At 43.9% G+C, this 111,447-nt stretch overlaps 2 protein-coding genes, 1 long non-coding RNA gene and 1 pseudogene across 5 annotated transcripts; 1 reads left to right on the top strand and 3 right to left on the bottom strand.

Moving 5' to 3' along the window:
• Positions 1-31,879: 31,879 nt before the first annotated feature.
• Positions 31,880-35,670, bottom strand: LOC119859934 (annotated as a pseudogene).
• A 15,186-nt stretch (positions 35,671-50,856) lies between these two features.
• Positions 50,857-80,442, bottom strand: SLC26A2 (solute carrier family 26 member 2). 2 transcript variants are annotated; one of them, XM_038412064.2, is made up of 3 exons: positions 80,316-80,442; positions 58,736-59,392; positions 50,857-55,869 (listed from the first exon to the last, which is right to left on the bottom strand). In XM_038412064.2, exons 2-3 carry the CDS (start codon positions 59,378-59,380, stop codon positions 54,358-54,360), a joined length of 2,157 nt encoding a protein of 718 aa, XP_038267992.1. In that variant the 5' UTR covers positions 59,381-59,392; positions 80,316-80,442; the 3' UTR covers positions 50,857-54,357. The 2 variants fall into 2 exon arrangements, with proteins under 2 accessions (XP_038267992.1, XP_038267993.1); XM_038412065.2 differs by lacking the exon at positions 80,316-80,442 and adding an exon at positions 75,982-76,108.
• LOC119859682 lies at positions 79,738-83,445 on the top strand. 2 transcript variants are annotated; one of them, XR_005294305.2, is made up of 3 exons: positions 79,738-79,910; positions 81,822-82,113; positions 83,147-83,445. It is a non-coding gene; the product is annotated as an uncharacterized LOC119859682 (long non-coding RNA). The 2 variants fall into 2 exon arrangements; XR_005294306.2 differs by having other exon boundaries at positions 81,822-82,193.
• Positions 83,446-99,388: 15,943 nt separating this feature from the next.
• LOC119859681 (E3 ubiquitin/ISG15 ligase TRIM25-like) lies at positions 99,389-109,284 on the bottom strand. Its single transcript, XM_043520170.1, has 7 exons — positions 108,516-109,284; positions 106,428-106,661; positions 106,305-106,327; positions 104,781-104,917; positions 104,338-104,368; positions 102,134-102,225; positions 99,389-99,820 (listed from the first exon to the last, which is right to left on the bottom strand). The coding sequence occupies exons 1-7, from the start codon at positions 109,137-109,139 to the stop codon at positions 99,747-99,749; spliced, it is 1,215 nt and encodes a 404-aa protein (XP_043376105.1). The 5' UTR covers positions 109,140-109,284; the 3' UTR covers positions 99,389-99,746.
• Positions 109,285-111,447: the final 2,163 nt, after the last annotated feature.

The following is a 111,447-nucleotide window of genomic DNA, read 5'->3' as shown; positions in this document are numbered from 1 at the left end:
CTCTCTCTCCAGACCTCTGAGTGAGAGAAACAAAAATATAACGACATTTTGAAAACCCCTAAGGATGACTTTAAATTGCTTTTCTATACATACAAATATCATAACTGTAAAATCCTGGGAGCTTCCATGGTTAGAAGCACATGGTGTGTATCCCATTGGAAAACTGGGAATCTCACCTTCCGTATTCCAGTTACCATAGCTGCAAGGCAGAGAGGCAGGATGGTCCAATAGTTTAGGGCACTAGCCTAGGACTTAGGTTTCATTCCCCTGTGCCCCAGGTTTTCGGTATGCCCATAGATAAGTCTCTGTGCCTCAGTTCCCCATCTGTAAAATGGGTTATGAAAGAACCACCCTTCCTCACAGGGGCTTAGTGAGAATAAATACCTTAAAAATTGTGTGGTGCTCAGACAGATAGAAGCCATATTGGTGCCTGCCAGGGTTCCTTCCCCACTCTGAACTTTAGGATACAGATGTGGGGACCCGCATGAAAGACCCCCTAAGCTTATTTTTACCAGCTTAGGTTAAAAACTTTCCCAAGGCACAAATTTCGCCTTGTCCTGGAACAGTATGCTGCCACCACCAAGTGATTTAGACAAAGAACAGAGAAAGGACCACTTGGAGTTCATATTTCCCCAAAATACCCCCCCAAGCCCTTTCCTGGGGAGGCTTGAGAATAAACAAGATGAGCACAAACCAGCCTTGGATTTTTAAAACCCAAAAACCCCAATTAATTCTTAAAAAACCAAAACTTTATTAGAAAAACAAAAAAAGATAAAAGAACAACTCTGTAAGATCAGAATGGAAGATAATCTTACAGGCAGTCAGATTCAAAACATAGAGAATTCCTCTAGGCAATACCTTAAGTTACAAAAAGACACAAAAACAGGAATACACATTTCCTCCAGCACAGCGAATTTTACAAGCCAAAACAAAGAAAACCTAATGTATTTTCTAGCTAGATTACTTACTAACTTTACAGGAGTTGGAGGGCTTGCATCCTTGATCTGTTCCCGGCAAAGGTATCACACACAGACAAACAAAAGCCTTTCCCCTGCCTCCAAATTTGATAGTATCTTGTCCCCTCATCAGTCATTTTGGGTCAGGTGCCAGCCAGGTTACCTGAGCTTCTTAAGCCTTTACAGGTAAAAGGACTTTGCCTCTGGCCAGGGAAAATTTTATAGCACTGTATACAAAAAGGTGATTACCCTTCCCTTTATATTTATAACAGTGCCTAACAGAGGCTAGTGCAGGATTGAATGTTGCCCATCCTGGGCTTCAAGCCATTGCCATTTTGGGGAGAAAAAAATAAAACATTTCTCTGGCAGGTGCTTTTTTGCTTTTCGGAATGGTGGTAGTTTGACGTCAATTAGAGTTTGAGTCCCAGGAGTGATAGACTAGTGAGCCAAGATATATGATAAATATAATTTATCACATGCCCCGAAATTTATCACATACTTATCAGGACCACATAGGTGGGAAAGAGAGACAGAGCACGAGATTAGAGCTGATCAGGTTATTCACTGCAATTAAATTATTAACCCTTTATTTCTCTTTGTCAATTTTTAGGAAACGGAACTCGCTTTCCATAGCACCAGTTAAGGCAATGGAGGGTCTCCCGCTGACTTCCGCACATGTTGGATCGTGCCCTTAATACCCAGTCCTGCAAACACTAAGGAACCTGTTTCACTTTAAGAAGTGGGTGGGTCCATTGAATTCAACAGGACTATTCATAGGCACAAAGTTAAGCAGGGTCCTATTTGCTATTCAGACCTGTTCCATTAATAGTTTTAAGGTAAAACAGTCTGCTTTGCATACTGTTCACTTTTAATAATTTGCTATGTGTTATTTGTGGGGTGATTGGTCACCTAAGTAACTTGGTATTGTTTCTGCCCCGTGACTGGGTGCCGGAAACTTTTGAAATAGAAGAATGATGATTGGCAAGTGGTGAACAACAAATAGCAATTAGTGAATATTCTTATTTGTGCATAAATATGCTTGTTTGCATGTAACTCCAGAACATCAGTGTGAACAAACTCCCAACCCACAAATGTTTGTGAATCATGAATGAGAAGCACGATGAACATGTAGAAATCAAACAGGCACTTGGAATTTAAGCCAGTGTTCATTCATTGGTTTTGCAATATAGATATCTCTAACGGTATACATATGTAAACATACATTAGTTCATACATCTATAATTATTATATATATGCTCTATTGTATGTGTCCATACCACACACAAACATATATATATATATATATACACACACACACACACACACCTATGATTATAGCATATAATGTACATATTTATGTGTAGCACATGACCTAACCTGCAATGAGCACTGCAGGAATGTTGCCCGGTGTCCAAGAGTCTGCTAACATTTTGTAAACCTTTCCAAACATCCCTTTGCCCTAAAAGTTTCTTCTTCCACAGCCCCAGATTATTTTACATGAACAGGCCAGCAACTATTTCTATTGCAGATGGCTGTAAATTGTTTTATGGACTGAACACGGTCCTTTGTTTCCATAGCAGCAGTAAGAAGATTCCACTTGTACACTACACTACCATTAACATGCAAACAAAAATAAATTAGAATAGTGACTTAATTCTTCCCACTCTTTCACCTTGAGGAAACTTTAATTTTCTGAGCTAAACCAAGAGCTTCAGGCTTCCAGTGTCACTTCTCCAGATGATTTTCTTGTTGTTTAAGCTATGTCTAACCACTGACACCGCCAGCTAAAGGCCTGCCATTTTCCAGAGGCAGCCATGCTACCTTGCTCTGCATGAGCTCATAAACTAAGTAAGCATGGTTAGTACTTGAATGGGAGACCACCGTGGAAAAGCCAATTGTGCCAGGAAATGGTGGTGATTATTGAGTAGGTGTGAGTTTTGCCTTGGAGGAGGTTTTGAGTAGATGGCTCAGTATGGCATGAAGAAGTCTGTGTGCTAGAGTTTCTGTCTTTTGAATGAAAGGAAACGTGGAGGGCCTAGAGCTGGGAGAACTATTCATAGTCATTTATCTGACTAGTATAGCCCTTTTGTTCTGTTTCTGACCCACCAACAGACTAAAAAAAAATAAAAGTTCTTTATTCAGAATTGTTTAAATCCTTTATGGAAACACACTTCAACTTACCGGTTGTTTGAAACCATCTCTGACGATTGCATGCTCATTTCCACGTGCAGTTTCAGCAAATGCAGCAACTGCATGCGCGCATGGTAAATTACAGTAGATGCATAATGGGCTTTTTAAATGCACAAACATGGTTATGGTTGATGATTCAACGTACGAGGTTTCAATAAAAATTAAGTTTATTATAATCCTATCAGATTATTCTAAATTCTGTGCAACAGCTCCGTGCACTAGAGGTGCTAAATAAAGGCATCCCCTTCAGAAGTCTGGCATCCTTTGCTATCTCTAGGGCCTGATCTTGGAGACCCTTACTCAAGTAGGCAGCCCTAGACAACTAGTGATCTAAGTTAGGATCAGGCTCCACAATCAGTGTCCATTACAGAGAATTAAATTTCATCAGCTCAGAGGAACTAGCCTCAGTGATGGAATTCCCACACCCCTTGTTTTAAACTCTCTGCTATTTGGCTTTCAACATTCAATAACTTCTGCATTATTTTTCACTTCTTCTTTCTCTGCCTTGCATGATTATTGCTAAATAAAAGGCAATGCTTGAGTAACCTCAGCATGTCCTTTATGTAGTTTTCCCAGATTCAGACTAAATCACTTGGCCACTCCAACAGGCTGGGCTGGAGGGAGAGGTATCGTAGGAGAGGAAATCACAAGTTCCACTCCCAGCAAATGTAGGGCCTGATCTTCCAAGCCATCTCCATGGAGAATGAGTCAAGTGGAAATTCTGTGTATGAAGGGCTTTCGAGAATAGCCCTTGTGGCCCACCCCATCCCTGTTTCTCTAACACTCACCGTGACAAAAATAGCCACTTCAAAAATTGCACTGTTGATGGCTGGCAGATGGATGTAGATTTGTAAGTAGCTTTGGAAAGATCTCCATCCAGTTGTCTAGCTACTGTTGCCTCGTGTCCTCTCTGTAACCTATACCCATTTGCTCCAGCTCTCTGGACATAGATATACATACCCTGCCTAGCTGAGATCTCTCCAAATAATTGAGGGTTCCTACTGAAGCTGTGGCCCCAGTGTGCCTTACTCTCTAGCTGTATTGTTAGTATTTGTCAAGGTTTCCTCCCCACTCTGAACTCTAGGGTACAGATGTGGGGACCTGTATGAAAGACCCCCTAAGCTTATTTCTATCAGCTTAGGTTAAAACTTCCCCAAGGCACAAAGTCTTTGCCCTTGGATTAGGTAAAACGCTGCCACCACCAAGTGTTTTAGACGAAAAACAGGGAAAGGACCACTTGGAGTCCTATTTCCCAAAATATTCCTCCAAGCCCTACACCCCTTTTCCTGGGGAAGGCTTGATAATAATATCCTCACCAATCGGTACAGGTGAACACAGACCCAAACTCTTGGATCTTAAGAACAATGAAAAATCAATCAGGTTCTTAAAAGAAGAATTTTATTTAAAGAAAAGGTTAAAGAATCACCTCTGTAAAATCAGGATGGTAAATACTTTACAGGGTAATCAGATCCAAAACACAGAGAATCCCTCTAGGCAAAATCTTAAGTTACAAAAAGACACAAAAACAGGAATACACATTCCCTCCAGCACAACGAATTTCACAAGCCAAAAAACAAAAGAAAATCTAACACATTTTCTAGCTAGATTACTTACTAACTTTATAGGAGTTGAATTGCTTGCTTTCTTGATCTGTCCCCGGCAGAGGCATCACACAGACAGACAGACAAAAGCCTTTTTCCCCTCCTCCAGATTTGAAAGTATCTTGTCCCCTCATTGGTCATTTTGTGTCAGGTGCCAGCGAGGTTACCTTAACTTCTTAACCCTTTAAGGTGAAAGGATTTTGCCTCTGGCCAGGAGGGATTTTATAGCCCTGTATACAGAAAGGTGGTTACCCTTCCCTTTATATTTATGACAGTGTTCCTCAAGGAATCTCAATAGCTTAGGAGACTCTGAACAAGTGCATCTTTTAGCTAGAGAGAGTGGATGTCTGTATAAAGCAAATTCAAAAGAAAAACTAGTGGAGCTGCCTTCACACCAAGAAAGAGCTCACAGGACCTCATGCCAGCAGCAGAACACCAACCCCCATGTGCAAACATTTCCTCTTCAAAGATTCATTTCTTCCAACAGAGGCGGGAATAAAAGAGCCGTATGTCAGCATTACTGCATAATGCCTGAACAGATCCCTTCTTTCAAATGTCATCTGCTGAGTATCTCCAATAGCAGCCCCCGCTGCAGGGAGCTTCCACACATTGAATTCTCAGCTTCAGTCTTGTTGTTCTTCTCCTTCTTCCTCACACCTGGCCAGGGTCAGCTCTACCAATTTTGCCGCCCCAAGCAGTCGCCACCAAATTGCCGCCACTGCAACAGTGGCGGAGCTGCTGCCGAAATCCAGCACAGCAGGAAGAGAAAACTGATGCCTGGAGCCGGCCCTGCACCTGGCAAAGGCCGAGTGTCTCCCTGCTGAGAGTGCCTCAGCTGAATGGAGTCTCTGAGCCGCTTTGACTGTATTGAAGGCCTCTGCCAGAGCAGTGGTGAAAATGGGGCAGTCATAAGCCTATGGTAGGTGGTTTCTTCCTTCCTTCAATGCACACGCCCTGAGTCAACAGGCAGTAGCACCAGAAGGGCATTGTCAGGCTAAATATCCACTATCCTCTTAGAGGAGGTGCATTCAGTGTCCCCTCAATGCCCAATCAGGTTTAATGGTGCTCCCAGACAGTAGCACTGGCTGTGTCACACCTCAAGACACTTGCAATATGGGCAGGGTGCTGAACTTTACAGCCCCAGGCTAGCACTGGACAAGCAGTGGCCCCAGGATTCCTCAGTAGGACAGGAGGTATGTTTAATGGTTAGGGCAGCAGAATGGCCACTATTCCCCGTTCTTCCTCTGACTCACTGTCTCTGGTTACCTTCTCCAGACCTCAGGGAGAGGTCTGTGAAGCTCAAAAAGCTTGTTCCTTCCGCCAACAGAAGTTGATCCAATAAAAGATATCACTTCACCAACCTTGTCTCTTTCACTGACTTACAGTGTAACTGTAGGCAAGTCATGTAACCCCTCAGTACCTCAGTTTCCCCATATGTCAAAGGTTTATGGCAGTCTTGATAATCACAAAGGGGAGCTGTGGCTTTGGGGCTTACTCAACATTTGTAAGGTGCTTTGAGACTCTTTGATGAAAGGCAACTATGAAAGAACAGCATATGTCTAATAACGTTGTAGTCACAATTTCGCTTTGCTTTGTGGAAACCCTGTGGGGCCCTAAGCAGAACTGCAGAGGACTATGATCCCAGAATCTGGTTTCCTAGCCTCAAAGGACTATTGCCAATACAGTCTTCATTTAGATCAGATAACTGCTTTCGAGGCCTCAGGATTCATGAAGTCCATGACCCTTTCTTTGTATTATTCTTAAAGGAGCCACAGTTCTTCTGAAAGTTCATGTGTTGCCTCCTTCAACATCTCAGAGATAACTCTTAGACTATGAAGTCAGCACTTTTCTGCATTTGCTGATGTAAAGCAGCAGTGCCACCCTTTGGTTAGTCAAAGTCATGACTGTCTTGCACTTTGCAGTCTCAGCCTGTCACTCCCTTCCTGGGTGGTGGTCAAGTCAACCACTATCTTCCTGTTGCTCAAGAGTTAATCACCAGGGTCAGAGGAACAGCACCGTACGGTGTTCTGATGGTGGTTTTTTGTGTCTCTTCTGAACAATCCCTGCTCCCCTTTTCCAAAGGACTTCTTGATGTATCTCCGTACACTGTCAAGTGATCATGTGGGATCAGTTATGGTTGCCCCATCTCAAAAAAGATGTATTAAAATTGGGGAAAGTACAGAGAAGGACAACAAAAATGATTAGGGGTATGCACAGTCTCCATGCGAGGAAAGATTTAAAAAACTGGGCCTGTTCAGCTTGGAAAAGAGACAACTGATGGGGGGAGATGATAGAGGTCTATACAATCATGACTGGTGTGGAGAAAGTGAATAAAGAAGTATTATTTACCCCTTCATGTAATGCGCAAACCAGGGATCACTCAATGAAATCAATAGATAGCAGGTTTAAAACAAAGAAAAGGAAGTACTTCTTCACAAAATGCATTGTTAACTTGTGGAACTCATTGCCAAGGGATGTTGTGAAGGCTAAAAGTATAACTGGGTTCATAAAAGAATTAGATAAGTTAATGGAGGATAGGTCCATTAATGGCTATTAGCCAGACGGTCAGAGACAATCCTCACGCTCTGGGTGTCCCTAAACATTTGACTGACAGAAGCTGGGACTGGACAACAGGAGATGGGTCATTAAATACTCGCCCTATTCTGTTTATGCCCTCTGAAGCAGGTGACACCAGCCACCATCAGCAGACAGGATACTGGGCTAGACAGACCATTGGTATGGCAATATGGCAATTTGTGGGTTTTATGTTCTTACGGCTCAGTGTAACACAAACACTGATACAGTTTGTGTTGAGGATTACACTTGTGTTGTATTTTTCCCCCAGTGAGAGCTGGAAGGAAGTAGGATCTTGCCAAAAGCCACCCCTTATCCTTTTGCTGTCTGCATGTCAAAACAGCAGCCTCGACTCTGGTGAGAGAAGGAATGTAATGTGATTTGTTGCTTATGTCCAGTATACCATCATAAAAAGAAAAGGAGTACTTGTGGCACCTTAGAGACTAACAAATTTATTAGAGCATAAGCTTTCGTGAGCTACAGCTCACTTCATCGGATGCATCCGATGAAGTGAGCTGTAGCTCACGAAAGCTTATGCTCTAATAAATTTGTTAGTCTCTAAGGTGCCACAAGTACTCCTTTTCTTTTTGCGAATACAGACTAACACGGCTGCTACTCTGAAACCTATACCATCATACACAGTGAAGTGTTTGGACTAGTTCTGTCTCTGTCTCCCACCCTCTCTGACAGAGAAAATAAAGCTCACAGGAAGAATACAGCATTGGAAAATCCCAGAGGAATACAGACCTGAAAGTCTTGTTCTCTAAACTCCAAACATTAAATCTCCCAGAACTATTTATATTTGTCTTTATTTAAATACCACCTCCTCTCAAAAGAAAAAAAACATTCTCAGACATATGTACACACAGTAAACTTTCTCTCATACCCACACACTCTCACACAAACATACCCACTCACAAAACAAATGCACACACACACATCCCAACACACTCAACACCTTCCCACCTCTTGTACACACACACACATACTCACTCTTCTTCTGAACCTTCTATGTGAAATAAAGTTCTATTCCCAGAGCTGTCCTGTGCCATGTAGTCTTCATGACAAGACAAGAGACTATGATGATATTTTATTTCAATAATTAATAAATTTAGGGTGAAATTCACCCCAGTACAGAGGGCTAGTATGTGTCTTAAGTCCCAGAACAGATCTGACCACCACTGCATGGGGGTGAACTTCACTCTCATTGTCTGAACAAGATAGAATAAGCCTCGTAAGAGCTAGCTGAAAGATTAGGGAAGATCTGGACCATGTTACCAACAACACTTCCCAATATGTGGCCAGTCATCCGTAACTCTCTGATAGTTACAGCAGAAAAGTTAATTGCAATGCCCTTTGTCAGGCAGTGATGCAAATGCTTGGTGTGACTAGCAGCTGTCAATGATATTTTAGGACAAAGAGAAAAGAAATAGATGTGTATTACAGGTTGAAAATTTTCAAACAAAGAGGATTTCTCCATAAGAAAATAGTAATTTTTATTAAAACTAAATTTCTCACCACAAAAATGATCAACGTTATTGAAATGGTTCATTTTTCATTAAAAATTTGGTGCCTTTTTTTAATTGTTGAAAATATTACCAAAAATATCTTCAAAATGGTTATTGACTTTTCACATGTACCAAAAAATTGGAGTTTTGGTAAAAGAAAACTTTCCATAACCATTTCAGTAACAATTTTAAGTAAAAATAATTTTAAAAAAATTAATTTCATACAATTAAAAAAAAACCAAGAACTAGACCCATTTCAAACACTTTGCAATGAAAACAACTTTGACATTTCAAAAATGTTCACAAAAATAGCTTTTCACTTCTTCAAACAGCTCTAATAGCTTGTGATGTTATTGATGTAAACTGTAACCGCATAGATCATTGTTTCAACCGCTGTTATATATTTGCAGCAAATATCATACAAAGGTCGTCATGTGAGATGTCTATAAAAAGGTTATGATTTGCTGGTTATGATTATGCTATCCGTATGTGTGTATCATTTTGTAGTTGAAGTTATGAATATTGCCTATGTACTTGTATCTCAATGTATTTTGATTTTAAGTAGCCTCAGTGAAGCATTTGGTCAGCTTCTTGAGAAAGGACTATTCTCAGTAAGTACATTTGGTCAGCTTCTTAAGAAAGGACTTTTCTCAGTAAGTGCCCAATCAAGAAACACTTAATTAACAATGAATTTTGGGAGACGCCAATCCACATCTGAGCATTCCTGGGAACATTCAAACTAACATGTAAACAATGGCAGCAGCCTGTAAAGAACTGAGTCATGCATGGACATGTATCTTGCCCATGTGACTCCAAACTCCATCTCGCTGCTGTTATTTTCCACAGTAAGAACAAAGGGGTGTCCTTCCACAGGGCACATGATATAAAAGGCCCTGGAAACCCCTCCATTTTGTTTTCAATCCTGCTTCTTACTTCTGGAAGAACTTTTCTACAAAGTGAAGCTCTGAACAAAGGACTGAATGACGAATCCCAGCTGTGTACTCCAGTGACTTGATTTGAACCTGCAGTTTACTCCATCACTGCTACAAGCCTGAACCAAAAATTTTGCCATTACTGTATGTAATTGATTCTATTTAACCAGTTCTAGCTCTCATCTATATTTCTTTCTTTTTATGAATAAACCTTTAGATTTTAGATTCTAAAGGATTGGCAAAGCATGATTTATGAGTAAGATCTAACTTGTATATTGACCTTAGTCTGGAGCTTGGTCCTTTGGGATTGAGAGAACCTTTTTTGTTTTACTGGGGTATTGGTTTTCATAACCATTCATCCCCGTAATGAGTGGCACTGGTGGTGATACTGGGAAACTGAAGTGTCTAAGGGAATTGCTTGTATAACTTATGGTTAGCCAGGGGGGTGAAACTGAAGTCCTCTCTGTTTGTCTGGTTTGGTGTGCCTTAGAGGTAGAGAACCACCTGCCTGGGGCTGTGACTGCCCTGCTCTAAGCAATTTGTCCTGAATAGATGCTCTCAGTTGTGTCTCGCAAAAGCCAGCATTGTTACATAGCTATATTTCTATGATGTCAAAATCTAGATCCTCACCCAGCGTGGCACAACAGTTTATAACACATTTTAGCCCTGTCTATACCAGCCCAAGGAAACCACCTTAGTACCTGTTAAAACACATTACTGAGTAACATGGTTAGTATCACCAAACCCAAGCATTCAGAAATCACAAATCAGGTCTCACAAAAAATTATAAGACCAACTTAAAAATAACAAGATTTTAAAAAATAATAAATATAGGGTTCTTCTAATTTGCCTTTCAATTTTGGAGCCATTAGCGGTCAGATTTTCCTGCTTTTTCCCACAGCCATGAGGGCTAGACACTTACTTAAAAAAGCAAACCAACAATTTTCACATAATCGCATGACTCCATGAGCTGGGGCTTTAAGAAAAACACCATATATTATGAGACTTGTGATGAAAATAGCAAGATGTGGCAAAACTGCATGGTTTGATTGGAGGGCCAAAGCCAGACGGAGCCATGAAACTTCTAGTGCTGCTAATGAAAGCTGTCCATTGCATCCTGCAGCACAGAAGCTCACACGCTCCAAACCCATCTGAACTTAGTCACTGGTTTTCAGACGAACAAAGCTACCCTGAGTGCCTGTCCTTGGCTGTATTTCCTAGTATCTGTCTCATTTTAATTGTCCTGTTTTGAACCGTTTCTCACTTTTCCAGAGGCCACGGTTCTCTCTGATTAAATAAGGGAAGGGAGAGAGGAACCCCTTTATATTTCACTTTCAACAAGCTACAACAGCCCTCAGCCTGGACGAAGGTTGCAGGAGGTTCATTTTTGACAGATCAATTGTAGCCAAGCTGTTTCATGTCCTGTTTTGCTTGTTAGAATAATGACCTCACTAGACATTCCCTGGCTTGATGAACTATAGCCCAGTGGCTGCTGCTTCATAGTCTCATTACTGTCCGGCACTGGGCACCTGATGGCAGTTAGCACCCAGGATTTCAGTCTGCACACACAGCATTCTGCTACCAGCCACACACTGCTCTTCTCCTTTGAATGCTCTCGGATTCCTAGCTCATCTCAGTTTCTCTCCCCTTTACATCTTAAGTAGCTCTGTTCTCCTGTATTCTTTCTCACCTGCAGGGTAATTGCCAGGGAGACTGTTGCTCACATAGGTTACTTATATCACCAGCTACATGAGCCCTGAATCATTCAGGAATGAGAAACCTTCCCCAGTCATGCCAGAGGGGTCTCTAAACAGAGAAATACCTGCTTGAGTTTCTAAAATCCATTCAACCTACCTAGGTGACACCATGCACCCCCACAATTATCTGTTCTTGCATCCGTATGTACATGGGCACATCCATGCAAGAATTTACATGCAAAATATCTACAGTCGTGTACACACACATGCTTGCAGATAGATACGCACACACATTCAAGCATGTATACACAAGCACACAAACCCCTTCTTCCGAGCACACACACTCATGCACCTATGCCCAGGAAAACACTCTTCCAATTCCTCATTAGAGAGTAAATAACAGCACTGGGTTTTTCCTTTGCATTTTTTGGATATTGTTTTGGAGTTTACCGCTTTTCCCTGTCTTCTCCCATTCTTTCATCTCACTCTAACTGACAACACCTGGACTGCCCTTTCCTTTCCTTTCCTGCTCCTTAGCCCCAAACAAATACCTTTAGTCAGAACAAGTTCCTGCCTTCAGTACCTTCTCTGGGGACTTCCATAGTCTAGAAGCCGGTTGATGTATTTGTAGAGTGGGTCCAAAGAAATTCCTTCTCTAAGCTGTCTCATCCCCCATTTTTAACACTGAGAATAATTAACCATTGCAATAATTTACCAGGGGCTGTGGTGGATTCTCCATCACTGGCAATTTTAAAATTAGGAGAGGATGTTTTCTAAAATAACTGTTCTAGTTCAACCACAGCTATTAGACTTGAAGCAAGAATTAACTCAGAGAAGTTTGCATGATACAGGAGGCCAGACCAGATGATTACAATGGTCCCTGCTGGCCTTGGGATCCATGACTCTGTCTCAAGTGTCCACTGACTGCAGAGCCAGGTTATGAGTTTTCCCCTCCTACCATGTGTGGTTTGCATTATCGTTAGCGCAATATTTTAAGAAGCTGTTCTATCTATCTCACTTCACAGCTTCAAAATCAACCTGTGGCATGAGCTACAACCTGGCTAATTTCACTTGACTCCTGAGACGGCTCAAGAGCATGATTTTACTGCTGCTGTGAATGTTCTTTGGGAACATTAGGCCAACACCTGAGCTGACAGGGCACATATTGCAGCCCCTTAGTGGACCATGGAAGACTGTTGCCTCGTGATAGCTACTTTCTTACTGAACAGAGCTACAAGGAACCAAACTGCTCACTGGACTGTCCAGCTCAGGGGATCAAGTCCCCGTAAGCTAGCAGTCTGATGGATAGCTAGCTCCGTTCCCTGGAGCTCTGTTCAACCAGAACTAGGCTCTAACAGGACAATCAGCCTGCAGGGATGGAAAGAGAAGCACTACAGCAGGGACTGAGGCTTCTAAACTCTCTCCAAAACTCTGTGCTTCTTAGAACTTCCTTGGCCACCTTCAGGTGGTATTGATTCTGCTTGATCTTGGCTCCTCTGGCCCCCGCAGGGCTGTGTGTGAGACTGGGGGAATTACCCAGGTTGTACATGTCATTGTGGATCCTGCAAGTGCATTTTTCTTCCCTAAGTTTTTTTTAACTGTTTTTTTGTTTGTTTATGTATTTATAATTGTTTGTTTATGTATTTATTGTTGATGCTATTATTGATTATTATTAATTGTTGTTGTTATTATTATTAATAATTATTATTATTATTCAGCTATTCACATCCTCCAAGGACATTGTAAATCTGAATTAGCCAGCCAGGTGGCTGCCATCATCATGAGTATTCAGAATGCAGCGCTCCCGCCATGACATGAGGTTCTAGCAGCTTCCTTTCTCAGTGCTGTGTGGGAGCTGAGCCCTCTGCTCATGATGTGGGCCCTGCCTCCCCTCTCCCTTCTTAGCCCGTTGCTTTTTCTCAGCCCCCTGGGCTGCCTCTGGTGGAGGCACCTGCCCAGTTCTCCCTGACTGTTCAAAACATAATTGCCAGCAAACCTCGGGGATATGTCTCATTCAGACCTGCTGACAGGTGTATATTCTCCTTTGCCCAGCTCTTCCTTAGTTGCATTAGACTGACCGGCTCTCTGTTGCTCCTTAAATCTCTATATGTCCTTTCTTTGTTTTTTCCTGCTAGAGATCAATTTGTAAAAGCCCTTCTTTTGCCCCTCAGCTTCTTCAGCTTCTGTGAACTTCTTCTGCTCTCTTTACCTTCCCCCTGACAAGCTTTCTCTGTATATCTTGCCTGTGTCTCTCTAACTGTGAACCAGCCTTTATGGGGATGGCTACATTGGCACTCAAACACAGACACTGAAAACTTGCTTTCCTCTTGACTAAACAATCGAAAGTAACACTGGAAAGTTTCATAGTTCAACCCAGGAGTCACAAAGCTAGTCAGGACACAGTGCATTTGAACAGTGCTTCGCATAGTACATATTGCCACAGGACTGGTCTATTGGTCTGAGCGCAGTACTGGAAGCCAGCAGCACCTGAGCTATGTGGCCTTGGGAAAGGCCTTGTATTGACTAGGATTTGTATATGTGTTTTCAGTGTGTATTAACTGATGACCATATTGGAGCCTAGGCTTCAATTTCACCAGCTTAGCACACATTAAAGCCTACACGGGACTTTAGAATGTGTCACTTCACATATATTAATGCCATCCCTTGAAATCCCAGTCTAGACAAAGCTTTGCATTTTCTTGCCACAGCTCCAAGTGATACAACATTTCAGGAAGGGCCAGCAGCTCTTAGAATGCCCTCCCAGCAGGTCAACAAGGAGCATGTGTGTTTGCCTCTGCCAGACTTTTGCAATGAACCTGTACCAATGACCAATGTCCTTTAAATGGAATTGTTTGACCATCTTTAGCTAGAAATAATGTTCCTATGATAAGGAAGAAGGGAACTACAGAATAGCTTTACCCGGTAGGTCCCTTGAGTGCCATCAGGCTGTGAAAGTCTAAACTGACTGATGGCACTTTAAGGAGTAAGGCAATGACTTACAAATATGATGGGAACTGCATCAAGTGCACAGGGCCCATTTTCATCAACTGTGCAATGGAGAAGGCCAGCATTATCCTTGATTGCAGAGCCTGTGCAGGGTAGCACAGGGCACCAGAGTTGCAGTGGTAAATAAAACAGGGACATTTCGTTCCATCTCCTGTTCCTTTCTGTTACTGAACGATGGGAAAAGAACAATAAAGTGGAATGAAAAGGAATACTTGTGGCACCTTAGAGACTAACAAATTTATTTGAGCATAAGCTTTCGTGAACTACAGCTCACTTCATCGGATGCATTCAGTGGAAAATACAGTGGGGAGATTTATATATACACACACACACAGAGAACATGAAACAATGGGTATTACCATACACACTGTAAGAAGAGTGATCACTTAAGATGAGCTATTACGAGCAGGTAGGGAGGGTGGGGGGGAAGGAAGAAAACCTTTTGTGGTGATAATCAAGGTGGGCCATTTCCAGCAGTTGACAAGAACGTCTGAGGAACAGTGGGGGGGAGGGGGGCGGGGTTTGGCTTGACTCATGGCCAGACAGGAATGCAAAGGGTGGCAAACAGTAGAACTAGTCAACTAATAAAATAACAGTCTTGCTGATAGAGTCACAAACTGACTGATTTCACTCGGCTGCTAATACAGTGCTCACAGAATTCAGACCGCTAGATGGTCATGATCTTGGTTGTATATCTTGGACACATCAGGGGTTCAGCCCCAATAACTTTTCCTCCCAAAATTCATACTTTGTTCTGTTTTGGTCCATTTTGTTTTTCCAGTAACCTACATCCTTTTTCCTCTTTGAAGTGATGTTAGTTACTATGGGAACCACAATGTGATTCTTAATGGGTGAAGTTTTGCAACATCTATAAGCGTAACATAAAGTCCAGCAATAGGAGAGTTTGAAATGTAGTCTTTGGGGGATGAAGGAGTCTGTGTGTAAAAAAACACCCTGTGCAGTGTCAAGTATCAGGGTGTAGCCATGTTAGTCTGTATCCACAAAAACAACAAGGAGTCTGGCGCCACCTTAAAGACTAACAGATTTATTTGGGCATAAGCTTTTGTGGGTAAAACACCACTTCTTCAGGCGCATGAAGAAGTGGTGTTTTACCCACGAAAGCTTATGCCCAAATAAATCTGTTAATCTTTAAAGTGCCATCAGAATCCTTGTTGTTCCTGTGCAATGCTGGCTCTTGTATAAATGTCACTGGGGGCACTGCCCCACCAAAATAGCACCCACATATTTTGTGTGTGTGGGACTCACAAATCTAATGAAGGCCGCAGGGCATTCTTTTCCATCACCCCTGAGGCACGTGCACAATAATGATTTACAAAGTCTGAGTCAAATTAAAGTCGAGTTTGGGGCACTGGATTCACTGCCCAAGCCCCAGGCTCTGGTGACCACAGAGCGCTCTAACATGCTGCACTCTAATTGCCCTATAGAGACTATTCTGGCACATTTTAAAACACACCTAGCTTTCATTGCTGTAGTGCCATTTCAAATAGGACCATGTTAAATTGCTCTAGGTACCTTTTAGTTTGTGCCAACATGGCTGTTAGAGAGCACAACACGTTACAGTCCTCTACTGTCACCGCAGCCTGTGGCTTGCCCTGTGAGCAAAGGAACCAAGCTAAGGCATAGGAGCAACTGCAGCAGTTAGGTCCCATGAGCAGTGCTGCAGGCCAGCTGAGCGAGAAAACCTTTGGGAAAGCAGGGACCAACATACCAGACCAAATGGGGGCCTGATTCTCCCGCAGCACCCAGCAGACTCCATGCATTTACTGCTCCTGCTTCTTGAAAGAAGCCCCCATTTCAAGAGGCAGCAGCAGGAGCCAAAAGGTGGAGCCTGCTGGATGTTCTGGGAGAGTCAAGATTTTTTTTCTGCTATGCCACACCTGCCTCGAAGTTCACCAGGCATCACTGACCCTCTGCCTGGATTTCCAAAGTTGCCTTGACCCAATTTGTAGCTACAAGTTTTTGTATGCACAGACAACTTATTTGGCCAACCAAATGGCATTTGTTCTCCCTAGTAGGGCAATTCAATCTAAACTGCATGCAGAGACTTCTTTTTTTTTTCTGTGTGTATGACTTTGTGCCTACAAGACTGCAGGTGCATAATTTAAAGGCCACTTCTGAAAATGTGTCTGGGCGTGTCTATTCCTTTGCTTCATGGAATGCCGTGATGCCATCTCAATGCAGCTTGGGGGGAATTTAAACCAAGGTTCACAAAGCACAGGCCACTTCCAGGAACACCAACTCAGATAAAATTATTTTATGTCCTTTCAGCTTGACTTGGTTTAGGGGATGTGTACCTAGCAAGCCCATTGCTTTGTCATGGACTTTCCACTGTTCTCTTTCACACCACGCACACATGAACCTTGATTTACCAGCACTCTTGCCAGGCCTCATGTATGCTACTGGAGACCACAGATCATCACAATATTGTGTAACTAATGTCATTGATACAGCTGGTGCTGTCACACTGACTAATGCTGATGTGACTCTGCCATTATGGTATGCTGCCAAGGTGCTTGGGAGATAAAACTCTGCTTATCATGTTCCAATTATAAATGAACCTGTCCAGGGATAGAAGCTCTCCATAAGAAATGGGGACTGGGGGGTGTCAGCCACAATGTAAGTGACTGCTCAACAGAGAGCTCCCTGTCCCAACTTTGCTGGAGCTATCTTGTCATCATGGTCCGCATAGTATAACTAGAACTAGAGCTAGTTAAAAATTGGAATTTCCATCCCATAGGAAATTCTGGTCTTTTTTGAGATTTTTTTTTTTTGTCCCAGATTGAGACAAAATGTCAAAATATCAACAATGTTCCTGGAATGGAAAGTTCAGAACATTTTAATTTAGATATGTCAGAATGTTTCATTTAGGTTTTGATTAACCAAATCAGAATGTTTCATTTTGTTTCCTTTAGTTTGAGTTTCCCAGAGCTGTCGCAGTACTTCATGGGAGTTGTGCATAGTGTCTGATGCCCTCATTCCCCTTTGTGGTCCAGGCTACCCAGCTGAACAACATCGCCCCTGATACACCAAGGCCAATGACCTTCCATGATGCTGTTCAACCAGAGAGGAGACTATAACGCAGCATGGAAAATGTAGTTCAGCAGGGGACCCTGGCCGATAGAGGAAAATGGGGACTTGAGGAATACAAACCACAGCTCCCATGAAGCACCACAGCAGCTCAGATAGATCCAGATTAATGCTTAACTGACCCAAACCAAAACATTTCAATTTGATTGGGCAAACCAAAATTGTTTCAATTCTGATTGACCCAGCCCAGGTTGGCCCCAAACGAAATATTTCACTGACAGAAAATTGAAAAATGTCAGCGAAAGTCAAAATTTTCCCATGGAAATTTTCAGTTTTGCAGATACTATATTTTCCATCAAAAAACAATTTGGTGGAAAACTCCCAGCCAGCTGTAACTGGAATTAAAAGGGAATGGCCCAGCAAATATGAAAAAGGCATGATGATGGCTTAACACTTATACCCTCAAAGGACAGTCTCTTTATGTGTACTGCCCTATGTTCTGAAGCTGGAATGCTTCCAACTTACTATTTCATTGATTGATTGATGTTGCTGCCACTTGAACCCTGCTGTAGTGTTCTGGGGATGGGATTCCATGAGAAATCCCAAACCATACAGTTCAGTGAATCTCCACTGTTACTTTTCTGACAACCGGCTTGCCACAGACACAACTGTATCGAGCTGTCTCATATCCAAAGGTTTCAGAGCACTGTGCAAACATGAATTAAGTGTCATACACTCCCCTCAGATAGGTAAGTATCATTACCTTTATTTTGCAGGTGGGGAAACTGAGGCACAGAGGTTTGGGCACTCGCCCAAGGCAATAGTCAGTGGCAGAGCTGAGAACAGAGCCCAAGAGTCTTGTCTCCCAGGCTTGTGCTCTAACCACTAGACACACTGCCTCTAGAGCACTGCTTTGCTGAGTTAAACGAACACCCATTGGCAGGAGGTGCTACAGGGAGGTTCACAGACACCAAGAAGTATTTCCTTTCCACTGTGATCCAAGAGGAAAAAATGTCTGTGTTTCACTGGCTAATTATAACAGGTTGGAAAAACCTCTCAGCCAACAAGTGTTGAGGCACCAGCTTGGAAATGGTACAACTAATAAACTAGATACCAGACTCAGGCAAATGCCTGCAGGGTGAAAAGTTTGTCTGTGTGTACTACTAATGAGACAATGAAGGCAGCAATTTCTGCTAGCAGCATGTGTTATCTGGCCATATGGTGCAGCACATGAATTGTGCTGGGTCTTTGGCCCAGGGACATCATGATTGTAAGTAGACTACATCCAGGGGGCACCATCCATGAAAGGAAGCCTTCACTCTGAGCACTGTCTATGATAAAGACATTATAGTGCTTTAAAGGGACCCAAGAACATGTCTCTTAGAAGAGAATGGACATTATTCATGTCCTAGCCAAGAGACAATACTTCTTCAGGAGGGGGCATTAGAGTTCAAACAACCAAACAGAGAAATTGCTTTACATAATAAACCCTTTGTACACACAGCAACATCCATGGCAAACAGAAGCCACAGGTACAGGGTTCTGTTTTAATTTGTTTCCTAGGGGCGTGCACACAAGCAATGTATTCTTTCATTTGGATGCAGAATTGATGGCTCAGGCCTAACTATGTAATAGGCCAAAACCAGAACCCAAACGCCTCTGAAGTTTGGGGAAGCTTCTATTTTGATCATCCCAACTATGAAATTTGTGCTTCAGCTTTTTCTTTAACACCGTACAGATATGGCATCTTATATACGTTATAAAGGCAGCTCTGTCTATTTCTTCAAGCTCTGTTCAATATTCTGGAGTAGAAACTAGTGAAGGGCTTTGTCTTGGTTGATTAGGAAAAATTTTTAATGTGGCCACTGCATCAATTTGAACTTTTTGTGAATGGATTTTTAAACTGAATGGTATATGCACCTCATGCCTCAGATGGGATCTCTTTTTAAACTGAAATAAATACATGAGAGAGATAAAGGTTATTCTTATAAACAGCAGTGTTAAAAAATTGCAGCATAAAAATGAAACAATCAGATCAACAAGCTCCTTAATGAAGATATTTAACACCCAGCTTTCCCTTAGCTTGGTTAAGCTGCATAAGGCATTCACTAGACCTGGTCTGAAACACACCCAGTTAGCTTTCCACCTGTAACTAGTCTTCATTATCCCAAACCAGGGTCCAGTGATTCACTAATCAAGCGCTAGGATTGGTCCGCACATCTTCCCTTCCTCCAGCCCCTCCCTGGAAGGTATAAAACCATCATATTCCAGCTCATGTTCTCTCAGTTGTTACTGAGTGTCAGCTCCTAGGAAAAGCTTCTATATAAGTATGGGAGTAAATACTAGGTTGCTAGGAGGAAAACACTGAATATTTAATTGAAATTAGACACCGGGCTATAGATCCAACTTCTCACTGTGTTACAAAAATAAACCATGGTGTAAATGTTGCAGGGAGAGGCTCTGAGCAAAAAGCCCTTAGTGGAGCAGCCACTTCCTGCTGCAACTGGTTTCTCATCTGCTTTACTGAGGGGGAAGCAAATACATATCAGCTGCTATGACCTTTGCTCCTTAAACTCCCTACAAGGGAGAACTTTAAAGTGGCTAAGGGATTTAAACCAACCCAGGCGCTGCCTGGACATAATTAGCAGTTGCACTGGAATCAACCTGTTGTAGCTCAGAAAACTTTAAAGGAGCAGCTTCCCCCATTTAACATATCCCTGGAGTGTTCATATAATTTTTTTAGAGTAAGTCAGGGGACAGAGAGACTAGTGACAGGCTGAGCAGCACCAGAAAGAATAAAGCTTTGTTCTGATCCGAATCCCAGGGGTCTGATCTGTACAACAGTTCAGAGGGACCACAGGCCTGATCCAGTATGGCAATTCCTATGTAAAGCTTCAGAGAAAGGGCCCTGATGAAATACCCCACAGTCCTGTTGGTGTCCTTCGTGGTAGATCAGGCAGGGCTCTGTTATAATAGAAATAAAACACATTCCTTTTCAATGCTACTGGACACATACAGGATCTCTAGCTGCCAAGTTAGTGATATAGTCAACTAGTGCCACAGGGGGTTTTCCTAAATCCTGGTCTTGGCTGCCCAACTGTGGAAGGGTCTGCTGACTGTACCACGTTACCTGTCGCGTTTGACGCAGTATCTAAGGTTTTAACAGAAAGTTCTCCATGAAGGTTCCTGCCTACCATTTTACCCAGTTGCTCCATCAGTCCTAGCAGAGAAAGAGGCTGCCTGGAGCTGACTGTCACACAGGTTCAGTCAGAACTAATGTTCCAGCAGGATGAATGCTAAGTAACCTTTACACTCTCCCTTGTATCTGCCAAGAAATGCAGGAAGCGAGGGAAGCCTGATTGATTTCCTAGGGCACTGATAATAAGATAATCCTTGATCATTCCAGTTCAGCCCATCCTCCCAGTGTGTGCGTCTTCTCGTCTGGGATGTTTCCAGCACGGAAGAATCCAGACAGGGAAGGGACTTACGTAGGAACTGATGTCAAAATGGCCAATGCCCTAGAGCTACTTTAAATGCACAACTCAGAGACCCTGAGGGACAGCGAGTAATGTCAGACCCAAACTACCACAGCATTCAGTACCCACAGCACTTTCCCTGGGATGCCTTATAGCTAATAAGCCACGCGATTTGGGATCATAGCCCAGATGGCAAGTGTCAGAGAGACGCCAGGGACTCCAGTAATTGGCCACTGGGGCAAGGCCGCTGTGCCACTCTTACACACATTTGCTGTGAATGGAGATCATTTCTAGGCTCCTCTCTCAGAGATGGAATAAATCACTTCCCAGCTGAGAGAGGCCTGCTCACCTGATAACTCCTGGGGCCAGCCCCCTCTGCATAATGAGATTTGTTTCTGAATGGTCTGTCTGTGCATGGAGAGGTGATTAATTGTTCACTTATTAATGTGCTAGAGAACCAGCAGCAGATTGTTCCCTTAGAAAGGGCCAGAAAGGTGGGGGCTGTGTCTTTCAGACACCAAACCAAGGTGAATCTGTCCCCCACCAACATGTAAGGCTGTGCCCTCTCCTTTGTGGACTATGACCCTGTCTGTAAATATCATGGAGATTTTCTAAATGGAGCTGAAGCTACCATGCCATTGTGAGCTATTTAGTCCTTTCTGGTGTCAGTGGGCTGCTCAGTTCCGAATTAGGATGACCCCTGCTTTAAACTGGCTTCCTCGTGTAAGGGGTTCTTTTGTTCAGTTTGTCCCCCACCCATGCCAGTGTTACCAGCCTGAGCCTGCTGTTTGTCTGCTTCCCCAAAGCTCCCTAGGTGCCTTCTTCCGTGCCATCCCCCAGTACATAGCACACCCTTCGCAAGAGAGGTCTGCAAGATCAGTCCCCCCTCTGCCTTCAAATCCCTGCTGAAGACCCACCTCTGGCGTGATCCCTACAGCAAGCTAGCCAATTAATAGTAGCTAGGCTGGGTTTAATCTTAACAAAACAATACACCAAGATACCAAAATGTGGGCGCTCATGGCCTTCACCACTTTACCCCTTCATCTGCCCTTCAGCCACCTACATCCAGCCTCTTTTAGATTGATCTCTTCAGGGCAAGGCTCAGATCACCTGTTCTATTTGCAGAGCTTACATTGTCCGAGCTACTAGAAACAAATCAGTATCATGAGTAAGTTGGGGCTCTCTTTCTCATTGCATCATCAGGGACAGGTGGAAATGGAGGATTAACAATAGGGGCATTCCCAGCAGACATAGGCTTAAGCGGTGGTCCCCAAACTTTTTACCTCATGCCCCCCCTTTACTGCTGTCCATGCCTGCCCCCAGCCAGGGCCAGGAGCGGAAACACGGCTACCGGTTGGGGCGGGGCATAGACAGAGATAAGGGGATTGAGGCTGGAGCCATAGCTGGGAGTGGGGGAGGGGGAAGGGGCAGGGGCAGGGGCAGGAGTGGAGCCTTGGCTGCAGGCCCAGGCTGGCAGCCAGGACTAGCAGCAAAGCTGAGTGGCGTTCCCTCCCCACCCCTCATGGGGGCTGGCATGGGCCCCAGCCATGCCCCCCTCGAATGTTCCTCCATGCCCCCATAGGGGGTGCACCCCACAGTTTGGGGACCTCTGGTTTAAAGCCAGTGAGGGACTGGGCTAGTGCCAAGCTCAGTTTCCCAAACTTCCCACAGTGAAATCTCATAGCCAGCTCATCTGCCATTTCCCTGACTGTGCAGAGACTTCTTCTTTCTAAGGGCAGGTGTTGGCGCATCGCTGTGAAATATGCATTCAGAAAAGTACCTCTGCTTAGGTAAACATCCATTTCCTAAAGCAAACCCCTATGTGAACCCCTAGGCTGACAACAAATTCATCTGTACTATACTGCACCAAGCTTGTATTCATGAGCTATTAGGGCTGTTTGTTTCCTGCTGTGGTTTTATGATCCCAATGGGTCATAAATGCATTTAAAGTCTAACTAGGAAAATTAATTTCCCCCATAAAGTGGTCATGTAAGGAAGTAATGGCAGTGCTGTTCCAAAGGGGAAAAGGCTGTGTTCTTGTTACAAGAGACAAGATGCCACTAGTCTAAAGACTTGCTGACTCCTACCCCCCCGTCCCACCAGATGCATGGATGAGCTACCTCATTAGCTGATGTAACCTCCTTGGAAGAACTGCTCGGTGTTCCTGCTGGGAAAAAACTGGAGAAAAACAGCCCCCTCTGCCAATGAACCATCCCAGATTTTACGTTGGACCCAGGACACATTGACCAGGATTCTGGGAGAAACAGTTAGGATCGTGCAGATCCCCCACTGGTGTGGAAGTTTTCAGTTAAGTTAATTTAATACTGACAGTGCATTACTTCAAGTAGCGGGCTACAGGACAGCTGTGTGTGTGCGGGGGTGGGGGAGAGGGAGGACTTTAACAAATTCAAGGGAGGCAATAGACCACACAAACAAATTATTCTAATAGAACAGCTGACTGGTCTCCTTTTCTGATACCTTTCACCCAAGAGAGTTTCCTGCCAACCTAGCACCTGGGAGATTGCGTTGAGTTCCTCTGGGCTGGATCTTTCCCAAGTTTCATTCTCCTATCTCTGCTTAAATAAGGCAAGGAAAATGATTGCATGTTGAATGAATGGAAGGTGTTGGACAATTTTTCACAGACCTCTCACTAAAGGAAAACTATCATGGTACCTGACAATATCAGGACTCACAGCATGTATCATAAGAACATAAGTACTGCCATTTTGGATCAGACCAAAGGTCCATCTAGCCCAATATCCTGTCTTCTGACAGTGGCCAATGCCAGGTGCTCCAGAGGGAATTAACAGAACAGGTAATCATCAAGTAATCCATCCCCTGTCATCCATTCCCAGCTTCTGGCAAACAGAGGCTAGGGACACCATCCTTGCCCTTCCTAGCTAACAGCCATTGATGGACCTATCCTCCATGAATGTATCTAGTTCTTTTTTGAACCCTGTTATAGTCTGAGCCTTCACAACATCCTCTGGCAAGGAGTTCCACAGGTTGACTGTGCGTTGTGTGAAGAAATACTTCCTTTTGTTTATTTTAAACCTGCTGCCTATTAATTTCATTGAGTGACCCCAAGTTCTTGTGTTATGAGAAGGAGTAAATAACACTTCCTTATTTACTTTCTCCACACCAGTCATGATTTTATAGACCATCAGGAGCATCTTAGCTCTCTCAAAACTAAGCACTAGCTGCTAGACCTGTGTCTCCTTTCCCAAGACAGGAAAGCAGTTTACCCAGGATGCTGCTTACCGCTGAGGTACAGATAAGAAGGAGGGTTTCACTACAGCCTCCCTGTCCCTTGTCTTATTCTGGATTGACTTTAGCCCTCTTGCTCTTTGACCCTCACTTTTCCCAGACAGCATGTGAACAGAACACTCCTTTCTCTTTGTGCCCAGGAAAGCAAGATGCTGGGCCATCCTCTGGTCTACTTAAAAGTGTACCCATCCTCCGCAGCATTTATTGGTGTCATACTGGAGTGCCCCATACTTTCCTTGCTCTGAGGAAAGATGGGTACCCAGGATTCTGGTGCTATTGCCCAGATCCACCCCATGGTATCTGAAAAGGGCATGTTTCAGAGTAGCAGCCGTGTTAGTCTGTATTCGCAAAAAGAAAAGGAGTACTTGTGGCACCTTAGAGACTAACAAATTTATTAGAGCATAAGCTTTCGTGAGCTACAGCTCACTTCATCAGATGTGAATGCATCCGATGAAGTGAGCTGTAGCTCACAAAAGCTTATGCTCAAATAAATTTGTTAGTCTCTAAGGTGCCACAAGTACTCCTTTTCTTTTTGAAAAGGGCATATATTTGAAAGGCAGCATGATGCTATTCACACCTGAGGAACCCAGACAAGCTGTGCTTTGTGTTGGTTATGGGTAGGGATACATTTATGTCACAGAGGTCATGGAAGTCACAGAATCTGTGACTTCCAGAGACCTCCATGACATTCTCTGCTTCAGCCCCTGGAGCTGCGGGATTCCAGCTCGCAGCCAGTGGGGCCCTGGCAGGATTCCTGACAGGCGACAGCAGAGACAGGTGGCCCCCTGCAAGGTTCCAGTGACAGGTGACAGATGCCTGAGGGGGCCCTCCTCAGGGTTCCAGGGATGGGTGACAGCTTTGTGCCGGGGGTGGGGGCAGAGGGGAGGGGGACGTCTTGGGCAAGCAGCTGGGGGTGTCGCATTTTCTCTTTGGGAAACATGGCCACCCTGCAGCTCCCTGCTGCTGTGGGCAGAGGGTCCCCCCCTGAAGCTTCCAGCTGCCCTGAGCAGAGGGGGAACCCCACAGCTCCCAGCCACCACAGTGATGGGGGAAATCACGGAGCGGCAGCAGCAAAAGTCACGGACAGGTCAGGGCTTCTGTGAATTTTTGTTTATTGCCTGTGACCGGTCCATGACTTTTATTTAAAATGACAAAGTCTTAGCTTTAGTTATGATACAAGTGCTCCTGATTAAGATCTTCACCATGCAAGGAAGGTCAGCTCCCCAGCAGCCTCTGACTTCTTTTCCTGCTGCTCCTTGTGGTAGGTAACCGCCAATCACTTTGTATCGTCATCCATGAAGGGCTTTGTCTCTCCTCATGTGAATGATGACAGGCCTCAGCAGCTAAAGCTTGAAGGCATTTGTTTGCCGAAGAAGTGGCAAGCCCTAAGCAACACTTACAGTATAAACAAGTTTCAGAGTAGCAGCCGTGTTAGTTTGTATTCGCAAAAAGAAAAGGAGTACTTGTGGCACCTTAGAGACTAACAAATTTATTAGAGCATAAGCTTTCGTGAGCTACAGCTCACTTCATCAGATGCATTTGGTGGAAAAAACAGAGGGGAGATTTATATACACACACAGAGAACATGAAACAATGGGTTTATCATACACACTGTAAGGAGAGTGATCACTTAAGATAAGCCATCACCAGCAGCGGGGGGGGGGGGGAAGGAGGAAAACCTTTCATGGTGACAAGCAAGGTAAGCTAATTCCAGCAGTTAACAAGAATATCTGAGGAACAGTGGGGGGTGGGGTGGGGGGGAGAAATAACATGGGGAAATAGTTTTACTTTGTGTAATGACTCATCCATTCCCAGTCTCTATTCAAGCCTAAGTTAATTGTATCCAGTTTGCAAATTAATTCCAATTCAGCAGTCTCTCGTTGGAGTCTGTTTTTGAAGCTTTTTTGTTGAAGGATAGCCACTCTTAGGTCTGTAATCGAATGACCAGAGAGATTGAAGCGTTCTCCAACTGGTTTTTGAATGTTATAATTCTTGATGTCTGATTTGTGTCCATTCATTCTTTTACGTAGAGACTGTCCAGTTTGGCCAATGTACATGGCAGAGGGGCATTGCTGGCACATGATGGCATATATCACATTGGTAGATGCACTGGTGAACGAGCCTCTGATAGTGTGGCTGATGTGATTAGGCCCTATGATGGTATCCCCTGAATAGATATGTGGACAGAGTTGGCAACGGGCTTTGTTGCAATGATAGGTTACTGGGTTAGTGGTTCTGTTGTGTGGTGTGTGGTTGCTGGTGAGTATTTGCTTCAGATTGGGGGGCTGTCTGTAAGCAAGGACTGGCCTGTCTCCCAAGATCTGTGAGAGTGATGGGTCGTCCTTCAGGATAGGTTGTAGATCCTTGATGATGCGTTGGAGAGGTTTTAGTTGGGGGCTGAAGGTGATGGCTAGTGGCGTTATTTTCTTTGTTGGGCCTGTCCTGTAGTAGGTGACTTCTGGGTACTCTTCTGGTTCTGTCAATCTGTTTCTTCACTTCAGCAGGTGGGTATTGTAGTTGTAGGAATGCATGATAGAGATCTTGTAGGTGTTTGTCTCTGTCTGAGGGGTTGGAGCAAATGCGGTTATATCGTAGAGCTTGGTTGTAGACAATGGATCGAGTGGTATGATCTGGATGAAAGCTAGAGGCATGGAGGTAGGAATAGCAGTCAGTAGGTTTCTGATATAGGGTGGTGTTTATGTGACCATCGCTTATTAGCACCGTAGTGTCCAGGAAGTGGATCTCTTGTGTGGACTGGTCCAGGCTGAGGTTGATGGTGGGATGGAAATTGTTGAAATCATGGTGGAATTCCTCAAGGGCTTCTTGAAGTCAGCCATAAAAATGTTGGCATACTGTGGGGCCATGCGGGTACCCATCGCAGTGCCGCTGATTTGAAGGTATACATTGTCCCCAAATGTGAAATAGTTATGGGTGAGGACAAAGTCACAAAGTTCAGCCACCAGGTTAGACGTGACATTATCGGGGATACTGTTCCTGACGGCTTGTAGTCCATCTTTGTGTGGAATGTTGGCGTAGAGGGCTTCTACATCCATAGTGGCTAGGATGGTGTTTTTAGAAAGATCACCAATGTACTGTAGTTTCCTCAGAAAGTCAGTGGTGTCTCGAAGATAGCTGGGAGTGCTGGTAACGTAGTGCTGGTAACGCTGCCATGTACATTGGCCAAACTGGACAATCTCTATGTAAAAGAATGAATGGACACAAATCAGACGTCAAGAATTATAACATTCAAAAACCAGTTGGAGAACACTTCAATCTCTCTGGTCATTCGATTACAGGCCTAAGAGTGGCTATCCTTCAACAAAAAAGCTTCAAAAACAGACTCCAATGAGAGACTGCTGAATTGGAATTAATTTGCAAACTGGATACAATTAACTTAGGCTTGAATAGAGACTGGGAATGGATGAGTCATTACACAAAGTAAAACTATTTCCCCATGTTATTTCTCCCCCCCCACCCCACCCCACCCCCCACTGTTCCTCAGATATTCTTGTTAACTGCTGGAATTAGCCTACCTTGCTTGTCACCATGAAAGGTTTTCCTCCTTTCGCCCCCCTCCCCCCCCCTGCTGCTGGTGATGGCTTATCTTAAGTGATCACTCTCTTTACAGTGTGTATGATAAACCCATTGTTTCATGTTCTCTGTGTGTGTATATAAATCTCCCCTCTGTTTTTTCCACCAAATGCATCCGATGAAGTGCGCTGTAGCTCACGAAAGCTTATGCTCTAATAAATTTGTTAGTCTCTAGTATAAACAAGATCTAGCGAGTGAGCAAACTCAGGTTTCTAGCTACTGCTTTTGTTTAATTAAAGGAAGGGAATCAACTTGGCTGTTTGGGGTTTTGTTGTTTGGCTTTGGTTGCTGTCAAGGAACTGACCAAGGGGATAGATTAGTGTGTTGGGAAGAGAGACAGGACCATGTCACTCTATTAAATACACCTCCCGCACCCCCCACACACTGTCCTTATCTGCTATTTTTATTTTAATCTGTCATTTTCCCCTCACTTTCACTCTGTGTGTCAGCCTGTGAATAAAGCCACTCCGGCTGTGTGTGGCACTTTACAGCTAGTACAATGGACTGTCCTTTATGACCCCTCACTCCATGCTGTGAAAGAGGAAGTACCAAGAATGAACAAACCAACCTTTGACCTCTGAAAAGCCCATCAGCAGCTGGTTCAACCCCTGACATCCTGCCTCCTCTTATTTCCCATTTTGACAGATTGTCTAAAGTGGTGAAAGGAACTAGTACACTCCGTACATAACCCTACCTTTTTATCTGGCTTTCAGGAGGCAGTTCTTGGCTGGTTAGTGCCTTTGGAATTTTGTTACTTGCTCTGATACATTTAGAGCTCATTGACTGTGAGACAAGGACATTTTGGGTTGTGTGTTTCACTTTAAGACCCATTTTTTGTGCAACTTCAGTGAATGGCAATGTCCTTGAAGGGGATTTTGCCCATAGCTGTGCCTTCACCATGACTAATACATCTGTGCTGGTCTTGTTGTCCAATCTGAGAACCCAGAAGGAAATTCTTCTCGCAACTAGCTCAGAATTACTGCACAATCCTCTAGTGTTCACTAAATAGACAGGGCCTTTCCACGGACCTGGGTGGGAGGCAGGGCTTTTCTGCAGACCCTGGCAGGAGCTGGGGCCTTTCCTCTGATTTGTTGTTTAGACCAGTCTGTCCTTCTTAAATTCAATCCTATGCATGTTCCTATCATCATCACCCAATGACAGATGCTCCAGGACTTGGAGGAGCTGAATCTGTGCAGGGACCACTAACTCCATCCCCTCTGCTGTTCTCCAGATCTGCCAGCTTTCTTTGGGCAGGTTTCACCAGGAAATGTCTCTTCAGCCCTCTGGCAACTAAGTAACCCTAGACAAGGGCAGGGGAAACAAAAGAGGTAACTGAAGGCAAACAACCTGACCTCACAGGTACTCAGGAGGAATGTAGTACTGAGTTCATGCAGACACACTCCCTCTAGTTGCACTCCCAGCAAGAGGAGGGAAAGGGAGAGAGTGTTTGAGGTGGGAGGGGCCCTCTTTTCTTTTTAGCCTCTTAACATTATATAAGCTATTACACAAAATATTCCCTGTTGTAGCCAAGTCCCCTGCTAATACTCGGGGTGCGGGTGGATCCAAGGGGACACTGAGGATCTCCAGACTTTTCTCATAAAAGCATGGAGGTTTGTCCCTGACCAGAATTTCCATCTCCTTAATGCAACGCTGCTGTGCCTTGTTCTATGCCCTCCCCGCTGAGGTGGTGAGTGAAGCGATTGCTCTCTGAGAACCATCCCTAGGGAAGGTTTTGTATCCATGGAATGCTGCCTCAGGGGAGGGACTCTGTTGAATTAATGGTGCTCTGTTGAATTAATGGTGGGTCATTTACAGGGTCTCCAACTGGATTTGCCCCTTCAGGTCCTCCTCACATTTGGCCCTATCCAACTGCCATTGATGTCAGTAAAGAGACAGCCCCATTTGACTTCACTGGGAGTTGGATCCAGGCCCTGTGTGTGCAGCATTTGCAGGGGCTGTGCTAAATGTATCCTTCTGGAAATGTAATAATTTCCCATGCTATTCATGCTAATAATGATTAGAATTGGGCCCAGTTTTGACCCAAATCTGAACATCAACTAAGTGTATGAGGCGGGGGCGGTTGGAGCTATGATTTTGGTCAAGGCCCATCTCCCTTTTGCTTACCCTGGCAGTGAAGTCACAATATAAAAATCTGTACAAATATAAATCAGCTAACAAAAGGACTAATCAGATCTCTGATGTTGCTAAGGAACAATGTCCTGATTAGCCAATGACATCTTGTTCTGATGTTGTCGTGCCTCTGTCTTGTGTTTCATTGACTGAGTGTTGTATCAGTCAGTATCCATCTGAGGAGATTGGCTCAAATGTTTGCTGCTTCGAGAAGATTCCTGCTCCCCTGCTCCTGGAGCTGAATGTAGCCTGTTAATAAAGCAGCAGCGATGTTTCTATTCTGCCTCTGGGCTCTAAACTCAAGAAAAGTTACACTGTGTTTGTAGAATTCTTTTCAAGTTTATCCCAGCATAAAATTAATTCCTTATGAGAGACCCTATGTTTCAAGGTGCCTAAACAAACTATGTCCTGTCCAGTGGGAAATGTGCCCATTTTTCAGTACTTTAAACTAAGTATTTGTTTCTTTAATACATTAAAGGGTCTGACTCTAGCAAAGCAAAACACCCCCACCAAATCAAAAATCCTTTATTTCCTCCCATGATAATAAAAGGAAATAAATTATTTGCAAATTTAACTCAAGAAGTGAATACAATTAACGCAATTAATAAAGTGTCACTCTAGCAAGATCCCGCATGACAGATTGCAACTGATGAGAGAGAAGCACAATTCTCATGGCTCTCTACTTGTAATGTGCTTATGCCCTCTGGCAACCAGCATGCTGTTAATGTTAATCATGCACCAGGACCAGAGAATAAAATACCCAGGCAGCGTGAGGTGAGGATGTATTTTCTTTTATTTTTTCAAAGGAGATGACCAAAGAGGGAAAGAACAGAGTAGGCACTTAGCAGAGACATTATAAATAAATAGGGTCCTTATCAATAACAGGATTTCTATGTCATTTTACGCATTACACTGATCATTTCACTGGCTCTTTCCAAACGTCCCTCATTATGAGACAGGAGTATCAGAATTGCCAGACTGGATCAGACCCAAGGGCCATTTCATCCAGTATCCTGTCTCTGATGGTGGCCAATATGAGATGCAATAGGAAGATGTGGGTCTGACATTAAGTTTCATCCTGATCACTGTACCCCTGAAGCATGAGGTTTAATTCATATCCACCATTCATTCTAGACCAGGCTCCCTCATTGGGGCCCGTTGTGCCCCAAAACAGTATCTGTAACCACATACTCACCGCCATCATATAATTATGATATGTTTTGTACAAAGTGTGCCTTGTGGGGTATCATTTTAAAAGTCTTGACCTGTTGAACATTAATATCCTCTTGGATTTTATATGCTATCATTGTATGGGAAGTTATGAAGTTTTGCTATGTGTGTGTTACTGAAATATGTTGTAAGGTTGGGAACACCCACAACCAGCCTTTCAAGTGCAACAATGGAGGAGCCAGACGTGCAGATGGCCCATTAAAGAAATTCACACACCCAAGGACTATCCCAGGAACCATGTACAATCGAGACTTCTCAGCGATAGCACATAGACAATGGAGACTGCTTGACCCATGTCATAGCAAAGGCTCTTTCCAGCAAGCTGGAAGAAGCTATAAAAGGCGGGAAGTGACATCATCCCCTGGCCTCACTCCTTCCGCCGCCCACACACACACAAATAAACACCTGGAAGCACATCTGGAGGAAAAAGACTGAACTGGGGAGGTGGTCCCAGGCTGGAAAGGAGCCTGTGTATTAAGGAACTATACCAACTACCAGAGTGAGACACTGCTTGATTCAAATCCTGTCTAGTTTATAGAACTCAGATTTCTATTTTACTTTTATTTCTGAGGTAACCTCATGCTTATTACTTATAATCACTTAAAATCTGCAATCTTGTTACTTATAATCACTTAACATCTATCTTTCTGTAGTTAATAAATCTGTTTTATATTTTACCTAAAACAGTGCATTTTGGTTGAAATGCTTGGGAAATCTGCTCAGGGCTGGTGCACATCCACTTTCCTTTGCAGAGGTGGAGGACTGGGTAATAAACTTACTCAGGTCAGGCTTCTGACCAAGGCAAGATGGTACAGCCCGGGGGTTCTAGGTTGGGGAGCTGGATAATTGGCTGGAGCCTCTCTATTGTTGGCTCATGAGTGGCTGGCAAAAGCATTCATGTAACTCAGCTGGGTGTGTCCCTGCCTGTGAATGTTTGTATAAGTACAGCACCTGACAGAGGTTTGTGGCTTAGCTACAGCATCACAGTATGAAAGGAAGCCCAGGTTAGAGGGACAGAAAGCTCAGAGATACTCCAGTTCCAGGCTGCATCCCAGGAAACCCGTCACAATCATATCATCCCATCTACCTGCACCAATACAGTGCTATTCTACTGCTGATTACTGTGATCTCTCAACCCCTGAAATGCTAAATTCTATAGGATCAGCCAAGAAGAATAAAAACAGAGGGAGGGGAAAGGGCTTAGGCTGCAGCTGAGAACATTCAGGCTCAATAGCAGAACAGGTTAGGCCTGCAAGCAAACAGCCAAGGGAAGCTGTGGAGTCACCCTCGCTGGATATATTAAATGCCTGGATGCTTACTAGGGATAATCCGACCTCAATGCCGGAGAGATGGAGGAGGGGACCAACTACAGACCTTTCCAGCTCAAAAGCTTCTGTCCATGCTGGGGTCCCCAAGCCCCAAAGAGTGACAGTCTCTCCAAGCTTTAGCATAGACACTTGCTATAGTGAGGGGAGGCGTTCTCCCATTGCTGTAGGTAATGCACCTCCATCCAACCTACCTACCACCTCCCAGGGTTACCTCCATGAGAGGTGGTAAGTAGGTTGACAGAAGCACTGTTTACACTGGGGGTTAGGTCGGCTAAACTGCATCTCTCAGGGCCATGGATTGTTCTCACCCCTGAGAGACGTAGCTATGCCGATATAGGTTTTCATTCTAGCCCCGTCTTGCTGCTAATGTTCCCTTGGAATGTTCTGCTCGCTCTGCGGGTATGAAGATTTAAAAGGGTTATGAGGCCCATCCCTATTTCAAGACAACCCCCATCCCTAACTGCTTATAGAGCTGTCACAATGTTGGGATCCTCTGAGATGTTCTGAACCTCATTGTCAAGGAAAGCAGCCCCTACCTCCTCACTGTCCTTGTGCTGCTCTTGGTACTGACTCTCCACGAACTGCACAGCATCGTGGACACTGTGGAAGGCCAGCTCACTATTTCCTGTCTCTCTCTCCCACCCCCTATCCTGGAGCAGGCGACAGATGGAAGGGTTGCAATTGGCCAATAAGACCTGGATGCCAATCTCCTTGTAATCATGGCGCATCTCCTTCAGCACTCTGAGGCCCACGGTGTCCAAGAACTGCATGGCTCTGCAGTCAATGACTAAGGTATTGGCGGAATGGCGGCTGCTGTTGGGTCCTTCTGGACTCCTTTCTTTGAAGGCTTGAGGAAGCTAAACCTGGAGGAGAAGCATCTGTCACTGCTGTCCAAGTTTGCTTTTGTCTTGGATTGAGCCTTTCATTGTTTGGCAGCCACCAGGGCAGGATTCACCCCAGTTTTCTGGCAGAGCGAGCTTCTGAAGTAGCTCTTGTTGGCGTAGTAAAGGGAGGAATTGAACCTGAAGATCTTGACATTGGTTATACTGCTCAGCTGCTTGTAACTGGTCCTCATAAATTTCTGTATCATTGATCTTGCCCAGAAGGGTGGCCCTGGGCCTCTGGATGAGGAAGATGATGCAGAGGAGAGCAAAGCAGACTCCCACCAAGAGTCCAATGTCTGTCGAGATCAGTGAAGAGGCCAGCATGGTGACCCACCAAACCACCATGTCCACCTTGCTGAGTCACCACATGCTGGGTGGGTCAGCAAACTTCCGCAAGTCTCCTCAAAGGTTGGCTACGGTGATCACCCCCAGGATGCTGATCTGCAGCAAGTAGAAGAGAGGGGCAATACACAGCAGCACCAGCAGCAGCACCCCAGAGGTGATCAGCCCCGAGATTTGGATGTGGCATCCTGTGGATTCCTTAAGCAGGGTCTTGGCCAAGGCTGCAGAGTGGCAAAGCAGTGAAAGAAAGAGGGGACCAAATTTCACATGCCAATAGCGATCATCTCTTGGTTAGCCCGGACAGTGTAGCCATGCTTTTTGGCAAAGATTTCTGCTAGGGAGACTGTCGTAGTGAAGCCAATGATAGCAATGGGACAGCATCAACTGCGAGACTGGAAAACAGGTGCAGGTCTGGTACGGTGGGTTTCTGGAAACCAGTGGGGATGCTCCCACAAATGGCAGACTTGTATTGCTTCTCAAACTTAAAATAATAGGAGAGCAAAGTGCCAGCAATGACCACCAGCAGCTCCATAGGAAATGGGGCCTTCATCTTGTTCTTGTACCGGACATTGATCTCCTTGACTGGTACAATGACGGCCAAAGCAATCAGGCTGGTGACCAGGTCACAGATGTTGGTTTTCTGAATGTACCAGAAGATCTCAATCCATGTCAGGATGAGGGATCCCACCCCCTAGTGGCGAGGGATTTTCAACCCAAGGAGATACTTCATCTGAGAGGTGAGGAAGGTCAGAGAAGCTCCGGTCTCAAAGCCACTCAGGAGGGGTTCTGACAGGTACACAGTTATGAAGCCCAGCTAGAAAACACCTAGAAGGATCTGAAAATAGAGCCAGTTGTACCCTTAGCATCGGTTTTAAAGTCAAGAGAGAGTGACAGAGGCAACGTTTCAATTTGCTGTCACTCTAAAGCCACTGGCTGTTTTATCTACTGGGCTTTCACAAGAGTAAACTGTTATAATATAGAGAATGTTATCGGACATCAGGCTGAGAGATAGCTAGCCAGAGAGGATTATAGGGCCTGTCTGTGTCCAGTGGCTCCAGAAAGGCCTCCATAGCCGCTGTCACCATCTCCTGATGGCAAATGCCTGTGATCAGTAAATACCATGGAATCCAAGGGTAGGGCCAGACCCTCAGCCCCTCTTCTGGCAGCACTGCACTGATTAAGTAGCCCAAAGTAGCACTCGGGAGTCCTCAGGTTGCAATAAAATCAATGTAGGCAACTCTATGTTCACTGTTTTTGGCCACCCTGGTGAAGGGGACATGTCAGTATCAGGCCAAGGGCAGTAGCAGATATAGCTGGAGCACACTGCACTCCAGCAATCTCCTGCTGGCAAAATGGTCCTTGCGGGAGGAAGCAGGGTTACTGCTCATGTAATTCAGAGCAACTCTAAAACTGCTCCAAGTTTATGCCAGGAGGTAACCCAGCTCCAGGACTTGGGCATGGAGAGAGAGCCCATCTCCCCCATCTTAGCTTCTGCCCCGAATACAGCTCAGACAGATACAAGGATCTGGCCAATGATATGGGAGAGAAATAAACCATTGTCCCAAAATTCAAAATATTTGGATCAGGGTTTCTAAATCCCCCAAAGCATGAGGGTGGTTAGCTAACGCATTTTGGATAGAACTTTTCTAACGATCAGTGCTAAGTATCACTGTCATTAATTGTGAAATTTAGTTGCAAATCAAGGCTTGGACTGCAAAGATCCTAAAGTTTTGGGGTGTTTGGTTCAGGCCAGTCCCTAAGTGGGGGAGACCACAGTGAGGAATAGAATGATAATGGAAGAACCATACCTGGTAAAGCCCAACAAGGAAAGTTAAGGAAATTGCCACAGTGATTGCATAGCAGTTTCTGTCACAGATGGCTGTCCCGTTGCTGGGCAATATGGAATTCATTAACGATGCAGAGCCGGTATTACCATCTCCATACCCTGCTAGGCGAAGCTGCCGGTTCACGGGGTTTCCCCAGTCATCAGGCACAGGACACCAAAGGACCCGACAGCATTATGGTGCGAGGTGGCTATGACAAAGTAGATGATGGAGCAGAAGAAGTTGTTGTGGAGTCCATAAATGGGGTCCTGGCTTGATAAGGAGGAGTAGGAGATTGACTGTGGGATGGCAACTATCCCAACCAGTAATCCAGAGATGACATCCCCAAGCAACTGTTCCTTGATTTTGTATCGGGGAAGCCACTCCAGCACTGGGAGTAGCTTGAGGAAGAAAGTGATGACAATTTGGCAATTCCACTTGCAAGCTTCTATGGCTTTCTTCGGGATGAGCTCCTTGGTGCTAAGACTTGTGGGCTCATGTTCCTCTAATTTGATGTGTATGTGACGAAAAGATGAATCTTGTGGTACATAGAATCTTGTGTTTCTATGCTCTGCTCAAACTTCTGTGTTGTGGCAGTCTCCATTGCTCCAGGAAGCTTAAGAGAGGACAGCAGGCATACTCATTAAGGTATTTATTTTGGAGTATATATAAGTATGCTCTTCCTGGACTCGGGGGCCATGCACAACACACAAATAGAGAAATGCAAGTTGCAAGGCAACAATTTGACACAAATCAGTTAGAAAATCATCTTTCCCTGAAGCTGGTTGATCTATTTATTCCGAATAATGGGCCTGATTCTCTACCGCACTTTGCGTAGTCATTTAAACCAGTGCAAAATGAGTGCAAAGTCAATCTGAAATGCAACCACATCAAAATAGTTGCGTTTTGCATCCAATAGACCAGGGGTCAGCAACCTATGGCACGCATGCCAAACACAGCACATGAGCCAATTTTTAATGGCACGCTGCTGTCTGCCGGACTCGGGCAGACAGCAGCATGCCACTAAAAATCCTGCACGGCCCAGCCCGCTCTTTTCCGCCCCCCGCCCACTGCTCTCTCCTTGCAGGGCAGGCAAGCTTCCCCCTCCCCCCCCCGCCTCTTCCCCCAGCGTGCTGGGTTCCTGCCCCTCCTTCTCTCCCTCCCTGCGGCCAATCAGCTGACGGCCCTTGCTGAGGGGGAGAGGTAAAAGTGGGGGAGAGGTAAAAGTGGAGCCGCAGTGCGCTCTCTGCTCCAGGGACCTTGGGGAAGGGGGATGGAATCAGGGTATATCCCCTCCAGCCCCCTGCCATGAGCTGCTCAGGGCAGGGGGCTGGGAGCACCCCCATGACCCCAGCCCACCCCCCCAGCCCTCTGCCCTGATTTCTGCACCCCCCACACACATCCCAGCCCTCTGCCCTCACCCCTGCACCCCCTCACACACACCCAGCCCTCTGCCCTCACCTCTGCACCCTCCCCCCAAAACCCCAGCCCTGACTCTGGCACCCCCCACACATACCCAGCCCACTGCCCTGACTCTTGCACCCCCCACATCTGCACTCCCACCCTGAGCACCAAACGGGAGCTCCTGCACCCCCCACCCACATTTCCACCTACACCCCTCGCACCAAATGGGAGCTGCCCAGATAAGCGCTCCACACCCAAACCTCCTGCCCCAACCCTGAGCCCTCTCCCTCCTTCTAGCTCCTGGCCAGACCCTACACCCCAACCCCCAGCCTGCTCCTTCACCCCCAGCCCTGTTCTCAGCAAACTCCCACCCTCATCTCAATGCAGAGAGAGAGGAAGAGGAGAACCAGGGAGAAGGTAGTACCCACTCTATGTGGGCAGGGCCAGGACTCCAGACTGGCAGTGGGCTGAGCGGGGCCAGCAGCTGGGACCCTGGCTGGCAGGAGCCGGCGGACAGAACCCCAGACTGGCAGTGGGCTAAGCGGCAGCGGGCTGAACCACTCAGCCCACTGCCAGTCTGGGGTCCCGGCCACCGGCCCCACTCAGCCCAGTGTTGGTCTGGGGTCCCAGGCACCGGCCCCTTGCCAGCCGTGGTCCCGGCCACAGGCCCCGTTCAGCCCTCTGACGGCCTAGGTGAACGGAACCCCAGGCCAGCAACAGGCTGGGCGGGCCGGCGGCGTAAGATCAGCATTTTAATTTAATTTTAAATGAAGCTTCTTAAACATTTTAAAAACCTTGTTTACATACAACAATAGTTTAGTTATATAATATATAGACTTATAGAGAGAGACCTTCTAAAAAACGTTAAAATGTATTATTGGCACGCAAAACCTTAAATTAAAGTGAATAAATGAAGACTCAGCACACCACTTCTGAAAGGTTGCCAACCCCTGCAATAGGTGCTGGTGTAAATGACTATCCAAAGTGAAGGGCAATGGAGAATCAGGCCCAATTCTTGTTGCAAATGTAGCAACAGCGCTTGTACAACATTTTATTTTTCCTTGAGAAAATGTTATTTCATTGAAACTGAAATTTCTCATAGAAATGTGTCGATTTTGAGGAAATTTAGTTGGGAGAGGGAGGGGGGAATTGAAAAGAAGCATTTCAATAAGACCCAAACATAATGGTCAATATTTTCAGAATGGAGCACCTTGATTTTTCATTTTGAAAGACTTTTCATCTAGAATTTTCTTTTATCAATGGCCAGTGATGGGACAGTAGATGGAGAAGGCTCTGAATTACTACAGAGAATTATTTCCCAGGTATCTGGCTGGTGGGTCTTGCCCACATGCTCAGGGTCTAACTGATCACCATATTTGGGTTTGGGAAGGAATTTTCCCTTGTGTCAGATTGACAGAGACCGGGGATGGTATGGGCTGCATTGCAACCACCCCTTCGGGGAGGCTAGTCCCCCAGCCCCGCCCCTTCCACCCGAGGCCCCGCTCCTTCCACCACCTCATTCACCAGAACCACTCCCCTCCCATCCATTGCAGCTGGAGGAGCCCCGGCCAAACTGGCCCAAGCCCCGGGCTACAACAGCCAGCCCCAAGCGCTGGACTGACCCCCAGCCATGCCAGTTGGCCCCAAACCACCTCAACCATGCCAGCCAGCCCCAAGCATCCCCAGGTTGCCAGCCAGCCCTGAGCCACCCACTGGCCTGGGCTGCCTGCTGGTCACCAGCCAAGTCCCAGCTCCAGGGCGCCGGCCGGAGTTGAGCCTCCCCTGGCTTTGGGTGAGAGGGAATGTGATGAAGGTGATGGTTAGTGGCGTTCTGTTGTTTTCTTTGTTGGGCCTGTCCTGTAGTAGGTGACTTCTGGGTACTCTTCTGGCTCTGTCAATCTGTTTCTTCACTTCAGCAGGTGGATATTGTAGTTGTAGGAATGCATGATAGAGATCTTGTAGGTGTTTGTCTCTGTCTGAGGGGTTGGAGCACAAAGAAAACAACAGAACGCCACTAGCCATCACCTTCAGCCCCCAACTAAAACCTCTCCAACGCATCATCAAGGATCTACAACCTATCCTGAAGGACGACCCATCACTCTCACAGATCTTGGGAGACAGGCCAGTCCTTGCTTACAGACAGCCCCCCAATCTGAAGCAAATACTCACCAGCAACCACACACCACACAACAGAACCACTAACCCAGGAACCTATCCTTGCAACAAAGCCCGTTGCCAACTCTGTCCACATATCTATTCAGGGGATACCATCATAGGGCCTAATCACATCAGCCACACAATCAGAGGCTCGTTCACCTGTGCATCTACCAATGTGATATATGCCATCATGTGCCAGCAATGCCCCTCTGCCATGTACATTGGCCAAACTGGACAGTCTCTACGCAAAAGAATGAATGGACACAAATCAGACATCAAGAATTATAACATTCAAAAACCAGTTGGAGAACACTTCAATCTCTCTGGTCACTTGATCACAGACCTAAGAGTGGCTATCCTTCAACAAAAAAGCTTCAAAAACAGACTCCAACGAGAGACTGCTGAATTGGAATTAATTTGCAAACTGGATACAATTAACTTAGGCTTGAATAGAGACTGGGAATGGATGAGTCATTACACAAAGTAAAACTATTTCCCCATGTTTCAGAGTAGCAAATGCATCCGATGAAGTGAGCTGTAGCTCACGAAAGCTTATGCTCTAATAAATTTGTTAGTCTCTAAGGTGCCACAAGTACTCCTTTCTATTTCCCCATGGTATTTCTCCCTCCCACCCCACCCCCTACTGTTCCTCTGATATTCTTGTTAACTGCTGGTGATGGCTTATCTTAAGTGATCACTCTCCTTACAGTGTGTATGATAAAACCCATTGTTTCATGTTCTCTGTGTGTGTGTATATAAATCTCTCCTCTGTTTTTTCCACCAAATGCATCCGATGAAGTGAGCTGTAGCTCACGAAAGCTTATGCTCTAATAAATTTGTTAGTCTCTAAGGTGCCACAAGTACTCCTTTTCTTATTGTCATGAATGTTAGCAGTATCTGAATGTTCATATATGAAACATAATATGAACCCATGAATTGTACTGAGCTGGCCCTGGTGATTTTATTTGCATAAATATTTGTAAATTGGTTTTATTGTTAAACATGCAACCAGCTCCACTCTCCTGGCTGCTATTACCTCAGTATCCAGGGAGGAGGTAAGCACCAGAAAAATCAATCACAGCCAGCAAACCTCTATAACAGAGGAAGAGAGACCCCTTCTGTCCAAGCAGGTGAAATGAAGTGGTTGTGGTGTTTGATTATGAATGCATCAGGAGTTCATCAAAACATGCCAAATATTTTTGCTGGGAATTTTGAAAACTTTTTTTTCATTTTTATCAAATTTTCCTAGGAAATTTTTTCCATTTTTTTCCTACAAAACACCAATACCCCCAAAATGTTGAGTGCTCAAAAAAACCCCTTTTGGTTAAAAAAAAGATTTTTGGTTTTTAACTTTTAAACAGGAGCAGATTTATCATGAAACAAACAGTGCGGTGGCACAGGGCCCCCAACAACAGGGGCCCCCCAAAATACAGGACAAATACCTGACAACCTGCCCCCAAGTCCTGGCCAGTGGTGCAGCAGGGCTCAGGTAGGCAGGCTGACTGCATGTGGTGGCCAGTGGCCCCATGCCACTCCCAAAGGTGGCTGGCTGCTGGCATGTCTCTGGATGCCTCTGGTGGTGGGGGGAAGGCAGTTCCGCGCACTGTCCCCGCCCCCGGCAGCGCACGGAGACCCACTGCCCCTCTTGCCCCAAGGGGTGCGCAGAGACATGCCAGCAGCAGGACTAAGGTGGCTCCTTGCCCATTGTGCCTCCCTCCCTCCACACTGCTTTTCTCCCAGAAGCGGCCAGCATGTCCCTGCAGCCCGTGGGGGGAGTGTATTTGTGTCTCTGCACGCTGCCCCCACCCCAAGTGCCAACTCCGCAGCTCCTATTGGCCAGGAACTGCAGCCAATGGGAGCTGCAGGGGCGGCGCCTGCGGGCAGTGGCACACAGAGACTCCGTGCCCTCCCACCCCCTGCCTAGGAGCCAGAAGCATGTGTGTGCCAATCACTTTGGGAGCCGCCCCCCTCCCACATCCCAACCTCCTGCCCCAGCCCAGAGCCTGCACCCCACACCCAAACTTGCTCCCAGAGACCGCCCCTCACATCCCCCTCCTGCACCCCAACCCCCTGGCCTAAACAAGTTACCTCACTTTATTTTCATTTATTTCCCAGTACTCATAATACAGGAGGAGAATGAAGAAAAAAGGAATGAAAAACGGGGGTGGAGATAAGAGAAAATGTTCTTTTTCTTGGCTGGGTCCCCAGTGGGGAGCCCCAAAAATTAAGCTGCACACGGAGCCCCACTAACTCTAAATCCACCACTGCTTTTAAAGAAAGGAAAATTCCACCAAAAATGATTTTTTTTCTGTGAAAATTTTCATTTTTCCAGAAGCCGCATTTCATTGAAATTACATTTCTACAGAAAAATTCTAAGCAGTTCTAGGAAGCATGTACATTGATTCAATATCCTGAGGGCAGGCAGGGTATTCGTTGCACAGCTGCATAACCATCTGATGGGTAAACTCAAAGATTGAACCCTTTAAAATGCCTTTTCCAGTCTCCAAGTTTGTCTATAACAGAGGTGGGGAAACTATGGCCCGTGGGCCGCATCCTGCCTGCGGGACTCTCCTGCCCGGCCCCTGAGCTCTGGGCCCAGAAGCTAGCCCCCGGTCCCTCCCCTGCTATTCCCCCTCCCCAGCAGCCTCAGCTCACTGTGCCGCCAGCGCCATACTCTAGGCAGCAGGGCTGCGAGCTCCTGGGCCAGTGCAGCTGCAGAGCCTGGCCTGACCCGGTGCATGGCTGGCTCCGGCCAGGCAGCGCAGCTGTAGCGCTGCCAGCCACCGGTGCTCCAGGTAGCGTGGTAAGGGGGCAGGGAGCAGGAGGGGTTGAATAGAGGGCAGGGGAGTTCGGGGTGGTGGTCAGGGGGCAGGGGTGTGGATGAGGGTCGGGGTGGTCAGAGGGTGGGGAACAGGGGGGTTTGAGGGCAGGGGTCCCAGGGGGGCAGTCAGGAAGGGGGGGTTGGATGGGGCGGCAGGGGGCAGTCAGGGGCGTGGGAACTGGGGTGGTCAGGGGACAGGGAGCAGGGGGGGTGGATGGGGCAGGGGTCCCGGGGGACTGTCAGGGAACAGGGGGTTAGATGGGGCAGAGGTCTGGGGGGGCATCAGGGGGCAAGAAGCGGGGGGGGGATAGGGGGCAGGAGCCAGGCCACGCCTGACTGTTTGGGGAGGCACAGCCTCCCCTAACCGGCCCTCCATACAATTTCCGAAACCTGATGCGGCCCTCAGGCCAAAAAGTTTGCCCGTCCCTGGTCTATAACATGGGAATGTGAAAGGCTAGCCTAGCCCAAACCCCAAAGGGTTAATGCAGCAGCCAATTAGCCCTGAACTCTAGAGGCAGCCAAAGGGGGAACAGCTGAGTGTGAGCTGGAGTCCTGCCCACAGGTCTGTGTGACTTGTGGTTGTAACTGCTGTGTGTGTTTTGTGACGGCTGTTCTGTTCTCTTTGGACTCTTTATAAATTCCCATAAAGGTGTCCCCGGAGAAAAGGGACTGAATGCTGTTTCCCTGATTTATTTTGGGGCTAGGAAAACAGTGCGCCAGCCCCCAGGGAGTTAGTCCTGAACAACTATTGCTGATTAACTCCATGTGTGGAAGCCTTATTCCAGAATATAAATCCCTTATTACGAATTAGCTTAATCTATTTCAATCCACTTTATAAAATAAGACTCTCTTACTTCAGAATAAGAGCAGCCACACATGGAGTTAATTAGGAATAGTTAATTTGCTTTAAAGTCACATCCAACTCTTTTCTGGATTAACTTCCACATGTAGCCAAGCCCTAAATCCTGCTTTGTGGTGAGGTGGGTATTCCTGTCTGGTACTTTCCCAACAGTCAGATATACTGCCTCACACTGGGTGTGGTAGTGGCAACAAGATTAGCAAACGCCCTTTTGAGCAGTGTCACCAGGGGACAATGGTCATTGGCAAGCTCCAATTTTAGAGGGGAGATGTATTTAGCTAACTGTCTCACTTGCTCAAATGGAAATACAACCTCTTTGTGGTTGCCTAAGGCATCTATCACTGCTGCATGCAGTAATGCTACTTTATATGAAAACACAGGCTTTCATATTTTCTAGTCGTTCGGCCGGTCTGACCCAATCAAAGCCAGGAAATTCAGAGCTAGGGCTCCTCATATTACCCCGCAGCACCCAGACATTGCAGGGCTGCACTTCTGAAACCAAATGACACTGCCCTCTAGCTCGCTTTCCCCCTACCCTGTTGCATTGTTTCAGTGCTCTGGCTTCCTTCTGTGGAACCCCACAACTTACCTCTGGTCTCATGAGGAGCAGAGGATGCCTTTGCGACAGCAGTGACAGTGTGCGTGCATCTCTGTGACCATGAACTACCTGAAGGGAGATCTTCTGCATCTCCCAAGCTGCTTCCCACCAGCCATCTTACCTCAAAACAGGAGCAAAGAGAAGAGAATGCATGAGGCAAAAAGTTTCAAACCTGTTTCACGGTCCTCTTCCTGGATTGTATCTTGCTCCCATTGAAGAGACCTAGATAATCCACCCTTTTTATCTGGCTCTGCCTGATCAAAATTGTGAAGCCAGTCAAACAGTTTGTATTTTGAAAACAAATAACATTCAAGAGGGATATTTTGATGAAAACTTGTTCTGCCCATTAGGGATGATTGGAAAGGTTTAGACAAATACTCCTTAGCGAATGGCAGCATTGCGGATATAAAAAAATTTTATTTGGTAAACAAGAGGAATTGTGCCAAAGGAATCTCTCTCTACTGCCTACTGTGTCTTCCCTCCAAGTGCTGAAGGAGTCCTCTTAGCTGGCTTTGCTGCTCATGAACAGTCCTTACATATGCGGGCAGCTTTTGTCTGACTAGTTCCATTCTCACCTTTATTTCATCCTATAGGTACCTGTGAAAATGCCTAATATAGCAGTCACTAACTGTGCCCGGCAATGTACCAAACACCGATTGTAAATTACACCTCTGCTGCTCCAGTAGTGAGTGTACCAGACCCCCGTTATTTACCTGTACAGAGTCATTAATGCCACATCTTCAGATAGGGTTGTACAAGAAGATGTGCACCGAAAGCAAAGCTCTGGTGACTTAGAGTATTTTGTGGGCAGTTAGGGAGAGGAAGAATGTGTGGGTGGGGTGTGCATGAAAGAGAAGCTGCATTTGGCATGTGTATTTTAGTGACTGTATCATAAGCAACACGGGATTTTGAAGTAAACATTTCAGTACTGCTCACATACAGGCTTCAGAGATCAGCATGTCCTTATACTTGAAGATGGCATCAGTAGGACAGAGACAGCTTTTCCCAGTGAATAGAAACACTAGATTCATAAATATTAGCAATGTCCTTTCTCCTCTTGTGATCTGGGCCCACTGCCTAATTTATGCCACATCTTTCATTCCCTGAAGTACCCAACTCCATGTTTTCCATGCCCCACTATTGCCTCTTTCCAGTCTTTCCTCACTGCAGCTAGTCTCTCATAATGCCCAGAGGGGAGGTAGCATGGTCCAGTAGATTAAGACAAAGGACTGGCAGTCTGGAGACTGGGTTTCTATGGCTATGTCACTAGCTTTGTTCTGTGCTTGGGCATGCCACGTACAGCCTGATTCAAAATCACTGAACAGCCAAGCTGATATGGGGAAAAGGAGGGATATCAAGAGAGCAAGTATTAAGAGAAGGCTGTATGGGTGAAAGAACAAAGACTAGCGGGATGCCCTCCACACCACCAAGAAAAGATGAGAAAGAGGAAGATTACCATCCTAGGATGGAAGATGGATGCAAGTCATTCTGTGAAGGATGACTGTGAAACTTGCCCTGTCATGTAATCTAACCAATAGCCCAGTGCATGGGCCCTCCCGTGCATGGCACACTTTTTTGGCCAATCACTGGTTTGACTGTGATTCCTCTCCGGAGAGGTTTTGTTTATGTTGAATTGGACACTTTAGGGAGGGGGCCTTTTTGCATTCTTGGTTGTGGGTGGCTTAATTGAATGTTTTTTAATTTGTCATTTGTCCCGGTGCCCCATCAATCGGCTTATTAACATCGTTCCATAAAGATGACTGTGTATAAAATAAATAATGGTTTCTTATTATGTAAGAAGTGAAAGGTGCAGACTGGTGAATTTCTCCCACCAGCAAAAGCTTCCCCAGCCCCTTCCTTCCCCTCCATCTCTGAAGTAAACAGAAAACAAAAAGGCTCACAAGCTGGTCCTAACCCCTTCCCCCTGTAAATGGCAGGTTTGGAATCCAGCAGTGATTGCAAGCAGTTTCCCCCTGAACAGTTAGTGGTTTTATTCCACAGATAAAGGGCCAATGGAGCTATGATAATTCATACCTACTAAGGAGCTAGCTCAAAGTGTTCACATATGTACATCTCTGTGTTAGGCTCCAGGTAAGCAGGTAGATGAAGAGCTCAAGAGATGTAGAGACTGAATTCCTGTTTCATTGGCTCTATGACAAGAGCAATAAAAGAACTTAAAAAAGAAACCCACAACAAAACGTCATGTGACTTAGGGTTACTAAGCTGACCTAGATGGTAAACACAACCTGAGGAAAGGTCACCAAAATTGGCCAAAAAGCCCCTCCTACTGCTCATGCCCGAGGCTATATGCTATATTTAGCATGTTAGCTTAATCAGAGCTAGCGTGGGTATGTCTCCTCAAGCTGGGACTCAAACCCCCAGTTTGAAGTGTAAACATACCTTAAAATTTATGTTCAGTAGAGAGCCAATACCAGTCTATCTCAGTCTCATGATGGTTTACTTATGATACCAAAACTACACCAGGAAAAAGCCATGGTGAGTAGCACTGTGCCTATTATTTATTTTTTTTCAGCTCACTGGCAATTCCAAGAAAATCAAGGAAAAAAATATTTCAGGTTGACCCAAAACCAAAAATGTGCAAAGTTCTTGGGGAATAAAAGAGTTTTAAAAAAAAATGTTTGAAGCAGGAGGTCACTTAGTTTATTATGTACCCAGGAGATCTCCCCCTTAGCTCTAGGTAAAAAATTTTCATTCAAAAATTTTTCAGCAAAAAATGCCCCTCATATGGTTAGTTCCTAGCCAGGCATTTTAAAGTAAATGTTATGTCAGTTAAGGTCAAATACTCTGTTAATGTGTGTAACTAAGAGGTGTGGTTCTATAGACAATGTTTACAGAAAATATACTTGGAATAAATACAGAGTTGGGAGTGGCACTGAACAAATCGCTTGCTACTCTGAAACTTAATCCCCTCTGTCTCAGTTTCCCCATTTGTAAAACAGGGGCTATGTCTACACGGCAGTAAAATGTGTATATATACAATTAAACATAGGTGATTGTGCTGTTACATTCTGAGTATGAAAATGTTACTTTGTTACTACATTTTTAACTAATTTAGGAAGAAATTAGCTGCACATGTCATTGCTGACAAATTTGTTTGGGTGGAAATTGCTGTCTAAAGAATAAGGGACCAGTGCTTCATGGAACGTTTGTATCTGTATTTGCTTAATACCCAGATGAAAAGAGCTTAAACATCAAGAACAGCAAAATTATAAACATCCTCTTTTTAAATGTGGACAAAAAAGTTTACTAAACCAGATAAAATTCTTGTGTTTATGGTTTCTCCAAAGCCATTCTTTCATAAGGCACATTGGCATTAAAACAATATTATCAGTACTGTTTAACAGCTAGAGATAATACAGAGTTTGACACTCTACAAAACAAACACAAACATTTTTTCTATAGTAAGGCAAAATAGAGAGATTGACGAAATACAACCCGCTTTATACAAACGTTTGATAAATTTGTACAGCTTTTTGGTGAAAAGAAAGATGTTCAAACACCAGGTCTCTTCTCTCTTTTGATGCACAGGCATAATTTATGTTAACAAGTTACATGTGCAGAATGTAGTGAGACTAGATCACTTAATGGCTCTCCCCAGCTATCTAAATTCTTCTAACCTTGATTTCTGGTAAATGTTGTAGATCATCAGGACAGTATCAAAACATCCATTATGCAAATAGTTCATGGTAAAAAAAATAAGTTATTTGGTTCATAGTACAGTACAGTTCAAAACCTTCTTGTTAAACATAAAACATTTTTGTAAAGTGGGAAGATCTACTTCCTAATGAGAAATATTTGGCTACTTGAGGTTTTGTTTACTTAAATTTATCCCAAAATTTGAAAAGGGTAGTGATAAACCTTGTCATTTCCACTTAGGAAAACATGGCTTTGATTTGTTGTGTGATACAAAATTCCAAAAGATGAGTCCAATGAACCAAGAAGCTGGTAAGCCTCTCAGTCTCCACAATGAAGCTTTAGCTACCTTTGACCATTTCCCAGCCCACATTCCCCCCCATAAAAGTTTTTCTTCCTAAAGCTAGGAGTTAGCTAATTAAAAAAAAACAGAGATAATTTTGGCAGTAAATCTACTTAATACAAGCCTCTTAAATGCACTAACATTTTATATACCCCCAGTTTAGAGAGGCAGGCATCTGTCCGACATTATCTATAGAATAGGAAGTGCAAAGGTACTAACCACATCATGTCATTAAACAGTATATCTTTGTTTTAAAGAGCAGTTATTTTACCTGACTCCAGCCCCAGTTTTCTATTATTTAATGGCATCAACAGTATAACTGAGTCAAAAAATTAGTTTCCTGCTCAGGTTGGAGTTTGATTGGAACAGAGAGCTGTTCACAGTGTATAAAGTAAAGCACATGCATAATGCCTTGTCTACACTTTAAAGTTTTGCTGCTTTAACTATGCCAATGTAGTTTAAGGTGGCAAAACTTCCCTAGTGTGGATGCAAGTATACCATTATAAAAGCATTTATACCAGTATAGCATATTCTATACTGGTAAAAGGGTCTTACACCAGAATATCTGTCTACAGTAGGGCATAACTAGATCAGTATAAGAAAATGACCCCCCTCATACCACCTCACATAGATATGCCAGTAAAACCTTTTAAGTGCAGGTTCTCCAACAGTAGTTAATCCACCTCCCCAAGACGCAGTAGCTAGCGCTGTCTACAGGGGGGATTCGCTCAGCTTGACTATGTCACTCAGGGATGTGGATTTTTCAAATTTCTGAGCTGAGTCGACCTAACTTTTTAGAGTAGACCTGGCCTTAGTCATCATTTCATTGCCTCTCCAAAAGCAGAGAGAAAAAAGCTCTAGGAAATGCATTGAAAGGAACAAGCCTACATTGCCTGAGAGGATTCACTCAATGACCTAATGCCTGGGTGGTCAGTAGGTGGACCGCAGGCCAAATCCGAACCACCAGACGCTCTAGAATGGACCCCAAAATCTGTTTACTTACTGTTATTTATTTTAATTATTTTCTCGGAGTCTGGACCTTGACTATACCTTGACAAAAAATAATTGACTACCACTGACCTAAGGGATCTTTTCTTGCTTTAAATTTCTATGGTCTTTTTCTAGCACTAAAAACAATGGAGATCTAGGATCCAATGCAACCAGAATTCACAGTGGAGTTCAGCACAAGTGAAAGGCAAAAGGGGATTTTTACTGAATCATAGTCCTTGGGTTCCAAATCCTTTTAGAGGTACCTTGCCACCTGTGATGTCTTGATTGAGCATGTTAGACTCACCAGTGTCATATGATGAGTTTTAAACTGTTTGTTAGTAACTCAGACAGCAGCAACAAGTAGATTGGAGGCACCACTGGACGCTTTGGCAGGCTTGGAGCATAACTTTCCATTGGTTGCTGAAACCTGATAGAGAGTGCAGGAGAAATGCAAGCCCAGCATTCTAGGCTGGTAGAGCTGAGGATACAGAATTATACACAAATAAATAAGCCTAAAAACAAAGAAACCCTATTGTACATAGCACATATGTAATGAGACACTGTGACCCACAGCAACTATTCGGGACCCTGCATTGTTCCCACACTGACTGTGGAATAAGGCACACATGGAGAAGCCAATTTCATAATAGCCCCCATAATAAAGAAACTTATGATGTGACTTTCCTGGGTAATATATTATTTGTGATATTTTACAAAATTTCTCAAATCCTTATGCTGCCGTGTGAGGGTACAAAGCTTTTCCTCTGATTTAAAGACAGGGAGAAATTATGAATAATGGTATGTTTAGAGCTTTGAACTCCCTAACACCCAATAATTTCCTCCCCCTTTTCTTCAGGTGTCAGATTCATTTCTTCTTTTAAACTCTTCATGCAGCTGCTTTGGATCATAGTATCAAAAGATTTAGCATTGAAAATAAGCACATAAGAATGGCCATAATGAGTCAGACCAAAGGTCCATCTAGCCCAGTATCCTGTCTTCCAACAGTGGCAAATACCAGGTGTCCCAAAGGGAATGAACAGAACAGGTCATCATCAAGTGCCAGCTTCTGGCAAACAGGGTAAAATGGGTAAAAGGTCATTGGTAATAGCCGCATCTCCAAAGACAATGGATCTCCTATTCATAGTCAGTCATGTGCTATGTCTTTTTACAATAAAACATGGGAAACAAATGCCAGAATGGCTTATGGCCCACATCTTGCAATGAATTAGAAAAAAAAAATGGATGGACCTGCAGTGATTTACAAGGAAATTATTCCACTGGGTGTCATTACAAAGCACAAGACCAGGGTTAACGATGTGGCCATAAATCCAGGATTAAAATTACTGCCATGTAACTCACTGCAGTACATTTGTCTTTTTTATTAATGAGTAGATTTTATTAATAAGTAGACTATTTGAGTTTCAAAACATTTAAACAACTAAAGCATTTATTAGTGCAATACCTACATTAAGAGCAATTGAAAATGCTATAAATAGCAGCTCTAAGTAAAAGCAGAGATTAAGTCTCTTGGCAGCTATATAACTGAGACTATGTGAATATTAATTTCCATAATGCCATATCACTAAAATTAATTAATGTGCTAATGATCTCATAATCCATTATTCATATTGATGTTTGCTGTATTAAGGATTTCTGGTATCAGAGTACTAAATTCTCAGCTGGTGTAGCTCAGCCTTGCTCTGTTCAAATGAATCTAGGCCAATTCACACCAAATGAGGATCTGACCCAGAGTTTTGGAGGTATTATTTACAACTATTGCTACAATCTGGAATGGAGGATGCATTCCAATATGCTGACACAAATGATTTCCTCTTTTCTTTTATGTATCACTAAAGTACTAAAAGTCCAACATATATACACACACACACATAACTGGACTTTAGTGCATTAGACCTTCTTCTTCATCAGTAGTGCAACAAGTACAGTAAATGCCCTGGTAATTGTGTTTCACATAACATGTGAAATGGTAAACTCTAATCTTTATTTAGTGCCAATGTACATTTAAATGTATTATTTGTAGTGTTCTAGTTCTCTACCTTTTCTGACATTTATCTATGAACACTTCTGAGTGGGGTTGTGTGTGTTAATATACAACCTGCACATAAGCTATGGCATTCAGGACACTTTTGTATACACAGAATTGTTCAGCAGGGTGCTTTTCTGCTTGGATTTGTTTTTTGTTTTGTCTCTAATGGTATTTGGGTATACCAAGAGGAAAAAACCCATTGTTATCCATGTAGAAGAATAGCACTTATTGTGTCCAAATAATATGCATTTTAGCTGAACATAAATTAGTTCTAGACGTGTCTTAATCACGCTGCATTAACAGCTCTAAACTGTATTTCCTGAACCTATTTTTATGGTTGTCTTATGAAAGTGAATATGGAACAGCTTTGAACAAGTGTTCTGCAATTTTGTGGGAAGCCCACACTTACTAGGAAGTGAAAGTATAGCAAAAGACAATGTTTCTCCAACATCAGTCTGTTCTCCTGAAATATGTTACTAATCAGTATTTAAAACTAAACAGTTTAATGTTTAACAGTTTAATGGGGGAGGGCGGGAATAAAATCAATGTTCCAGTCACACTTTATGGTCCTGTGAACAATCATATTGAAAGCAATTCAGCCAAGCCTCTGAGTTGGCTGATATTGGGTTCATTCATTTCATTTACTCTCATGCTTAGTTCTTCCTCTAGTGCTTAACTTCTACATTTCTCAATATATGCTGGCTTTTTCTTCCTAGAATATGTGAACATGCAGAGCCCCCTGCTGGAGTGTACAGGCTTTTACACTTAAACATAGTCCTGTCAGTCTCAAGTCTTCAAGTGTCATTGTGCATACGATAAAATTGTTGTCTCTTGACATTAGCCTAAATGTTGTGAGCTATAGAAGCATGCTTAGGTACTAAGCGCTCTGGAGGCTTAACATTTTCCTACTGATGTTCAGACAAGACCTACTGTTTCTTGTTGCAAAATTGATGCTTTATACTGCCAGGGAAGTTTTGCCTGGAGCTTCATGAAAAACTGACTTGAGGAGAGCATGGCCATGGAAACTACGGTGGGACAGCAGAATCTGGTCAATTGCAATTTCTTATCTAAACAGCCACAAGCTCAAGTCTTTAGAACAGATTAATTGTGGTTGTATTTCCCTCTCTCAAAGCTGTGCAGGATTGTAAACTTTGTGGAAAGATCATAAATTGTATTCTACTTAAATCCTCTGAAAAAAGGAATTTGTTTAGTATAGTTTATTTTGGAATGCATTTTTGTACTCTTAGCATTATAAAATAATTATAATCTAATGTTTCATGTATTCCTGAATTTACCTATAGCATTTTATGTTCTGGTCAATCAAGTACATTTCTCTGAATTTTTTTTTTTTTTTAAATTTAAACAGTTTATAAAGCTCTTAACTCAGGAACCTGAAAAATCCTCATCTGATCACACCTTGTCAAAATGCCTGTATGCTACTGCAGAAGATTTGAGGATTCTGAGTTCCAGCATTGCCAAGTTTTGTGAGTCTATCACAAGTCTTGTGATATTTGGTGTTTTCTTAAAGCTCCTGCTCTTAGAGTCAAGTGATTACACGATCGTCTCATTTTCATGTTAAAAAAAAAGTTTCAACCCCTCATGGTTGCAGAGAAAAGTTTGAAAATATGGTCCAAGTACACCCTAGAGGCTCAGAAACCAGAAGACAAAATGTATTTTTATTTAACCTCCTAATTTTTAAGCCAATGTCATGATTTTTTTTTTTAAAAGGAGTGACACTCAATTTTTGAATGTCTAGAGTTGGCGATCCTATGTGTAAATAGAACTCAGCTGAAGATCTGTTAACTGGTTTCCATTTCTTTTGTATTAATCCTTCCCGTTACATAAAGACAGTTACTTTGCATGTGTGAAGGACAAGTTACTTGTTTCTACTGAACAGTACATGAAGTTTTCATTAAAGTTGCAAAATTAGGGATCGGACGGATAATTAAAAAGGCCTTCTTCATTTCTGCTTCCAATATTGTGGTAGCTACGTTGGTCCCAGGCTATTAGAGACAAGGTAAAGAAAAACTGGGGTGGCTTGTCTCTCACCAATAGAAGTTGGGTCAATAAAAGATATTACCTCGCCCAGCTTTTCAATTTCTAACATATATGATTCAATCTGTATGACACACAATATTGACTGCAAGGGACAGTCCTTTACTAAAAATAATAGATTAGGTCTAATTCCTACGATTCTGTAGTATAGCATGCTATTGCTCTTAAATGCTAGGCAAATAACTGAATATAAGCAAATAATTAAATACAAGCATGAGTCGGGCTACACTTAGCCTGCCTTACAGCTTCCAATCTATAATCCATTCCTGGTACTGTGCTCTACAAATCTTTAAATAAAAATCTGTCAGGATTGTCCAAAGGAACTCAACATAAAAAGACAAACTTTCCCGACAAATATACAACCATGTGTATAAATAAGAAAACCATTGCTCCAATCCTTATCTACTAGATAAGAATAATAGGTGGCAAGGTCAGAGATTAGGTGGCAAGGCATCTTTGGTTAGAAGTGGTTATGAGGAGTTACTTATTAAAACATTTCATTCTGAACTGCCTGTATAATATATACCCAACCCATGCAAGCTGTAGCTCACGAAAACTTATGCTCAAATAAATTTGTTAGTCTCTAAGGTGCCACAAGTCCTCCTTTTCTTTAAACTCTGTGCAATCAGAGGTGTAATCAAAGGCGTATGAACCTACAGGTTTCAGAGTAGCAGCCGTGTTAGTCTGTATTCGCAAAAAGAAAGGGAGTATTTTCCACTGAATGCATCCGATGAAGTGAGCTGTAGCTCACGAAAGCTTATGCTCAAATACATTTGTTAGTCTCTAAGGTGCCACAAGTCCTCCTGAACCTACACAGTACCTGCTCTGCAGATCCCTCTGATAACAGCAACAGAATGTGACAGTGAGATAAACTGTAATGCTTTCCCCTTAGGGATGAAAACTCACACCCTCAGGGTCATGCACTCAGCCTGAACTCAAACAAATCAAGGCAGCAAGTCTCAGAGCCTGAGTCTATAGACTTGGGTTTGTGCTAAAACACTAAAAATAGCTATATAGACATTCCAGCTCAGGCTGGAGCTTGGGCTCTGAAACCCGAGGCAAGGGGATTCCAGAGCCTGAGCTCCAGCCCGAACTCGAACATCTATACTGCTGGTTTTAGCCCCATAGTGTAAGCCCAAATCTGCAGACTTGGGCTCTGAGACTTGTTGCCTTGATTTCAAATCACTCCAATTCCTGAAGTTCTTTCAGTGCCTGACCTGCTGCGTATGTAACATGCACAAGTCTCACACATCAAGGAATCTTCTTGTCACTTACAATTTCACTCTGAGAAAAGGGAACTCTTTATGAAAGTCAGGCCCAGGTCCTCATCCAGCAGAAAACTCTCTCCATTGTCATGTCAGAGAACAACCCAACAGACCTGGGTATCTGTTCCCGCTCACTCATTCCTTGGCCAGCACAAGGACTGAGTGATATGGAGGCAGCATGCTCCTGGAATTGAGGAGGAAAAGTGTAGTTGCCTCAAGCTATTCACTAAGGGGAAGTACTGACAGCTGTCAAAGGAAGTTCAATCCAGAAGGATGGTGTCAGTAATAAGGGCATCAGGGGTGCAGATCTAAATGCTGGGTTATTACTAGGATATGATGAGCCCAACAGGGAATACACGGGAGGATCATGAAAAACATTGGTTTAACAAGTTAATCATGATCACACTGAGGATACCTATATTCAGCACTACTTACCTAATCACCCTATCCAGTAGAGCAAGATTAAAGCACACTATATGCTCTACACTACAGTTTTTGAACAATACCCATGTACTTTCGTGCATTTTACCTGTGTGAGTGCATTCACATTACATATACATCCACAATTTTCCCCCCTGATCCTACACACAGTTGTTGCTTTTCCAGCACCCATTTTGCTTATGTGCACCCAATGCAAAGTCGACAGCCTGGTGCACACTGTGGAAGAGGAGGTTCTGTTCCTCTTTTTTAAAGTATTCTCCCTGGTGCAGGGAACTCCTCACAGAGACATTGCACTGAGCCAGCAGCACTTGGATGCCTATCTCCCCATAATCTTTGCAGATCTCTTTAAGCGTGTGAATCCCGGCTGTGTCCAAGAACTGTATTGCGCAGCAGTCAATCACTAGGGTGTGAAACACCAATGGCTCAGTGACAAGCTGCACTGCAACGTCCACCTGGCTGCCACCAGAATTCACCATTTTCTCTTTAAGCATTCGCTTTGCTGCCTTTTTCTTGGCTGCCTTCACCTCGGCTGGGTTGACTCCAGTCCGCTTATACAGCGTGGATTTAAAGCATTCTTTGTTGATATAGTAGAGAGGTGCTTCGAAACGGAAAACCACAATGCCTGGCTTAGTCTTCAGGTTTTTGTAGGCAGACAGGGATTCATACATTTCAGTCTCTACCACCCAGCCAAGCAATGGTGCCTCTGGTCTCTGAGTCCTCACAATGACGCACAGCATTGAGAAGCAGACACCAAGCAGCAGGCCAATTTCAGTACTTAACAGTGCTGAAGCAACCATCGTGACTAACCAGATCACTGTGTCCACTTTGCTCAGATGCCACATTTGGGGCAGATCCCTGAACTTCCGCAGGGCTCCTCTGAGGTTCACAATGGTTATGACCCCTAGGACACATTTCTGAAGAGAGTAGAAGAGAGGTGCAATCAAAAGTAGAACTAATAGGATGACCAATGCGGTCACCACCCCAGAGATCTGAGTTCTGCAGCCCGTTGACTCTTTGACAAGAGTCTTGGCAAGAGCTGCACTAGTTGTGAAGCAATGGAAGAAAGAGGGAATAATGTTGCAAAAGCCAATGGCGTACATTTCCTGATTGGCCTTAACTGTGTAACCATGCTTCTTGGCGAACATCTCTGAGAGGGACACAGTGATAGCAAAGCCAATAATGGCTATGGCAACAGCATCCATCGCTACACTAGAAATCAGATCCCATTTCGGTGGCTGGGGTGGCAGGAACCCAGTTGGAATGTGTCCAGAAACACTGGAGCCATAATTCTCCTTCAGCCTCCCAAAATGAGATGCCAGCGTAGCTGCCACAACCACGACCAGTTCAATGGGTATGGGGGCCTTGAGCCTGGATTTAAAGTGTTCATTCAGCTCTTTGGTTGGGATGAGGACAAGGAGACACAAGAAGCTGGTGATGAGGTCGCAGATGTTGGTCTTGTGGATGTTTCTGAAGATGTTTATCCAAGTGGTTATGAGGGAGCCAATGCCATTGCTGCGTGGAATGTCCAGGCCTAGGAGATACTTCACTTGGGATGTTAGGATAGTAAAGGAGGCACCTGTGACAAATCCACCGAGTAAGGAATCAGAAAGGTACACTGAGACAAAGCCCACCTGAAAGAAGCCCATAGCAACCTAAAGGAATCAACCACACACAATAGATTAGAGTACAAACCTTAGCATTATGGAATTTAGCAGGAAAGTTAGATAACATAGGTAATATGGCACAATATGTCATTTTGCAGGATATTGCACCATCTGATGAGTGAGATGAAATGCAAGCCAGAATCCCTACCCGCTCAAGATGCATCAGCCTTAAATGGGATGCATAATTGCTAATCATGCATTGGCTTTCAGACAAGGTCTTCATTTTTTGAACTCATTTTTATATTTTTGTTCATTGTTTCTTTCAAGTCTCAGTAACCGCTTACAGCATCCTTAAAGGGTAAGAGGGGAAGCACAGGAAAAAAACTTTTTTACATTTTTGGTAAATTTTGTTGCTTCTCCCCCAAATTTTTGAAATCCCCTTGGCTTTAGGCGTTACAGAAGCCCAGCACCGATGCCCTAGTCTCTCTTGCATTTCTCCTCGTAGCCTGCAATAAGTTATCACCCCAGTCAAATACCAGCTTGCTCTTTTCACTAACAACTAACCCATGGCATGTCTAATTCAGCAAAAGAGTACAGAAACTTCCACTATGCCCAGGTTACACAAGTAAAAGCAAATTTTTAAATGTATATTTTTTATACATATTTATGAATTCTGGTTCCAATTAAATCTTCAGTGCAGTTAGCTCATGATGGAAAGGGCTGGATAGATGTACAGATTCCTGCAGTCCCCTGTATTTACACAGCCACAGTGGTGGTGGCTAAGTGTCTCTGCTTCCCCGTTTAACTTTCTGTAAGTTAAACACAGGCCTCCCTTACAACCAACTTCAGTTATTTCTCCCTTTGAACCCTGCACTAAAAGCCCTTTAATGCTTTTCACTGGCCAAACTGGTCTTTTCCCTGCTGTCATCTTAGAAACTGCTATGCCAGGATCCCACAAGCTGCCAGCTATGGTACTTTTACACCTCTTGGCTCAAACAAACTAGTCCCACTTGGTCACACATGTCATCAGGTAGCGGTGGCAACACAAAGAAAATATAGGCATAGCTGAAAACTGATCTAACTGCATAAGAACCGCATACATTTACTGAGAAGAAGGATGGTCTTGAGATTAGACAGTGGACTGGGACTCGAGAGCTGAGTTCAGTTCCTGACTCTACCACTGACTCCCTGTGTAACCCTGGAAAAGTCACTTGACTCCTCCTTCAGTTTCTTGTCTATAAAATGAGAACAACAATATTTCCTCTCCCTCACTCTTTATCTCTCTTGTGTACTTAGACTGCAAGCAACCTTGGGGCAGAGCTTGTCTTTTACTATGTGTCTATATACAATAGAACTTCAGAGTTGCAAACACCAGAGTTACAAACTGATCAGTCTACCATACACCTCATTTGGAACCGGAAGTATACAATCTGGCAGCAGCAGAGACCAAAACAAAAAAAAAAGCAAATACAATATAGTACTGAGTTTAAATGTAAACTACTAAAAAATAAAGAGAAAGTTTTAAACAAAGATTTGACAAAGTAAGGAAACTGTTTCTGGACTTGTTTCATTTACATTAAGATGGTTAAATGCAGCATTTTTTTCTGCATAGTACAGTTTCAAAGCTGTATTAAGTCAATGTTCAGTTATAAAATTTTGAAAGAACAACCATAATGTTTTGTTCAGAGTTACGAACAAAACACCATTCCTGAGGTGTTTGTAACTCTGAGGTTCTACTGTAGTTCCTAGCACAAAGGGACCCTGTTCTTGGTTGGGGCTTTGAAGAGCAAGGGTAATATAAGTAATATTTTAGTTTAAGTGAGGTTCTATTGACTGGTAAGCAGAGAGACCCCAGGCAAAACACAGCTAATTGCTGTTCTATGTATAACATCTAAATCAGGTAAAGTAACTTGACTTGTTTATGTAAAGAAGCTAGAGAGAGTGTTTTGCCAAATACCAAACAGCAATTCACAACTCCACAATCCCACTGCCTCACAGAAACCCAACCCACCACCACTACTCTATCTCAATTACTCAACACTGCCAGGTAGTATAAGATGATGTCTTAGGTTTTATATCAAGAGGATTGTCTAGAATGTCATAAAAATGTTTTCTTTTTCTCTCCCCCTCGTTGTGTTAGATGCTACAGTTGTGGGCACTCCAGAAATGAGGGTGTATGATTTTGGATGTATGCCTTCCTCTACAATGTTATGGAACCCAAACACAACAGCATTTTGCTAATGCACAAGAACCAGAAATTAAGCTTGCTGATCTAATTTCAGTAGCTAAACAGTGAAATACAAGCATAACCGTTAAAAAATATTATATTTTTAAATGTTTCCATTTTAATAAATTAAGGTATTAAGTAACAGATTTTTTTCAATTACGATTTTTATCTTTGTAGCATCCCTTTAAAATAATGGTAAGGTTCTGGCTTTGAACAAAAAGTCATCAAGTTTTACAAGCACCAAATACCATGGAAATTATTTTACAATTTGTATTAACTTTCAGTGGAAAAAAAGCCATCTGATTACATTGAAATAAACAAAAAGTGGTCTGGATTTGAAAGCTGATGCTGCAAATTTTGGCCCAGTGAAAATTAAAGCCCAAATACAAATCAATGAAAAGAAGTGTTTAGGGCCAGACTGTAAGAAGTGTTGAGTACCTGATAATGTGAAATCAATGGGAGGTGAGTCTTTAGCAGTGCTTAGAATCAGGTCCTTATAAAGGGAAATGTTGGTGTACCCTTAACCAGAGCAGCAATATGGGACACTACTGCTATAAACAACACTACCACTGTCTCTCAGGTTGGTCTCAGAAGGCTTCAGTAAAGAGTTGAACTATAGCTAAGAGAGGAGAGGAAGAGAATTAGAAGCATTTTCACAGAACACCCATTCACCCTGCCCCTTCTTACCTGATAAACTCCAGCTATGAAGGTCACTGTGGCTCCCACAGTAATTGCATAGCAACTTCTATCACATAACAGCGGTTGTGATGACTGGTTCACAGCCAAATTGGTGGTATTTACATAAATGCCCATATCTCTCTGAAGGCCACTATGAACACTGGGCTCTATGTCATACCCAGCTCTCTGTACCTCACGATCCACCACCTGTCCCACCATAAGGCAAAGCACACCAAAAATGCCAACTGATATATGACGAGAGGTACCAAATAGGAAATAAATAATGCTGGCAAAAAAGGATGTGTAAAGACCATATATAGGTTCCTGGCCGGCCAACAGGGAATAGGCAATGGACTGTGGGACCAGCAGGATGCCCACTATCACACCAGACATTATATCTCCCAGGAGGTACTCTCTCAGTTTATATTTGGGGAGCCACTGCAAGACAGGGAGAAAACTGAAAATCAGTTCTTTAACTTTGGTTGGGGTGCAGCTGCAAGTTTTCTTCACTTTCTTGACCAGAAGTGCCTTCATATCAATGCTCGTCTCTTGAGGCTCCAGGAACATCGTGGGTTGAAAAATGTGTGCGTCATCCTCTCCCTCTGCCATTTCAGATGCTGACTGGACATGGTTGAGTTCCACTTCTGCCGCCATCCTGAAGGCTCCCTACCAACACAAACATTATCAGGTAAGTCAGTTAACCTTGTGAAGCAAGGAGATTCTTTTCCCTAAGAATCAGGCAGGCACAGGCAATACTGAAGGGGTTTATTCACAGCACCAGAAAGACTGATAAACAGCTTTGAAAGTATAGTGTTACAGTGATCAATTATATACCTTTTCTTATCAATCTATTTGCATTTATCTTGTACTTACAGAGACAAACATTATTTTAGAGAGAGAGAGAGAGAGAGAACATTTAACATGATAATGCCAGGAGCAGGACATATGCATAGAAACTATTCTATCATTTATCTGTGACTATCCTTAAGGCGAAGGGTGGGATGGGTTGGGGGTGAGTGTTCACAGATATCTGGAAAGCTGTGTGGAGGAAACTGTTCTTTCTTACCGAGAGGCCGAGTTACTAGGCGGACATCTGACCATGTAAGTTTATCAAGTGTTTACAGCTGCCACTGCCCTTGGGCCTCTGGTATTTCTGCTTGTTAGTTACGTGGGTTTCTGTCTCAGCTGCTAACTGAATTTTTAACTCTTGCCTACAACCTTAAACTAATTTATACATTATTCCAGACTTCTTTTTTTTTTTTAAATGGGAGTGAATTTAATTCTCATGAAAGACAAAGACTAATAGTACTAATAGTAAGTCAACAATTGTACAAGCAAGGTCTCTGCAAATGTTCCACACAAACCTGTTATGACACAACTCAATCTTGCCCAGCAACATCAGCTGTTATTCCGGTCCTCAGCCAGGCATAAGCATGGGCTGCTGGTGCTGTCCAACTATATTGTGAAATGGAATGGAAAAACATCCCCAAACTCATTTTCACTTATGACCTATGTCAAGATTTGAATCTATGTCTTCAGGAACTAAAAGCTAGTATATTGCACCCCCTAACTTCTCAGCTTTGTATCTTTGAAGCTACTGCTTTCTCATTACCACACAAGACAAATATCTTCCCTCTGTGGCTTTATAAACCTAATCTGTTTCCTTTTGTTGTCACTAAAATAAACTGTTTATGATTAGACAGAGCCTCTCCATGAATATGACTGATTAAATCATAGCTACGCACATCCTGCAAGAAGAGAACATACTTCTTTTTGTGTAATCAGCCCAACTGTGAAATATGCACACCACTCTAGCAGCACTTTTTCTTGGAGCACCTTCCCTGATGAGTCCACTCACTGTTTCTGGTCTATTCTATTCAGCAAAAATAGAAAGAGTAGGCTGTACTAGCTGAACATTCATTATAATTCAGTTTGTGAAACATACCCCTTGCAATTCAATTTCTGGAATAGCAGTTGAGGTCTAAGGCTTTGTCTACACTAAGAAATTAGGTCGAATTTATGGAAGTTGGTTTTGTAGAAAGCGTTTTTATACAGTCAATTGTGTATGTCCCCACACAAATGCTCTAAGTGCATGTAGTCAGCAGAGTGTGTCCACAGTACCGAGGCACCATTGACTTCCGGAGCGTTGCACTGTGGGTAGCTATCCCACAGTTCCTGCAGTCTCCGCTGTCCATTTGAATTTTGGGTAGAAATCCCAATGCCTGATGGGGCTAAAACATTGTCGCGGGTGGTTCTGGGTACATATAGTCAGGCCCCCCTTCCCTCCCTCCCTCGGTGAAAGCAAGGGCAATCGTTTTGTGCCTTTTTTCTTGAGTTACCTATGCAGACGTCATACCACAGCAAGCACGGAGCCCACTCAGCTAACCGTCATCGTATGTCTCCTGGGTACTGGCAGATGTGGTACTGCATTGCTACACAGCAGCAGTTTATTGCCTTTTGGCCGCAGACAATGCAGTATGACTAGTAGCCGTTGTCAACGTAGTCCAGGGTTCTCTTTTAACCGACCTCGATGAGGTCAGGGGCACCTGGGCAAACATGGGAGTGACTCAGCCAGGTCATTTCCCTTTTAAGTTTTGTCTCATGGCGATTCAGTACTACTGGCAGTGCACTGTCTTTTAATCAGCAGCCAGCAGAAGACGATGGCCAGCAATCATACTGCACCGTCTTCTACTGAGCATCCAGGACATGACAATGGCTAGCAGTCATACTGCACAGTCTGCTGCCAGCAAGATGTATAAAGATAGATGAAGTGGATCAAAACAAGAAATAGACCAGATCTGTTTTGAATTCATTTTCTCCTCCCTCCCTCCCTCCGTGAAATCAACGGCCTGCTAAACCCAGTTTTGAGTTCTATCCTTGAGGGGGCCATTCTGTTTCTTGCAAAGCCACTCCTTTTGTTGATTTTAATTCCCTATAAGCCAACCCTGTAAGCCATGTTGTCAGTTGCCCCTCCCTCCGCTAGAGCAACAGCAAACAATCGTTTTGCGCCTTTTTCCCTGGATTGCCCGAGCAGGAGCAGACGCCATAGCACAGCAAGCATGGAGCCCGTTCAGCTCACCACAGCAGTTATGACCATTGTAAACACCTCGCACATTATCGTGCAGCGTATGCAGAACCAGCACCTGAAAAACCAGGTGAGGAGGCGACGGCAGCGCGGTGATGAGGACATGAACACACTTTTCTCTAAAACCGCGTTCCCCCGCAATTTGGAGATCATGGTGTTAATGGGGCAGGCTCATGCCATGGAACGCCGATTCTGGGCCTGGAAAACAAGCACAGAGTGGTGGGACTGCATAGTGTTGCAAGTCTGGGATGATTCCCAGTGGCTCTGAAACGTTCGCATGCATAAGGGAACTTTCATGGAACTTTGTGACTTGCTCTCCCCTGCCCTGAAGCGCAAGAATACCAAGATGAGAGCAGCCCTCACAGTTCACAAGCGAGTGCCAATAGCCCTGTGGAAGCTTGCAACACCAGACAGCTACCAGTCAGTCGGGAATCAATTTGGAGTGGGCAAATCTACTGTGGAGGTTGCTGTGATGCAAGTAGCCAGTGCAATCATTGAGCTGCTGCTATCAAAAGTAGTGATTCTGGGAAATGTGCAGGTCATAGTAGATGGCTTTGCTGCAATGGGATTCCCTAACTGTGGTGGGGCTATAGACGCAATGCATATCCTTATCTTCGTACCGGATCACCAGGGCAGCCAGTATATAAACCACAAAGGGTACTTTTCAATGGTGCTGCAAGCACTGGTGGATCACAAGGGACGTTTCACCAACATCAACGTGGGATGGCTGGGAAAGGTTCATGGCGCTTGCGTCTTCAGGAACTCTGGTCTGTTTAAACGGCTGCAGGAAGGGATTTACTTCCCAGACCAGAAAATAACTGTTGGGGATGTTGAAATGCCTATACTTATCCTTGGGGACCCAGCCTACCCCTTAATGCCCTGGCTCATGAAGCCGTACACTGGCACCCTGAACAGTAATAAGGAGCTGTTCAACTATAGGTTGAGCAAGTGCAGAATGGTGGTAGAGTGTGCATTTGGATGTTTAAAGGGTCACTGGCGCAGTTTACTGACTCGCTCAGACCTCAGCGAAACCAATATTCCCATTGTTATTGCTCCTTGCTTTGTGCTCCACAATCTCTGTGAGAGTAAGGGGGAGACGTTTATGGCCGGGTGGGAGGTTGATGAAAATCACCTGGCTGCTAAATACGCGCAGCCAGATACCAGGGCAGTTAGAAGAGCACAGTAGGAAGTGGTGCGCATCAGAGAAGCTTTGAAAACCAGTTTCATGACTGGCCAGGGTACTGTGTGACACTTCTGTTTGTTTCTCCTTGATGAAAACCCGCCCCCTTGGTTGACTCTAATTCCCTGTAAGCCACCCGCCATCCTGCCTCCAATCACAGCTTGCTTGCAAAGGAAAGAAAGTCACTATCATTTAAAAACCATGTATTCTTTATTAATTGATTATAAAAATAGGGAGATAACTCACAAGGTAGCCCAGGTGGGGTGTGGGAGGAGGGAAGGAAAAGGCCCCTTCAAAACTTGTTGAATGCCAGCCTTCTGTTGCTTGGGCTGTCCACTGGGGTGGAGTGGTTGGGTGCCCATAGCCTCCCACCCCGTGTTCTTGGGCGTCTGAGTGAGGAGGCTATGGGAACTTGGGGAGGAGGGAGAGAGGTTAAACAGGGGCTGCAGCGGCAGTCTGTGATCCTGCTGCCATTCATGAACCTCCACCAGACGCCGGAGCACGTCCGTTTGATCCCGCAGTAGCCCCAGCGTTTTCTCATGCCTCCTCTGATCTTCCTGCCGCCACCTCTCCTCATGTTCATTGGCCACCGTCCTGTACTCTGCTATTGTGTCCCTCCACACAGCTCTGTCAGTGCCAGACGACTGCATGAGCTCAGACAACATTTCATCACGCGCGCGTTTTTTTTGCCGCCTTATCTGAGATAGCCTTTGGGATGGAGGAGGGAGGCTTGAAACATTTGAAACTGCTAGAAGAAAAAAAAGGGAGTGAAGTATTTTAAAAGATACATTTTACAGAACAATGGCTAAACTCTTTCACGGTAAACAACGCTATTCACATTACGTAGCACATGTGATTTTGGTACAAGGTTGCATTTTGCATCTTATATTAAGTGCCTGCAGCTTTGGTGTTAGAAATCACGCACGCAGGGCTGGGCAACAGAATTCAGCTTGCAGGCGGCCACGGTAAGCCATAGTCTTTCGGCTTCTGCAGCCTTCATAACAGCTGCGCCCTCCTTTCCCATACCAAGAAAAGCCCATTGAGTTGGCCATTTAGTGCTGCAGTTTTCCTGTTAACTTGCAGCAGTGGAAACCAAACTAACTCCCTCCCCCCATCCAATTCTCTGGGATGATCGCTTTTCCCCTCTCCACACCGCCTGGCTGGTATCAGGGAAGATCACTGCTAGTCAAACGTGAACAGCTCAGCGCCAATGGCCTCCTTCCCCACCACTTGGCTAACTGCGGGGAGGATTTCTTTTCAGCCACAGGCAAACAGCCCAGTAGGAACAGGCAACTCTGAATGTCCCCTTAATAAAATTCCCGTTTCAACAAGGTTACCATGAACGATATCACTCTCCTGAGGATAACACAGAGAGATAAAGAACGGATGTTGCTTGAATGCCAGCCAGCACCAGGACCATACACTGCCAGGCTTTGTCATGCAGTGATACCAGATTACTTGCTACTAGCATGGTGTGGTAAAGTGTCCTACCATGGAGGATGGAATAAGGCTGCTCTCCCCAGAAACCTTCTGCAAAAGCTTTTAGAGTACCTCCAGGAGAGCTTCCTAGAGATGTCCCTGGAAAATTTCCGCTCCGTTCCCAGACACGTTAACAGACTTTGCCAGTAGCTGTATGGGCCACAAATGCATCCCAAGTTCTCAGGTCAAATTAATCATTAAATCATTGCTTTTAAAACATGTAATATATTTAAAAAGGTACACTCACCAGAGGTTCCCTTCTCCGGCTTGTTTGGGTTGGGAGGGTATTTCAGTCAGGGTGATAAAAAGATCCTGGCTGTCGGGGAGAACGGTGAGCTGTGTGCTCTCCTCAAGCTCGTCCTCCTCCTCCTCATCTTCCCCATCTGCAAAATCCTCAGCCATGGTGAAGAGTACCCCATCATCGGAGTCCACGGACGGGGTGGGGTAGTGGTGGCGGCCCACCCCAGAATTGTATGCAGCTCAGCGTAGAAGCGGCATGTCTGGGGTTCTGTCCCAGAGCCTCCGTTTGATTCTTTGATTTTCTGGTACGCTTGTCTGAGCTTCTTAAGTTTCACACAGCACTGTGTTGCGTCCCTGATGTAGCCTCTGTCCCTCATGGTCTTGGAGATTTTTTTAAATGTTTTAGCATTTCGTCTTTTGGAACGTAGTCCTGATAGCACAGATTCCTCTCCCAATACCGCGATCAGATCCAGTACCTCCCGTTTGGTCCATGCTGGAGCTCTTTTTCGATTCTGGGACTGCATGGTCACCTGTGCTGATGAGCTCACTTGGCCAAACAAGAAATGAGATTCAAAAGTTCCCGGGGCTTTTCCTGTACACCTGGCCAGTGCATCAGAGTTCAGAGTGCTGTCCAGAGCGGCCACAAGGGTGCACTGTGGGATAGCTCCCGGAAGCCAATACCTTCGAATTGTGTCCACACTAACCCTAACGGCAATGTCGATTTCAACGCTAATCCCCTCGTTGGGGAGGAGTACAGAAATCAGTTTTAAGAGCCCTTTATGTCGAAAAAATGGCTTTGTTGTGTGGATGGGTGCAGGGTTAATTCGGATTTAACGCTGCTAAATCTGACAAACTCATAGTGTAGACCAGGCCTAAGTCTTTCATTAGTGTTTTCTTTCTAGTGCAGTTAGGATGCCAACCAGTTATACTGGAGCTTACTTGTTATCTAAAAAGTGGCAATCTTTATCCAAATGGTTTTGTTTCAGCACGTGATATAGAACAGGAACACTTTGCATGCACTTTTCCTTTTTTTTTTTTTTTTTAAAGAAGAAGAAAGTTTGGATTTCAAGCAAATTATATCCAACCAAAGGAACAGAAACAAGCATCTTAACTGGAAATATGAGTACTAGATGACATGCTCCCACCAACAGGTTTTTCATACTGTAGGTTGAACGGCAGGCGATATATGAGCAAGGTGATTGTAATAAAAAACATTCTTATAATAAGAATTTACTTCCTCAACTTGTGAAAGCAAAATATCTGAGCAAACAAGCAAATCAAAAACAACCTGAAAGAGACATCTCTAACACATAAGCGCCAAATTGCGTACACCAGCAGTCTTCTGCAAACATTAGTTGCTTTGCAGATGGCTAGCAAGGAGGAATTAAATATTATTGCTCATATTTTACATAGGGTGAAACTCAGCCAGAAACTGACTTGCTCAAGGCCACAAACGAGTCAAAGTCAGAGGTGGTATTAGAACTTGGAGTTTGCAGTTCCCAGTCCTCCACCTTCAAAACCAGATCTCACCTCTTTACCAGGTCAGCTCTACTAATAACAAAAATATTTATCATTTATATAGCAATTTGCACTTTCAGTGTGCAGTTCAAACATTATTGAATGCAGAACTCATATTCTACGTAATGTCAACTTCTGAATTAATTAGCAGAAGCGTATTTGAGCTAGGCTTGCTGAGAATATATTGCAGGATTCTCACTGGGAATTCTTTCACCTAATTAACACTTTGCAAAGAGCTATAAATTGTTTATTACTACTACTACTTCAGGATTCAGAGTAGCAGCCGTGTTAGTCTGTATTCGCAAAAAGAAAAGGAGTACTTGTGGCACCTTAGAGACTAACAAATTTATTAGAGCATAAGCTTTCGTGAGCTACAGCTCACTTCATCGGATGCATTTGGTGGAAAAAACAGAGGAGAGATTTATATACACACACACAGAGAACATGAAACAATGGGTTTATCATACACACTGTAAGGAGAGTGATCACTTAAGATAAGCCATCACCAGCAGCAGGGGGGGGAAAGGAGGAAAACCTTTCATGGTGACAAGCAAGGTAGGCTAATTCCAGCAGTTAACAAGAATATCAGAGGAACAGTGGGGGGTGGGGTGGGAGGGAGAAATACCATGGGGAAATAGTTTTACTTTGTGTAATGACTCATCTATTCCCAGTCTCTATTCAAGCCTAAGTTAATTGTATACAGTTTGCAAATTAATTCCAATTCAGCAGTCTCTCGTTGGAGTCTGTTTTTGAAGCTTTTTTGTTGAAGGATAGCCACTCTTAGGTCTGTAATCGAGTGACCAGAGAGATCGAAGTGTTCTCCAACTGGTTTTTGAATGTTATAATTCTTGACGTCAGATATGTGTCCATTCATTCTTTTACGTAGAGACTGTCCAGTTTGGCCAATGTACATGGCAGGGGGGCATTGCTGGCACATGATGGCATATATCACATTGGTAGATGCGCAGGTGAACGAGCCTCTGATAGTGTGGCTGATGTGATTAGACCCTATGATGGTATCCCCTGAAAAGATATGTGGACAGAGTTGGCAACGGGCTTTGTTGCAAGGATAGGTTCCTGGGTTAGTGGTTCTGTTGCGTGGTGTGTGGTTGCTGGTGAGTATTTGATTCAGATTGGGGGGCTGTCTGTAAGCAAGGACTGGTCTGTCTCCCAAGATCTGTGAGAGTGAAGGGTCGTCCTTCAGGATAGGTTGTAGATCCTTGATGATGCATTGGAGAGGTTTTAGTTGGGGGCTGAAGGTGATGGCTAGTGGCGTTCTGTTGTTTTCTTTGTTGGGCCTGTCCTCTAGTAGGTGACTTCTGGGTACTCTTCTGGCTCTGTCAATCTGTTTCTTCACTTCAGCAGGTGGGTATTGTAGTTGTAGGAATGCATGATAGAGATCTTGTAGGTGTTTGTCTCTGTCTGAGGGGTTGGAGCAAATGCGGTTATATCGTAGCGCTTGGCTGTAGACAATGGATCGAGTGGTATGATCTGGATGAAAGCTAGAGGCATGTAGGTAGGAATAGCGGTCAGTAGGTTTCCGATATAGGGTGGTGTTTATGTGACCATCGCTTATTAGCACCGTAGTGTCCAGGAAGTGGATCTCTTGTGTGGACTGGTCCAGGCTGAGGTTGATGGTGGGATGGAAATTGTTGAAATCATGGTGGAATTCCTCAAGAGCTTCTTTTCCATGGGTCCAGATGATGAAGATGTCATCAATGTAGCGCAAGTAGAGTAGGGGCATTAGGGGACGAGAGCTGAGGAAGCGTTGTTCTAAGTCAGCCATAAAAATGTTGGCATACTGTGGGGCCATGCAGGTACCCATCGCAGTGCCGCTGATTTGAAGGTATACATTGTCACCAAATGTGAAATAGTTATGGGTCAGGACAAAGTCACAAAGTTCAGCCACCAGGTTAGCTGTGACAGTATCGGGGATACTGTTCCTGACGGCTTGTAGTCCATCTTTGTGTGGAATGTTGGTGTAGAGGGCTTCTACATCCATAGTGGCTAGGATGGTGTTTTTAGGAAGATCACCAATGGACTGTAGTTTCCTCAGGAAGTCAGTGGTGTCTCGAAGATAGCTGGGAGTGCTGGTAACGAAGGGCCTGAGGAGGGAGTCTACATAGCCAGACAATCCTGCTGTCAGGGTGCCAATGCCTGAGATGATGGGGCGTCCAGGATTTCCAGGTTTATGGATCTTGGGTAGCAGATAGAATACCCCAGGTCGGGGCTCCAGGGGTGTGTCTGTGCAGATTTGTTCTTGTGCTTTTTCAGGGAGTTTCTTCAGGATGAATCTCTTAGAAACTGTGTACACGTGGGTGAAGTGGGAGTCAGACTTTGGAGTTTAGACAGCTTGTTTCTCCTATGGTCTGTTACAAGACTCCACTCTTTGGAGTTGTGGAGATGGTTCAAGCTGTGGAACTAATTTCAGTTTACAGGGTGCATTATCTACACCTCTCCATTCTGTGTAGGAAGGCTCTTAAGCAGGGGAGGCCAAAGTGCAGTCCACTGGCCTCTAATGTCATGGTCCATGTCCATAGCTGTGTTTAATAGTCTGTTAATGCAGAAAAACAACTCCAACTAATTGTCTCTAGGATCTTCAGGCAGGATTAGGGTGATGATTTTGACAATGCAAAGAAATTTAAATGGTGAAGTATCTGCTTTCTTGAACTGCCCAAACCTGCCCATCACACCAGAACCAGTGATAGCATTTAATCTTCAAAGTGGCCTCCATTTCCAACTAGCAGTATTCAATGCACATCTACAATGAAGTTCCAATTAGGAATCAATATATTCTTATTAGTTCAGTTACTCCATATTACACTGCAATGTATTTCACTTTGGAACCTCTGTTTTGTATTAACCTCCAGTGATTGCACCACCAAACTTGAGCTATTTCATTGTTCAATAACAATTGAAGGTTACAATATTTTGATCAATTATATTGAACTGGGTCATTCTCCCTTCCCTTCAAGTATACATTGAAGTTCTTAGAGAGCAGAGTATTTTAGCCACCTGACACCCACTGAAACCAATGAACTAATCCACTCAGAGATTCAATGCAATTCTAATTTTAGGGGTATATTTTCAAAGTACCAGATTTTTTTTTCTGTACATAAAAACAAAGACAAAAGGACGAATAAAAGCCAAGGCCATAATAAACAGGGCATGAGGGAAAGGCCTCAGAGAGATTTCAATTATTGAGAAACTGAAACAGCTATTTGGCAAATTTTCTTTCTGCATATAAAGAGTACTGGTTGAATTTCTGCATGAAGTGTCTGTATGGTGGTTTGGGCAGAGGGAAGGAGTGGAGGAGGTGGGGAGACGAAGGAGAAACACACACACACAAAAACCACAAATACTTCATTGAAAGAAGGAACCCAAGTCACTGATAGACTGGGCTAGTCACACTTCTGAATGGAACATCCCACACACATTTATGACAGTGAATACCACAATGTATTCAGCCTGCAGCTCAGCCCAATTTGAGCTTACTTACTCCAATTAGTCTGACTGTAAAGTTAAACTGAAAAGATTTCACAAACTCCACAGCCTACAAACTTACAACAAAAAAACTTCAAAAACAGACTCCAACGAGAGACTGCTGAATTGGAATTAATTTGCAAACTGGACACCATTAAATTAGGCTTGAATAAAGACTGAGAGCGGATATGTCATTACACAAAGTAAAACTATTTCCCCATGTTTATTTTTCCCCCTTACTATTCCTCACCCGTTCTTGTCAACTGCTGGAAATGGCCCACCTCGATTATCACTACAAAAGGTTTTTTTTTTCTCTCCTGGGTAATAGCTCATCTTACCTGATCACTCTCGTTACAGTGTGTATGGTAATACCCATTGTTTCATATTCTCTGTGTATATAAAATCCCCCTACTGTATTTTCCACTGCATGCATCCGATGAAGTGAGCTGTAGCTTACGAAAGCTTATACTCAAATAAATTTGTTCGTCTTTAAGGTGCCACAAGTCCTCCTTTTCTTTTTGCGGATACAGACTAACATGGCTGCTACTCTCAAACTTAAATGGTGTTTCCTGCAATGCTAGGTGCATGAGAAATATAACAAACAGAGAAGGAAGACAGAACAGATTACAGTAAGTATAGCATAAATATTAGGAATAGAAAGACAGACTTATCAGTGTGGTTATCACTGCAACTGGTTAAAAAAATTATTTCACTACCATTTTATGTAAAGAGTCATCTATCCAAGCACTTCCTTGTGTAAGCTTGCTGAACATCTAGTACTTGCTGATACACCCCAGTGAACAAAGACATTATTACATGGAACTAACTGCCTGCAAAAGTCAAACAGACCTAAATAACGTCCATCACCAGTGATTTTATTTTACATCTATTATTATAAAATTGAAAAAAAAACCCACAAAAAAACCCCACACACATCTCAAAAAAACTGAACAACCCTTAGCTAAAGCAATGTTAAGTTTGCAATTTTAAACATAAAAATGTATAGAAATGAAAAAATATGGTTCTGGGAGCAAAATTAATCTATCTGCATTGCACATGCTGTATTTTAAGGTACACATTGAACAGTGTAATTATCCCAAAGTACTTCTGTGTATGTGGATGAGTTAATGTTGCTGTGAGAATGCTAATTTTTGCATTTCCTGACTGTGTTTAAATATGCAGCCTTAATGATTCATTAATATTGATTTAGTTTGTTTCTGTTTTGTTTTTTTCTTTTTTAAAAAAGGGAAAGGGGAGAATAACAATTTCAAGAAAAAGAAATACAAAGTACCAGATGACTGGTAAGTAGCTAATGTAAAAGGCTCCAGACGCAATCCTGGCAATTATAGGCCAGTAAGACTAACTTCAGTATCAGGCAAATTGACTGAAAGAGCACAAAGCAGAATTATCAGACACACAGATGAACACAATATGTTGTGGAAGAGTCAACACAGCTTTTATAAAGGGAGATTATGCCTCACCAATCTATTAAAATTCTTTGAAGGGGTCATCAAAATGTGGGCAAGGGTGATCCAGTGGATAGAGTATACTTGGACTTTGTGAAAGCTTTTGACAAGGTTCCTCACAAAAGACTCTTAAGCAAAATAGGCAGTCACAGGATAAGAGGGAAGGTCCTCTAATGGATCAGTAACTGGTTAAAAGATAGGAAACAAAGGGTAGGAATAAATGGTCAGTTTTCCCAGTGGAGAAGTAAATAGTGGGGTCCCCCAAGAATCTGTAATGGGACTAGTGCTGTTCAACATATTAAATAATGATCTAGAAAAAGGGGTAAACAGAGAGGTGGAAAAGTTTGCAGATGAGACAAAATTACTCAAAATAAATCCAAAGCTGACTGCAAAGAGTTACATAGGGATCTCACAAAACTGGATGACTGGGCAACAAAATATCAGATGAAATTGAATGTTGATAATTGGAAAATAAGGCACATTGGAAAATATAATCCTAACTATACATACAAAATATAGGGGTCTAAATTAGCTGTTTCCACCCAAGAAAGAGATCTTGGAGTCACTGGGGATAGTTCTTTGAAAATATCTGCTCAATGTGCAGCAGCAGTCAAAAAAGCTAATGGGATGTTAGGAACTATTAGGAAGGGATAGATAATAAAACAGAAAATATCATAATGCCACTTGTGATGGGGTGGATTAGGCCCAAAGGCCCCCTGCTGAAGGCTTCAGGGTTCTGCCACACCCATCCCAGGGAAGAAGCAGTGGAGAGGTTCTCCAAGCAGGCTAGAGTGGCTGCAGGGGAAGCAGCCAATCAGGGCCCAGGACGGCCATATAAAAGGAGTTGCAGCGCAGAGCAATAGTTTAGTTGCTGTTAGGAGCAGGAGAAGAAAGGACTGTAGTCCTGAAAAAGCAGTAGGGCCATGGATGGTTGGCTAAGAGGGACCAGGGGACCATTGAGGGAGCTCCTGGCTGGTTGCTAGGACTGAGTAGAGACTGAGTCTGGGAAGAGCTGCAGGAAGATAGTGTCTCCAGGGAGGAAGCTCTGGGGATACAGCTCCATACCAAGGCTGGACTACTTAAAGACCAAAGCCCAGGGAGGGTTAGAGAGAGACATCACAAGAGGGGCACTGAGATAGGCCCCGGTGGACTGTATACCCTGGAAGGGGTTTGTGTTGGTTAACAGGCAGACAGCGTGACTGAGCCAGAGCACTGTCACTGACAAACCTATCTGAGAACCATCAAAGGCGGTCACCAGAACTAAAGAACACAGACATGCCCAACCAGAAGGAAACACTTGCGAGAGGTGGGTGCCAACCCTGTTATACCACTATATAAATCCATGCTATACCTACCGTGAATGGCATGTAGTTCTGGTCACCCATTTCAAAAAAGATATTAGAATTGAAAAAAGTACAGGCCAGGGCAACAAAAATGTTTAGGGGTATGGAAAAGCTTCTCTATGAGGAGAGATTAAGAAGACCTGGGACTGTTCAGCTTAGAAAAGAGACAAATAAACAAGGGATATGATAGAGATCTATAAAATCATGACTGGTATGGAGAAAGTGAATAGGGAAGTGTTATTTACCCCTTCACATAACACAAGAACCAAGGGTCACCCAACGAAATTACTAGACAGCGGGTTTAAAACAAACATAAGGAAATACTTCACATGATGCACAGTCAACCTGTGGACCTCATTGCTAGGGGATGTTCTGAAGGCCAAAATTTTACTGCGTTCAAAATAGAATTAGATAAATTCCTGGAGGATAGGTCCATAAATATCTATTAACCAAGATGGCCAGGAACATGACCCCATGCTCTGGGTGTGTCTAAACCTCTGACTGCCAGAAGTTGGGACTGGAAGATAGGCAATGGACCACTCGATAAATTGCCATGTTCCATTCATTCCCTTTGAAGCATCTGGCACCAGCCACTATCAGAAGACAGGATACTGGGCTAGATGGACCACTGGTGTGACCCAGTACGGCCATTCTTATGTTGTGAGCATCAGAGCCACTAGCAGGAGCTTCTCCCACACAGGAGCATGTCAATCAACAACTTTTTATGTAGCAGCAAAGGCAACGTTGTAAGTAACTTATTTTCCTGACTCCACCTATCAGCAGGAGGCATACATCATTCGCTGTTTGGACAGGCACAGAAAGACAATATTGGAAGTATGTTTTCTCTCATTTATACGCATACTCAAATGGCTGAACGGATTTTAATTCAAGCTTTCAAGAAACTCTCACCTTTGGACTGAGGCCAAGAATGGGAAGTTTCAACCCAAAAAGGTATATGAGAAAGCTATGAGTGAAAAGAGGATTACTGTGGAAGCTGAGCTGTAGCCTTTACTATAATGTTCGCAGCTATATACAAAGTTTAAATCCTCCGAACAATACTACTGAAGATAAACGTGATAATTAGAAGTTAATGTAATATGGTAACCATGTGACTCATTATTATTGTAGATTTAAGCATTAGTCACATGAGATGACAAATTAAATAACTCTTGGCCTCTTGCAAATTACGGGAGTTGCAAAGCTGGTTTGCTAACAGCTAATCAAACAGAATATAGGTTTTTGTACATCCGAAAGCACACATGACCCTTTCTTTGGCAACAGAATTGGGGGAAACTGTCTCCAATTACATTTTTCTTCAAATCTTCCACTTAGCACTGATGCAGCAGTGCGGAGGTTAGAAATAATGGTAAAAACACCAACAGCTAGTCTATACTAGCCGGCCACAATTCTACCACCGGTAGAGCATACCAGGGTTAGTGCAATGATGGATAATTTTAAGAAAAATGCCTAGGAAGACGCAGACAATTCATCACAAATACTATTATTATTATAGTCAATGACATCTGTGTCAACCAGTTCGATTAGTAGATGAATTTTGGTCAATCAGAAATGAGTTGGTTCATGAAAGTGCAGTTTACAAAAAAGCCTGATCTTTTATGAACAATCATTGCATCCAGAAATAGAAAATACCTATTAGGTCCTGTGACCCACTGAGGCACAGTGCCCTGTCTAGGTCACATCCCTACCCTTTCAGGATTGTTCTCTATTTATTAACATTTTGCCCAGTCTAATTTTAAAATGTTCCAAGTAATGAGACAAAGAGGAAAATAGCTCATTTATGACTAAATGAAACACAATACAAGTCCATTTCTGAAGAAGACTACAGTGCAACTTTTTTATGTTTGTTACAAAGGCTTTCTTTTCAATTAACTATTATAAAAACAAACACATGCCCAGCACAGTGTCCAGTGACAGCACTATATGCTCTAACACGGCGAATCCAAATTTAGGTTCCACATTCATAGGCGTTGGAACTAAGAGGTGCTGGGGGTGCTGCTGCACTCTGGCTTGAAGTGATTTCCATCAAATAAAGGGTTTACACTTTGGTTCAATGGCTCTCAGCATTCCCACTATACAAACTGTTCCAGCAGCCCTGCGCACATTAATTGGCTGGGGTGTGCTTCATTTTAGACCCAAATATACATCCATCTTACACTTAACATGCGGGCGTCCCCTCTTAATTACTCTAGAAGTTGTAAATCCACAAACCAGAATCCATTAAATCTCCATCTAAACTATAGTATCACTACTGTACAGATCTAATAAATCCCTAATGATTCTGAACTTCTCTTATGCTAGTCTCATATCTGGCAGGATAACACTAAGTTTATGTCATTACCATATAGAACTATAACACTTTATAAACATTGATTAATTAAGCCTCACAACAGCTCTGTGAAGAATGTATTCTGATCCCTATTTTTCAATGGGGAAACTTACAGAGTAAGTTACCCAAGGTCATACCGCAAGTCAGTTCCAAAAGAGATCTTAGAATTCATGACCCTTGCCTCTTCCAGCACTCACTTGATAATGTGCCTTCCTACATGGGTACTGTAAAATTCTAGTTGGCTGTTATTTATAGCGTGTGCATATAAAACAAATACTTCAAGTCAGCAAGGATAAACGGTGCACATATCTACAGTATACACTATAAGCGCACACTGTATTTATGATTGAAGCTTTTTTTTCCAATTTATCTGTCCACAATTATGAACCAAGAATCATTCTACCAAAACCCTTATATGAATGAGTACAGTAAAATGTTGACATTTTGTTTTTCAATTTAATCTCTAAACTACTTGTAACTGTTACAAACTTCTTAAACAGGATCACTATTTTCCTACATTACAATAATCTAAATCTTTCTGACCCCATCTTCTCCAACAAACACAGAGGGCTCGCAGCAACCTTGGATTTACTCTTAATTTCTGTCAGAAAACTCTAAAATGATAGCCTGCTATATTATTTATTCCTGTCTGGTATTCTTGGATTCAGACGTCCTAAGTGAATGTCTAGACAGCAGAATCATGGTCTTAGGGAAAATGATTTTGCTAGTAAGTTGTGGTCGTACTAGTGGACTCACTTACACAAAGTCTTTATATGCATCTGTATAACAGCCTTCCTTATGTGGTGTGAAAAGGGTCTTTCATCAAAAAGATAGGCATTGCCTGTAAGGGTGAAAGGACACTGGGTAGTGGCAGAATTTTCATCCAGTTACACTCATTTCTGACCAAAAATGCTGCTCTGTATTATTTCTGTAAGCAGACAGCCCAAGCCAATTAGCATAAAACTTGGATTCTTTCCATTCAGGCATAGCGGATGAAAAAATTTCAGTTAAGTACAGCGAGCACAGCATTTAATTTCAGAAAAGGAGTTTCCAAAGTCTGTTTACTTTTTTTATTTTTATATGACCAATTTCCATGCCCAGAATTCAGTCTTACCAGTTCCTTTCAGCCTGAATACAGTCTTTGAGGAGTGCTTAATTGCTTCATCTCCATTACAAATGCTGTGAAGTAAGAGAAACGGTCACAGATATCCCTCTGTCATGAGACATTTACTACAAGAACCTGCCTTAAAATCAGATAAGGGGACGTACGTATTCAAGTTATGCCAGCTTAAAATTTGTACAATATCCAGATTACATATAAATCAGTTTAAAAAGACAGGGGATTCAAATGCATCCGATGAAGTGAGCTGTAACTCACGAAAGCTTATGCTCTAATAAATTTGTTAGTCTCTAAGGTGCCACAAGTCCTCCTTTTCATTTTCTGTATTACTGAACCATTAGCTGCAATCTGCCTAGTAATCTAGCTTCCTGGAACCAGGAACTGCAGCAAGAGGTCTCTGCTGGCGTGGATTTCCATGTGACCGTCCCAGAACATGGTCACTTTGACAGTGAGAGAACAGTAATGGGAATTTTAACTCATTTATGTGCTCAAACAATTCATTACAACTTTAAACTCAAGTCGAGTTTGTACTTACAAGCAGAAAGAAAATCCTGCTTGCTTTCCAAAATACAGACTCCAGATGTCAAGATTGGCTACCTAAACTACATGTGCGCAAACACCCACGTAAATGTGCAAATACCCAGTTTTGTGCACCAACAGTTGTGCAGTTTTACGCAGCCACTTTTAAACACTAAAAGCTAATTTATAATTGAAAGTTCTTTCTGATTAATGCATGGTGTGAATTTAAAGTTCAATAGTTATTCCTGTATAACTCAGTTTGTAGACACACTTATTCCAGAATAAGAGCCCTGAGTGCACAAGCAAACTTTCTAAAGAGAAGTTTGGATTTTCAAAGGCACCCAAGTCCTATTGAAATTAATTAGGAGTTACGGCCTAACAATATTAGGCTCCTGGAAAATCCAGCCTAAAGGTCTAAGTGTAAAAGCAATGCTTTGGAAAACATGCCCTTTCACCTGTGGTTATTGGAGGCAAGAACTACTCTGTACCAAACAGTCCATCCAGGCCCGCCGTCAGCAATTCCAGGCCCCAGGGCAGAACAGTCATTGGGCCCCCAGGCCCGGTGTGGAGTCACCACATGGGGGCGGAGCTGGACCACGTGCGGCGGCTAGAGCAGGCACACATGCACAAGCCATGCCTACGCCCACGTGGTCCGTCTGACATTTGGTGGTGCTGTGCCTGCACTACTGGTGCCCAGCGAGCTGTCGGCTGCGCTGCTGGGAGAGCTCTTCCAGCATGGCCAGGGCTTCCACATGCCTGCCCAGTTGCCTTCACCGCCTCCGGTACCACTCTGCACGTGCCTAAGAGCCCTGCGGCCCACTCAGGTGATTTAAAAGGGTCCAGAGCTCCGGGCCCTTTTAAATCGCCTGGGCCCCTGGGCAATTGTCCCCTTTGCCCCCCCACGTCAGCGGGCCTGAGTCCATCCACAACTGTAAAGGGACTGGGGGAATCCAATGTCACTGAAATAATGAGACAGCTACGGCAGTAACATTCCAGAACCAATATAAAGATCACATGTGAATAAGATTGAGCTCAAATTCTTGCAAAAAGTCAAACAAACATGACATTCTCCTATGAAGTATACCAGTTACTTTTTTGAACAGTAACCCTAATTCTGTGCTAGTTAGACCACTCAGAAGAGATAACAGGCTCAGATTCAGCAACATACTTAAACATATGTCTAACTTTAGGCAAATGTGTAGTTCCATTGAATTCTGAACTAGGGAATAGTAGGCATAAATAGGCATCTCTGTGTTGTCCCAGTAACAATATGACATTTCAGCAATAAATTTGGGAGCTAAATTCAGGCAATGTTTCACTATGTCCATGATGCTCACAGACACTTATCCATGACAGCAAAAAAAGCTCTAAATTAGCACCGAGCATGAGAGCGAGTGGGGTGTATGTGTCCGGTCTTTTGTCTATTTCAAATGTAATATTAAAGGGTGATCTGGGTGAACAGTGTCTTCCTCTGTATCTTATACAGTAACCGGATGGCTCATCTATGAGAACATGGCAGTACATATAGCATGGACAGAGATGACTGCCCTGTTAGACCTGAGCTGGATTTATTCCGCAGATGTTGGAATTTAGTCTACAGGACTGTCAATCTAGATCTTTTCATCACCAAGCTTGCTATGATCTAAAAGAAACATTTCTAACTAAAACAAAAGTTTTTGTATGGACCAGGGAAGGAAAAGCGGCAATTCATCCCTTAAATAGGGCCTCTCTCTCTGGCCCACCGTTAGTCAGGCAAGTTAAACAGATACACAGTGCTACAGACATGTGCAGATTCTGCATAAAACACCAGCAGGGGAGGTTCTCCCCAAAGAAATTTCCTAGAGCGTTTAAGGCCAGCTCACATCACATGGCCCTCTCTGACTAAATGCTGGGAACTTCCCAGCTCCACCGGAAAAAGAGAAACTGCTTGGTTTTCACATGAACAGAAGACATCTGTAAATGAATCCTGCCAAACATTGAACTGAACAGATGAGCACACAGAAAGCCAACATTTACCTTGGCTAAAGGATAAGTGAGGGCGGGGGGTAGGAGGGAGGGAGAATAAACATGGTGAGAAGTGAAACAGATCGAACAAAAAATCCAAACACTTTTTTTTCTTAAGCTTGGAAGTCTTCTCTCCACGGTCACAGCCATACTCTCTTTGAGACAGTGTCTCATCCTAATACACTAGGGCTGCGGGACATTTTAGAAGCCAACACAAATTTATCACTAGATTATTTAAGTTTTTCAAGATGACAGTAAATTACAATGAGGTTATAATACCACCTAGCTCTTATAAAGCACTCTTCATCAGTAGATCTCAAAGCATTTAAACAAGGAAGTCAGTATCATTATTCTCACTTTACAGATGGGGGGAACTCTGGCTGAAAGGGAAGTGACCCAGGTCCAGCAAACCGTGGCAGAGCTGGGAATAAAACTCAGGTCTCATTAGACTCAGGCCACATTGCCTCCTACAGAATATATCTGCAGAATTCAGTTTAATACTCCCTTTTAAAAATGAATGTTTTTTATAATGCATGTACAGCAGAAAAAACAGAAAGCCCATGTTTATTTACAGGGTTGGACAATTTTGCAGCAATTTTATCAAGAGCCTCAGGCCTACTCTTTTTTTAATCAGGTATGACATTGCAGTTCCTACTAACAGTGAAATTATTTCTTTTTAAATCACCACTTTTATCTTTTCCCACTTAAATATCAGAATTTAACTGACCAGGGTCTAAAATAGGAAGGGACTGGTGCCTTCTGCATCTTCCCTTCTCTCCAAATCCAGTACTTATCAGTCCCACTATAGCTCCAGACCCTCAATCTATTTTCAAGTCTCACCTATAAATTTATTCTCTCTTGCCTGTCTCTCTCAAACTGAGATGTTTCTGCTGTTATTTCGTATTTAGCTCTGGAAGGTGTTTTGCGATAAAGTCTTTAATAAAGATGCACTAACCAGATGAGTCAAGTTCTATTCAAAACTAGTGATGAGTCTGCACCCATATCATAAATTTCAACAACCTTAAACTCCAGATTTCACATCTCTAAGAAAAACTGGTCCCTTTGCTTTATTCAGGGGAGTTTAAATTTGTAATAAGAGATCATCTTTAAATACTACTGCCCCTCCTAATTTCACCCCAGCCTGGAGCTGACCAATCAAAATGGTGCTGAGAGGGGGAAACCACCATTCAGGATTATCATCAGTTGTTGAATGCGACACAGGCAGAAGTTTGTAAGTGGGTCAGGCAAAGCAGGGGGCTGAGGCGAGCTGGGACAGCAAGCCGCTCTGGCAGCGGAGGGAGGCCCTGTGTATACGGCCCTGGGGGCTGAAGGAGAGCAAGGCAGGGAGGACTTTCGGGCAGCGCAGATTTGGAGGCTTAGTTATGGAAGCGCTGACAAAGGTAACGGAGAAGTCTGACAATAACTGAGAGTGAGCCCGGCTCTCCCCGGAGTGCAGCGCCCACATGCCCACCAGGACCCCCAGCCCGCTCTCCTTGGGGTGCGCCGCCGCACCCTCCTCACCGGCAGGCCCCCTTCTCAGGGTGTTTCCCCATTCCCCGGGGGATCCCTGGCCCCACCTCCCCCCCCCCCCCGGGGGGGCGGTGTCTCCCTTTCCCACTCCCCAAGACTCCCCCTCCCGCGGGCTCACGCGCCCCACCGGGATCCCTGTCCTGACGCCCAGCCCGGCACCGGGTCTCCCCGCAGCACGACCCGCCCCTCACCGGGAGCCTGGCTCTCCCCCCGGGGGGCGGCCCCCTCGCTAGGCCGCCCGCGCAGCCCGCTCCCAGCAGAGGTCGGTCACTCACCCGTCCGCCCCGCTCCCAGCGCCCGGAGAGAAGCTCGGATCCCGCCCACGCCGAGCTCAACGGCCGGTCCGGAGCTGAGGGGGCGGGCCCGGCCGCAAGCCCCGCCCCCTCCTCGTGCCCGCCCTGAGCGAGCGCGGGAGGGAAGAGGAAGAAAGAAGAGGCGGGGGGGGGCAGGGCGGAAGAGGAGAGGAGGGGGCGGGGGGGGGAGTAAAAGGGGCAGGGCAGAGCGGGGAGGAGGATCCCTTCCTGGCCCGATGGGGTCAGGGGGGAGCAATTTCTCCTGGGAACAGCCAAAGCCCACACCCCTTCCTTCCCCCCCCCCATGACAGGCAGGGAAGTGGCACCTTAGGAGAAGGGAAGGGATCACACGGTGCCACGGGCAGGGGCACCAAGAGGGCCCATGGTGAGAAACCCCTGTCACAACCCCCGCCCCAGGCCTGGCTTTCAGGCCCCCTGGATTGACCTAAGCGACAGGCCTCATGTGCCACTTTGTCACTCAGAACAGAAGCCGTGGTGGGGAGGGGGAGATAGGCCTGTCTGTCTGTCCTTACCCTGGGGAGCCCTCTCCTGTACATATCACTAAGGCCACGGCTACAGCAGAAACGTATTGCTGGCGTCGCCATACTGGTATGGCCTTACCGGCAAACACCGGCAAAAGAGTGCTTCTGCACCTGTTCCCCGCATGAAATAATCTGAGCCAGCAAAAGAACTTGTATGTTACTATAACTGTTAATATAGAAATGTTGTTTAAAAAAATCACACCCCTAAACTGGCAAAAGTTTCTCGTGTAGACCTAGCCTAAGGGTGAGATACAAACCAACACCTCTTGCCAGCAAATTCAATGTTTGGGCCCACGCTGAATCTTTAGTCCCAGCACACACAAACCCTTTGGCATTAGTTCTAGGATACACACCAGAGAATCAGAGGATGTGCTGTATTAGATTAGACCATTGCTGGTTTGCTTCATGGTACGCTTCATGCTGTGTGTAGAAAAACTGGACACTGTGTCATCACAAGGTCTTGTGAGCTACATCACGTCATTCTAACTATTCTCCTTCCAAATGCAATATGGACAGGAAGAAACCTCGTTCACCTCAAATAAGCAACAATTAATGGGGTGCTAAAGTAGAGCAATACAGATGGCAATGGTAACTAACCCCAAATCATGTCAAATGAGAGAATTTCTGGGGAATGGTTGGGACTCTGAGATCACATGCCCATTGTCTCCTAGGGTATATCTATATTACAAAGCACTACTGCAGCTATGCAACTGCTGTAGTGTAGACACTTGCTACACGGATGGAAGGGGGCTTTCCATTGCTGTAGTAAATCCACCTCATTAAGAAGCAGTAGCTGGGTTAACAGAAGAATTCTTCCATCAACCTAGCGGTTGGTTTAACTACATCTCTTAGGGGTGTGAACAACACAGCTAGTTTGACGTAAGTTTTAGGTGTAGGACCGGAGTAGAGTGTAACAGAATGTCTGACAAAGTTCTGCCTCATGCAGATGGTTTCTTAACTGCCAACAGACGTTGCAGAAGAATGACCAGTGGACCAGAATAAAAGAGGAAGACAAGAGAACAGAGGATTACAAAGGAAACAATTACTAGGTTTGCAGAAGAAGGAGTAGGCAAAAAACTGAAAACCAACACTGCAGAGTAACACACTACTGCTTGGGTGAGACATGGGCTGACAAAAAACATCTCAGCTTCCAGTAAACTAGCCATGGTATGCAAGAAGAATTGGCTCATGGAGCTGATCACAACATTTCATAAGTCTGGGCCAAATCCTGAAAACAAGTGAGTATCTGCAAAGCACTTGCATCCCTCACTGATATCAAAAGGAGTTGAGAGTGCTCAAGATTTGGCCCACTGCAGAGGTAATAATAATACTTTCAGCTTTAACTTTCAAGTATGATTACTTCCTAGCATGTCCTGGACTCCCATGAGGGCTGAGAAATTCTCATACAAAGAGTGATGCATTGGCACTAATCTTTCTGAAGAAAAAGACCAACTGATTAATTCAAATTTGAGAACCAATTAAATCATCCCAATCCTTTTAATTTATAAGATTAATCTTTGTAGCTAACAGACAAAAGAATCTAAAATTTTCCCATATCTGTCATTTAAAGATACTTCAGTAATTCCTTAAAGAGAAAATTGTCTCATTTTGCACTAGGATAGCACAAATATTCAGAAATGTCAAATGCCTTTTGAAAACTTACAAAGCTATTTGCCTCAGTGTCATTGAACTATCTTGAAAACATTCTATTTTTTCTCCTTGTCCCTCCTAACCATTAACCAGAGATAGGCGTGGCATAATTCAATTATTATTTTAATAGGTAATATCAATGTTAGTTTTTAAGCATTCTTTTTATTTTTAACACTTTAAATGTTCACGGTTGCACAAAATTATGGAAGAGGGGGTCCGACAATAATTATTTAATAATAGTAGACACTGAGATTAAAAAGTTAAAACTTTATAAGTGCTACACACAAATATAAAAACTAAATATTTTTAAATCAAACTGATACGTTCTCAGGCAGCATTTTTCTTATTTTGCCTGTCTATAAATTTCTCTTATTATAAATGGAAATATTTTTTCATCAGTTTGTGTGAAATTGACATTAACCAATAAAAACCAAATGCTTCCAAGCGAAATCACAGAGAATCTTTGACATTTTACACATTCAAAACCACTAGCCTTCGAGTATTCTATGGTTTAGAATGTTTGGGCTGAATTCAGCCCCACTTACCTTTTCGGCTGGGTTTGCATTGAAAAGCAGGAATGCAATCCCTGAAACTGAATGTTGCCTAATATTTGTTTTTCAGATGCAGCCTTGAACTGCCAAAGATCAGTCGTGTTCAATGTGCAAGAATAAGGAAGGTGCCAACAACTAGGTCTACTGACTCACCGCCCATGTCTTGTCTTGTGATATTATACATGGGCTGAAAGATCCACTTTTGCTTAACTGTACAGATTAAAATGATACATTTAATATTATACTTTCCTAAGGCTCTAAACATGCATAATGGTAATTGATAATTGTGTCGCAGTGGCAGAGAAAAAGGTGTCTGACCAGATTTTTCACTCTTGACCAAAAATAAATAAAGATGAAATGTGCCGATTATTTCTTTGAGTGGTAGATGTTTAATGTACTGCCTTGATTGTTTACTGTACAATGCTGATAAAGTCTCAGCTGGAGTATTGTGCCCAGTTCTGGGCGCCACATTTCAGGAAAGATATAAACAATTTGGAGAAAGTCAAGATAAGAGCAACAAAAATGATTAAAGGTCTAGAAAATATGATCTATGAGGAAAGATTGAAAAATCTGGGTTTGTTTAGTCTGGAGAAGAGAAGACAAGACTGAGGAGCAACATGATAACAGTTTTCAAGTACATAAAAGGTTGTTACAAGGAGGAGGGTGAAAATTGTTCTCATTAACCTCTGAAGATAGGACAAGAAGCAAGGGGGTAAAATGCAGCAAGGGCGGTTTAGGTTGGACATTAGGTAAAACTTCCTATCAGGGTAGTTAAACACTGGAATAAATTGCCTGGGGGCATTGTGGAATCCCTGTCACTGGAGGTTTTTAAGACCAGTTTAGAAAACACTGTCAGGAATGAACTAGTTATTACTCAGTCCTGCTTTGAGTGAAGGAGACTGGACTCGATGACTTATTGAGGTTCCTTTCAGACCTACACTTCTATGATTAGGTAATAAAGGACAGTTCATTGAAGAGCCCTCTAGGCACACCTTTTACATGAATAGGTGAGAGCCTAAGTCCACTTGCGGTAGAGGAAAATTGAGCACTAAGTTAGTGGCTGCCATTACATTAGACCAATGCTTAATTGGTATTGAAAGAGGTGCTGGGGCTCAAGCAATTAGGTGCTGGGGCTCAAGCAATTTTATTACTGTCATAACTGACATGGCAGGCCCAGAGGTGCCGGGGCTATGAACTACCAAGCCTAGAGGTGCCAGGGCTCAGCCTTGGGAAGTCCTGGAACAGATTAAGCACTGCACTAGACCCCAATGCTGAAAAAGCCAATAAAAGGGATAATGAACTGGAAAATGAGGGGATTAAAATAGATTTGGGGAAATGCTACCTATTAGGTATAAGGAATACAGCTATGGGAAATGATGTGGCTATACAGATTAGAAATTATGCCAGAAAGACCTGCTACAATGAGTTGGACACACCTGTTTTGTGCACTTATTAATGCAATGTTATGGCTGAGCCCTTAAATTCTGGCTTGAATAGTTATGGCTGAGCCCTAAAAAACAGGAAAACACCTGCCACAACTATCATTTGGCCACACTGCAGTAAGAATTAATAATCAACACTGCATACAGTAATACAAACTGTTACATCAGATCTGTAGGGGAAAACTATCTTTGAATTTCCTGACTTCAGTGCATTTAAAAGCTGTAATGTTGCATTCCCTCCCCGCCCCCGCCCCCCATTTAATGGCAGCAGCAGCAGCACTATTGCTGGTTCCTCCTGGAGACTGGTCCTGCTGGTGATTTTCATCTGGGTTTTAACTGAGCATGAAGTGTATGGGGACTCCAAGACTAGAGCTGTGAGAATAAGAGATTTTTTGGTTTGGTGGCAGGTCTGAAAAATTAGAAAAAAAGTTCATTTTAGATCAACCCCAAAGAATTTATTTTAAATACTCAGCAAATCAAAAAGTTAAAAAATGTTTTCAGTTCCATGAAATATTATGTTTTGTTTTGACTTTTTAAATAAAACTGAAGGAAATTTCAAACCAATTCATTTCAAATTGAAAAATCACAATATTTCATTTCTAAAAGGAAAAAATGAAACATTTCAGTTATTTCAGAACTTTTTTTTAAGTTAGGTTTTTTTTTTCAACTGAAAGAATTTGGCAAAATTGACACAAATTCACAAAATGATGTGTTGGTCGACCCATAATCTGAATGTTTCACCAAAAAAAGTTTCAACCAAAACATTTTGCCCAGCTTTATCCAAGACTGGTAGGTCAATCCCAGTAAAGGGTGGCAGCTATTATAAAAGCACTAGAGAGACAGATCTTTATGGAGTAACTCTACAAAACCCAAATGAGAAACAACAAAGCAAAGAAACTATTTCTGCAGCATTTTCATCTTCTCCCTAGAGAGGTTAACTATAGAGGAATTTGGCATATTAACCAAATTGTGTCAGCTAAAGAGAGGAATACGGAAATAATATTTGCTGGAATTGCAAAGCAAACAAACAAACAAAAAATTCTCCAGACTGAATGTTTTGAATTCTGGTTGTTTTTCCTTCCTGCTGTATGTGTTTTTATATCTGGTAAAAATCACAAAGTAAATCTTTAAAGATTAGGCAATTAGCCTGCATCTGTTTTTCCTTCAGCAGCATCGTATGGTATCAGGTTCTATAGATAATGTTCCTGTGTGTTAACCTGTGTACTTTTGTCCCAGGGTAGATCTGGTTACTTTTCTTACATTTTAGTGCCATGCAGCTGTAATCTTCAGTATCTGATCTAGGGTAGTTGATGTGTAACCCACACACCTCTTGAGTGTGGTGTTCTGTCCCATCTAGTGGCACCGAGGCCACTTAAAGAGAGAGATAAAATGAGTCTGCTCTACAGCCTTAGCTAGCAGCCAGTTGGCTTTTCGTTCATGCGGTCGAGGCTCATGCATTAAGCTGCAGAGGTCCCCAGTTCGATCATGTCTGATGATGACTGGGGTCTGTCAGCGTTACAGATGCACAGGTCCCTTCTCTCTCCCCCATTCTCTTCTCCTATAATATTGTTTGTGCACTCTTTTTGGGAACACTTAGTGATATTAAATAGCATCTGTCATGCCCAAACTATTGGGGCTTATTGTATTTACACCATTGTGGGATTTTGGGGAGGCAAAAGTGGGAGAGGAGAAACCCCATTTAACAGCATGCATTAATTGCCTCTTAAATATCAGCTAGGCCATACCAAAATGTTCCTAAAGGACAGAGCTTCCAGGCTATTACTGTACCTGGTTTCATCCAGTGACCCCCATGACAATCATCACCCTTTACAAGATCACCTTTGTGTGACACTCAAAATGCCTATTTCCCATCTGTTTTGCCAACCCAGCATGGTGGGTGTTTTAGGTGGTCCAGAGGTTCATTTTGGATGCCTATTCAAAGCTAATGTATCAGAACCTCTTGGCTCTGGATCTTGGCTCATTCTAATGCAAGCTCCTGGTTTTGGCTGTGGCCCAGGTACTTTGGGAATCACCTTTCTTATAGTATTTCTGTTTGCAGTAACTGCAACTGCAGAAAGGGAAGAGGTACATATGCATTTTAAAACAGAATGAAAATATTGCTTGAACCCACAGGAGAACTGCAGGCTTGGGCCCTATTCAGTTTTAATTGGGGGTGAAGGTTCAGCTTGTTTTATCTGAAGCACTCCCTCATCCCTAGATACCATTAGGGTGGAGCACAAAGATATCCATTGAGCCTTACTGTAAAATGAGGGAAGATATTTCAAAAGGTTGAAGTTCCAATTTGTGTCAGTCACCCATCTTAGGAAGTACATCAGCCAATGCTACAAGATGGGGCATCAGTTGATATGTAGGGCTGGAGGCTAGGAACTGCATGCACAAGGGCATGCATGGTTTGCTGTTCACTGAATCAAGTACACAGGTTGTGTTTATAGCAGGTGCAAACATGCATGCTCATCTATACGAACTGGTTTTGGTTATTTCACTCAAAAAATAGAGGGGAGGGAAAGTAGGATGGGGGAGGCCACAAATGATGGTTCATTAGTAGGATTGTCAAAGAAAATGATGTGCTGATGTAACGTCAACAGACCCCGGTTGTCAGCAGGCAGGATCGAACTGGGGACCTCTGGAGCTTAGTGCATGAACTAAAAGCCAGCTGGCTCTTAGCCTAGGCTGTAGAGCAGACTCATTTAACTCTCTCTCTAGGGCCTTGTCTACACTATGAAATTACTCTCATTTTACAGAAGTCGATCTTTGGGAACAGATTGTATAAAGTTGAGTGCATGCGTCTGCACTAAGCACATTAATTCGGCGGTGTGTGTCCACAGTACCATGGCAAGCGTCGACATTCCGAGCAGTGCACTGCAGGTAGCTATCCCACAGTTCCTGCAGTCCCAGCTGCCCATTGGAATTCTGGGTTGAGCTCCCAATGCTTGATGGGGCCAAAAATTTATCGCAAGTGGTTATAAGTGGTTAAATTCATCAGTCAACCCTCCCTCCGTGAAAGCAATGGCAGACAATCATTTTGCGCCTTTTTGCCTGGATTGCCCGAGCAGACGCCATAGCACGGCAAGCATGGAGCCCGTTCAGCTCACCGCAGCAGTTATGACCATTGTAAACACCTCATGCATTATTGTGCAGTTTATGCAGAACCAGAACCTGAGAAACCAGGCGAGGAGGCGACGGCACCGCGGTGATGAGGACATGGACACAGATTTCTCTAAAACCGCGGTCCCTGGCAATATGGAGATCATGGTGTTAATGGGGCAGGCTCATGCCGTGGAATGCTGATTCTGGGCCCAGGAAATAAGCACAGACTGTGGGACCGCATAGTATTGCAGGTTTGGGACGATTCCCAGTGGCTCCGAAACTTTCGCATGCGTAAGGGCACTTTCATGGAACTTTGTGACTTGCTTTCCCCTGCCCTGAAGCGCAAGAATACCAAGATGAGAGCAGCCCTCACAGTTCACAAGCGAGTGCCAATAGCCCTGTGGAAGCTTGCAACACCAGACAGCTACCGGTCAGTCGGGAATCAATTTGGAGTGGGCAAATCTACTGTGGGGGTTGCTGTGATGCAAGTAGCCAACGTAATCATTGAGCTGCTGCTATCAAAGATAGTGACTCTGGGAAATGTGCAGGTCATACTAAATGGCTTTGCTGCAATGGGATTCCCTAACTGTGGTGGGGTGATAGGCAGAATGCATATCCCTATCTTGGCACCAGATCACCAAGGCAGTCAGTAAATAAACCGCAAGGGGTTACTTTTCAATGGTGCTGCAAGGACTGGTGGATCATAAGGTACATTTCACCAACATCAATGTGGGATGGCCGGGAAAGGTTCATGATGCTTGCATCTTCAGGAACTCTGGTCTGTTTAAATAGCTACAGGAAGGGATTTACTTCCCAGACCAGAAAATAACTGTTGGGGATGTTGAAATGCCTATACTTATCCTTGGGGACCCAGCCTACCCCTTAATGCCCTGGCTCACGAAGCTGTACACAGGCACCCTGGACAGTAGTAAGGAGCTGTTCAACTATAGGCTGAGCAAGTGCAGAATGGTGGTAGAGTGTGCATTTGGATGTTTAAAGGGTCGCTGGTGCAGTTTACTGACTCGCTCAGACCTCAGCAAAACCATTATTCCCATTGTTATTGCTCCTTGCTTAGTGCTCCACAATCTCTGTGAGAGTAAGGGGGAGACGTTTATGGCAGGGTGGGAGATTGATGAAAATTGCCTGGCTACTAAATATGCACAGCCAGACACCAGGGCGATTAGAAGAGCACAGCAGGAAGTGCTGCCCAACAGAGAAGCTTTGAAACCCAGTTTCATGACTGGCCAGGGTACTGTGTGACACTTCTGTGTGTTTCTCCTTGATGAAAACCCGCCCCCTTGGTTGACTCTAATTCCCTGTAAGCCACCCGCCCTCCCCACTTCGATCACAGCTTGCTTGCAAAGGAAAGAAAGTCACTATCATTTAAAAACCATGTATTCTTTATTAATTGATTATAAAAATAGGGAGATAACTCACAAGGTAGCCCAGGTGGGGTGTGGGAGGAGAGTAGGAGGGAAGGAAAAGGCCCCTTCAAAACTTGTTGAATGCCAGCCTTCTGTTGCTTGGGCTATTCCACTGGGGTGGAGTGGTTGGGTGCCCGGAGCCTCTCCGCCACGTTCTTGGGCGTCTGGGTGAGGAGGCTATGGAACTTGGGGAGGAGGGAGGGCAGTTAAACAGGGGCTTCAGCGGCAGTCTGTGATCCTGCTGTGGTTCCTGAACCTCCACCAGACACCGGAGCATGTCCGCTTGATTCTGCATTAGCCCCAGCTTTGCATCCTGCCTTTTCTGATCTTTCTGCTGCCACCTCTCACTTGATCATCCGTCCTGTCCTCATGTTCATTGGCCGCTTTCCTGCACTGTGCTACTGTGTTTCCTCCACACATTCTGCTGAGCTCTATCAGTGCCGGATGACTGCATGAGCTCAGAGAACATTTCATCGCATGTGTGTTTTTTTCGCTGCCTTATCTGAGATAGCCTTTGGGATGGAGGAGGGAGGCTTGAAACATTTGCAGCTGCGGTAGGAAAAAAAGGGAGTGAAGTATTTAAAAAGATACATTATACAGAACAATGGCTATACTCTTTCACGGTGAACAACACTATTCACATTACATAGCACATGTGATTTTGGTACAAGGTTGCATTTTGCATCTTATCTTGAGTACCTGCAGCTTTGGAGTTAGAGATCACACACGCAGTGCCGGGCAACAGAATTTGGTTTGCAGGCAGCCATGGTAAGCCATAGTCTTTCAGCTTCTGCAACCTTCATAACAGCAGCGCCCTCCTTTCCCATACCAAGCAAAGTCCGTTGACTTTGGCCATTTAGTGCTGCAGTTTTCCTGTTAACGTGCAGGAAACCCTTTAGGAATGACAGTGTCACCCTTTAGGAACAGGCAGATTGAGCCCCTCATCAGTGAATAGATGCAATCCCCAGGAACACCAGCCACTCCTTGTTTCCCCTGCCATCGCCATGCAAGCTTTTATTGAGACGTGGTGACAGTCTGACAGTGTCAGGAGCTTTAGGGTCACACACACGGCCCAGATTCGGACCCCTTTGCTCACCTTGAAGGCTTAGACGGTCTTTACATGGAGCCAGAGAGGGACGTAGCTGTGCTGCTTCTGTAGCAGGTCAGGGAGGAGTTGGGATCCTCGCAGTTCCTCCTCTAGTTCCACCTTCCTCTGTGGGAAAGCAATTGGCTCCTGTTCCATTCTGTACCAGCAGCGGATGACTTCTCCTTCAGCACTGGCTCAGCTCATCTGGCAGGTGCCTCGGGAATCACAGAGCCACCCATCTCCACAGGCTGGGCAGTAGCAGCACTGCGGAGGCTGATCTCCGCTAGGTGTGAGGTGCACAGGGGAACATAAGAACATAAGAATGGCCATACTGGGTCAGACCAAAGGTCCATCCAGCCCAGTATCCTGTCTACCGACAGCGGCCAATGCCAGGTGCCCCAGAGGGAGTGAACCTAACAGGTAATGATCAAGTGATCTCTCTCCTGCCATCCATCTCCACTCTCTGACAAACAGAAGCTAGGGACACCATTCCTTACCCATCCTGGCTAATAGCCATTAATGGACTTAACCTCCATGAATTTATCCAGTTCTCTTTTAAACCCTGTTATAGTCTTAGCCTTCACAACCTCCTCAGGCAAGGAGTTCCATAGGTTGACTGTGCGCTGAGTGAAGAAGAACTTCCTTTTATTTATTTTAAACCTGCTACCCATTAATTTCATTTGGTGGCCCCTAGTTCTTATATTATGGGAACAAGTAAATAACTTTTCCTTATTCACTTTCTCCACACCACTCACGATTTTATATCCCTCTATCATATCCCCCCTTAGTCTCCTCTTTTCCAAGCTGAAAAGTCCTAGCCTCTTTAATCTCTCCTCATATGGGACCCATTCCAAACCCCTAATCAATTTAGTTGCCCTCTTCTGAACCTTTTCTAATGCCAGTATATCTTTTTTGAGATGAGGGGACCCACATCTGTAGGCAGTATTCAAGATGTGGGCTTACCATGGATTTATATAAGGACAATAAGATATTCTCTGTCTTATTCTCTATCCCTTTTTTAATGATTCCTAACATCCTGTTTGCTTTTTTGACTGCCGCTGCACACTGCGTGGATGTCTTCAGAGAACTATCCACGATGACTCCAAGATCTTTCTCCTGATTAGTTGTAGCTAAATTAGCCCCCATCATATTGGATGTATAGTTGGGGTTATTTTTTCCAATGTGCATTACTTTACATTTATCCACATTAAATTTCATTGCCATTTTGTTGCCCAATCACTTAGCTTTGTGAAAGGAGTCACTTTGTGCCCAATTACTTCACTGCCCAGGAATGTAAATGCAAACAGGGTTAGTGCCCTGGCTTCTTAAAAGCATCTTATTTATGCCTCTCATTAGTGTAACTGTAGCCACACCTCACTCTTGATGCAACTCCTGGTGGAAGCAGCAAAATTGCCTTCTCGTCTCTCCACCCTACTAAAGATTTCAATCAAAGATGGGAAAAACAGCAAACAGAAACAAAGTGATGGAGGGAAGAGGGCATAACAATGAACACAGCCCCAGTAACTCAGAGCCATGGAACTATCGACATTAAATAACACTGAGCATGCATTGGGAATGCATAACTCACACATCAGTTCCTATCAGGCTCAAAGACAGACAGCTCAGTCCACAAATAGCTATCAAAAATTGTTATATTCTGAGTATACAGTATGGTGCACTATTGGGTCCTCCTAGAGTCAATAGCTAAGCTGGTATTAAAATTCTCATAGGATTGAATTCTTCTTAAATAATCACTGGGCTCAGGCATATTTCCTCATAACATCTTCATCTAATCATCTTCATCCTTTCCCTCCTCCCTCAAGGCACAAGTAGGCGGCATTAAAAATAGAAGTAGTCTCAAACTCATATTTTCTCATTTTATAACAGACAAAATGTGACCTGGAAATAAAACTGCAGTGTCAACTTAGTATCCATGTCAGAGAAATCTGCCTTCCTAGATATTAATTTTCACCTGCAAGCCTCTTTCACCTTAGGCAGTATTAGGAAATCTGTGTATCTAGTTCACCTGCCATAGCAGGAATGACAAAATCCTTTTCTCCCACAATCACAGCTAAATTAGCCAACTGTGTGGACACCGCACTCCACTAACCCTTCACACACACAGTTTGGCAACGTATTGCATCCCTAACAAATACTACTAGAATAAGGAAGGTTGTACCAATGTGGAGAAATGTTGAGCTTTTCTTCTAAATTATAGTCTAGCAAAGATGGGAAGGCCCCACCTAGGTAATTATCCTCTCAATTTTGCTCATTATAGCCCAGTAATTTCAGGTTTCAGTTCTTTGCAATACTGTCAAGTGTTTTAGTTGTGCAACGGGATGTTGTATTGTCTTTGGTCATATTTCAGAGAGGGCTTTAGAACTGTCTAGTTAGGGCTATAGAGGTCTCCATCACAGCAGGGACGCCTATACCCAGCTTGCTTAAAGTGTGAATATACCTTCCATTGCTTCCAAATGGCTAAAGGAGGCACATAAGAATCAGACTGCCACCTATTTGAGTGGTGTCAGGGGAAATCTTCTCTAAGCCAGTTTCAGAAGTTTCTACAGGGGTTCAGAGATGCGGGGAACTGTGGTGGAGCCAAATACTATTGCATGTTGGCATTAAGGGGGAGGTAAACTCCCTAAATCCCTCATCCCAAACCCCCTCATCTTGGGAAGAAAAGTTTGCTGCCACTTCTCTGGCAGTGACGCCAACAGAGGTTAAGAAAAGAAATACAGGGCCTATACCTGCAATATGCAGAACAGGGTCATATCCCTGTGAAAGCAGAAGAATAGACCTCAGCACCTTGCTGCATTGGGCTCAGAGTCCCTTGCTAGGGAACTTTCAGTGAAACCAAACTTTAGACAACAGACAGGTTGGGCATTTTCACAGCACAGGGGCAATGCTTTGTGATGCAACAATACATCTTCCCCAAGCGGCCACATAACTGCTCACCCCTTCCCAGGGCCCAGAATTAGCACAGCCTTTTGTGATACTGGGGCTGTCCCACTGCTGGAGAAAGAAGAAAATAGATCCTCATTCTCCTACAATGTCCTGCTGCCGCTGGAGGTGAAGGAAATGTGTTGTGAATTACCAAGTGCTGTCGGGATAGAGTGACAAATTAGCACTTCAGTGGAGTATGTAGAGATGCTGTTTAATCGCAAAGAGTCACCCTTGCTCCACCTAGAACAACATGGTGGCATTTAAAGTAGCACTCTGAGAAAACACCTTACCATCTGAACTGGTTTGCAGTAAGTTGCTGCCTGCAACTGCGGCACCAGATTGCATCCGCTGGCCATAGCTTCTTTGCTTTGGGTGAAAACAACAAGCTATTTTACAATCAGAAAACACACTGGGTAATAAAAGTGAACACGTCCAGGCTGGTTTCTTTTGAGCGGTTGAAAGCAGCTGTTATCCATAGCCTGCTGGCTTGGACCCAAAGTTAGAGTGGTGATAGGGAGAGCTGGTAGATCACTTGACCGACTCCTGAATTCCCAAGCCTAGCCACAAACTTTGGGCTATACTGAAGACTGATACGTGCAGCAGAGCAAAGGCTGGGGATCTATCAGACTTTGGCTTGTCGGTTTATGCTGAGAAGGGAGAGATTTTTTGAAATCTCAAAGACAGTTCTGTTGAGGTTACTGGTTTGAATCCTCACTCTAGGTGCATATTGATTACTGCAAGTGATAAAAGAGAGAGTTGCACCATCTCTCCATTCCAAAGACACTCCCAAAATACAGTGTTTAAAACCCCCACTAAAAGAGAACCACTAATGCTATGTCTGTAATAGCAGCTCACCAAGAAGACCAGATGCATTTACTGGTTTCTTTCCCCTGGGCCTTCTGCAATGCAGAGTAAGTCTAATGTGCCCAACTCCATTTTTTTGGGGGGAGGGATAGCTCAGTGGTTTGAGCATTGGCTTGCTAAACCCAGGGTTGTGAGTTCAATCCTTGAGGGGGCCATTGAGGGATTTGGGGCAAAAATTGGGGATTAGTCCTGCTTTGAGCAGGGGGTTAGACTAGATGATCTCCTGAGGTCCCTTCCAACCCTGATATTCTGTGATTCTAATCAACACAGAGTACAGCAAAAAATTCTTTATGCTAAAGGGTTTTATTACACATAATTCATACACTGCCAGCTTGCTGGGCAGATCATGTCTGTTCTTCTGGGAGTTTGCCACTCTGTTTTTCTCTTTGTTGCATATTTTGTTTGTTTGAAGATGGCATTTGTGGATCCCTGGGGATGCACCTGAGGCTGGATCCTTAGTATCAGGCTAGGAATAAAGTAATCTGGAAGTGATCTTGGATCATCAAATTGAACATTACCTCACTATGGTTATTCCCCCCAATTACTCAGTGGAGAAGAGTGCATTGACCCTGGGATGGGAGATGCCCTGAAATGGCTGTCTCAGCGCTCAGGTGGTCTCAGATTGCACTTGAGTGACCCCTTCTGGCCACTTTTTGCAGAGGCTTAGTAGAGTTCTGGAAGGAGACAAATCCAGCCTTTTTTAGGCAGAGAGAGGGCTCTGTGCTGCGAGCACAGCATGCAACAAGGGAACATAGGTTGGGAGATCCCATAGGACCTCCCTTTCCCCTTCCACAAGAAGAAAGTATGTCATGATGTGACCTATAGTCAGAGAATGAGTCAGAGGTCTTATTTCTGCTCTCAGTGGCCAAGCCTCCACATCACAGAATCCACCATCACACTGATACAAATTGTTTCTTCTCAGTAGAGAAGCTAAGGACTGAATAGGCCAGAGACACATCTCCCTTTGAAGTGATTTTTCAAGGTCAAGTCTGAGTCATGTTGGGATAGTGTATGAGCTTGCTGCTCTGTACCTGTTCCTAAGAGATGCCAGTTCTGCACCTTTCCCCAGCATTAAATTATCTGTTATTTTTAAAGGTTAAAAAACAAGGGACAAATAAGAGGAAGTAAGGGTGTGCTAAGGTTTTATGAATTTGCACCTTGGTAAAATCTGACTGAGCTACATGCTGTCAAAGAAACCCTTGCACTTTCCAGGGCTGCATTTGAGGCAATCTGTCCATTTTCTAGTATTTGCAGTGATAGTTTGGATTTATGTAGGCCCTGCCTAATGCCACACAGGCACAAGGAGGATTATTACAAATGGGCAAGGAGGAGAGGGGGAGGGCAATAAACACACAGAGACGCATGTGAAGAAAGGCAGTAGGTATGGCCTGAGCATAGTACAGGGAGTCAGGAACCACAGAGTTCTCATCAGTGACTTCCTCTGTCACCACAGGCAAATACTTAACCTCCCTGCTCTGTAAAGTTGGGATAATCCCTAACCCTTTTTAACGTGATGAGTAATATCGTCTTATTGTTTCCTTGTAATCCCCAGCCTGCCTGTTTGTCTGCCTTCATCTATTGTCTTATACTTAACTGTAAGCCCCTTGGGGCAGAGACTGTGTTCTTTTTCTGGGTTTGTACAGCACCTAACGCAATGGAATCCTAGTCTATGACTAGGGCCCCTAAACACTATAGTAGTACAAATAAATGAATAATGTCTGCCTCATAGGGATGTTATGAGGTTTATTTGTCTTTTGTAGAGCACTTTGACTATTAAAAAGCAGTTACTATTTTTAGTGCTGCTAACGATCGTACTTAACACTGAGATAGCATTTCCCATGGTGCAAGGGGCAGTACAAATATTGACCAGATAATTGTCACAACCTTGAGGGAAGTAGGACAGTATCCCTGCCCCCCATTTATAGATAGGGAAACTACTGCATGAGTTGTGGGACCTTTTCCAGACTTTGGGTTTTATAATCTCAGTTTAATTAAGGAAATTGCTTTAGTGATTCAGAGACACGCCGGGTGGCTGGAAAATCTGCAGCTTTGATCTCAACTGCTCAATACATTTCATGCCAAAGCAGTTACAAAACAAAGTTGACTTCATGAAGAGAGTGTGAAAAATGACTGGAATCTCTCTTTATAACTCTCTATTTACATTTTTGAGCATGTTCTATAAGGCATTATTCAGTTAATTTGCTTTCTGTATGGTAGTTTAGTCCCTGAACCCTAATTTAATGAGAATGGCACCAGGTTAACGTAAAGGCTGTAAACAGCAGCCTTAGAAACTAAATTCTGAACAATGTTCCATTGACAATCCTGAGGAATATTTCTTCACAATCTTGTTTTGGAGACATTATTTTCTTTTGTTTTTCAACATTTCACTTGGCAGGTTTTGAGAAGAAGCAATACTCAGTTGTGAGCCTGCTTATTGAATCTGTGCCATTAATGGGTAGCAAACGCTCAATTTTCCAAAGAACGTGGCCCGTTGAATCCAGACCAAGATGTGAACAGAGCTGTTGGAGTCTGTGAATTCAGCTGTGGAAGCATAGTAACAGGCTTGCATGAAGAAAGAGCACAGCAAGGTTCAAAACACCAAGGCAGAAAATGTCTTGTCTCTTGATCTTGAGTGGTTGGGCCTCTGTCAAATCTCATTTGAAGACTACCATGCAAGTCGTAGAACAAATTAAGCCATTTCTTTGGTGACCTAAATAGTTAAATAATTATCTACATTTAAAAATGATTAGAAGATTGAGATAATTAGTGTCCTAAAACAATTAAAATGTAACAAAAGGTAATCCAGTTATGAGCTGTCTCTCTGCCTATGTGTGCATTTCATTTCTAGCACAACTAACTCTGCACTAAGTGCCATAAAAAAAAGGAACCATATTGATTCTGTCTCCAAAGGCAAACTTTCCCACCCTACTTCTTCAACAACACCTCAGTCATTCTGTAACTGTGTTATTGGGACTAGACCCTGCACAAAGAGATGGGTCTTTATTGCATATTTGGGAGGGAGTTCCACAGGCCAGAAGAACATTACTGAGAACATTATGTCCCCAGCCTCTGAGAACGTCACTATGGAGGAAGCCCAAGTGATTACAGCACCCATGGTATGTCATCCAGAGAAAGGTGGTCACCCAAAATCGCCTGAGCCTATCCATTAATGGCCTTGAAAAATCAAGAACAAAACTTTGAATTGGCTTCAGACTGGATAGGGAGCACAGAGCGTACAGCAACCCATGTGATGTTCTCTCTCTGGCTCATTCCACTCAGGCAGTAGTAGACAGCAGCATGCTGGGCTAGTTCATCTCAGTGCAACCTTCACAGTCTCTCCCAGGTAGCATGCCATGCACTAGCCTAGTCAAGAAGCATTGGAGGCCAGGGTCTGATCTGAGGTCATGAAGCACCTTATCTGCCTTTATTTGATGGTATTGTAACACACTTGTGCCACGTGCTTGGTAAGAGAATGATTCACCTTGCTGCACTCTATACTAGCATCTCCACTGGCATGCACACATCTTAATCTGTTCCTTCATTAGCCCTGCTCAAGAGTCCTGATTGTTTACACCATTATTTGGTAACATCTCTCGATACGTGGCCTATTTCTGGAACTCAGATAAACTCTCGAGCCATTTCAGTCAAAATGAACAAACATGTAGCTAACAGAGCTAGGAATCAATTTAATCAAAATAGGGCTTAACTGGCACTTAGATAGGGCATAGACCTTCTTCTGCACTGGGGTGAATTTCCCACTAGGTCAAGAGTGTCCACCCTGTGGCCGGGGGAATATTTGTAGCTCTCAAGGCTCTAAATTGTGGTCCTCAAAGGTGATGGTGTGGGAAGAAATTGTGTATTTGATTATGAATTGAAACCATGTCCCTAATCTGTGCAGTGTGGCTTTTACACTGTCGTGTCTGAATCAGCCCCACAATTATGGGGAAGAGGAAAGGGTTGTTGCCTCCCCAGCTGTCCCACCACCTCTCCTGTGCCCCTACTTCAGGAGCAGCTCCAGCGGGAGCCAGGAGTGCTCTGAGCAGCTGCTATCCCTTTTCTGGCTCGGCTGGGAAGCAACTCCACCAGTTCATACCAGCAGAGGAACAAGCCCAAAGACTGTATTTTACAAACCTAAGATGGGAGATTTGTGTTTGTTCATTTTTCCCCATACTTTTTTCCTAATTCTAAGATTTGATATTAAACAAATAAAGCAGAGTGGACTAGTGGTAAAAAATAGATTCACTTTTCCTTCTTCAACTAGTGTTGACCTGACTTTTGGAAGTAAGGAACAAGAGCCAGGACTCGCCATCTCAAACAATCGGACAACAGTTACTAGGAAGAGGTACAGTTTGGGCAAATTGAAGGGGATTCTCAGTTCACATTTTCTCTTCAGGCTGGCATTACTGGGACATGAACACTAAACATGGACTTAATTGGGGTCTTGGAGTAATTTCATGCTTTGTTCTGATGTCTAAAAAGAAAATCATATGGCTCCTACCTGGAACTAAATGGGCACTGTCTAGACATTCTTAGAAATAATGCAGCAGTTACTCCTACTGAAATGCAGAATGCTTCTCAAGGAATCAAGGTGGGGCTGGATTATGAAAGAAATACTGTGGCATTTTAGCATATCAGACCAGAAGAAAACCTCTGGTAGAGCAGTTCTTTTTGGTACATTCCCCTGATTTGTTGCTGGCTCTTTGACTCATCTGTAGCAATAGTGTTAAAGATTGGTTTGGAGGCTGCCTAAGCTCCAGTGTGTTCCCATTCTATAGGCTTTGATATAAAAACAATTATGATGCTCTAAAGTGAACCTGAGCTAATAATCACTCTTTATGACAAGTTTTCAAAATATTTTCTCTAATACAGTGGGCATCTAGGGGTTAATTGGGTTACTCAGAGTATTATAGGTTGGAGCCATGCTCCCCTACTCCCTTCATTCTTGTTTAATTACTGTGTGTTTTCCCCGCACCCGTTTACATATAGTTGAATAAAGCAGCAGGTTCCCCGTCTGCCTGAGCTGCCCCAGAGAGATGCTATTCCGTGAGAGAGAGAAGAGCCCCTGGTTATTTAAAAGACTACATTTGGGCTGTAACTTAAGAAGAGAGGGATGTAGTACCATGGTCATCCATAGATTAACTGGGTAGAGTATTTTGGTTTGGGCCATGCTCCACTCCTTATTTCCTGGGGTTCCCCCCCCCCCCAATCCTGTTTTTGGATATAGTTAAATAAAGCAGCACATTCCCAGCCTGCAGTACTGTAAGTGAAGTATGCTTCTTGTGAACTGATGAGTCCCTTTACAAAATTTTCTTAATAGGATTACTATATGGTACTGAACTGTACAGCTTCCTGAAGTCCTGCCTTGTTTACTGTAGTCAACTGTAAGTAGACATGTCCTGAATACTAGAAATCTGCTTAGTGGCATGAACTACTATAGCACTGACTTTACAGATTTTTAATCATTTATTTGATTACTTCAAAACACATTGAACAGAAGTCAAAAGCTTACGCACAGACAGCCACTATTTAGTCAGACATCACTGGTGACACGACTATAGCTTGGTGGATAAATACTCTGAAACAAGCCATTCAATGTGTTAGTGAGAAAGGGAGCAGGCCAAGCAACATGGGTTTTTTACTGCATTCATGTTTAATTCTTTGCATTCATATTCTATATTTTTATTTGCTGTAGAAAGTTTTTCTGGCAGGGACACTGGAAAAGTACCCAGAATTGATGGACATTTTTGCAAATGTTGAACTTTATTTCTTTGTCTCAGTTTCCCCAACTTTTTCATGTCTCTATTACTTCTGGGAATCATGTGCCTTGCTGGGAACCACTATTTCAGACACCACATGCTTTCCTTTCATTGTATGTTCTAGAAATATAAAAGATTGAGAAGATGATTAACTTTGTCACCCTCAATAATGAATTATATTTGTATTAGTATGTTAGCAATATTTCTTAAGGGCTATTTAGCATTTCATCCTGTCCAGTGTTTTCTCCTGCTGTCTCATTTCAGTTAGTGTCAAACAAAATGTTCCATACAGAACAAGAACCTAACAGAAAACTTGTCTCATAACCAAACCTACATTACAAACAGAGCCCTAAAATGAGCTAAGGTTTTCTTTAAGACAGTTAGACAAGACTATTGTGTTAAAATGCTCAGCTGATAATAGGGTTTTGACAAAATAGTGTCTTAGAAAAATAGGGCAAGCTGTTTTAAACACTTACTATCATGTCTGCGGCAGGGTGGATGCTAAAGAGAGGACAGAGATACTATTGAATTACTCTGTGCAATTAATAAATTCCTCTTAGTACCATTCTTGCATTCACTGCTTTGTGTTCCCAGTCTATTTCCGTGAAAATCGAGAAGTTCCAGAAAACATTGGATCTTTTTTAAAGAAAAAGGTGTTTGGATTACCTGGCAAAACAATCAAATATTTCAGGGAAATGTAATCATACTTAGGACTAGATTGTGAACCCTTCCTCCCACTGGTGAGCAGCTATCACACACGTAGCCCTGTTGAAATAAAATGTTACCAGCACCCTATTGAATAGAACTGGCTGACATTTTTCCATCAGAAACAGGGGAATGGGAAATGACTTTTTCCCCTAAACCAAAATTTTTGAGGAAAATTTTCATTTCTTTTTTAAATGTTCTGGGTTTTCAATGAAACATTGTTAGAAAACTGAAAAGGCTTCCATTTTCTATTTTTTTGCCCGAAACCTGGAAAACATCTGTAAAACTATTTTTTGCAAAAATTTTCACAGAAACAACTCACTATTTTCCAACCAGCTGCACTGTTCAGGCACTGGATTAGTAGCAACTGAAAGAGAATGCTACGAGTCACCAACATCATGTCCCACAGCCCTTAGGAGACTTCCAAGAAAAACCTATCTAGTAGGCTTAATCCTGCTAAATTTATAAATTTTGACAAAAACAGCACCACAAAGTAGCATGGATGTAAGATCAAGGGGTGAAATTTTGGCCTCATTGAAGTCAATGGTAAAGCCCCCCTTGGCTTCACTGGGGCCAGCATTTCACCTAGATCTTTATATGCTTGAGTTAACATTTTGCTACTTAGCTTTAGTTTTTTATGAAACATTGGATTAGACTCATCTCCTTTACAAGAGTCAATCTGAAGTTACTCCTGTATTTTCTGAAGCATAATGGGCAATACAGTAAAAATCTTTTACTCCCATTAGTGAGCAGAACCTCATGGGAGTAGCTAAAGAAAAGAAGGCTGCATCGCACATCCATGTGGATGGCTAACTTAGCTGTGTAATGGGGAGGGAGGAGAAATGCCTCAATCACTGAGAAGATGTTAAGGTGCTCCCTGACTGAGGGAAAATAGCAGCACTGCCTCATTCGCTTTGCAGTAAAAACACTGAAAGAAAAGGCAGTTATAGTAATAATTTTGCACATAAAGTAGGCATGCAAGATGCTTTTTGAAATCTGAGCCTATATTCCCACCCACGTTACTATTCAGTGGCAACCCAGTAACCAGGCCTGATCCTTATAGACTTCATCCACCTTCTGTTATAGTCAAAGGGAGTCTGCATAGTCTTTCCTGGGAGCTAGATCAGGCCACTAAGGAGCATTGAAGCAGAAGAATCCCTCTCTAAGGCCTAAATTCCAGGATGTCTCCTGTGTGTTTTCTAGCAGATGACAGCCTGGTGCAGATTTTGAGGACCATGCCCTGACCTGTCCTCTGCATTTCCACTGGCCTCGCCTCTGACAGGAAGATTTGACAGAGCTTCAGAATACAAAATGCAGATGAGATACTTTCCCTAGAGAAAAGGAGTACTTGTGGCACCTTAGAGACTAACAAATTTATTTGAGCATAAGCTTTCGTGAGCTACAGCTCACTTCATCGGATGCATTTGGTGGAAAAAACAGAGGAGAGATTTATATACACACACACAGAGAACATGAAACAATGTTCTCTGTGTGTGTGTATATAAATCTCTCCTCTGTTTTTTCCACCAAATGCATCCGATGAAGTGAGCTGTAGCTCACGAAAGCTTATGCTCAAATAAATTTGTTAGTCTCTAAGGTGCCACAAGTACTCCTTTTCTTTTTGCGAATACAGACTAACACGGCTGCTACTCTGAAACCTTTCCCTAGAGAGAGAGGAGTTATGAACCAGAGTCTTTAAAAGCAACAACAATATTTTTGAACACTTACCTTGATAAGAGAAACGATCTCTGAAGTCTGGAGCTGCTCTGTATGTCAGGAGACAACACTGAATATCAACGCCCATTAAAACACAAGTTGCACTTTGGGGAGAAAGTTGGGTATGAAATAAATTCATTAAGAGACAGACACACAAAGCCCATTGTTTTGAAAAGAAGAACAACCTCCTAGAGCCTGTTCCTACCCTTGTTGAAGCCAATGGATGAGTCTGGTTGGAGGAATGTAACTGTGACACCAGTGGACCAGGTACTAGCTATTCCCAAGGCTGTAGGTGCCAGCTGAGCATGGACAAATTCTTAGCTAGAAACCAGACCAGCTCACCTGTATGTTATGTGATGCAGTATAGCCAGAGGATAGCAGGAGAGTGTAGGAAGAGAGCCTTATTCCCTGTAGAAGGAAGAAAGTTTGCTATAAATTAATTAAAGCACCTGAAGCCAATTAAACCACCTGAAGCCAGTCACATGATAAAAAACCCCTGCTTCAATCAGACAAGAGAAGTTGAAGTAGAGTGGATTGGAGTAGAGTAGAGTAGAGAGCAATTTGGAAGGAAGTGGAGGAGAGTTTGGAGAAGTGCTTTGGTGGGTTAAAAAAGACCATGACCCTAGGTAAAGTGATACCTGGTTTGTGCAGAGGGAGGGAGGGTAGGAAGACCCACAAGCTGAAGGGCAGGAGAGAGAAGTAGCTTAGGGGAAGGAACTGCTAGTTCTAGTGGTTTACTGCTATCCCTAGGGCCCCTGGGCTGTGACCCGGAGTAGAGGGTGGGCCTGGGTCCCTCCCTCTCCACTCCCCTCCTCTAGGACACTAGTGGGGCAGTGCCCCCAGTTCAGGGGCAAGAAAGTTGTGCATGTGTTAATCTTACTTTGAATATCTGTATCACATGCTATAAAGTAATATGTATGCAGGGTTCTTGTAGCCATGTTGGTCCCCGGATACTAGAGAGACAAAGTGAAGAAATATCTTTAATTTGACCAACTTCTATTGGTGAGAGACCAGCTTTGTAAGCTCAAAAGCTTGTCTCTCTCTCACCAACAGAAGTTGGTCCAGTAAAAGATATTACTTCACCCACCTGGTCTCTCTAATAAGGTCATATGTAAGTTGTTTGGTTTTGTTTGGTTTTTTTTGCTTTATAATCGTAAAAATGCTTGCTCTGAACTTGTGAACTCAGGCAGGAGGAGTGGTTTTCCCTGCCCATCAAGGAGGACTATCAATACTAAGTGGGCCATGGTGAACCATCACAATACAAAGATAGGAAATAAAGATAACTGACATGAAAATTCTTCATCTCTTTGCTGTTTGGACTCTCACAGGGCTGGCATGAAGAAATAAAAATGGAGATCCCCAGGGTAGACCTGGGTTAGCCCTAAAAGACATTCGGTGCTGACAGATTACTACAGCTCTGCCACCTTTTGGAACCATAGACTGTACCTGTGTGTGCGTGTGTGTGCTCTGCCTGCTTTATCCTGCAAACAACTTTCTCATTTCTTTTTCCTAGTTAATATATCCTTAGTTAGTTAAATATAGGACTGGCTGCAAGCGTTGTCTTTGGTGTAAGATCTGAGGAACAAATTGACCTGGGGTAAGTGACTGGTCTCTTGGGACTAGGAGAAACCTGAATCTTTTGTGATTTTTTGATGAAGGGACCCTTTATCACTAAGTCCAGCTTGTAGTGGTTCAGGAGTTCACACTTGTTTCTGGGTTGGTGAAATCTAATTATAGCACATACAGCCAGCTTGGGGTGTCTGCCCTGCTTTGACAGTCTGCCCTAAGGCTGGCACTCACGGTCATGAACCACTCCAGACAGTAAGTCTTAGAGTTAGGTGGCCATGGTGAATTCTCACTTTTTTGCATTCACTCTACTTTCCACAAATACTCTGCTGTATGAATTAAAGTGTGCTGTTTGGGGGAGCACTTCTGCTGGCAAACCCCTTCATTAGCATATTCAGGGAAAGCAAAGAGGCACAGATGCACTCAAAGCAAATCTGTTTAAGAACATGAACAAATGTTTGGGGGGGAATGTTTGCAGCATCAGTGCAGCTCCAGTTCTGAAGGAGGATAAAAGCAGTGAAATCTCTGTCGCTTTAGCCCAGTACATAATGGCCTCCCAATGAAGAGCTGTGAACTTCTGGAAAATACAAAGGCTAGTTAGTGGCATTTGCAGTGAATATTTCAAAAGTGAAGAGAAGAAAGGGATTTACCTGTTCCTCTGTGTTTGGTTAATGAATTGACCTGCAAGGATTGAGAGAATGTCTTAGAAAGCTGGCAGTGTATTTGCAATATAAACAGTCATTTGGAATGTGTTGTTGTGGGGTCTTGATCCCATTATCAGAGGCAGCTTTGAAAATATGGATTCACTGGGCAAACAAATGGGGTGGTTCTCTAAAAGTCTGTCAAAGGGTGAGGTTTGGAATGCTGGGGCAGCCGGAAACTGGTTGGGGGGGAGGGGCTGAGGGGACAGGACGCCATGGCAGATGGCATACATCCACATCCTGGCCTCTGTGGAGAAGGATCAAAATTTGCAGCACACAAGCAATGCTCAGCTGAATAAATCAGGGAGCTATTGCACAATCCTTGATAAAAGATGGCCATTTTCCACTACAGACAAGTAATGTTCTGTTACTAGTTTGGGTAGTTTACTTACTGTGCACCACTTGCATCAGTGAATCTAAGTTTGACATATACTGCTGTGTCCAGCTTCTAACACCTGCAAATGTTGCCTGATCCAGCTGCAATGCTAATACTTCCATACTGTCAGTGCTGAAATCCTGATTATTAATCCTAGAATACCCAGACAGTCATTTAATCAGTGATCACCAATTAACAATTATAAAAGTTGATTATCTCTAAAGTTAGGTAGGTACCTAGTAATTAGCAGAGAATATACAGAGAGGAGAGCACTTTGGCAACATAAAGTACTAAAGAAGTGTTTTGCATTACGATTACTCTTACAGTTATTATTAGTAACATTATGTAGTATTGCTATTGATTACCACTGGGTGGCAACATTCAAATTTTGAAACTGTCTGATGAAAAATAGAACTACCTTTTTTCTAAACATTACTGAATATTATTATTACTGCTGTGTAACCACCAATGTGATAGAAAAATGCCAGACATATTAAACTGCGTAAGCTTCCGGGAAATGACATTCCCTAAAAGTTAGATTTTGACTTTTAGATACAGCTGTGAGCTCTGAGGTGTGTAAGGTGTACTGTCCCAAAGGTAGCCCTGGAGGGCATTGTGACTCAATGCTACAATTCATACCCTATCAGGGCTTCTCTACATGGAGAAATTTACTGACACTACTATACTGGTATAATTGTACCGTTATAGTTATATTCTCCATGTGGATACTCTTAGCCTGATATAAAAGTGCCCTTTCTGGTGTAGCTTAAGTCACTTTGGAAGCGGCATAAACAAACAGAAAACATAGTCCAAGTCCCAATCTAATCCTGATTCTTACGAGGTGCAAAGGTGACCTTTTAAAATCCAAATCAATGTTAAAGCCTATGTGACCCTCAAGGGGACTTTTTATCACCTCACTGCACCACAACAAGCCTGTGATGTCGCTCAGATTATTAGTTTTTTGTACTGATAGCCATAGCAGATAGGTGTGCTAAAAAGAAATTTACTAACCACCTGTGCCACTTGCAACAGGAGGCATCAACAACAGTAAACCTACTATGACCATCCTAAAGCAGAGCGATGAGACCCCAAACTGAGCCAAATGAGACCGTTAACCCCAACCCAAAAAATGGAGCCTTGCACCACCTTCTAAGTGCAGTAGTTTTGCCCAAGCACATTATACAAGGCTGCATACACATGACAAAGCATCACTCTCAATACAATTGAACCCTCCGCTGTGCTCATCTCTGGAAAATACGACTATGAGCTAATAAGCTCCAGTGGCTTCCCTTAGAGGTGGGTAATCAAGGCAGTGGCTTAGGACATTGAAAACTAATGGGGCACTATTGAAGTTACAGGTGAATCACTATCCATCCATATTTTGGGAGTGGTGAATTCTGACTCAAGACCAGGCCTTGATTTGAGGGGCATTGGGACACAGAATGAAGACTATGGATACAGAGAAGTCTTTCGAGTTTTTAGAGTTGCCAGCTCCCCCTTGTGTCAAGGAATAAGACAAACCTTTTGGGGGAGAACTTACCTGTCTTGTATCAGTTTAAATTCCTATAAAAATATTTTTAAAAAATAGTTTTAGTGCAATGCAGGGCAAGGGCAACCGCTTGAATGCTCATTAATTAAATCAGAGCTAAATGTTGCTGCTTACTCTGAGGAAGTGGAAAGGGTCTGTTCGTGCTCTCAGCATCTGCAGGTTCTGAAGACCCTTCACAGCCTCATCTCTCTTCTTTTCTGTTTGCTTCTTCAGTGTGGCAATGTCTGACAGCTGCTTTTTCTCACTGGATTGTATGTCAGCCAGGATCTGCTTCTCCTTCTGATCCACCTCCGCCTTGATCTCTTTGAAGAGGTTTGACAGCTGAGCATTCAAAGTTTTCTTATTGAACTAAAAGAACAGGTAAGCAAATAAGGTGCTGCCTCAGGAATTCAGTACCACAGGTTAGTGTGTTTATTAATTATCATTATTATACCCAACATTTTGCCATACCAGATTTAAGAATGAAGTGGACAATAAGTACGTTTCACTTTTCCTCGGCACAGCCAAGTAATCAGCGTAATCTGAAAATTATCTGGGTGTGATGAAAGGGAATAAAGCAGAGAAAGTTCAAATAGGTCATTATAGTCTGAGAATTGCATTGGTTTACTCTGAAAATCCCATACTTACGTAGAGCTCCTCTTTTAACAGAGAAAGAGCTTTAAGAACAAAGCAATGATTAAGTGTGTGTAGTGATTTGACAAAGGAGCTGGGAGTCAGAATCCTGGATTCTATTTCTGACTTGGTTGTGTGATTTTTGCCTAAGACACTTAACCTCTCTGTTCCTCAGTTTCCTCATTTGTAAATGAGGGATAAGAATAATTAATAATAAGCAGCTAACTTACACTGGGAGCATTGTGATAATTAAATATTGATTGCAAATGGCTAGCCTTTTCAGTGGGACTACTTATGTGAGTAACTGCTCACAAATGTGAATTAGGGTTGCACATTCAGCTCCTAAGTACTTGGAGATCTGTGGAAGAAAGACACTACAGAATGCAAACAAATATTCTTTGCCTCTGTCATTTTTCTTCACATTGGTGGTGGTTGTTTTTTAAGTTGCAGTCCCATGACCTACAGAGCCCCATAGTGGGGTATTTATTAATACAGATTTATTATGTCATCTTCACAGTCAGAAGGGGTTCCTAGAGAACATTGATCAGAGATGCCATCATTTTTTTTTTCTTACAAGCCATTAAAGAAAGATACTTTGAATAATTCAGGGACAAACCTGGAGCTGATTCTCACTCTTCTAAAGCTCTCCTAAGGTTTTATTTATGGCACCTTTGTTTTCCTGCATCAGTTTCACAGTGTGTGAGAGAACAACCTAGTTTAAAGAAAACCAGCATTAATCATTATAATGGGAAAGCAACACAGAGGGCTTTTATGGAGCTGATGAAATGAACAAGCGACCCTTTTTTCGATCCCCTCTCAACAAATATGTGCACCCATTTGTTTCAAGTGAGCCACATAATAAGTTGTGTGCTTCTTGCCTCCTGCAACCCTCCTCGAAAGACGTAAGACCATGAAGGAGTTGAAAAATGGAAACTTTCTTGGAATCCTTAATCTGAACTGACTTTAATTTTACCTAGAAATTGATCATTTGCATTATCCTAGCACCCAGGAGCCCCAGTGATGGACCAGGACCCCATTGTGCTAAGTGCTGTGCAAACACAGAACAAAAAGAGTCCCATATTCATTAGACACACAGTGACTGTGTAGGTTTAAAAAGAGAAGTTGTACAAGTTTAGCTTATCACTTAATACCTGATCTTGGAAACACTTACACATGTACATAACTTTACCCAGGTGAATAGTCCTATTATATCATTTGCAGGATCTGAACATAAGGTAGCAATAATGGATATTTACCCCAAACCTATCTCCGGACCTATCTGTGTGGCAAGTTACTGCACAGCAAGCCAAGGTGTGAATCTCCAGCACGCCAGCTTGGCATGTGGTAATGTCCGGTATGGACACTGCTACACTGCACTGAAAGTCCTAGAGTGCAGCTAAACGTACTACTGCTTCAAAGCTCGGTATGCTGAACTGCAGGGCTTTCCTGGGGAATCTTTCCCTTACCTGCCTAGCACTTCCACCCTGAAAGGAACTATCACACTGAGCGTAGCGCTATAAGGGGCTGTACATAAAGATCTCCTTTGGAATTTGTGCCCATCAAGCAGAGATGCAGAAATCTTTCCCTTACCTGCTCCTTGTCGTACTCCTGCTTCAGGGTGACAATGTTGTGGCCCTTGTGGGAGTCTGTGATAGAGTACATCATGCAGACAAAGACCAGGTCATCTTCACAGTAGCACTCTAGCAGCTTGCCATGCTCGCCACATTTCCTCTCCTGCAGAGAGCTGTTGTCACTGGGTTCTATCAGGACATGATCCTTCTGTGCAGCCTTGGCATTGTGTTTGCTCAGGTGGGCCTGACACAGAGATGCCTCACAGGTCAGACAGGTTTTCACTGCTGTGTGAGGCTGGTCCAGGCAGAAATCACAGGGGATTATCTCCTTCCCTTGCGGAGAGGCCTTCTCCTTGCCCTGCTTTCCCTTTGAAGAGGTGGTCTGGAACTTCTCCACTATGCTGCAGAGCTGGAAGTTCTTATGCAGCTCCAGAAAGGGCCCCAGCTGGACCTTGCACATAGGGCAGAAGTAGGTGGCTTTGGCTTGCTGCTGGGCAGCCAGTGCTTTCTGGATGCACTCCTTGCAGAAGCTGTGTTGACAGCTCAGGGAGACGGGGTTCCTGTAGAAGCACTGACAGATAGGGCAGCTGAGCTCATCTTCCAGGTCAGCAGATGCTCTGAATTCTTCCTTTGCCTCTGCCATGGCTTCAGAAACAACACCCTTCTAGCCAGTCTGCGAGAAACGAAACGAAACTAAACTAAACAGGAAACTGCTGGGCTTAGTGCCAACTGCAGAGACGGGCAGACAACAGCAAAACCATACCAAAGTCTGTAAGGACCTCCTCTCTCCACCCTCATAGGCTAAGACACCCACCCTCTGGTGTATATCAATCTCCCCTCTGTATTTTCCACCAAATGCATCCGATGAAGTGAGCTGTAGCTCACGAAAGCTTATGCTCTAATAAATTTGTTAGTCTCTAAGGTGCCACAAGTACTCCTTTTCTTTTTGCGAATACAGACTAACACGGCTGCTACTCTGAAACCACCCTCTGAGCTGTCTGTTCTCTGGTTCCTCCTCCCACAAGCAAACAGATTTGCCACTTTCTTTGTGCTGGTTGCTTTGGTAGTATCTGCAGCTTTGGACCTTTTCATCTCTCTCTTTCTCTCTCCCTCTGACACTTCCTTAAAATGACTATCAGGGCTGACAGGATGTGAGGACACAAGTGAGGCATTTAAAAGCACACACAGCAAAATCCTTCCTTGTGAGAAGAGAAAAGCAGACTTAAAATAACCTGCACTTGAGTGAGGCCTGGCTGGGCTGAGCAAGCAATGTCCTTTACTTCATTTGGCCTGAAGTCCTGGTCTTCCCCAGTGCAGGTCTGCAGGGAAAATGAGAAGGTGGAGGGAGATAAAGAAGAGCTCTTACAGGAGACAGTTGAAGCAGCTCTTCTGCACCCAGCTAGCTCTAGAGGGTGTCATGTGGCATTGGTAAAACATCACTGCAAGAGGCTGGAGTGTAGAGAAATAAGGTCCTATCCCTTTATATAAAAGGTGGGCAAACTATGGCCCATGGGACTGTCCTGCCCAGCCCCTGACCTCCCGCCTGGGGAGGCTAGCCCCCTTCTGCCGCAGCCTCATTGCGCTGCGCTGCCAGCGCTCTGGCCCACCACGCCTGCCAGGCAGCACAGCTGGCATGAGCAGGGCTGAGAGCTCCTGATGCTCTGAGCAGCATGGTAAGGGGGCAGGGAGCAGGGGGAGTTGGATAGGCAGGGTCCCAGGGGGGCTGTCAGGGGGCAGGGGTGTAGACAGGCATTAGGGGAGTCGGGGGACAGGAAGCAGGGGGAGGTTGGATGGGGCGGAGATTCTGGGGAGGGTTGGATAGGCATGGGAGTCCCGGGGGGCCTGTCTGGAGGTGGGGGTGCAGATAGGGGTCAGGGCAGTCAGGGAGCAGGGGAGGTTGGATGGGTCATGAGTTCTGAGGGGGGTGGGAAGTGGGAGGGGTGGATAGGGGGCAGGGGCCAGGCTATTTGGGGAGGCACTGCCTTCCCTATCCTGCCCTCCATATAGTTTCACAATGTGGATGTGGCCCTAGGGCCAAAAAGTTTGCCCACCCCTGCTTTATATAGTTTGTGAGCCCTCTAGTGGTGCTTGCTGTGTTCTGTGTTGTATAAGCTGCCTGAAACTAGTCAACAACAGGTAGTGCAATGGTTCTCAAACTTTTGTACTGGTGACCCCTTTCACATAGCAAACCTCTGAGTGCAACCCCCCTAATAAATTAAAAACACTTTTTATATATATTTAACACCATTATAAATGCTGGAGGCAAAGCAGAGCTTGGGGTGGAGGCTGACAGCTCGCGACCCCCCCCCCAGGTAATTACTGCATGACCCCCTGAGGCAGGGGTGGGCAAACTTTTTGGCCTGAGGGCCACATCAGGGTTGCAAAACTATATGGAGGGCCAGGTAGGGAAAGCTGTGCCTCCCCAAACAGCCTGGCCCCTGCCCCCTATCTGCCTCATCCCACTTCCCACCCCCCTCAGAACTCGCAACCCATCCAACCCCCCCGCTCCCTGTCCCGTGACTGCCCCAACCCCTATCAATACCCTTGCCCCAGGACAGCCCCCCCGGGACTCCCACGTCTGGCCAACCGTCCCCTGCTCCCCTGTCCCAACTGCCCCCGGGACCCCCAGCTCCTTATCCAACCCCCCGCCCCCAACTCCCCGCCCCCCTTACCATGCTGCTCAGAGCAGCAGGAGCTTGCAGCCCCACCGGAGCCAGCCACGCCACCGTGCTGCTGAGCAGGAGTCCCGACCCCCAGTTTGAGAACCCCTGAGTTAGTGTGTGTGTGTGTGTGTGTGTGTGTGTGCGCGCGCACGCACCTATGTGACAAAGCCTGGTATGTTTGTGTACAGTACAGTTAGAAAACAAGGGTATTTGGGACCCAGCTATGCCCAGGTGGTTTCTTCATAGTCTTTTGTTGTATAAAGAGCAAAAGTCGCAACACAGCCACAA

Source organism: Dermochelys coriacea, chromosome 8, assembly GCF_009764565.3.
Source record: "Dermochelys coriacea isolate rDerCor1 chromosome 8, rDerCor1.pri.v4, whole genome shotgun sequence".
In the NCBI taxonomy this organism is placed as follows: Eukaryota; Metazoa; Chordata; order Testudines; family Dermochelyidae; genus Dermochelys; species Dermochelys coriacea.
The sequence above is the reverse complement of the archived record's forward strand: the minus strand, read 5'-3'. Positions and strand labels throughout refer to the sequence as shown.

Excerpts from the sequence above, each read along its gene's own strand:
- SLC26A2 (XM_038412064.2), bottom strand. The coding sequence starts at position 59,380 with ATGGCGGCAGAAGTGGAACTCAACCATGTCCAGTCAGCATCTGAAATG. Across the intron at positions 55,870-58,735 it reads TCATAGCTGGAGTTTATCAG|GTTGCTATGGGCTTCTTTCA; the intron begins GTAAGAAGGGGC and ends TGATTCCTTTAG.
- LOC119859681 (XM_043520170.1), bottom strand. The coding sequence starts at position 109,139 with ATGGCAGAGGCAAAGGAAGAATTCAGAGCATCTGCTGACCTGGAAGAT. Across the intron at positions 104,369-104,780 it reads ACTGATGCAAGTGGTGCACA|GTCAATTCATTAACCAAACA; the intron begins GTAAGTAAACTA and ends CAATCCTTGCAG. Across the intron at positions 99,821-102,133 it reads AGATCGTTTCTCTTATCAAG|AACATACAATGAAAGGAAAG; the intron begins GTAAGTGTTCAA and ends TTATATTTCTAG.